This window comes from Miniopterus natalensis, chromosome 2, assembly GCF_054644295.1.
Source record: "Miniopterus natalensis isolate mMinNat1 chromosome 2, mMinNat1.hap1, whole genome shotgun sequence".
In the NCBI taxonomy this organism is placed as follows: domain Eukaryota; kingdom Metazoa; phylum Chordata; class Mammalia; order Chiroptera; family Miniopteridae; genus Miniopterus; species Miniopterus natalensis.
In genome coordinates, this window is record NC_142082.1 from 8,512,792 (window position 1) to 8,656,419 (window position 143,628).

The following is a 143,628-nucleotide window of genomic DNA, read 5'->3' on the forward strand; positions in this document are numbered from 1 at the left end:
TCCACGTATAAGTCTCCAGATTTAGCAAAAGGAAATATATTCCACTTCGTAAGAAGCTCTTACCTCTCGCATCTGCCTTTGCGTTTATATCTAATCGATCTGACTATGGTTTGAGTTCTCAGAACATTTTAGTTGTTAAATCTCTTGGGCCGCTCGGATGGGTGTGTGGATTTTACTGGCTCAAGCTGTCGGGGCCCACTCTCACTTCCAAGTTCTGGGGGAGGCGCCGCCCGGGCTCCCCGGTCGTCCCGAGTGGCACACTGTGGACGCGGCCCCGAGGGGGAGGGTGGGCACCGGTTTCCAGTCCCCTCGCCTGGGTGCACGTGCGTCTCTTTAGTTGGTTTGTTTGCTTTTACCAGCTTCCCGACCCTGGCGCCCTTACTCGCATCAGACCAGAGCAGTTTCGGATCCTTTGGGAGCTGGGCTCTGTTTGGATTCCTGGCGCCCAGCCCCGAGCGAAGCCCTAGGGGGGCGGGGAAGATGGCAGTGCCCCTTTAAGGCGCGATGGGGGGGGGGGCGGTCCAATTAGCCGCCGGCGGGCAGGGCTTTGTTTAGCTTGGCAACCGCGCGCCCGGCCGTCGGGCATCTCCGCGGGCGCAGGCCCCAGGCCGCGCCCTCAGCCCGCGCCGCCCCTGGGGCCCGGGGGCTCGGCACCCGGGGAGGGACAGCTGCGCGCAGAGGGGGCCGTCGCCCCCCGGCCTCGGTGCCCTGCGGGCCGCCCGGGCGTCCAGAAGGTCGGTCTCCGGCGCGCGGGGGCCGAGCGCCCGGAGACGTTCCTCCGCGCGGGGAGCGCACCGGGGGCCGCAGGACCCCCGCGGCTGCCCGGGGCCGCCCCCTCCGATTCCTGCGAGTCGAGGTGGATGGAGCGCCGAAGCCCGGCTCCCCGTGGTCTTGAGGTTCCAGCAGCAGCAGCAGGGACAGAATTTCCAAGGCTGGGACATGAAGGTGGCTGTGTTGGACCTGGGGTGTCTCTTTACCAAAATCTTCAAGACCTCGACGGCGCCCCCGGCGGCCGCCTCGCCGGCCGCCCCCTCCAGCAAATCGGACGGCGCAGCGGCCGCAGGGCCGGCGGGCACGGCGCTCAGCGCGCCCCCCGCCCGGGCGCCCCTCCCCGCCTTGGCGCCCGACTCCCCCTGCGCCTCGCGGGGGGCGCCCGCCGGGCTCCAGCCTCCGCCCACCGCCCCCTTCCCCAGGGTCGCGGTCCCGCCCCGCGCGGCAGGAGCAGCAGGGAGCCCCTTCTCCCTGCCCAGTAGCCCCAGGGCAACTCACGTCCTGCCCCTGCCCCCGCCCCCCTCCAGCTGTGGCTGCAGCGCCCCGGGCTCCCCCGCCCACCCGGTGGCGCTGGCGCGGCCGCCCCCCAGCCCAGGGGGTGTCTGGGCCGCGCTGCCGTCGATCGGGGGCGCCACGGGCAGCGGCAGTTCGTCCTGGAGCCCACGGAACCCCCGCCAGCTTGGCTGGGGAGACCAAGAGCCCAGCGCTTGGATGCCCCCAGGGCCTGGCCCCAGGGCCCTTTTCTTCGCCCTGCCGGACATCGGCGAGGAGTGGGCCTCGGACGGCGACTCGGAGGAGGGCGGAGACCCGTGAGTCTTCCCTTGCGACCCGACCCCTGCCAGGCGCCCTTGAGAAAATCGCGCTGTTTGCAGGGACTCCCACCAGCGCCCCTGGGCACCCTCCTTGCCCAGTTCCTGGGTGTTAATTTCGAGCCTCTCCGTTCTTTTCAAACCCGCTGTGCAGGCTTTTGCTCAGCTCGCTCCCAGCTAGTGGTCTGCTGTTCCCAGGGGAGCAGGCGGGAGATGAAGCTGGGCTTGAAGGAAAGGGGGGCAGAATTTTGTTCCTATTCTAGCAGAGCGTTGACGGATGGTTTGCTAGTCTGGTTTTCTCCAGGTCTTTGAAAGGAGCCTTCAGGTCCCTTCCTCTAATGCAGAATGTGGCAGATGTGCGGGGCAACTGAATAGCACATTCCCAGCTGACATTTTAAGAAATGGTACCTCCCTACTCTTTAAGGATCAGCCCCAATTCTTATCCCAAGTGGGATGGGTTTTCTTGGTGCCACATCTAGTTAACTTACATACGTATAACATCATCTGACACCAAGGGCATTTGTCATGCTCAGGACACTTCTGATATATGCCTTAGAGCTCTTGAACCCTTACAAAGGGCCCCAGAAACGCTGACAAACTTTTCACTGGGAATTGGAGGACATTTCCCTTAAAACACACACACACACACACACACACACACACACACACACGCACATCCTTTCACCATCATGAGCAGTAATGAAAACCTTCTTATAAAGTGTGCATTTTAGAATTAAGGTGCATTTTATTTTTTTAATGAGCAGTTAAGTGGGTACAAAAATATTCAGCCTTCTGAATCCTACAAGAGACTAGTGAAATGGTTAAAGGCAGACCAGAAGGGCCTGTTCCCAAATGAGAGATTTCTGCCTTAGGATCTAGTAAAGGAAGAATAGTCTGGCGGGCTAGCACAGAAGTTCTCCTCCCCCTCCCCTCCCCCCCACCTCCACTAAAAATAAATTAACTGGAGAACTTTTGCATCAAGACTGACTCTAACCCATTCACAATTTAAATAATTGCATTTTTTTCAAAACTGCATGACATTCATCTCAGTACTAAAATAAGCAGTTAAATATATTGTTTCTTTTTATTTAAAATATTGCAGTATGAAATACATGAATCAACTGAGTTTATTTTCTTAAGGAAAATCAGCTGCATTTGGATAAGTGGCTAGGATACCTATGAATAAGGAATTAGATCTTTGTTATTGGCTACTGGCCCTTGACACTTATGCAATTAATGTTTTATAAGCAAACGGATCTACACCCTGATCTTAAACTCTAGTCTTAGTGCTTTTTACATACAGGCCCTGAAACACACCAGTGTGGTCAGTGAAAGTACTGGTGGTGGTTTCCATTCTTGAGCATCTTTGTATTGTCTATGTTTGTATCGTCTACACATTTTTAATAGAGTCCATGTTTGTATTGTTTACACAAGTTTTGAAATAACAGGGTACTTGGCATTACTGACAGAAGTGAATATTCTGTATTAGCAAATGTATCTATTTAACTAAAAGTGCCATCGTTGAATTATAGGTAACTGCTATGAGAAATAACATGCACAGACATGTACATTCAAGGAATTTTCTGGTAATGATTTTGTACTCTCTATAAGACATCAGAAAACCCTCTGAGTACACCGGTGTGTGTGTTTTTTAATTACATGCACAAATAACCATATTCCCTTTCTTTCATACCTCACTCTTTTTTTTTAAATTATAAATTGTACAAAGGGAAAGGAAGAAAATATTAAGGTGATTTTTTTCCTTCAATGCTACAGACCTTTTGCATATTGAAGTATATTTTTTTCCTCTTGGATTTCTGAGGCGGCTATTTATAACATTGAATTCGCAAATATCATTCAATGATGGATTTAAATTATACAACTATCACCTCACCTGCCAGTGTGCAGATTGTTGCTACAAATTACTAGCCTGCTTGGTTGTTATTAAGATAGTGTATTTAGTTTTCTAAAGCCCAGAGACCTGGAGAGGGTTGGTGGTTAAAGTAGGGGTATGAGCATGACACCCCCAACTTTGTTCTTCTGTCTCAAGGTTGCTTTAGCTGTTTGCGGTGTTTGTGGTTCCACATAGGTTTTAGGGTTATGGCTGAACCTAGAGGATATTATGCTAAGTGAAATAAGACAGACAGAGAAAGACAAATACCATATGGTTTTATTTATATGTGGCATCTAAAAAAATGAAACACGTGAACAAACAAAACAAAACAAAAACAGACTCATAGAAGCGGAGAACAGAACAATAGTTACCATAGGGGAGGAGATGGGGGATTGGTGAGAAGTGGGAAGGGGAATATAGTCGATAATAGTGTGACACTTGCCCATTTCCACCCAGCCATCCTGCGATTTATATCGTCTTTTATATCCATTTGAGACTATAAACTCTTTGTCCTCTGACACTTAAGGCAACACAGGCCCAGAAAAGGCATTTAGTAAAATTTATTGCATGAATGAATGAAAATCTTTTCTTTCTCCTATAATCCACTTTTGTAGGTTCCTAATCACATAAAAATCTAGGGGCAATGTAAATATCTTTCTTTAAGAATAATTGTTGTCTTGGGCCTTTTCGTTTCGTCATTCTTGGAGTTCTCCCAAAGTCACTAATGCTTTCTGCTGGGACCTTGCATTTCCACAGGGATGAATGGTGAGCTCAGTACACAATTATCACATGACTGTTACCTTCTATTAGTCATGTGGCCATTACTTTCATTAAAAAGAGTAATAAATGTGACTCGGTTGTGCATGTCTAGCATTTGCTCAAACCCAGGAAAACAATTTTGTTTTTTCTGTCTTTTGCAATAGTTTTTTAAAGTTTAAACTCTCTTTTTCACTTTACTTTTACAGTTAAGATCACAAAAATTATGTTTGAGATAATAGTTATATGTTCTGCTGTGTACATAAAGACCACATCTTGAATTTTCTCTAACGCAATAGCTAATATGTATAATATTTGATATGTGCCAGGTTCATACTACAATCCTATGGTGTGGGACTTGAATCTTTTATGGTTCTCAAATTGAAGTAGCTGATTTGTATGAGTACAGTGTTTAGAGCATAGGTTTGATGTCAGATTAACTTTGATTCGAATCCTAGTTTATAATCTGAGACTACAAAGAATAAAATACCAAGAAAGTATTCACTTTGAGCATCTTACTTAGCCCCTTGAAGCCTCAGTTTCTCACCCATAAAATGAGAATGTATTATAATACCCATTCAAAGAGATATTATAAACATTAAAAGAGATAATATATAAAAACTTCTCTCTATAGTGGGTGCTACATGAGCCCTGAAATAAATAGCTACTTCTATTAGTTTACAATTCTCATTATTCTAAGTATGTTTTTATTTATCACCCACAATCAGCATCCTTTGTACAAAGTATAGCTTATTGCTAGAACCTACAGGAAAGGTAAATCTATTATTTCCCTAACAGTAGTTGTCAACCTGCATTTATAAAATATTTCTTCCATCTAAAACCCAGAGGGAGCTGAACTTTTTGAGTAATCTAGAGAAAGAGATGGAAATGGATCTTATCAGCAAAGAGGAGGGCAATCAGATGGTTGAGCCAGGAGAGCCTAAGACTTATGTAACAGCAAATACGTGATGCTTTCTTTTCTTTTGTTAGGAAACCACCTTTTTTATGCAAAGCGGGGACAGCAGCTGAACTTGCTCAGCATAAGTTCTATTCTTAGAATTTGTGGTCTCAACTAGTTAGCTAAAATTATAAAACACCTTAAGCTGAGCATCTTGTGTGTGTGTGTGTGTGTGTGCACGCGTATTCCAGGTACACTTCTAACCCATGTACCTGTCCCTGTTGGAAACCTGTTTTTGTTGCAGGCTGACCATGGAGCAGAATGTAACTCTATTTTCACCAGAAAGCATTAGTGAATTATTCTTGCAATAAAAGCATTAGGGGAGAAAATGTATGTTTTACTAAAGATGTCCTTGGGAGATGAATGGTGGTTTATATCATACATTGTACAATATTTCACTGCAAAACTTCCCTTAATTCTGTTTCCAGCAATGGCAAACTAGATAGTTTGAGACCTACTACCACCTGAGTGTAACCAGAAAAACTAGACAATAAACAGAAACCACCCAGGAGTTCGGATGAGGTAGAAATAGAGCAGTCTCACAGAGACTGAGCCCAGATTGAAATCTTCTTAATTCTTGATTGGATTAGGGTGGTTTGGATGGCTAGAGCCCCCAGCCCAGTCTGCTGCAGAGGCAGATTTAATCCCCTCTGAATGTAAGTGGTAAACAACAACTGTATAGTATTTATCAAAGACACAGTTCAAATGTAAGAATACAGAAGTGTTGAATATAAATGTATGAATGAAGTGCTTGTGCATGCAAATTCTATAAAAGCTGGTGTAGCTTTTATAATATCAGACCTGGTAGACTTTATCCCATAAAGTAAAACTGAGATTGATAATAGTGAGCTATCTATCAATGATTACAAAGTCTTTGTTTTCCCCTCTACTAATTGAATCAAATATTAAAAACCACTTTTTTGGGGAACATTTGACTATATTGATGTTGCAGTTTGAAAAAGTGAGCTCTTCACAGAATATATTTAGGGGGTGGTTTTCACTTTGAAAGCCTGATGAATTTTTTATAAAAAATACTTATAAAATAGTTTTTGGATTGTTTGTTCTTTCTTTCACTTTCTACTGATAAAAGTACGATAAAGTAAATACTTAAAAGTAAGAAAAAAATACTGGATATTAATGAATTTTATTGAATCCATTTATCCAATGTATAAGATTGAAATGGCATTTCTGTTTTTCTGGTTCAAAACTGTAGACGACTGGCAACTTCATATGACCTCATCTAATAATTATTGTCCTTGATAGATTTCAGCACTCATTTTGACGCTTGTAGGCAAAATAGGTGTTTTGTTTCAAATAATATGCTAATTCTATATCCTTCTATAATTTTATATAAGCTGTAGACCTCATAGATTAATCAGGACTCTCTAAGTTTTTATTCTTTCTATTAAAAGTAATAATTTTTACTTCTGCCTTGTCTTCTTATTTTTTTAATTAATTAATTTATTTTTAATCCTTACCTGAGGATATTTTTTTCATTGCTTTCCAGAGAGAGTGGAAGGGGGGTGGGAGAGAGAGAAACATCGATATGAGAGACACATTGATTGTTTGCCTCCTGCATGTGCCCTGACCAGGGCCTGGGATCGAGCCTGCAACCGAGGTATGTGCCCTTGACCAGGAATCGAATTCGAGACTCTTCAGTCCACGGGCCAGTGCTCTACTCACTGAGTGAAACCAGCTAGGGCTCTGCCATCTCTTTTTAGATACAGCATTCCTCTATCTTTTAAAACTATTTTTTATTCTTTGCTAAATAAAGTGAGCTTTATCTGCCTGGTATTTTTCGCAGGGGGCTTTGGAAGGGGATGCCCTTCATAGCAGCATGGTGTAAGTTCTGTCACCAACGGCCTAAGCTAGAATGTGGCTCTGCCACACCATCAACTAACTTCTTTGTGCCTCAGTATAGGAATCTGCAGAATGGTACTAACAGTATCCCCCCTCCAAAGAATTCCTGCGAAGCTTAAATGCACTAACATATATATCAAGTGTTTAAAACGGCCTGGGATGTGGCAAGTATTAAAGGAATGTTAGTGAGTATTGTTATAGAACATATTTGATAAATCTATAATAGATTTCCATAGAACATCTTATGAAAGATGATCTTGAACAGAAACCTGCAAATTAGATCTGAGATGAATCTTGAAAAGGCCAAGCTTTTGAAGTCAGACTGGACAGATCTGGATAAAACTGCGAACCCTTAGTAATTTACTTAATATTGGTTTTCTGTACAAAAAAGGAGCCAGCTTCCAGGTTGTGGTGAGGCTGAGGGTTCAGGTGTGGGCCCGGGACCCCGTTTGCCTGCAGGAGCGAAGGCTGTCCCCCAGGTGCGTGCGTGCGTGGGGGAGCCTCCATTGCCTTTGCACACGGGACAGTGCTTGCTGCAGAAGGGACTTCTGATCAAACAGGATGCCACATCTGCACTGGAATGAATTTTCACTAAATCCTAAATTTTGCCAAAAAACATGCATTAAAATCCTCCGACATGGTTTTCAAAGTGGCAGAAGATGGGAAAGATTGACACCTAGTGGTTTTCTAGCAGGATTGCGTAAAAATGTGTTAATCGAGAGTCGTATGTAGTTGTATTTTTTTGTTTTACATGGGCTGTTCTCAGAAAAAACTTTCATATAAATTAAGTTTCTGTTATTATTTATAAGATATAAATATTGAAATTTCTTGCAGCCATTTAAAAATTATGTCCTTATAAATTTTGCCACCTAGGAAATATATTAATTCTATATTTTTCTATAATTTCATATAAGCTGTGAACTTCATAGTTAACCTAGTACTTCCTTAGATTATTATACTATTCACATTAAAATAATAAAACATGATATTGTTTTATTGGTCTTCTTGGCAAGTACTTACTAACTTGTAGAATACATTTAAATGTGTAGAGGAGCTTAGCACATTTTAAAATAGATTTTTATTATTATTTTAGAACAGTTTTAAATTTGTAGAAAAGTTGCTTCCTATTATCAACATTTCATATTATTATGGTACATTTTTCACAGTTAATGAACCAACAATGATTCATTATTATTAACTAAACTCTATATTTTATTCTAATTTTACGAGTGTATGAGTCACGGTTCTCCAGAGAACTGGAACCAGTAGGATGCACCTATATCTACATCTACATCAACCTCTTTATCCCTACTTATAGATTTATATATAGATGTAACTGATTAGATAGATAGATAGATAGATAGATAGATAGATAGATATAGAGAAAGAGGAAGGGAGATAAAAATAGATTTACTTCAAGGAATCAGCTCACATGATTGTGGAGGCTTGGTAAGTCTAAAATGTGCAGTAATTTAAAATATCTCAATTTTTTATATTGATTACATGTTGAAATGATAATATTTTAGATACACTGGATTAAATAAAATATATTTCTGTCCCAGAAAGAAAGATCAGTGTGGCTTATGACTAATGGATTGAACTCTGATAAAATTCCAAGAAAAGCACAAAATGCATGTAAGAGAATTATGCTGGTGGTGCGGTGGAGGCACTGCCAGCCGGGACTAGAAGGACACAGACTTTTGTTCCTCCCCTTCTGACCTTCTCTGGAAGTCAGCAGGCTGACAGCATCCTCAGCTGCCAACCTGGACCATTTCATACTTATGAAGGTGACTCAGATGGTGGAAGCAAGAGCCCAGAAGGCAGAGCTAAGAGCTGGGAAAAAGCCAAAGAGCAGAAGTGGGTCCTAACCATGGAAACTTGAGCGTGTTTGGATTTCACATAGCTGTGGATAGGTGACTGCTGTGTCCCCGAGTGCCCATAGTGGTTATCTGGTTTCGGTCTCATCATTGCTCGTTAGGATTACAGGAGGCTGCTGGCTTGTCCCTTAGTTCACAGGTCCTCCTATCCAGAGGAAATGCCCCAAGGGGGAGCCTCTGCATTCTCACTTGAACGTGATTGAGATGATGAAATTTTAGGTGGATTATGGCAGAGTAAAGCTGTCTGCAAATTCTTTGACAGTCTTCCTGTTGAGAGCTGGGTTCTATTTTCCAAACTTTTGAATCTGTGACTGCTTTGATAATGGAGTACAGTGGAGGTGACACTCTGGCTTTAATAGAGCTGACAGCTTCTGCTTTGGTTTCTTGGAGCCCTGAGCTGCCATGTAGGAATTACGACTGCCCTGCTGGAGACACTACTTGGGGAGGTCTTGAGACTACATGGGAGAAGAGCCCAGCTGCATCCAGCCTTCCAGCCCTTCCTTCACCCCAAAGTGCTAGATCCCGGGTGTGTGGAGCCTCACTGGGCCCTCCAGCCCAGCCCAATGTCCAGCTGAACACCACTGAGTAATCCCAGTCATTGCCACATGGAACAGGAGAATCACCCAGCCACGTCTTACTGAATTCTGTGGATTGTAAACATAACAAAATGACAGTTGTTTTAACCCACTAGTTTGGGATGGTTTGCTGTTATGCAGTAATAGACCTGGGACACACACAGAAGCCACATCCTAGTTGAGCGACCTTGAACATGGTACTTCAGGTCTCTGCCTTTAGTATTTTTATCAGTAAAACTGGATAATAGCATCTACCAGGTATAGGTGTTAACTGAACAAAATAAACAAAATAGCAGATGTATAAAGCAGCTACCACGTGCTTGAATCTTAATGTTCTTTTCTTTCTTTGTTTCCCTGTCTTGTATCCTTCTGTATACAAATAGTATTAGCAGGTATGTGTTCGCTTCAGACACCTCCAGTTTTCCTGATTAATGCGCACCCTCTGCATGTATACACATATGTATGTATCAGGCTTTAAAATCTCATTAATTTTAGAATTTATAACCACTTACTGATTATTTGTAAACACGGTGAGGATCCTAGTATCCTAAGTGCAAGAAATGGATGATTTGTTGTTGGCTGTGGTTTCTTCTCATCGTCTTAGGGTTGTCCCTTAAGGAGATTCAAGATGAACAAACAGGAGTTTTCACTGCTAAATGGAAGAGGCCGGCTTCCGTCTGCGGTGCGGTGCTGAGCCGGCCGAAGGGGTGCAGCCGGCGGAGGTGGAAGGAGGGGGCGGCGGAGGGCAGGCCCGAAAGTGCGCCAGCGTCCACTCGATTGGCTCCAACTTGGGGAAAGGCGTGCCTTAAGTAGACACTGTGCTTTAAAACTGTACTTGACCTGGTTAACTCGCTGCTATTTCTGTTGGTTGTGAACATGGTGGCCTGGTAGTAATATTGCTGCCCGGCGGCTCCGGTCCTGGTGAAGCTGTGTGACTCCGGGACTGAAACAAGTGCATGTTATTAAACCAAAGCACGGCCGGCTCCCTGGCCTGTGGACAGGCTGTTGGCCTGCGTGAGATAAAGCGTCTGTTTGCAGGTGGAGAGACAGGGTACGAGAGAAAACAAATCTGTGCTGGGTAATCAGACCTAGAGTTCCTGGTAATCAGAAGAGCTTTTGTATGGGCCGGATCTCAGAAATGCTATTTAAAGGAATTAAGACCAGCAACCCCCTGCCTGGACAGACCCCCGCCGACACAGCGCGGGGAACGGGGGGAACGGGCAGACCCCGCTCCCTGGAGGCCGGGGGAGGGGGTGCCCGAGGCCGAGCACCTCCGGCCAGAGCTCAGGGCCCTGGATTGGGGATCTGGCGGCGGGCGGGGGAACCGCGCTCCCGGAGGTCGGGCCCTGGGCGAGCGCGGGCAGCGCGCGCGGGGGCGGGGAGCCCGCCAGGCTTGGGAAGAGGGGCGCGGGGGACCCGCCTCCCCGCCCAGCCCCGGGAGCGCGGGGGCGCCGCGGCCGGGGGCGGAGCAGAGAGGGCGCTGCGCGCAGGGGGCGGAGGCGTCGCCCGCCGCGCAGGAATCTGGCCCTCGGGGCGCCCCGCGACCCGGAGGGGGACGCGGCCCTCCGCGCCCTGCGCGCCGCCTCGCCCGTGGGCCGCGCAGCCCCGGCCCGGAGCGCCCCCGGCCGCCGCTAGAGGCCCGCGCCTCGGCCGCATGTGCGGGGTTAGCGGGGCCGGGGGCGCCGCGCTGGGCGGGCGGGGAGCCGGGGCCCCGGGGGCGCGGGGGCGCGCGGCGCGCCGCCTGCAGGGGGCCCGCGCGGGGTGTCCGCGCCCCGGGGCGCCCGGGCCTGGAGGCGCCGGGCCGGGCCCCGGGGACGCGAGCGCAGGCCTGGGGCTGATTGTGATTGGGTAAGTCCTGGTCCCCCGGGGCCGTGGGTGAGCGCTCCGTCCTGTCGCTTGTCTGTGCCATGTGCGTGATTCCCCCCGCCCCCCGCCCGCAACGCTGGAATGCGTGTGGTCTGTTTCCTTGCGCCGATTCGTGCGATCTCTCGAGCAGACACCACCCGGCCTCGCAAGTGCAGCGGCTCGCTCGTTGTGAGAAGCGGCCTTGTCCCCAGCGAGGGTGCTTCTAGGGTCCCCAGCGAGGGTGCTTCTAGGATGTTCTTGCGTTAGGTCAGGGCAGTTTTACAGGGAGGGGCAGCTTCGCTCTGGCCAGTTCATCCAGAAAATCACCCCGCATTTCAGCTCATTCACAACACAGTGCTCATTTCCGGCAGCCCTTTAAAGCAGAAATACAAAATTGAAAGCTGCGATTCCTGTTGAATGCTTGAATTTCTACAAGCGGAGGTTTGTGGGCTCTCAAGAGGCAGCTTTTCCAAAGTCAGAGTCGATGATCCAGTCCTTTTCTTGACAACTAGAATGGAGTGACTCTTGGAGACTGGGACTCAGCCTGAATTTGATCCACCAACAAATTAATACAATGTGGTTCAGTCGTCGTGCTTTGGTCTACACAAAAACTAGGTCCTGTCTCCAAATGAGCAGCCTTACGTGTACCCACTAAGCTGAATTTTTTCATTTCTAAAATATAAGGAACTAGTATACAATGGTTATGTCTATATGCTGTGTAGTAAAAGCTTATGCATTCCACCGCATTCAAGTTTTAGGATATTTGTAGGACACATCCTCTAAGTTTTGTACACTTTCTTAGACTGTATGGCTGACATAGGAGTTGATAGTTTACAGGGAATTAAAGATGTTCAATATTTTGCATGAAATAACAGTACAATAATGCATGGTCGGAAGATGGAGAAACCAAAGAATCAAAACAAGACAGAAAAAGACAAATGTTGACAAATTCTGTTTTTAGTTCTGTGGTTAATGGAAAAGCAGGCAGGTTAGATGGCCTGGGTCCTGGGGCCAGCTCCATCCCGGCTGTCCTTGTGACTTTGGACGGTCATTGAGTGGATGGGCTCGGGCTTCTCTTCAGAATTCTTCTGAGTTCTTCTAAATTCTTCTAAGGTCAAATGTTTATGTCATTACACTGACTGTGAAGTTCAGGAGGTTTCACATGAGTCCAGAGACTTTGAAGAAGTAGGAAGAGCAGAGCAGAAAAAGTTGGTTAAATGGTGTGTGGAAGTAGTTTCAAGGCTGCCTCTTGTAGTAACACCCCACCCCACCCCACCCCAGCACCCCTGCATCTTGGAGACCTCCTGTCCTCGCTACACTTAGAAGCGAGCAGGAGTGTTCATCTTGGCAAGGATATGGTGTAATGTGAAGAGAGAAACTAGTTCTTCCACTTTGTAAATACTTTTCTTCTTAGTTTGAAATCTGCCCCCCCCCCCCCACGCCCTCAGAAAAAGGGTGAATTTTCTGGAAGAAGAAACTGTTTTGTTGGAAACAAACAGACGAATATGCATTTTCAAGTTGCACAAAAGGAGAGGAGGTGCTAGGAGCAAAAGGAGTGAAATGAGTGCAGCCTGGACTCCAGTTGTAATCTCTATCTTCAGAGATTCCAGCTACTGTAAGAGCTGTGCATTTTCTTTATAAGGGATAGAAGAATCTCCAGAATTGTGTTGAATTCGGAGAACATTTTGGTTCTGGTCACAGTGTAATCTTTTGAATTAAGCATGAACTTTCAGAGTAATTATAGTGCAAAAGGATGTTCTTTAGAGGCACTAATTTAATCTCTACGTATTGATATTTTTCAACTAACAGAACATCTCTATGTGACAGGCATACGTTTAGGTGCTACAGATAAAGAAAACTAATAAAGTGTCAAGATCATCATAATAAAAAGCTAAGTATTGAAAGAGAGCTGTAAGCAACTTAAGTGCCCATCTGTAGATGAGTGGATAAAGGTATTCTGTTCCATTCCAAGTAATGGAATATTACTTGGCCATAAAAAAGAGTGAAATCTTACCATTTACAACAACATAGATGGCCTTTGAGGGTATTATGCTAAGTGAAATAAGTCAGACAAAGACAAATACCATATGATTTCCCTTATATGTGGAATCTAAAGAGCAAAATAAACTAACAAACAAAACAGAAACAGACTCACAAATGCAGAGAACAAACTGATGGTTGCCAGATGAGAGGTGGGTTGGGGGGTTGGGTGAAAAAGGTGAAGGAATTAAGAAGTGCAAGTTCACAGATATAAAGTACAGCATAGAGAATATAGTCAATAATATTGTAATAACTATGGTGCTAGCTGGGTACTAGACTTACTGGGAGGGGATCACTTCGGGGTCACTTCCTAAGGTATGTAAATGTCTGACTACTATGTTGTACACCTGAAACTAATATAATATTGAATGTCAACTGTAATAGAAATTTTTTTTTAAATTTTAAAAAATAAAATAAACAAAATGACATATAGTAAGAAATGCTGTGGGAAGTGCAAGTTAACAAGAACAGAGTTTTTATAGGGTGGCATTTGCTAATAATAATAGCAGTGAGCAAGATCAACCTGATGTATCCAGAGCAGCGATTTTCAACCCTTTTCATCTCATGGCACATAAACTCATTACTAAATTCTGCAGCACAATAAAAAAAATACACTTTTTGCTGATCTGACCAAAAAAAAAAGTATAATTTTTATTCATTCACACTGGATGGATATTGTTGTGTAGGCTGTTATTTTTTAATTTGACAGTCTAAGGGAAAAGAGGGCAGGTATTGCACATTTGAAGAATTCTTGCAGCACACCGGTTGAAAATTGCTGGTCTAGCACATAACATCTAGCAATAATTGTGTAGACACTTCACGTAGTCTGGCTAAATTACAAAAAGTTGTTGGTTTCTATCCAGTTTAAACTATGTGTAGGTTAATGACTACCTTCCTTCTAAGAAAATAACAATGGTAAGGTCCTAGGCCTCAGTTTCTTGAGGATATGTAGTGTGTGCATGCACACGTGTGGGTCTAGGGGGACATGGCAGAAAGGAGGGAGCAACGTTATGCAAAAGAAAAATTTAAAAGCCCTAATGAATAAAATTATATTATTACATTAGAGATAGTTTTAATATTTTATTTTATTTTTCAGAAGGGGACTGTCAGAAAGATCTGGAAAACACAATTTTGCTGGGAAAAGCAAAGATCCTTTACCTACGCATTTTACAAGAAATGTGCAGAAAGCCATTGATAAATATGCCTGGTAAGAATTAGCCTGTTAAACGCTTCTGATCACAAAACCAAAACATGCCTGTAACGAATGTGGGAAACAAAAGTGGTGACACCATGAATTTCTACAAGTAAAAAAGCAGTTTTATTTTCAGATAAAACTAAAATCAGTGATATGTTACATTGCATAAATATTTTAAAATTCAGTGTGCTGAGAAATGAGCAAATGCATTTAAAAAAAGAAAGAGGAAGTGGGTCAGAGAAGTAAAGACACCTTGCAGTCCAGCCTCTTCCTGAGAAATGTTATTTCTGTTGCCTGCGTTTGTTCCTGCAGTGGATCTGTGTCGTCGTTGTCATCTAGTGGGAGCCCCACACCCACAGAAGCCCGCAGCTCTTGGTCCGGGTCTGGGATGCAGAGTTCGACCACTGGCTTGTCTACTGAAAGGAGCTCCATTTACTCATGGAGAGATGATGTATGTCTCAGAATACTTTGGATAACCCTATGCTTACAATGTGTAATGGAGAATTGCTTTCTTATTGTTTTTTAAATGTTTTTATTGATGTGAGAGAGAGAGAGGAAAGGAGAAGGGGAGAGAGAGAAACATTGATGAGAGAGAACCATCCATTGGCTGGCTCCTGCTTACCCCCTAGTTAGGATGAACCCCAAAACCCAGTCATGTTCCCTGACTGGGAATTGAATCAGTGATCTCTGGGTGCATAGGACAAAGCTCAACCAACTGAGCCACACTGGCCAGGGATGCTTTCTTATTTAAAAAAAAATATTTTTACCAATTTTAAAAGCACTACCTATTACACACATACATGACCATACACATAAAATCATTTACATGTAACATGTAAAAACTTAAAGAAAATATAAGGAAAAACAAAAATTGCTCATATTCCCATAATTCAAGGGTCTTAGCTGTTGATAGTTTTGTTTTTTCTACTTCCCCCCCTCCCCCCAGTGTGTTACATTTAATTTCTTGTATGAGACCTGGGGCTGGAAATTCAGGACAGACCTGACAGTAGGAACTCCAGAGGAACATTTGGGAGAAATAAAAACTAAGAAATCACCATGATTAGAGAATTTCTAAGTCAGATATTTTACTTTCACCTTCTAACTCTTGTGGAAACTATTAACTTGAACCCTATTTTTGTTCTTTTTGGGAGTGGGATTTTTAGCCGGGCGATCTTTTAGCTTACAACTCAGGCTTCTGTTGGGTGCTCGGCCTGTTTCACAGTCTCCTGCCTCTGGAGCTCCTCAAGTGCCCCTGAGAATCCTCCAGAGCCTTTTGTGAAGCCCTCGTGGCTGGGAAGAGCCTCCAGGACAGCACCTCGGATGTACTGTCTCCTGCTTTTTGCTTACGGTCTGTTTTTTTGTTTCCTTTAAAAGCAGTTCTCCATTTGCCCTCTTCCTCCTGCGGTCTTACATCTCGCAGCCGTGATTCTCCAAGCGCGGCAGGGACGCTGAAGGAGTCAGCTCTGAATCACTGGGAACTTCTTCAAATAAGATGTGACTCTCACTTCTGATAAATACCCCCACCCCACGCCCACTGCCTGCCTCCCCCGCTCACACTCTTGGCTCAGGAGTACACCGGCTGGGAGAGGACTGAGAGTCATGGCTTCATGCTTTTCAGTTTCTGGGATTCTTTTAGTATACATTTTCATGTCATTATCCAGAGAGATTCTTGTGACTTTCATGTAGAGAATTTATATTACTCCAGGACCTGCGGTTGCTTTTAAACACTTTTATCTACTTTTTGATTGGTAATATTTGCAAAAGCAACCAAATACAAAAGAGGTAAAATTGAACGTAAGCCCTCTTCCAGGCCTCAACCACCCAGTCCCTTCCTGAGAGGCCTATATTATTATTGGTTTTCTCTTTATTTGCATTTTAAAAGAGAATTTAACTCCCCTGCTACCTGGGAATCTAGTTTATTATCAGTTGGAGGGAAGACGTCACACAGAAAATATTGAATAGTATTTTATGAAAATCAACCTGAGTTTACCATTGGGAACAGGTATGTCAGACTGAATATGCAGTTTGTGGCTCTGAGGCGTGGATCAGATTTTGGGTTCATCCACCTCTGGAAGAAAAGATAACCAGGCTTTTGCCTCGGAGGCTGCCTGTTCAGTGTTGGTTCTCTCAATTGTGGTAATGCTCACATTCTCTTCATTGGTTCTGAGGGCTGTAGGACTGTTGCCTCCCAACCACTGAGATCACACAGGGAGGCTGAAAGGTTTTCTTATCGACATTTCACTGCAGCCACAGTCCAAGAACCTCTTTAGGTCGGGCAGAAAAAATTAACACTCTGGCCTCACTTTAATAACCATGCCCCAGGATTTTTTTCATTGATTGAAAGAATGTGAATGACCCTTTCTATAAAAGCAATTTTCCTTTTCAGTGGTATCATCAGAGAAAAAATGGTTTGAATTTTGCAGATATGCTTAGGTGTGCCTCACCCAACTATATGAGGGACACATATCTGCGTAAACATACCTATATGTATGTGCATAGATATATGGGTGTGTATATGTCTAAGTATATCAAAGTCTGTGTCAATATGTGTACCTATAGCTAAATCTATGTAAAATCTCAAATATTCCTCATAATTCATGTGGTAGATGATCTCTATTTACCAGTTAAAGAAACTGAGGCTCAGAGTGGGATGCAGTTTATCCGAAGAGTAAGAATTGCAACCCTGGTGTGTCTGACCACGAAGTCCACTATTTCTGTCTTGTCATAATGGTGCTTTAAATATGTCAGCATTGTTGACCCTGAAGCCGATACTTCTACAGCTTTTAGTCTTGTAGTTAAATGCGCTTTTCTCTTTTAGGAGTTTGACAAAACCAGTGCGCAGAAAGTACAGCAGTTATTCTGGGAGGTCGAGGAGATGTTGTTCGAAGGGAAAGTGAGCCCTCAGACCCAGAACCTAATGGCAGAATGCAGCGAGTGGGCAAGACGTTCCGTTCACCTGAGGTAGGGAGGTCGTTCGCAGAATGGATTTGGGAACTTCCCACTCCCTACTAAAACAACGAATATATTTTTAACACTTGCACCGTCAAAATATGTATCCAGACACATGCCCTTTACTGAGAAATTGCATCCTTTGGAATGGCATCTGGGGAAGTACTGAGACACCCCAATGCTCAAGTGCATTTTGATCTGTGAGAAGCACATTTAGCCCATCCTCAGAAAGGTGTTCCATCCATAACAAATGCAAGAATGGTAGGAGTCGCCCTTTACCTTCAAGTTCACTACTATGTGAGCAAAGCGTGCGTGTGTCCTCAGGGCTGAGAGCAGGGCACCGGGTGGGGGCGGGGGAGGGGCAGAGCATTTCTTATTTGCTGAATGATTGGATAGATGAACCTTAGCACTGCACCAAGATTCCTTATGAAGGAAGGATCAGTTGTTTTTTAATATGAAAGATGCAGAATATAGATTGGATATAAAGGGAAACTCTTCTTTCAATTGCTCAGCCCACCTACTTAGGGGGAAGATCCACACAGGTTATCCAGAGTTGTTCTGTGTTATGTCTGGGGAGGTAAATGAGATACTCATACAGGTGTTGGTGGATCTTCTGGTGACCTTGACTGAGTATCTTTAAAAAAATCTTGACTAAGTAGGTTTTTACCTTTTCTTTTTAGTCGTCTATAAACCTTACCGAATATATGTCCACTAGATATTAGTTGTGGGCGCTTACTTTGCTAGGCCTGGTGAACCTGCCGAAATGTCAGGAGCTCAGACCTGTCACTGTTCACTCACATAGTTAAGATAAAAAAACGAAGGAAGGAGGGATGGAGAAAGGAAAGATCGCAGGGAACAGAAGCCAAGCCTACATATTTCTGTGTTTCTATTCATTATGCAGATATTAGTTAACATTTATAGAGAATGTCTGTGTGCTTGGCGCTACCCTGGGTCGGCGATTTTCAGCCTTTTTCATCTCAGGGCACACATAAACGAATGACTAAAATTCTTGAGCACACCAAGAAATGTTATTTTTTCTCCTGATCTGACAATAAAAATAAGTATAATTTTGACTCATTCCCACCGATGGCTATTGTGTTGGCCGTTGTCATATCTTCCATTTGACAACCTCAGGGAACAGAGGTCAGTGCCCCTGACTAAATAGTCAAGTCTGGCATGTTTTAAAAATTCGTGCGGCAAAAAAATATATTTTTTCGTGTGCTGCAGAATTTTAGCAGTTAGCTTCTGTGTGCTGTGAGATGGAGAAGTTTGAAAGCCGTTGCCCTGACCGTAGGACCTGGTAGACATTGCCTAGGTGACTATTACTCTGTCCTGCCTGCGCAATCAGGCAGATGAGACCCGTGGCTCAGAGAGCCTGAGAACGTTGCCTCCCGCCTCTTGGTCAGTGGCAGGAAGGGCCTGGCCCTGCCCTGAAGCCCGGGGTTTTCCTGTGAGGCCACCATGCTGCTCGTGCACCAGGATGTACCTAATCGCTTCATGTACGTTCCTTCGAAATAGTCTCTTATGTGGCTTTTAAAATTGCAAAACGATTTTTCCTTTTCCAATAAAAAACATTAGTAGTTTTCTCTTTTTCTAAACCTCGCAGGGTGTTAGGAAGACAGATCCTCCTGCCCACTGACGACGGGGTCCGGCACTTCCAGGGCAGCAAGCCCCGCGCTGCGGTTCACGAGCCCTTTGCGGATGCCTGTGAACGCGGCAGCGACGTCAGACAGTAGGTGCCCCAAGCTGCTTCAAAAAAGTATTTTAAATTGCATTTGAGTTGTACTTTTTCATGCCCGTCTCAGCCGTGAGCCTCGGCTCCACCTCTCTGAAAGCTTAGATTTCTGTGAAGGGCATTATTTTCACAAGATGCTTCTGATTCTAAATTGATAATGATGATGATGTTGATGATGACTTTGTGTATGTGTGTGTGTGTGTGTGTGTGTGTGTAATACAGCTACCAAGGGAGTTAACTTTTCAACTTTTGTTTAAAATGATCTCTGAAAGGTGAGCTAGATGCAAAATCAAAACCAGTGGTTCCTAAACCCTAGGACAGTAGCAGCAGAAATAAAGCTCCATCCATTTTCTTTTGCTCACTAACAGATTTTGATAATGCTTTTGTGCCAGCCACACATATTTAGGATGGTGCCATGACATCCTTCATTGTAGCAAAGAAGATACAAACTCAGAATAATTTAGGCTCTCAAGAAGCCCTTAAAATGTTTAATGATGCCTGTGTTAAAAATGTTGCTTCTAAAATATGACCTTTTCTAAATGTAATATTTAGTCACTTTTAAATTTGGGATTCTGTGCTTTATGGAGAATGTAAAGACCTACCATAATCATACACACATTGTATTCTTGATGTTCTACAAACTCCCATGGAGAATCTCCTTTGCCCGTAGGTTGTGCATCTCCGGCTCTCAGATACTCCCAGCAGCACTTGCGGCCCCCGCCTTGCCAGGTCCGGGCTGCACAGAGGTGGTTGACCTAACGGCATGTTCCTCCTTGCAAGAAGAGGTCTATGACTTGGATGGAAAGATTGAAGAGTATTTAGCTTTCGACAGAAAAGCAGAGTGAATAGAATTTTATTTGACATTGACTTAATCGTTTAATGATATTACCTTACTTGCTATTTATTTTGATTACGTGCTCATTTAGTGCTTTGTGTGTATTTCACATATCTAAAAGATTTTCCATTCTTTGGAGAGTCATGTGCTCTCAAAAGTTTTCAGGTTCCCAGCAGGAAGTGTATGTGCTAGAGGCGTGCTTCCCTTTTTTGACAATGTGGCTCAGACAGAAAACAAGAATTGTGTTTAGCGTCATGGTGAACTTGGACAGGCTATCAGTAGACTCGGTGCCCAGGAACTCCTGGTACCCTATACCTGGCTGCCCAGAGGGCAGAGGGGACGGTCCAGTCTCTGCACTAAATGCATACTTGGTTCTTAAACAAAAACTGCAGATACTATGCAATAAAAATTTGCCTTGTGATGGAAAATTGGTACATTAAAAAAATAACAATATGTTGTTTAAAGAAGAACGTTTATGTATATGTATATAATACATATCTACACATGCATGTTAGATAGATAGGTAACATTATTTACCTTTAACCATTGATTCTTCTAGTAATTAGAATGGGTTTTGTCCTTAGTGATGACGACTATCTTGAACAAAAATCAGCTCACCACTGTAGGACACGGCGCAAACATGGACTTCCTCCCGTTTCCCCTCATGACTGTATCAAAGACGCCGTGGCTGCAGAAGTGTTCGATCACGTCTGGACAAACGTGGTGGAAATATTGGAAGAGCTGATCAGAAAGCACTGGGAAGTTACACTCACAGGTACTGATTTTGTAGAACTTAGTCTAATGAAGAGATAAAAAGCCCCGTTTGTCAGTGTTGGGCCCCAACCCTGGCCTGGCCATACCTAGGACATGACTGGGATTGAAAGGGAAGTGGGTTTTCTGCCTTTATTCACGAGTGATCTTTAATCACTTCAAAAGGGACATTATTCTTTTTGAGTTGTAAAAATAGTATGTATGTACTCTGGATGAAAACTCATGGAAATACACAAGCAAAGAGCTAGAGATCATATTTCTCAACAATGTTTTATGGTAAAAAAACAACAAAAACCTTAGCTAATCTGTAATAATGGGATATTGGTTTTTAATTGTTTATGACATTATTTTGTAAAGTAAAATGTAAACATAGACCATTTAATATTCACTTCATTTAACCTTATAAAATGATTTTTGAACTACTTGAAATTGAGCAGAAGCAAATCATAGAAATACTAGTGGTGGCCTGGTGTTATGCAATCAATTTGTGCAGTAGTGTAAAATCATGCTAATTTAAATATTTTTCCAACCAAAGGGATTAGTTCTGATATTATAAAATACTGAGAATCTTTCTTGCTTTAGTATATAATCTCTATTTTCCTGCCTAGTACTGAAATGATAAGCTTTTCATTATGTTCACATGGAGAAGTGTCATGTCAGCCAATTGCTCTGTGGGGTTTCTGCTCTCTCTAGCAAGGTTCAGAGAACATAGAAGACTCACGGCAACTCAAGAACAAATATTTTCTTTGAACAGTGAATTTTAATATTAGATAACATGTTTCTTAATAATATTGTGTTTTCTTTTGACATAGGAAGAAGAAAACAGAAAGAAAAATTGAAAGTAGCTGAGACTAAATCTCCCCATGGACACGTTTCCTATGTTAACACTGATCTATCGAGTCTTCCCCCATCCAGAAGTTCTGAAGCTCGAAGCATCTCCCTGGCTTCTCATCTTAACCCATCCCAGGTAATGCTTCTCCCCTGGTGTCTCTCTTTCCTTCAACTTTTATATCTTTGGCTCCAGTTTGTCAAGACTGCTATTCTATTATCAAGATACTTGGGTCTGTTTCTTAGTAAGACTAACATTTAAAAATACTTATTTCGCTTGGCCCGGTGTGGCTCAGCGGTTGAGCATCGACCTAGGATCCAGGCGACCAGGGTTTGATTCCCGGTCAGGGCACATGCCCGGGTTGCGGGCTCGATCTCCGGTCGGGAGTGTGCAGGAGGCAGCCGATCAATGACTCTCTCATCATTGATGTTTCTCTCTCTCTCTCTCTCTCCCTCTCTTTTCCTCTCTCTGAAATCAATAAAGACATATTAAAAAAAATACTTATTTCATGGCGTTTAATAGAATCACCATATACTTGAAAAGAGTGAGGACACTCGGATTTGAAACTTTCCATCAGCTTTGAGCTGTAGCGCTCTTTCCATACTTTTAAAGAGAAAAATGTTTCCCCCAATATTTCTAGCCAATTTGCAGGCTAGAAATGTCTTCTCCTCCCGCCAAAGTGATAAAAGAATCAGTCCATGAGTATCCATTGGGTTCATTCAACGTTTGTTGAGTTTGCATGAAGTGAACTGTATTAGGTGTTTTGAGGAGCTGTAGGTGAAAGAAGCACAGTCCCTGACCTAGAAAAACCAAAAGTATAAAACAAGGCAGAAGCAATACATCCTGTGAACAATGTCAGAAAGCTGTCGTGGGAGAAGGAAGGCGTAGGAAGTCTGCACGGGTCACCTCTGCCCAGCAAGGGCACGGAGGAGGGAAAGACAGGGTGGGGCGTGTCTGGGGAACAGCGATGGGACTTGGGTTAGAGGGTGGGGTACCGGGACCCGCAGAGGTGTCGTGGCCAGACCAGAGCATTTGGAGTTGAGACCTATAAGGGGCATTATCTTGGATGTATTGTTTAACTTTTCTGAACTTATCTACAGAATGAGGATAATAATATGTTGTCCAAGAGATTGCGAAGAGGGTGGAAATCATGAAACTGTATGAGAGTTACTAACACAGAACCTGGCAACTAACTTACTCAGTAAATCTTTGAATTGCGCTCTTACTCAAAGACCTAGTGGAAAGCGAAGCTTGTGCGCGGGAGACCCTCAGCAGTGCTGAGGAGTTGGAACTTTATGTTTTGCGCAGCCCATCTTGCGTGGAGGGGAGCAGGGAAAGGGGTAAGAGAGGGCTCCTGGTCTCAAAGTACCTATAATTTAGAAGGAAGGAGTCTAGCTCTGCAAAACGACTCTACATACACACGCACACACACAAGATGAGGCGATCTAGTAGGTAGAGGAGTGGATGGGAGATTGAGCTTTGAGTATAGACTACAATTTTGGAGCCCGGCATCATGATTTATTAGCTTTGTGATCTTGAATCAGTCCCTTTCTCTCAAAACCTGTTTCATTATCTATGGAATCTATGAGGTAGGAAGCTTTAAGAATGAGAGGAGACAAGATATTTTGTGGCATAGAGTAGGCTCTCAATAAGTGTTAGTTTTACTGTTGTAATTAGATGCTAATTATATATCATGTCATATCATGTTATATCATTTTATCATATTATATTATATTACATTCTATTATAATAATTAGATGTCCTTTAGCTCATAAATGATGTAGGGTTCCAAGGGAAAAACAGCATACCCTTCACAAAGTAGAGTAAGACCTTAGCTACGTCTCAAGCAACAGGTAAGACTTGGTAAGCTGAAAACGAGAGTATTCAAGGCAGAGGCAAAAATGTCCACCTAGCACAGGAGCAAATCAACAGAATACCTTTGTAGGGCTGAAAGGACACAGGCCTGAATGGGGCATGCGGTTCAGTGAGCAGCGGTTTGAAACAGAAACACCTAACAGGATTGCTTTGCTTTCCAGTGTAAAGGCTTTGCGCTAAGTCTTCTTTGTGTCTGCTGTTCAAAAAAAACTCTTGAACTTGCTTCCAGCTTGTGGTTTGCGGTCTCTTGAAACTGCTCTGACGGGTTCAGCCACGTTTCCCACCTTGCACAGTGAACTGTGCAGTACACATTACATAAAAAATGACCAGTTGATAAACAGAACTCTGATCATTTCACTAGTTTATTTATTTTACCTGATATCTAAGCAGTTTTTTATAGATGTTTTGTGATTTTTATAGCTTTTTCTAGTTTAAAAAAATGTTTTCAACATCTGTTTTGAGGTTTTTGTTTTGGATAAATGCTAAAAGAAAATGAAGGGACAGTGCAGTGAGAAGTAAAAGTAAATACTAATAGAACCTGTTTTGAAGTTGTCAAGCATTCTAGCCGTGATCACAGTAGGTCTTTGTTTACTCCTCTAACAACTTCTTTTCATACTTATTCAACACGAGGAAAATGTGACTGTGGTTGCTACGTGTGTTCTTGAAGAATAGAATTCTAGCTCAGATACCCTGTTTCTCTAGACCTAAATATTGTTTTGAATCTTAGCTGCACCTATGAAGGGGTTGAGTAAAGAACTGATCATTGAGCCCTTGCCTCCTGCTTTCCCCAGCGCTGTCTAATTTAATTCCCAGAATAACCCTATGAAGTAGGTGGCATTATTCTCCATGTAAAGATTAGGAAATTAAAACTCCAAAGCAGTCTTCCCTAGGTCACCAGCCCGGATGCAGTTAGAACTGGGAGTGAAATGTAAGCCCCTGAGACCTGGAGCTTGCATTTCCCCAGCCGCTCCCGCTCCCGCTCCCGGGGCGCTACGGGGACGGCGGGTAGGAGGAGAGGTCCCGGGTCCCGGGTCCTGGGTCCCGGGTCCCGGGTCCCAGGCAGGCCGACCAGTGAGGAGCTGGGCGCCGCTGCGCTGCTTCCCCAGGGCCTCTCGGGACCTGCTGCTCCTTGTGCCCTGGAGCTGCATTAGCCGGCTTCCTGGCCCAGCAGCTGCTGGCAGCTCAGAGGTGAGAAAAGAAGGCGCCTGGCTCTGCTTCTGTCCCGGCTGCCAGGCCACAGTGTGGGTGGCATCTCTCGGGCGCGCGAGCGGGCAGGCACCCGCCCCTGCCTGGTGGAAGCCCCGGGGAATTAAGCTGCTGCTTCATCCCCCTCCCACATCTGTGTAAAATCTAGCTCCTGTATTAAGTTTCCCTCAGATTACCCAGTGTGAGCGTGCCCTTGTTTCCCGTGGACTCCCGACGGGCATTCAGGACGGCAGTGGCGTGGATGCTTTTTAACGTGTATTGTTTTCACTTTTCTCAGATGCATCGCTTCTCCAGCAATTTTTACAGTGATCTGAACGGCGTGATGACAATTCAGGCGAAACCACTTCAGCAGAGACCTACCTGTTCTGCAGACAGGACGCAGTACGTATAAGAAATGACCACCCAGCCTCCTCCCTGTGCCGGACACACCTGAGCCCCAAGACTGTGGAGGGCCTGAGACAGTGCCAACCCCACTCGGGGCAGGAGAGCCGGTGTGTCAGAACAAAACCACACTATTCAAACATCCACCCCAAGAGGCAGGTTGGGGCAGGTAAGAAAAAGGGAATGCAGCTGTGAATTCTTAATCTAATGGGCGATACTGTTTGATCAGAAACGGTAAGAAACTTGGATGCTTTTCAAGGATGATTCATTGAAATTGAAACCGAACTGGAAGTGATAATCTATTCTTTCAACAGGTGGTTAGGAGTATCTTCCTACGGGCCGGGCGCTGTTCTAGACAGTGTCTGGTCGTGGGCAAGTGCTTACAAGTGCTCGCAGAGCTTACATCTGAGTGATTCACTCGGTTTCCCTCCCCCAGGAGCGAACAGCAGGACAGATCCCTGAGTGTGGGGGCCGGTGCCCTTTCCGCCGCACGCCACCGGCTGGGGCGCATCTCAGACGCCCCCAGGCTCCAGACTCCCGCAAAGAAAACGGCGCACAGGAGGCTGCCTTCCCTTCCCTCCGACTCGCAGAGAATGAGAGCCCCCAGTGTGGACAGTGATGAGGTGCTTAGGGGAACAAAACTGTAAGTCCTGTTTCTCTCCCTGTCAACCAGAGGTCACAGAGAACAGAGACCTTTGTCATTTAGGGCTCAGGGATGATTTCGGGCAGAGCACCGTCTACCGAATTTATGTGGACACTTTTTTAGGTAGTTCACGCATTTGAATATTAACATGAATCGAATAGTGAACTTTGGCTCTTTGACACGAATTTTGTCTCAGCGGTACACTTCGCTGTGTATGTAGCTTACTGGCACCCTCGCTGCTGTCTCGTTTTGGGGACACCGCCCGGACCATCGTCCCACAGGCTCTGCGGCAGGGGAGGGAGGCACGGAAGGCCCGCCAGCAGGGCCGGGAGGTGGAAGCACCTGCCAGCGCTTCCCCAGTGATTGGACTTTTCCACGATGCAGTCGTTACTTAGCACCACTTTCAGCTTTCCCGTAGGTCAGTGTTTCTTTCGCAGTTTGGAACTGAATTCCCAGCTCTCTGGCCCTGCCATGTTAATTCTTTCCAGACCCTTCTTCCTCCCGCGTCCCCGCCGTGGCTGCTCGGGCCCCGCTCTGCAGCCTCGGCCACGTCAGGAGCGCGGCTGGTCCTTTCTTCCTCCCAGCCCGCCTGGGCTCCACTGTCAGGGCCTTTTCTGTTCCCTATGGAAAAGAATCGGGACACCTCCAGCTGTACGCTCCCTTTTTCCTCTGGCCCCTGCTTTCTGCAGACACGTGTTTTCCAATATTGTCACGCTCAGGAGCCCTTTTACACTCTCTTTCCTAACTATTTTCCAACCTGTGGAATTTTAATATTCCAAAAATATCCTGTATGGTTTATGTGCTTTTTTATATCTGTGATTTGCACATTAAAAGAGTAATATCTTTTTTTTGTCCTGCCGAGAACCAATGTTAGCCTTTTTTCTAATACTAATCTCCAATTTTTTTTTTTTGCCAATCCTCACCTGAGGATATATTTTCCATTGCTTTTCAGAGAGAGTGGAAGGGAGGGAGGGAGAGGGAGAGAGAGAGAGAGAAAGAGAGAAACATTTATGTGAGAGAGACACATCAAATGGTTGCCTCCCACACATGCCCTAACTGGGACCAGGGATGGAGCCTGCAACCGAGGTACCTGCCCTTGGCCGGAATCAAACCAGGGGCCCTTCAGCCCATAGGCCGACACTCTAACCACTGAGCCAGACCAGCTAGGGCCTAACATTACCTTATTACTGCAGAATGTAGAACTTTTTTATATACTTTTTTACTTAACATTATTCATATTTTCCATAGTATTAGATATTTTTGAAAGCATGCTTTTAATGACCTAAATATAATCATGTGGGTATGTGATCATTTATTATTTCCTTGTTATTGGCACTTTATGTGCTTTCAATAACTTGTAATGTCCTTAAGTCTCAGCACTAGATGTTCTATTACCTGTCTGTTCTGAATAGCGTAACTGGAAACTCAGTCAATACAGGTTGACGGTCACTGCTGAGCAAGGAGAAGGTGACTGGAGCTGGCTGTCAGGCCCCTCCCCACATCTGTCTTCCTGAAACTCAGCTCACTTCTTTTGGAAGGCAGGTTGTGATGAGGAGCTCCGATCAGGAGCTTGCGGTAAGGTCTGTCCTCTGTCTTGGCACCTGGTGCTCACTTACATGTTGTTGTGTTTACAGGCCAACTGGCATAGACCACGTGTCCTCCCCCCCAGTCCACACCTCACGGAGCAGGTTGCCCCCCATCGGCTCCGAGCCTGCTGAGCAGAACCTGGCAGTTCCTGGGTCTCGCCCTATTTCTGTAAGACGAATTTCATTATATTTAAGTGCACCATTTGGATAGTCTATTGGAAAACAAACAAACAAAATATAATCTTGGCACTTTGAAGTGAAATCATTAACAAAATGTCTCCATAATCTGTTTCCTGAAAGTAAATGGTTTGTGAGAATTTACAGGGGGTGGGAGGGTTCATTTAATATTTTGTGAAATAAAAACATGGCTTGAACTAAATCGGAAAGTGTAGGGGTCCAGGAACTATCTGATGGTCAGGATAGTGTGGTGAAGAAAATAGCATGAAGGTGAGGTCAGGAGACAGGCAGATCTGTGTTTGAATCCTGCCACACACACTCTGTATGATTTGGTACAAATGAACCTCGCTGAGCCTCAATTTTGTCATCTATAAAAGGGCAATAATGATTCCTACTTCAAAGACTTGTTATTAGGATTAAATGAATGTGTAGATGTTAAATAATGACTGGCATAAATTAAGAGCTCGGTCAAATCCCCTGCCATTTTACAGCTAATTTTACCATGTTCACTGCAATGTAGCGGAATAGCTTCTTCACCCAAGCTTTACTCAGCCATACAATTGGAAAAGCTCTGGGGTAGCCTATAATACGCATCACCGGATTCCATAATGACCATGCACTTTGCTCCGATACAAGTAGTAGTGCCTATTTTATAAAACACAAAAGGACCCAGTTGTAGGAACATAAAGACTTAGAGAGAAAACAAATGACTAAGGCAATGTTTTCTCTTGTATTCCCTGTGCCTCCTTGAGCACAGCTGTGGAACCCACCCCTGGGAGGCCAGAGTGGCGAGGCTTTAATGTTTAATTGTAGAATATTGAGGCCTAGAGTGAAATCAGAAAAGAAGGCAAATATCACCTTAGAAAAAGTCTGATGCTTCACAAGTGCAGAATTATATTTTTATTATAATTTAATATTAGGAATGTGATGTGGTTAAGGTTTTTATTACAGATTTACCTATTAAGACACTACCATTTTATCAGGCTAAATAATACAATTACATAATTAAAATATATTTTGATGTTTATGCTTAGTAGACCTTATACAAAATAAGTTTTCAAATAAGTGAGTGAATGAAGGACTAAATGAGTAAGTGAAGCATATATAGATCTTTTTTGTTTTTTAAGAATTGAATTTCATTTCAACAAGAACATTATCTTTCATTTAGTACAGAGGAAGGCATGCACAAAACCGTGTGTTAAGTGCAATACCTGATAGTGTAGAGCGATCACCTCTTCGAGAAAGATCTCTGACTGTGGAACAGCTTTCCAGGCCCAGCACAACCCATACGTTCCGGGTAGGTTCTCTGTTAACCATGCTGTGTTTTTATTCTTTTTTTTTTTAATTAAAATTTTTTGGTGACATTGGCTAATAAGATCATACAGGTTCCAAGTGTGCATCTCCGTGATACATGATCTGTACACTGCCTTGTGTTAACCATACTTTGGCTTTTAAAATTATCCAACCCATGCCCTGGCGGATGTGGCTCAGCTGGGTGGGTGTCATCCCATGCACTGATAGGTCACCAGTTGGGTTCCTGGTCAGGGCACATGGCCTGGTTATGGGCTTGATCTCCAGTAGGGGATGTGCAGGAGGCAGCCGATAGATGTTTCTCTGTCTTTCTCTCTCCCTCTCCTTTCCTCTCTCTGTAAAATCAGTAAAAACATATTTAAAAACAAATATCCGACCCAAGTGCCATCGATAGATAAGTGGATAAAGAATTTGTGGTACATATATACAATGAAATATTACTCAGTCATAAAAAAACAATGAAATCTTACCATTTGTGACACCATGGATGGACCAAGAGGGTATGATGCTAAGTGAAATCAGTCAGTCAGAGAAGACAAATACTATATAATTTCTCTTATATGTGGAATCTAAAACTAAACAAAACAGAAACAGACCCATAGATACAGAGAATAGACTGATGGTCACCAAGTGGGAGGTGGGTTGCGGGACTGGGTGAAAGAGGTGAAGGGACTGGGAGGTACAGATTGGTGGCTACAGAATAGTCGTGGGAATGGGAGGTGCAGCTTGGGAACCTAGTCAATAATATTGTAATAACTAAGTATGGTGCCGGGTGGGTACTGGAAACATTGGGGGGGAATACTTTGTAAAGCATGTGATTGTCTAACCACTATGCCGTACACCTGAAACCAATACACAACAAGATTGAATGTAAAAAAAATATACTTTTGATTAAGTGTCAAACAAGGAGAAAACTATCTGAAAGAATAAAACTCCTCCCTCATTTTATTTTTCTTCTGCCAGTCAGACACGCCTCTCAAAGGTTCACTGACACTGTTGGAGTTTGCTGGTCACACCTGGACAGGTCAAGGTTTGCTGACAGGTCAGTGTTCTCCATGTATAAATAAAATGACGTAATTTGTGAAGTTTCAAGTCTTGAAAGAGACATTGAAGATTGCCTGCCTTGATTGGACTGTTTTTGACCAGGTTAGAGGAAATACCAAGGGGTTAGGGTCTATATATCCAGACCTCGTAAATCTCTATAAAGAGCAAAACTGCAAAGACAGGCTGTTGGTGGTTGTAAAGAGGAAAATGCCCTAATTCCCTTAATTCACTTAGGGCCTTACCTTCATAAAAAGGAAAAGGCTGTCTTATGAGTCTTCTGAGAAATGAGTGTCTCAGCTGTAGAGGTTCATGCTTTTCTCCTAAATGAAACCCTAGTCTTAGATTTTCTTTGAAGATCTAATTATAAAAATGCTTAATAAAGTTAATACGTGTATTCTAATTATTTTAAATGTAGAGTTTTACAGATAAGTGCACCCTTGGAAGAATAAAGTTTCTCATCTGAATTCAAGCCAATGACGTTTTAATTTTCCAATTATGACCAACATTTTCCTTCAGGGAGACCACATGGCATTGTTGTGAGGTTGCCCCCGTGGAATCAAATGCTCGGTTTCAGCCTGACTCTACCACCTACTAGCTGAGCAATCTTTGGGGTGCCTCAACCTCTCTGGGCCTCAGTTTCTTCTTTTATAACAGGCTGGGTGGATTAAATAATTATTGGAAACATTTATGGATAGGACCTAACTAGATGCCAGACAGACATTGTTTGCTCAAAAATTATGGACATTTGCAATACAGATAATCTGAAATGTAAAGGGAATGTAAATGTAATCTGAAATGTTTTAAGGGAAATACTGCCTATATTATAATTTTTAAATAAATTTAGCAACATTGAAGCAGTGGAACAACACAGGTTTGTCACTGCTTGCATCCGCTCTTTCATAGCTCTGTAGCAGATGATGTCAAAGGTTCTTTAGCCCTTTGAGATTTTTCTCCGTTGCTTGATAACTCTAGGCTGCTGTACATTTTCGTTGCTTTTTCCCCTCTTATACATGCCCTGGAAGTGTTAGCTGTCACGCTCAGTGACAGCAGCCATGCTGCGTTATCAGGTATTGCTCTTAACATAATCGTGGATGGTCAAGGGGAGAGTAGACATCCAAGGTTGTTTACTAATAAATTACATCATGCTGACTGCTCACTCTGTGCCAAGTTCTATGCTAAAGGCAGATATTCAAACACCAAGGACATTTTGGCCTGTGCCGGAAGGAACACACAGTCTAGTGGGGAAGGTGGAAAGGGCTGTGGGAGTGGCGAGCAGGGCCACTAGCTGGATATGCAGGTGGGCAGAGGGGCAGAGGGCCTTCCTGGAGGGGGCGTGAGCCACCGGATCAGGAGGAACAGCCTGTGGTGTGTGAGAGAGAAAGGTGTGAAGGCTTGTAAGTATGATTCTGTGCATGGTGCTGAAAGAGGGAACTCGAGGAATTTTGATGAGCTCTGTTTTGGAGATGCGGGCTGCGGCAAGTGGAGATGCCAGCTAGTCTGTTGGGTACACCGAGTGGAAGTTAGGGGATGGAACTGGGCTCTGAATTTGCTTTAAGTCTGTACTCTTAATTTTTCACCAAATACTAAGTCAGTGTAGTCTCTTCTCAGAAACTTGTGACAGCAACTGCTGATGGTTGGAGGCCTTTGTTCATTTCTATAGAAGTGACTGAAGGTACATTAAGAGAGATGTTTCTCTATTTCTAAGGACTTATTTTCTTTCTTCTCTGATAAGCAAGCATGTGGTCTGTTTCTTACCTTTGCTTCCAAGTCAAAAAGCATCTGGAGCTATTAACTTATCAAGATATTGTTTTTGTGTCCCAAAAAAGAGAAGAGGAGCTGATGGAGTATCCCCAACAGTGGGAAAACTGATGGGGTATCCCCAACATCTGGAAAGCTGATGGGGTATCCCCAACAGCGGGAAAGCTGATGGGGTGTCCCCAACAGCGGGAAAGCTGATGGGGTGTCCCCAACAGCGGGAAGGCAGCTGACTTTGCTTCTACTCCATGAAGCCGCAGGGCTGCCAGAGTGCCCTACTCAACTTGCTGGGCCCTAGGGATCCACCTAGGGGAGAAGGTTCCCGCAGACCCACCTGCTCTGGGGGGATACCTCGCCAGCACGTAGGCTCGGTGGAGGAGCCCCTTTCCTTCTTCTCAGGACCCCAAATGGCAGTTTTTACATATGACTGTGTTCTGGTGTGAATAAAAGTGACATTAAAATACTGTTTTTTCTCTTTTAAAAATATCATCTGCACAGACTATATAAAACAATCCTTTTGAGAGCTGGAGTTTTAAACATTTCAATGAGAATGGCTTTGTGATTGGCGTTTCAGGTTCACAGTATCCACCTAAGTCTTTTCAGAGAACAACTTTGACTTTAAGGAAGAGATTCCAAGTGGCATCTTGATGTTACCTCCCCAGAAGCACAGCCTTTGTGGGACCATTCAGAGCCCCAGCGCACCACCTGTCACTTGAAACTGGAAGAACAAGTATTATGCTATGGATCTGTTGGTCTGACAGCCTGAGATACTAGACTGTCTGAGAGAAAGGCAGGCAAATAACTTAATTTTGAGCACTTTGCATTGTAAACAGAATACCAGTCAAGCTCACCAATCTTCTTTATCGGAAACATTCCGATATGGATTCTTTAGCTTTGCTCAGAAGAATCGAATATGTGTTTATAATCCATCCTTTTATCAATTATACACACACATAATTACTGTACATACTCACACACTACTCAATATATATAGTCAATGCCATTTTGTAACTTGGTGTCTTACCATATTTTTTGTGTCTCATTCCATTATTAATTCCATCAAAACCCTCGTTACTGATAGATATTATTTTCTTCTTTAGAAAACAGCAGAGCCACCTTTGGGACAAGGTGCCCGTCTAAGATTCGGATTGTTCTGGCCACTGTGCTGACTTTCTCATACCCTTTCAAAAAGGAGGTTAGTCATGAACTGCTTTGAGGAATGGCCGTGGCTGTCTCCCGAGCTGACTTTCTTTTACTAGTTTTCATGTTCCAATTCAGGTGGCCTACTGAGAAATATCCCCAACTTACTGATTTTTCAAATCAAGTGACTGATTTTAATTATGCATATAAACGTAATTAAAATATATTGCCTGTGGTTTCATCGTTACTGTTCACAGCTGAGGTGGACAGAAGGCTTTGCAGCAGCAGGTTCCTCATTTCATCGCAGCCTGAGCTTTCCCATGATGTCACCTCTGGGCCCCCCCCCCCCCCCCGCCCCATCCTCCTGTCTAAGCAGCTCCTGCTGTGCTCTCCTCTGGCCCTGCTTTATTTTTCTCCAGAGCATGTGTCCCTACCTGACAGTGATGTAGAGAGTGCAGAGGAGACATGATCAGTTGGGGTCATTTCTCTTTTCCTCCCCTCCCCAGTTGTTTTTCTTTATCGTGATTTAAATCCTTGGACTCACTTTGATCTTCTCAGTTCTCAAGTTATATAATTTCTTCTTTTCTATCAGAGAATTATATTTTATCAATTTAAATTTTTATTAATCCCAAATGAAATATATATATATATATATATGTAGAGTAAATTCTTTTCAGACATATTTCTGGTTGTAAGAAGGGAGGATGGTTGCCCGCTTACAGATGTCTGGAAATTACAGAGTGCATTGGGACTGGAATTAGTGTCGTCCTTTATCACAGAGTGACAAAACCTGATTTCAGAGCCTTGCCTCCGATTGATGCCTTCTCCTTTACATTCTCGACTCCAGTCTCTATAGTAATGGAACGTGTCAGGGAGCAGACATGAGAATGGTCACTGTACCTAGGGCTCTTTTGGATGGCCACACCTCCGTAACTCTAGGTAATATTCCCAATGCTTAGTAAGCTACACAAAGAATTTTCTAACCCTAAATATTAGCTATAGAAACTTTCAAGAGAAAATATCAGTTTTAATTTTACAGTCGTCAAACATGAGGAATCTCTAGACATGTAAGCAGTCGGGAGACCCTGTTTCTAAGGGTCTCAAGTTAGGTGCTCTCTGGTCCATAATTACTGCTAAATGTGCCATTTCTACACCCCTCCCCCCCCCCCCCAGCTCTGTTAAAAGCGTTCAGGCTATTTTATATCAGTTTTCAAGAACCATCAAAGCCCTTCCCTAATCAGCCCAGACTTCTTAGAAGAGGAAAGAATTGATACGCATCCTACACTAACATTAAGAGTATCCAAAATGAATTATTGTTTCATAGAGAACCACTGAATAGTGGCTTTATTTTATTTGGCTTTGGAGTTTTGCAACAACAACAACAAAAACCCTATTATTTACACATATTGATAAACATAATTTAAAAAAATTGAACCAAGTACAGTGATCTTGACTCATATTCTCTAAATATTTTCAATTGGAAGATAAAGCACCACTTTAGGCATAACAAAAAGACTTGGCTTTGCCCTGACTTTAAAAACATGTTTGTAGCACATGTTTTTACACCTGTATTAAAGATAGTGTTTTATTTATAGGCTGAGATTTAGAGGTCAGTAAATAATCCTTATATCAGGAGTGGTGCTTTTTGAACTGGTTAGGTAAGAATTAGGGCAGTGTTTTCAAAACAACTGTTGATAGATGAGTCATCTTAAAATTTCTCTGTTACAAATTGCCAAAGGCAAACTAAATTACTCCTGAGATCAATTTTTAAATTAAGATTAGTGACTAATCAAATGTCTGTTAATTTATCCAAAACCAAAGAAGACATGAAGGAATTGAAAAATAATATAAAAACATGTAAAATACTATAAAAAACTGCTAGATTTAAAAAAATTAACAAAAGAGGAAGTGTCCATATTGATGTTATTCTGAACTAGAATGTAATTACTATACCAATTAAGAGGTTCGTTTTCATAATATCATAAATCATTCGGGTATTATATTTTTATTGTCATTGTTTTGTTATGACTACAGATCATTGTTCAGCATTTTTAATTCTTTAATTTTTAATAAAATACAAAGTGTTGAAAGAGTTTTCAAAAATTTATTACATTCATACAAGCTTGTTTAGGTTTCCAATTTTCATATAACTTGTGTAAATATCTCTCTACTCTGCAGTTTTTAATACACAGCTCACTCACTCAATTCATTTGTGTTTGTGAGGGTTTTACCTCTTTTATGAAAACTCCAATTTATTCTTTTTCAGAAGATTACATTCCTGGGTAGTGATCATCATGGATTTATTATTTCATCAATTATTTATCAAGCATGTTCTTTGTGTTAAGATTCTGTTCTAAGCATTGGACTGAACAAGATAAAGCCTTTGCCCTAACAGAACTTAGAGTTTAGTGGAGGAGGCAATTAATTTTGTAATATCATAAATCATTTGGTACTATATTTTTACTGTAATTGTTTTCAAGAAACAAATCAATAAAAAATAATATAAGATCAAATCGCAGTAAATGCTATGAAGAAACTTAAAACAGGGCTACAACTTTAAATAGGGAAGGCTTTACTGTAGAGATAATATTTGAGCAAAGGTGCAAAGAAAATGAGGTAAGAAGCCATGTAGATATGAAAAAGAGAATTCTAGACAAAGGAGAAAACACACAGGCTGAAAACAGGAGCATACCTGGAGATTTAAAGGACAGCAAATAGGCCATTGGGAGATAGAATGGAATTGAAAGGGACTGAACAACAGCAGGTAATCAGTGACATAACGGGAGTGAGTGATTGCTGATTAAGGTCCTTTTTGGCCTTGGAAAGGGAAAGTTATCTGAAATAGGAAGCAGTTGGAGAGTTTTCAGGACATTGATGCAACCTGTCACGAGAAGATGTTCCTTTTCAGTCATATGACAGTGATGTGGCTGCTGAAACGTGATGGGACTTTGGATGTGTTTCGAAAGTCAAGTCAGTGGGATTTGCTATGGGATTAGATGTGAAGTGTAACTAAAGAAAGAATCTTTGGGTAGACGGTGTGGTCACATACTGAGCTGAAAAGGAATTCCAGAGGAGCACATTAGAAGCTGGGACATGTAATGCTTGAGATGCCTACTGGACGCCTACGTGGAGATGCTGAGGGACTTGGGTATCTGCACCTGGGGTTTAGAGACAAGGTACAGACTAGAAGTATACATTTTTCAACATATAGATGGTATCTAAGCACTGAAATGGAGGAGATAACCGAGAGAGTGAGTATAAAGCAACGGAAAGAAGAGCTCTGAGCCTGAGCCTTTCAGCATCAGAGGTGTGGGATGAGAAATGAGAGCAGCAAAGCAGACAGAAAAGATGACTGGTGAGGCGTGCTAAAAATCAAGAGCATGTGGAATCCTTGGAGTCAAATGGGAAAGTTTTTCAAGGGATAAAACTGGGCATATCACTGCTGATCTTAACAGATGCTAAAATTAAACCAGTTTACTATGATGAATTCTGTTTGATAATTTAGATGAGATGTTTAAACTTCTTAGATGAGAAGTATTACTCACACCAGACAAAGAAGAAATAGAAAACCTGGAAAGGTTGATCTCTATTTTAGACTTAAAACTATCATTAAAATCCTTCTCTCAAAGAGAACTCCAAGTCCTGCTGACTTCCATGGTTAATTCTTACAAATATTTAAGGGGAAAAAGAGCAGTAATGACACCAATATAAAAATTTTTTTCTAAGATAATACAAAGTCGTTTTGAAAGGCTGGCATAACCTTTATGCATAAACTGATAAGGGTATTACAAAAAAGGGAAATTAGAGGCCAGCCTCATCTCTGAACACAGATGATATACTCCTACGCAAGACTGTGGCAGATCAAATCAGTCAGATATGAAATGGGTAATAAATACCATCCAAGTTAGATCTGCGTCAGGCATGCAAGTTTGGTCTACCATGTGAAAAGTAATGAGTGAACAAATGATGTCAGGGAAAACGACCGTATCATATCCTCAATAAATAAGAAGTCTTTGAAAAAAATTCCTTCATAATAAAATTTCCTGGTAATTTAAGAAGAGAAGGGAACAACTGTCATTTGATTATGGGCATTTAGAGAAAAAACACCCTACAGCAAACCGCACGTAAATGTAAGCTATTCAGCTATGCCCACTGAGGTCAGAAGCAATGCAAAAAGTCTCTGCTGGCCACCAACTTGTTCATCATTATGCGAGATGTCCTAGCCAGGCTGGTAAGGCCAGAGCAAAATACAGAGGGCCTTATGAATAGGGAAGAAAGAAAAAAATTCACTCACACACACACACACACACACACACACACACACATCATTGTGTAGGCAGAAAATCCAAAATAATCTACAGATATACTTAAAAATTAATATGTGACTTTAGCAAGCTCATTGAATACAAGCTCATCATAAAAATTCATTTGCATTTCTACACACTAACAACAGTTGGATAATATAATATAAAAATACGATTTATAACAGCCTCCAAAACATAAGATAATAAGAATTTAATAAAATGGTTATATTAGGATTCTCGACTGTGGTGTAGTCAAACTAGGGAATAATACACAGCTATGAAAATACTACATGCCGCAATATAGAGTCATCTTACAGGCATAATGCTGATTTAAGAGGACAGATGCAAAAGAGCACATGCAATATGATCTCATGTTCTGTTGTATGACCTGGGGGTAATTACATAGAAGTCATGATGCTTGTTTATAAAACTGTATTTTTTTTTTAAATATATCTTTATTGATTTCAGAGAGAGGAAAGGAGAGGGGGAGAGAGAGATAGAAACATCAATGATGAGAGAGTCACTGATCAGCTGCAGCCCGCAACCCGGACATGTGCCCTGACCGGGAATCGAACCCTGATCGCCTGGATCCTAGGTCGATGCTTAACCGCTAAGCTATGCCCGGCCGGGCAGTATAAAACTGTATTTTTAAGTAAAGTGTACTTTATCTGATATTGGCGATTCAAAAATTCATGATGGTGTCCTGTTCTCTTGATAATTTGCTATGTATAAGTATGTGAATAATACCATTTTATATTCAGCCAGAATTTATTTTTGAAATCTAAATTAAATATATTTTCCATATTGGGACTCATTCCAAGTAGCAGAAAATTTGAGAAAATCAAGGTGTTAACATTTTCAAAACCTTGCTGTGGTTTATAAAACATCCTGGCCCATGACTTTAACTTTCAAAAGCATGTACTTCAAGCAGGAGAGAGTAGCAAGGATCTTCCAAGTGGGAAAGGATTTGTCCTTTAATATAGAATGAATCCTGGAGACAGATGGTAGCAGGCAGCTTCCCACTCAGCTGGTAGTCCGTGAAGCTGACTAAGTGGTTACAAATGTGGATAGGTTGTCTTTGCCTTGGCAGTGCTGTGTTGCCACGCAGAGCAGCACTGTCTCAGGGTAGACATTCTAAGGTGCAACACTGTGGACTTTGTTGCCAGGGTAGAAGGGTGCTGCCAGGGGTTTCTGGTCTGAAATTTCGGGGCCGTGGGCCCTATCTGGTAACAAATAGGACGGGAAAGACGACTCAGGGAGCAAAGGGACAAGGCTTTTGCTTTGTTTTCCCTTTTCAAAAAAATCCTCAATGCTCCCTTTCTCACCCACAGTTTGCCTTCAAAATAAAGATACAATTTCTAAGCCTGGTAGTCAAGGTCTAGTCAAACTGGCTCCATGCTACCTGTGAACATGATTTTGTTCTGGTCACTAGGAGCCACCCTGTGCTCCAAGCAGGGGCCCCTTTACACAGTGTCTTGAACCCAACGTACCCTTCTCTGCTTTGGAGGGCATCTCCCTCACGTTGGCTGCTGCCTTAAGCCCCCCCCCCCCCTTTCCACTCCTTCAGGGCAGTGGTTGTATGTCCCTTGTTTTGTCCATAGAGATTAGCAGAGTCAGATATAGTTGCATAGCTCTAATGGACCTTTAGAAAGATGAGATATACTTAAATATATTAAATAAATGCATTTTAAAAAGTCTTAAACTGATAAATATCAAAGTGAATAAAATAATGTAAGTTCTTTTGCTCCAGTGTTTTTCTTCCCAGACATTAGTCTAGCTGTAGAGAAAGGAACTCCCCTCCCCCCCCAATGGCAACATTATATACTCTGTTCTGCAACTTTAAAAATTTTCTTTTGCTGCCTGGGCCAGGCCTAGCTCACGGGTTGAGCATCGACCTAGAATCCAGGAGATCATGGTTCAGTTCCCGGTCAGGGCACATGCCGGGGCTGTGGGCTCCATTCCCAGTTGGGGGCGTGCAGGAGGCAGGTGATCAATGACTCATTGTTGTTTCAACTCTCACCCTCTCCCTTCCTCTCTCTGAATCAATAAAGATATATTTAAAAAAATTTTTTTTTCTTTCACTTACTATTTCCTGAACCTCTTTGCATGTCACTGCATATAGATAACTTTTTAAAAAGTCAGAGAAAAGCCTGAAGCATGTTTTTCTCAGCAGCCAAGAGGCCCTGCAACCTGTATAAGAGCTGCGGAGAAAACAAATCTAATTGAACCAAGTAGGGATCCAGGGAGTTTCTCAGCGTCAGCTTCCTTGGCACTTTTCCTGTAACTTAGCCAACGCCTTCTAGGAGAGGACACTCCTAGCGGGAGCCTCTGTCAGAAGGGCGGCCTGCAGAGGAGGGAACCGGGGTCAGGACTGGGCCTCTGCTCCAGGAGCGAAAATGGGTAGTCAGGGGACACGGCCTCCGGCAGAGCGGGGCGTCCTCCGGGGGCCTGGGAGGTCTGTCCTCCTTGCCTTGAGAGTACTCCAAGTGCCTCTTTATCCAGCGGGTCTTATCTCCACCACTTTCAGAGACCTTGACCCCGTCTCCTACCACTACGCCCTCCTATATGTGCTGACTTCTCAGTCCCGAGGATGATTTGGAAGCCGCCGGAATCACAAGAACATTATGTAGCTCTGACCTGATGACGAATTTTACCCGGTTAGCCCTAAGGCTGGTGTCCGTAGGTCAGGGCGGGAGCTGTGCTGCTGACACCGATGCGACGCCAGGGTGCAACCCACCTCCCGCGCGCAGCCAGTCCGGGCGGAGCGGAAGGCGGGCGGGTTGCGCAAGAAGCATCATGAGACGAGCCTGCGTGCCCAGCCGGGGAAAAATAACTCCAAAGGCCGGACTTCAAACCCGCGCCTCTGCATTTCCATTTTAAACACACAACGGCTCGCTCTAGCTGGAGTTCCCCCGCGCCCAGCAGGGGGGGCCGTGTAGACCAAGGTCACCGCGCCCCCCGCCCCGCCCGGCCGGGCCCGGCGCGCCTCTCCATCACAAGGTCGCCCCAAATGTCACCTCCAGCCCCCTCCCGCCGCACGTCAGCGCCTCCTTTACTTTCGCGCACTCCGCCTGCCCACTGCTTTCGGGGCCTTGGGTTTCTGCTCGAACCAAACACAGCGGCCCCGGTGCGTTATGTAACGTAGGCGTGCGCCCCGCACGATCACCACCCGGGCGGGGCTTTCCTGGAGCCTGGGTGGGTCCAGCCGCGTCCCGAGGGGCAGGGCCGCCCCGCAGCGGGAAGTCCCGGCCTCCGGTCGCCGGGGGAGGAGGGCGCGGCCTGGCCCGGCGCCACCTCTCCCCGGGGGGAAGCGCGTCCCCACCGCCCCCCCGCGCCCGCCTCCCGGGAGTTCGGGGCTCCTCCCAGGATCCCGGCGCTTAAACTCCGGCGTCCGGACCACGCCTCGGCCGCGAGCGCTCGGCCCCACGGTCCCCGGTCCCGGTCCCGGTCCCCGCAGGAAGCCGCCCGCCGGCGCGAGGATGGCGGCGTGGCTGGTGCACCTCGCGCAGAAGCTGCTGCTCTGGGGCGCGCTGAGCGCCGTCTCCCTGGCGGGCGCCACCGTCATCCTGAGCCTCGTGCAGATGCTGGCGAGCTACGCGCACAAATGGCTGAACTTGAGGTCGATACCCACCGTCGCGGGCGCCTACCCCTTCGTGGGACACACGCTGATCCTGAAGCGGGACGCGGAACGTAAGGGACCGCGCGCGGGGGCCCGTGGGCTCCGCGCCCCCGCGCCCGCCTGGCGGGGAGCCCGAGCCCGGGCCCGGGCCGGGGCCGCACCGCCCTCCCGCCGCCCATCGGCCTGCGACGCGGGGCGCGGAGGGCGGGCTGCTCGGCGGGCATCGTGGGCTCCCGGGTCTGTCCAGCCCTCCCTGGGACGCCCGAAACAGCCGCGGGTGCCCCCCCCCACCGCCGCCGGTTCCTTACGAACTTTTCCTTTACGTGCAGCGCCGAGCGCAGGGCTTCTAAACTCCTGCCCTGCCCTTTCTCTCCTTTCCCCAGCGCCTGGCTGCTGCTGCCTCAGAGCACGGCCTGCCTTTCCTTTAAAGTCCTGAAGGCAGACACACCTTAAAACCTAGTCTGTCTCCTATCATCCATCTATCATCTATCTCTGTATCTATCTGTGTGTCTGTGTATCTGTGTATCTGTCTATCATCTATCTATCTATCTATCTATCTATCTATCTATCTATCTATCTATCTATCATCTATCTATCTATCATCTATCTATCTATCTATCTATCTATCTATCTATCTATCATCTATCTATCTATCATCTATCTATCTATCTATCTATCTATCTATCATCATCTATCTATCATCTATCTATCTATCTATCTATCATCTATCTATCATCTATCTATCTATCTATCTATCTATCTATCTATCTATCTATCTATCTATCTATCATCTATCTATGTATCTATCTATCATCTATCTATCTATCATCTATCTATCTATCATCTATCTATCTATCATCTATCTATCTATCATCTATATCATCATCTATCAATCATCTATGTATCTGAAAAATAAGAGACTAGAAAATTCATTTGAGATCCCTCTCCCTCCAGAAACCACAAGGCTTGGTCACAACTTTCATTCCCTCTTGGCCTTCATGTTTCAGCACTTCTAAGGAGGTTACATAATGACAATAAATTGTGCTGGCAGGGCCTTCCCCAGAGTTCATACAGCAAGTTTCAAAAGTCTTCCTTATTAAAGAGCGCGTTGTGTTTTTTATCGAAGTCATCTTCTGAAGAGGCAGCTTTATGTTAATGTTTTGCTGATGCGGGGGGGTGGGGTGGGGGTGGGGGTGGGGAATCACTAAGTTAGAAAGCTCTTAAAAGTACCTGATGTTTGAATCCCCCAGGAGGGTGAATTAGATCTGAGCACATCATCTTCGTGGGTGTATAAGTTGAGATACCCAGAACTGAAAAGATTTGCCCCAGATGACATATTTTAAAATGAGCCCAGAACTAGAACCCAGTTCCCCCTCAGATGAATTGTAGAAGTTTTACAGACTGAACATCAGCTCCAAAGCTTGAAGGATTCTCTTTTCCGTGTCACTTTCTCCCAATAAAAAGAATGCTGTCATTTCACCTTACCAAAATACTGAAAATGTTTCTGGCAGAGGAAATCCAAGTACACTTTTCACCAACAAAACATATGTGTGCCTAATGTTACAAGTGATGCAACTAATTTACATATATGAAAACCACATTTGTAAAAAATCACCATGGCTAATACCAAAAGCAGAGCTAATCCTCCCTTCTACCCCAAGGCCTTATAGTATTAAAAATATAATTGTATGGAAATATAGACATCCTCTCCCCAACAAGAAACAATGTACTTAAGAAATCTCATCATAACTCGTTTGGGGGAATTTTTCTAAGAATTGAAATCTCTAGTGACTAAGCCTCATTTCCAAACACACTGTGAGTTGTTGGCTTATTTAAAGTAATTCTTATTATAGTTATTTCCCAAGTGAAGAGAATGGATACACATTGTCTTGCTCAAGGGAACTTTTTAATCCATCAACATGAGACAAACCGTAGCTCAGTTTCCAGCTTTGCAACCAAATTGTTTGAGTTTGACAAGTTGTTTAAAACTCTCTGAGTTAGAGTGTGTTACCCTTTACTTGTAAAAGTGACTATATTGCAGTTACTTTAAGGATAAAATGTAATGCATGCATTTTCTAGATCACTGTCTAGACCTTGGTTAGAGTAAGTTCTTTAACTGTCAATCATGCATTTATTTGAGGCCCTCCTTTGTGCCCAGCACTGAACTCAGCAAAATTGGGAATATCAGGACATTTTCAGATACACTCCCTGTTCTCAGTGCCCTTGTCTCTTACACAAGAGGCTGTGCCTTTCATTTTGTGGTTACCATCCACATTCTGGCGTCAGGAATCTCACCTGAAGTGCTGCAGCTGACTTCCAGCTAGGCTCTTGAACCCTAACCTCTTGCTTTTCCAGTCCTTTTTTGTCAACACCTGTCTTCCCGAGCTGCTCCCTGCTATTGGACTGACCTAATACCTTCCAACCATGGTTTTGATTTCCCTGTCTCCCCTCTCAGACCAGGCCAAGGCAGTCCATTTATGGTCATGCTACATATATTTTTACACTGTTGATCTGGCCTAGCTCTTTTCTCAGCAATTTAGCCAAATGTTTTGACTGGAAGTCATTTTGAAGCGGTGTGATGTAATGGTTAAGTGGGTGCCTCGGGTGCAAAGACAGATCCTACACTTACCAGGGCTGTGATATTGTGCAACTTCCTTCACTGTGCACGAGGTCTCCAGCTGTTCAGTACTGCTGTGAGAGTGCATCTCATCTAACTGTGGCGTGGCGGAGAAGACTCAAGGTGCCAAAACCCTTAGCACTAGTCCCATGTGTAATTACCTGCCACAGCAAACAGATATGACATAATGAATGTTAGCTATTTTAGGGGAGTCATTATTAGGTTTTGATGTACCGAGATATACAAATGCCTTAAGAAATTGTTACTGTTTGTTCAATATCATATGCAGTGGACATCCCCACGCCTTGGCCTCCTTCCTGCTGCACTTTGAGCAGCTTGTCCTGAAGCCCAGGGATGGGTGAAGCTTAGGGATGGAGAAGGAGCGCTGATCAGCTGAGTATGTGGACATTTACTGGCATTGAAAAGGAGCTGAAAAGTTTAATGGTTTACTTTTCAGGCCGTGTCCACTTGTCCCGTGTTAAAACAGCTCTGTCAAAATCTCAAGTGCCGTCCACATTAGCAGCCTCGTAGCGCGGTTGGGATTAGGCCTGCTGCTGTCAGCTGGGCATCCCCTTTGCCCGGAAGCGGCCCTGGGTACCCACATGCTCCTGGCAGCCCACTCTCCTTACCCTCCCCTACCTGGGTTTTGCTAGCAGTCCGATGAGACCTCTGCCTCGTTTCCTAACCTGCAGTCAGCTCCCCGTCCAGCACTCCAGTCCTCCCTGGACCTCACCCCGTTTGACCTGGGCTCTGCCTCACCATTGCCACGTCTTTTCTCTGAGGTCTGGACCCTGTGCCCCAATCCTTTAGTCACTGTGTTTCTTTCCAGATGGCACTCACCAGTATAGTATTCCCTGCCTGAAAGTTTTGTCATTGTTTGACCTCTCTGAATGCCAGGCTGCATTCCCCAGACTGAGGCCTCAGGGATTTCAGCACAGAAAGTGTTGACTCCCCAGAAGCAATGAGGACTCTTCAATGTTGATGGGATTAATGGTCACCGTTTCCCCACACCCAACACAAGGACCAGCCATAAAGCAAGACCAGGGCCCCTAACCCTGGCTGCATTGAATCCCAGTCTTTTTTCCACCCCCAGAAACTTCCTGTGGTCCCAGGATAACCAGGTTATTCACAGATCTCACACACCTCAGTGTTATTGTCCTAAAATACAACTCCAGTCGTGCTGGTTCTCATCAGGAACTCTGTTATTGCCTAGAACCTATAGAAGAAAAACCAGCTCCCACAGCCTTCCAGCACTCCAGGCTCATCTCCCAATGCCACCATTCCCATCCTGTGCTTTGGCTAAACCTACAGGGAGTCCTCAGACCTCCGTGTATCTGCTCTGCTATTTCTGCTGCTCAGTTTACACTCTCACCCCTCACCCTAAATTCCCGTTTTCGCATAAAAAGCCAATTCATACTTTTATGCTCCAATGGCATCTCCTTCATGGAATTTCTCCAGTCCTCTCAATGAAAACCGATAGCTCCTCAGACACCCATTTCATTTGACCTGATACTGTGAGCAGTTACAAAAGTGACCATCTCCTATGATTATAAATTCCTTGAGCATAGGGACCTGGCCCTCCGGAGGTGCACATTCCCCGCCTGCGGAATGCGGGTGGTCCAATCCAGTACGGTCACTATTTATTCTGTAGCTCTAATTGTTTCAGTTTGGGGTCTGAGGAGCTTTTTCAGGTTGGCTCCTTGATGTTTCAACATGACCCCATCATTTTTTGAGCAATTCCTTATTTTCCACAATATATTCCACTCTTCTTGTGTTTTTCTCTGCCTCGTCCCTGAAATCAATGCCTTCTCCAAGGACAGTTGGTTTATTTTATTGTAAAACAGTATTTAGAAATACTGAGACCTGGGTGCCCATACAAGGACAGGGAGCCAGCCTGGGAAGTTACAGTATCAGAAATCTTGTTCAGAGTGCCAGAGAAGATTTTTCAGCAAAATCACATTTAAGGTGACCTTTGAGGAAAAGTGTTATTGGACGAAATGCAGTAGGAATAAGAGTTTCCCACAAAGAGAAGAGATTTACTGTGAAGGCCCCTAGACGTGTGAGGAGTTGAAGGGTTAGTAAAACAGAAGAATTTATTTTTAATTATTTTTTTGAGATAACATTGGTTAATAACCTATACATTTCAGGTGTACCACAGTATAATTTGGTATCTTTAGACTCTGTTGCGTGCTTACGGCCAAAAGTCTAGTTTCCATCTGTCACCATTTGTTGTCCGTATCTATGAGTTTGTTTTTGTTTTGTTATGTTTGTTCACTTGTTACTCTCTTGTTTTATGTTTCACATATGAGTGGAATCAGACTGTTTTTGTCTTTGTCTGTCTGACTTATTTCACTTAACATCGTACACTTAAGCTCTATCCATGTTATCACAAATGACAATATTCTATCTTTTTTATGGCTGAGCAGGATTCCACTATATATATCACCTCTTCTTTATCCATTCCTTCGTTGGTGGACACCTAAGGTTGCTTCCCTATTCTCCCTATTGTAAATAACCCTGCAGTGAGCATTGGGGTGCATAAGTCTTTTTGAATCAGTATTGCCATGTTCTTCAGATAAATACCCAGAAGAGGAATTGCTGGATCATATGGTAGCTCTATTATCATTTTTTTTAGGAACTTCAATACTGTTTCGAGAGAGTGGAAGGGAAGCATCTACCTACCGGGGCTGGAGAGTCAGGGCAGGTTTCCCTTCCTATGGAAGGGTAGCTTGCAGCAAGTGTGGAGGAATTGAACAGCCTCCGTGTTCTTGGGAAAGGCCTGTGACAGGGCTCAGCACAAACATCTGCAGGGTTTGGCATTTCACAGCTAACCAGATTTTGCGTATCTGTTACATTGTTCATCACTGAATTAGCCTAATTCATTCACTAATCATTTAATGAGAACTGTGTGGTTTCCCTTCAAGATGTGAAAGACCTGGGGGGTACTGAGTGAGTTGCCCAAAGTAAAACAGTAAAAAAACCCCAAAATGATACAGTAAGGAACTTATTTAAAATGAAATATTTTCTCCTAGTTTTTTTCCAGCAAGTAATTTCTTACACGGTTGAATTCAGACACCTGCCGATGCTAAAACTCTGGCTGGGCCCTGTGCCAGTCATCGCCATGTTCAAAGCAGAAACTGTGGAGGTGAGTCTGTGGTGAAAATCACCAGGGTTCCAGTGCATATCTGATGCTGTGAGGGTCTCATCAGAACACATACAGTGACTGTGTCCTTATATTTAATAGAATTCAACACACTGAGCATTCCATTAAATATCCTAGGCTGCGTAGGTGCCATTTAATGCTTTCCAGAGATAAGCCTGAATTCTGGGAAAAGGAGCAGCCTCTACATGTCTATACGCATTTGTTACCAAGAAACATGTTTGTCTTCCTTTTTTGGAAAGTCTGCAGAAGGATATAGTTTAATAGAACCATAAATAAATTATCCCATAAGGTGAGCTCACATTATCTGCCAGGCACTGTTTTAAAGTTCCAAAAATATAAGACTAATAAAAATGTGAGTGTTTCCCTCAATATGCTCAGAGTCTCATATTATATCCATTATACTTTTATTATTCCAAGTTAATTTTCCTAAAAGAGAATACTAATCTGATATTGATAGGGCTGATATTGTTAATCCATTGAAATTACTCCTATTGAAATTACTCCTCAAAAAACTTGTTTACCTTTCACTTATTATGGTGACATTGGGGAAATTGTCTTGTGGTTTGATGATGAAGGATTTGGTTCAGGGAGTAAAAATGGGATAAATGGACCTTCCCTTTTTCTTTTTTTCAAGAGGATATTAAATCGTTTATTGATTACACATGATAATGGATGATACACAAGCTTCATACCCATCTATAATTTTATCTGGTGCCATAACTCAATTTAGATATATTGCATAGGATGTGCCAACAATCATTAATAACCAAATAAACTCCCTGACTGTGCTTAGGTGACCCTTTTAATGGTGAACTCCAGGCCACAACACAGAAACCGTCAATTCAACTACACCAAGGTTTCTGAAGACAATGAGTTCTGTGCCTAAGCAGGTTGTAAATACATTTCAAATGGAACCTGGCATCACTCTGAAGGAATTCTAACTTCACCCTGTTGGGGTAATTTACCAAGATGGCTTCAGAGCAGACTAACTTTACACAGAACATTTAAAAAAAGACACACCTATTCAGCCTCATGATCAGACTATCACATTTAGCAATCAACAGCCTGGGTGCAAAAAAAAAAAAAAATCTACATTAAAACACTTTGTTGGAATGCTTTCCACTTTCCACAGAACAGAAACTAAAACAACCTGTTATACAATTAGTCACAGATACAGTCCTCGAGTTTTTTTGCCCCTTCACGTGAGTGTTGTGTAAAACATGTCTTCTTTATAGCAGCGAGGCCCTGCCACCGCTGTGGTTGGCCGAGTTCACACATCTCTTGTAACCTGCAGCTTCCCTGTCACTTCCCTGGCTCTCCTCTCCTGCTAAGCTTGGTTTCCTGGCAGTAATTCAAACCTCCTGCCACAGCCATAGCTACTGCTGCTGCTGGAACTGCCAGGGTCACCTTGGTTTCGTGGTTTGGCAAAGTATTGACCTCCACCACCTAGGGCGGGGCCAGAGCTTCTGCCTCCAAAGTTTCCTCCTTTCATAGGTCCAAAATTTGTCATTGCCAAAGTCATTGTATCTTCCGCCACCTCCAAAATTGCTTCCACCACCGCAGCGAAAGCCGCCTCCGCCTACTCCGTTGTTATAGCTGTCACAGCCGCCCTGGCTTCCATAACCCTGTCCCCCACTCCCACAGCCTCTGCCTCCTCCAGAGTAACCAGGGCCTCCTCCCTAACCACCACTATTACGAAATCCAACAGACCGTCTCTTCATGGAACAAAATTAAAAGCAGAATTTCCTAGGGAATTGACCTGGGATATTTCTTTCTTAGTTATTGTGGGAAAACTGTTAGTGTGTCTCTGGCACCACACTGCAGAATCTACTGGTTCAGAGGAAATAGTGAGAGGGCCACACACAGGATCTCAGCCACTGCTGACTTAGTGTTAGTGGCCTTGGCCTTTGCGGATGGAGGTCTGTCCAGAGTAGGGAACTGCAGCCAGAAGCTTGGGAATCACTTTGCGCTGAGTCCTATAAGCTCATTCCTTCTGTTTCACTTTGACTCCAGGTGACCCAGTTATGCCCATGGTTCCCAATGGTATCTATACCCTGGAGACACTCACATGTGTTCCCTTAGTATAGCCTTAATCCTGAACTTCAGACCTGCTCTCAGACTGTGGCCACTTGAATGCTTCCAAAGCAACATGCCTGAGAATGAACTTGTGATTTCCATCTCCTTCGACGTGGTCATCCTTAGATTCACCTGCCTCTTCCCTCACTCCCACCCTCCATAAATGACTCCACTTGGTTCCTCATTCATGGCAGGAACCAGAGAAGCATCTTAGACATTTTGCTTCCTGTCATCTCCGTCTAGTCTCCAAGACTGCGTGACAGTTATATGCTCAAAACTCTAATTGGATTTCTGTGAGTCACAGGAATGAAAATGAATCACAGAGAAGTAATTGTTTATATGAAATGATGCTTTAGAATTTAGTTGTGTTCTAGCCAAGTATTCTTATAATTAAGATTGTTTTCATATCTCTATCTCTCAGTTATTCTTTTCTCTCTTCCTAAGCCAATTTTATCTAGTTCAAAGCAACTCGATAAATCCTATCTGTACACGTTCCTAGAACCATGGCTTGGCCTGGGACTTCTTACAAGGTATGTCAGTGGAAATCTGAAAAGCTGTCTTGTGTGTAACTTATGTCCGGCATTGACAGGAGGCAGTTTTCCTATAGCAAGAATGTGCTGTCAGGTAGTGGGGAGAAGCTAGAAGGAAAGGGTGGGTGATAGTGAGCCTTTGACAGACAGGAATCCAGGGTGTATAGTAATCTCCAGCCAAGGTTTCAACAATGATGATCGCCAGTGTTCCAAGAAAAGTTAGAAAGTCCTGATGTAAATCACAGGGAGTTTTGATCAGGGAAATCTTGAAAATTCAAGGAAAAAGGCAGTCATCCTCAGAGAGGTAAATGGAGCACAGGAACCTCAATCCTTGAGCTGCCATCCAGAAATAGGACTCCAGCAACTGAGAAAGAGAAGGCAGGACCTTGGTGGGGACTTTGGAGAATTCAAAGATGATAGAGATCCAAGTAGACTCATGGAGCTCATTGATCTTCAGAGGGTTAAAGCTTAATAGAGGGGGAAAAATTCTAATTTTTGGAAACTCAGAACTTAGGAATTTAGAAAACTTCTTAAATTTTTCAATTTTTATGAATGCTCCTTTAAATATTAGTAATATAGAAGGATATCTAAAATATGCCCATTCTGTAACTGTCTATGAATCTGCCCTTGTCATTCTGAACAGAGTATTTGAGAATCTGTAGATTAAGCTGTTTCAGAAGAATTTTGTCTTGACTACTTTATTTGCTTTGACTGCCGCTTTTTCTCCTATTTGTAACCATGTGTTGTATTTCTAGTACTGGAAACAAATGGCGCTCCAGGAGGAAAATGTTAACACCCACCTTCCATTTTACAATTCTGGAAAATTTCTTAGATATCATGAATGAGCAAGCAAATATATTGGTTCATAAGCTTGAAAAACATGTCAACGGAGAAGCATTTAACTGCTTCTTTTACATCACTCTTTGTGCCTTAGATATAATCTGTGGTAAGTCTGATTGATTTGTTTCCAGAGCTATGGTGTAAACATAAAATGGCCCAAATAGGAAGTAACATTTGGCTGGGAAGGCAAATGAAGGGATCGGAATGGATATTGGCTTCTTCGGGGGCGGGCCTACTGCCGAATTGGCATCCTGAGCAGCAGCGGCCACTGCTGAGGCCTTGAGCCGTGTGCCAGGAAGGTCAGAGGGAAGAGCAGGAACAGGGGCAGGAGAAACAAAGGTACAAGAGTGAAGAGGGGAAAGGAACAGTTCCAAAAAGTAGAAGAGTTTATGTCTTTTTTCAAGTGTTTGCCATTGGAAAATAAACACAAGGCATGTGCATGAAGTGAATGGTTGCTTCTCGCTTGTATTTTGCAGAAACAGCTATGGGCAAGAGTATTGATGCTCAGACTAATGATGATTCCGAGTATGTCCGTGCAGTTTATAGGTAAATGGAGTCCTTGTAATTATTTTTAAAATTGTTATTGATTCGGGCTTTAGAAAATGTCGCTAATAATTTTTTTGGTCTGTGTTGTATCTTTTTTCATTGTTTCAAAATGAAACATTACACTAAAAATCAACCTGATCATTTAGGCATGTATTTTAACAGTAGAGGAAACATTGTATAAATTATGGCACACCAGATTATGTAATAATTTCAAATGATTATTTTATAATATATTGAGAGATTACATTATGATGCTTAGTGATAAAAGAAAGATAAAAGCAATATTTTTAGCATGGCAACCTCTAGGTATAAAAAAATTATTCATTGAAAAAAACCCTTTTAGATACTATACCAGAATGTTAGCTATGATTATTGTTTTACTTTATGTGCTTTTCTTATTTTTTGTTGTTGTTGTTGTTATTCTTTTCCCCCATATTTTCTACACTGAGTATGTATTATTTTTTAAATGAAGTAATCATTTTTACTTTTAAAAAATTGCTTGAGGTTATCCAGCTACTAAAAGGCAGGGCCAGGGTTTGACTTGATGTATTGTATCGTTAAGCCCACTGCTCGTTTCACTTCATTTTAACAAGTATTTATTTAGCACATATACCCTGCCATTCATTGCACAAGGTACTGACTAGTTTTACAGTGGCCCAGAGAACAGAATAACAGGGGGATAAGCATCGAAACAAATAAATATAAACTCGTAAATTATAATAATTGCTTCGAAAGAAAAAGTAAAGTTGATACTCTAGAAGAAAACAGCAATAGGGCCCACAGGTTGAGTGACCAGGAAAGGCCTTCTGCGGAATTGGCCTCTAAGCCAGTCTCAGGGAAGGAGATAGGGTCCAGGCCTTTCTGCTCCATTGCTGGAAATGCTGAGGGAGGGACTCGGGACAGTGCTGCGGCAGATGGGTCTTCAATGAGCACTTTTCTGTAGAGGAGGACAGCCAGTTGTTCCTGTCGCTCCAGAGGATGGTCAAGCCCATGAGTGGACATTAAACAGGCAGATTTTGACCCGGCCTGCGGTGCAAGAGCTGCAGGCAGCCTGGGGAGGTCCGGAACTCTTCCTGGAGAAACAGCAGCAGAGATCAGATGGCCCTCTAGTAAGGATGCTTTGTGATGGAGTCTTCATTCCTAAAGATCCATTCCATTTTTACACTTCCTTGGAAGTGTAGTAGCCCATGTCTTCATTGTCGAGCCTAAACCATGGAGCTCTTAGTAGCCTCTAAGGTGAATCATCATCATTGCCACACTTGACCCTCATTGAGACCTCGAGCAATACACGTTTTTGATGTATATCAGCTGATACATGTGTGTCCTGTTTGTAAGGATGAGCGATGTGGTGCATAAAAGAATGAAGACGTTTTGGCTCTGGCCTAACCTTTTGTACGCCATGTTTAAAGAAGGAAGGGAGCACAAAAGGACCCTACAGATCTTACATAATTTTACCAACAAGGTAAGTCCTCGATTTTTATTTATTTATTGTGGTCAAACATACATAACAAAATTTATAATTATAGCTGTTTTAAGTGGCATTAAGGGCCTTAACAACATTGTGTAATCATCCCACTATCACTTTCTAAAACTTTTATAAGTGTATGATCTCTGTGTTTTGTTAACATACTCAGTGTAGGACCAAGGGGCCGGTGTCTCATAAAATAAAATTTGAATAACAATGGGGGGAAAAGCAGGTGGCATGATTACCTTTAAATTAGTTATTCACCAAATATTAATTAAGCACTTACTAAGTGTCCAATACTGTACCAAGTTTTAGAAATATAGCAGTTAATGTTCCCTACGGGGGGAGGTTGTCCATAAATAAATAATTACAAAATGTGATATGAGCTACGATTTTTTATTAAACAGGTGCTATGTTAAAAGAGTAAAGACACAATGATCCATGTTATAAAAGGCTTCTGGGAAATGTTTGGATTAGGCAGGGGTTTTCAAAGTCATAGGGCATTTATAACAGTATCTTAACTTGGAAAAGATGAAAATGAACTAGATATTAATGTTTAATTTTTAATGACAAGGAGATAGTAATGTCCTGGATAGAGGATGTCAGTCTTTGTGTTAAAAATGTTTATGAAAAGGCAACATTTAAATGAAAACATACATTAAATTATAATTTAAATGTACTGATAAAAGTGCCTAAGTAATTATATTTACTCTTTGCTGTAAATTTTGGTTTAAAATACATTGGCATTGCTTCCTGACAGTGAGGTACTGCCTACCGCCAGCAGACCAAATGGTTACCGAGTCTCTAGATGTTAGATGAGTGAGATGTTCGAGTGAGTTGCCTGAAGTGGAGTAGAGCATAATCACCTGGCAATAGGCGAATGGTGAACAGCTTGTATTTTATGGGTATAATTACACTTGTCTTCAAATTTCATGCATTAACATCAGTATCAATAATGAATGAATTACAAATTGGGTGGACAATAGTATTCATTTTATACTATTGAAAATTGCATACTGAGCCCTAGGCACTAGGGAACGGTTCCACCAAGAGTAAAAGAAGACATGGTGCTTGTCCTTAGAGAACTTGGGAGCTGTTCATTCAAACCACGTAGTAGCAGGTTTGTACAGTTGCCTGAAAGAAGAAAGGTGAAATGTGTAACCAAATTAAGCGTATGGGCTTTAATTCTTTTATTCATTCAACAAATATCTAATGAATATTCTTAAAATACCAGGCGGTGTTCTAAAGGTTGGAAATATATCAATAAATAAAGACAAATTTGCTGCTACATTGAAGTTGGAGGAGAAAGACACTAACTAGCAGATATAATGTCAGGTGGTTAGTGCAATGGAAAAAAATAAAGTAGGCTTAGAAAGATAGTGAGTGCTCGGGACTAGACTAGCAGTGACCAGAGAAGGTCTTTCTGATAGTGGGACAATGGCCAACAGAGACCTAAAAGGAGGGAGTAAGATAGTCATGCTGGTGTCTGAGGCAAGGGCATTCTAGGCAGAGGGAGCAGCAAGCGTCCAGGGAGATTCTTTTCTCCAAAGCAACACGTAGAGTGATCTATAATTAGTCTATTATATAACCATTGTGTTCTCTCCAACGCCCAAATGTTTTCTCCTGAGCTCATTCCAGTCTCCAGGGCCCTATTTAGTAGGTTACTACTGTATTCCCATGTTGGAAAGGCTGCAAAAATAGCCCTTGGAAATTATGTATTTGTCTGACATTAAATTTGTTTTTAAAAGTCTTATCAAATAGTGCCCTAAAAATGTTAACAGAAAGCTTTACTGTATTTTCACAAAAGCCTAAGTTATTGTTAAGTTAGAAAGAACAGGAAAGGTTTAGAAAAAAATTTGTTAAAGAAGGTAGTATATTTTCATAGGAAAATGTATAATTAGGTCATACAAAATTTCAAACAAAAGCATGTGATTATTTAAATCACTCAGGTCATCACCGAACGAGCCAATGAAATGAGAGATGAAGAAGGTAAAAGTGACGGCAGGGGCACGACAGTCCCCAACAGAAAACGCAAGGCTTTTCTCGACTTGCTTTTAAATGTGACTGATCATGAAGGGAACAAGCTAAGCCCCAAAGATATTCGAGAAGAAGTGGACACTTTCATGTTTGAGGTATTTATTTTGTGTTCTCATGTTAGTTTCAGCTTTCTTTAAACAAATGACAGTTCCTGTTACACAAAAAGCAGGGGCTGTTTCTGGTTTTTAAAAACCTTTGGAGTTTAAAATACTAAGGACAAATAAAGAGCAAACGCTAATACTTAGACAAGTTCAAGTATTTAACAGTAAACTTGGAAATAACACGGAATAGCAAGAATTATCTGTAGCCGCCTTTTAGAATATGTTGGGATTCTTGGTATAAGGGATTCTCTGTTCTCAATTGTTTTTTTTTTAAATTTTTAAAAATAAACAATTTATAGAAATTCTTTAAAAATGTTTTTAGCATTTTTCAAAGCCTAGTCACATTTTAAAGTGGCTTGCTGTAACTGAGGGAGAGTTATAATTATTACATATATTATAATCGGAAATTACAAAATATAAGACCCTGATTAAGTACCAGACCAACATTCTTCTTCAGAAAAAGCTTTTGACTCGTGGTGGCTGCAGTGGTAGAAACACGTTTCTCGCAAGGAAATCTAAGGCTCATCAGACTTTTCCAAGCAGAAGAGCAACCAGAAATTGCTCTCGGTTCTCTATATTGCTTCCTGTTTCCTGCTTCCTTTTAATCTCCAAACCCCACAAGTCTGTTTCTCCTTTTATTTTTCAATTACAGTTCACATTCCGTGTTATTCTGTGTGAGTTTCAGGTGTACAGCATAGTGGTTGGACAATCAGATACTTTACGGAGTGGCCGCCCCTATAGTTCAAGTACCCACCCGGCCCCGCACACAGTTGTCATGATATTAGTGACTGTAGTCCCTATGCTGTAACTTACAGCGCTGTGGCTGTTCTGTAACTACCGTTTCATACTTACTAACCCCTCCCCCTTTTCCACCCAGTCCCCTGCTGCCCTTTCGCCTGTCAACACATCAGTCCACTCTCTGTCCAGAGGTCTGTTTCTATTTTGTTTGCTCATTTATTTTGCTCTTTAAATTCCACATGTGAGTGAAGTCATATGGTATTTGTCTTTCTCTGTCCGGCTTATTTCACTTCGCACAATGTCCTCCAGGTTCATCCACGCTGTCGCAAGAGGGAAGATTTCATTTCCTTTTTTTGTATGGCCATTCACTCCCTCCTTTCGAAGTTCTAGACTTGAGCGCTTAGCGCCGCTGTGAGCTGCCCTAAGAGAGCAGGAGCCCTCCAGTAGAGAGTTCAGCCAGGCTGTGGTTCTAAAGGGATGTCTGGTCTTCCCATGAAAAGAAAAAGATGAATTGTTTGCAAAGGTAATTCTAACTATATTAAATATTATGAAGAGCAAATCTCTCAACATGTGCCTTACCAAACAAAGATAAAGGAATGGTGTTAATAGACGCCGTGTGGAATGTCCGGGAAGTGGGGGGGGGGGGGCATCAGTAGCCCTGGATGGCCATGGCACACCGCCTGCAGTGCCCTCGCTCTGCCTTCGGCCTGGGCTCAGTGCTCCCGGGGAGGGCGGCTCCCGCCCTGCAGCAGGAAGCAGGCGGGGTGCAGGGTCCGCAAACCTGATTCCCTGGGTCTGTGCTGAGTGGCCATAGGAGACAGGTCCGGTCACTGCAGGTCTCTGTCACAGCTCCCTATGTGTAAAATGGAGAGATGTCTGTATCAGTGGTATTGAACTTCCTTTTTAAGTAGAGCACTTTACTGAAAAGAAACGTTATGCAGAAAATGGACCTGTAATTAGCTAAAAAGTGCAGAGGTGTTAAGCATGGGCTCCAGGCCCGAATCCCAGCTCTAACTTGTACTAGAGGTGTGACCTCGGACACCTCCTCTCCCTTTCTGGGCTTCTGTGTCCTCACTGCTATAGCCTGGGCCTCACAGAACAGTTAGGAGGAGCAGATGAATGGCTTCTAATGTGCACCAGGAATGGTGTCTGGCAGACTCCTGTGCAACAGATACTGTCTATTATCTGATGTGGAAGTGGACCCTGCTCCCACACATGGGCACACACACTCATGCGTGCACTGACACGCACTCACACATGCACATGCATGCACTCATACACACATCCATCTGCCGCCAGTGGCCTCTCACTTTCACAAACACAACCTGACTAACAATCTGTTCCTTCCAGCTCTAAGTCTTTGAAATTTTAACCATTTTCGTCTTATGAAATAGATGGCAGAGCAGGTAAAACTACAATAACGCGTCCTCCTCCGTAAGTGGGTGCGGACCGGGCTGCCTTGCCCTCTGCTCCGGTTCTGGCCGTTAGATGTTAAGACTCTTGCCCCTGCCCAGTTCAGCCAAGGCCCTTCTGTCAACTCCGTGCTTTGTGTTTGCTGCCCGTGGGTCGCAGACACAATGAAACAGGAAGTCTGGCAGCTTCTCTTACACAGTTGGATCAGGCTTCCACTCAGATTCGTGCAAAGCTGCTAAAAATTATTTAGCAAGAGCACTTCCGTCTGTGAGTCCAGTAAACAGCAGTGACAGGGGCCAGCTTTCATCTGGAGTTGAGTCATTTCTGTAAAGAAACTGCAAGTGTGAGAAAATGCAATGACACCCACATCGGAGACTTGCAAACAATATATTTTTAAAAACTGCAGAGCCTAGCCAGGCGTGGCTCAGCAGTTGAGCCGTCAACCTGGGATCCAGGCGATCAGGGTTCGATTCCCGGTCAGGGCACATGCCCCGGTTGCGGCTCAATCCCCAGTCAGGGGCGTGCAGGAGGCAGCTGATCAATGACTCTCATCATTGATGTTTCTCTCTCTCTCTCCCTCTCCTTTACTCTCTCTGAAATCAATAAAGATATATTTAAAAATTGCAGAAAAATTCTCTCAACAATTCAACTTAGGAGCTAAAACAAGTGCTTCAGAGATTTCTGCCCAGAGGATGAAGTGTTACGCTGATCACTTGTGTTGCATACGGTAAATGGAAGAAAATGATCTGTAATATTATTTTTGACTTTCCAAATATATTTTTTTTCTGAAGAACTTGCCATTTTTGCATGTGGAATGTCCTGGTGAGGTGAGAATAGGAAATAGGAGCTGATGCTTACAGACACTGAATGGGCAGAGTAAGGCCTCCAGGGTGTCAGCATCAGTATTAGAGCTGGAGCCTCCTTGCCCCAGGTCCCCCCTGGTCCCCCGGGGAAGCCGCTGGACTCTGCTTTGTCCTCAGAGGCTCAAGGGTCCTGTTCTCACCTCCGCCTCCGCCTCCTGTGAGGCTGTGTGGCCCTGGGAAAGTCACGGAGCGTCATTTTGGGTCTCAGTTTGTCGTCTCTAAAGTGTGAATAGCAGTATCAAGTATTTCATGGAGTTTTTGTGAAGAATAATTGAGTTAGTTTCTGCAGAGTGTGTAGTGTTTTACCTAAAACTCAGCAAGGTTTAAGTAAGGCTATTTATCAACTTCTTGGTATGGAGACTATCAATCAGAACCACGCATGTGCTCCCCTGTGTCCAGCAACAACAGGCAGAACCAACCTTACAAATGGGGGAAAGTGGAGAAGTACAGGTCTGGCAACTTGGCTCAGGAAAGTCAGACTTTTATTTCCTTAAAAACAGCCCAGCGCACGGGGTTCCCTCGGAACGCCTCTTACTAGCCCAGCCTAGCCCAGGCATGCGACTCTGTAGCACTGAAATGTCCCTCGAAGCAGAGGCGTCCACTTCAAAGGGATTGTGTCATGGGTTTGTTTCTCACCAAGGTAAAATACTGTACAAAATTAACTTGTTCTGTCCCGGGGTCATATGACAGCTGTCAAATCCAGAGACAATTTGCAATAGAGTTAGCATCCCCAACCCTCTCAATAGAACTCTGCTTTTTAAACTGTTTTTCCCCCCTTACATTTGTAGGGCCATGATACAACCGCAGCAGCAATAAACTGGGCCTTATATCTACTGGGTTCCTATCCAGAAGTCCAGAAAAAATTGGACAATGAACTGGACGAAGTGTTTGGTATGTGTGGCCCCTTCACTAGTTGCCCTGTAGGTCCCAAGTCACTGAAGCGAATGTCATCCTTGCTTGCTATGAATGTGCAATAGAACCTGTTCTAAAGACACTGTAGTAACCAGAAAGGGTACCATATGGGATCCCTTCCAGGGCCAGCCTTCTTTGCAAGGCCTCATCCAGTCGTTATGGGCATTGGCTGAGTGTCTGGAGTGTGACAGCAGCCGGCTAGATGCTAGATAAATGCTCCTGTCCTCGAGGATCTCACAGCTTCACAGCTGAAGCACATGCTATATATAAAGCAGCAAGTCTTGGCTTCGTGCTCGAGTGATACGGAGAAGGTGCTGTTGCAGAGAGGGGCAGGTGAAACTAGTTAGAGGGATCAAGGACAGTTGTGTGATACGGGATGACTTTGGGCCACAGGTGAGAGAAAATGTGGGGTGAGCTGATGGGACATGCATTTCTTTTGTGCAGCCAGAGTCCTAGGCTGAAGCCAGTAGGGATGTCGTGAGAGTCCCGGTCTTGCTCTCTTCTCTCTCTGTCGTTTTCACCATCACGGTTTTTGTTTCCTTGACTGTTGTCCCGGGTCTCATGTTGATCTTTAAAGCAAGAAGGAAGGATGAAGGATACGTTAGCCTCCTTTGCTGCTGTCACAGGTTCTACCAACGGGGTGGCTTGAAACAACGGAAATGTATTCTCTCATAGTTCTGGGCACCAGAAGTCCCAAATCAGTATCTCTGAGTTAAATCAATGTGTTGGCAGGGAGCTGTGCTCTTTCTGGAAGCCCCAGGGGAGAATCCATTTCTCCTGGTGGCTGCCAGCGTTCCTTGGCTCGTGGCTGCATCCCCCAGATCTCTGTCTCCATCTTCATGTCACCTTCCCTTCTGGGGGTCCGTGTTAACTCTCCCTCTGCTCTCTCTAACGACGCTTGGGATGGCATTCGTGGCCCACCTGGATAATCCACGGTCGTCTCTCCATTTTAAGATATTTAACTTAATAAAATCTCCCAAAGCGCTTTTTCCCAAATAAGGTAATATTTACAGGTTCCAGGGATTAGGACCTGATATATTTGGTATTTAACATTCAGTGTACTGATTAATGTATTCTTTTTTGATGTTTTATCCCCAAGCCCAAATATTTCTTTTATTTCTTTCATGTATTTCCTTTAATCAGGGAAGTCTGATCATCCTGCTACCTTAGAAGACCTGAAGAAACTAAAATACCTGGAGTGTGTTATTAAGGAGACCCTTCGTCTTTTTCCTTCTGTTCCTTTGATTGCCCGTGATATTAATGAAGATTGTGAAATTCGTAAGAATTCTTTCATTAAAGTAGTGGAGAGAGTGGGTTTCTCAGTGTCCGCCTTGCTCTGTTCTCATGGTGTATCGACTGCTTCCCGACAGTGGGCCACAACATCGTGAAAGGCTGTCAGGCAGTCCTCATTCCCTACGCGCTGCACAGGGACCCAAGGTACTTTCCAGATCCGGAGGAATTCAAGCCAGAGCGGTTCTTTCCCGAGAATTCTGTAGGACGCCATCCATACACATACGTGCCCTTCTCTGCTGGACCCAGAAACTGTATAGGTTTGTATCCATCAGAATTGCTTTGACCTTTCAGGCGTACATGGTGGTGGGTTTCTCGCCATAATTTCTTTGAGACGTAGTGTCTCATAAACAAGTCTTTTAAAAAACTAGTTTTATTTTTTCTGCACTTGGACTGTCTTAAAGTATACCAGTTTTCTAGGGCTGCTGTAACAAAGTACCACAGACTGGGTGGCCTAAACAGTGGAATTTTATTTTCTCACAGTTCTGAAGGCCGGAAGTCCAAGATTAAGGTGTCAGCAGGGCTGGTTTCTTCTGAGGCCTCTCTCCTTGGCTTATAGCTGGAGGTCTTCTCCCTATGTCTCCACATAGTTTTTTCCTCTGTGTGTGTGTGTCAATGCTCACCCAAGGATATGTTTTTGTTGATTTTTAGAGAGAGAGAGGGAGAGAGAGAGAAACATCGATGTGAAACATTGCCGGTTGCCTCCTGTACACTCCCCAGCTGGGAAGTGTACCCTCAACTTTTTGGTGCCTGGGACAGCACACCAACCGAGCTACCTGGCCAGGGCTTGAGGTCTTCTTTTTATACAGACACCAGTCAGATTGGATTAGGACCCACCCATATGACCTCATTTTAATCTAATCACCTCTTCAAAGGCCTTGTCTCCAAATGCAGTCACATTCTGAGGTACTGAGGGTTAAGAATTCTGCATATGAATTTTGGGGGAACACCATTCAGCCCACAACATAAAGCATAATCAGTTTCATGGCAGAGTTTTAAAATGTCGTAGATTTTGGATTGAAGTAGAATATACTTTTTGTGGTAGAAAGCTTATGTATAACAACTAGTTCATTTAACCTGGGTTTACTGCTTTTAAGAATTGCTTTTTTCAAAACCAAAACAAAGGATACTTAGTAGGACCAGCTGAAGTACTTAAACGAAATGAATGCACACCACTGTGCATTGTAAACACTCTTGGCTTTAGTATCTCTGGCATTTCATTGTTTATGTAAATGCAGACATTGGTGACATGAGGCCTGGTAACTATAGTAAATTACATTAAAGGCCCAGCAGAAAAGCATTCTAGAGAAGTGGTTCTCACAGTTCAATGAGCCCAGGATTCGTCTGGGGTGCTGCAGAAATACAGAGTCCTGGCCTACACAGCTATTCAGATGCACTGGGTAGGAGCAGGGAAGGGCACTCAAGAATCTCCATTTTTAGGAACCATCCCGAGTAATACTGATTCCCCCAGGGCCTGTTGGAAAGAAAAAAAAATCTAACATATTAGCTTCCTCTAATAGACCCTGCTCTTTCTCACATTTGAGATATAATTAAAGTGCTATTATTTACATTCATTTGAAGGTCAAAGGTTTGCCATGATGGAAGAAAAGGCTGTTCTTTCCTGCATCCTGAGGCATTTTTGGGTAGAATCCAACCAGAAAAGAGAAGATCTTGGTCTGGCAGGAGAGCTGATTCTTCGTCCAAGTAACGGCATCTGGATCAAGTTGAAGAAGAGAAATGCAGATGAACCATAACTCTGTTGTCAGGCTGTGCCCTTATCGTGAATTAGGTCTTTCTTTAAGGGAAGTTTCACATTTACAATTTGTAGATCATTAATTCAATACTCTTAACCCCCAGACCTTATTTTTTCTTGTCTTCAGTTACCTTGGGGTCAAGTCTTCCAAAGAGAGTTTTTTATATTTTCATCACCACCATTATCTTACCCCGGGTTTTGATCCCAAAAGGAGAGTTAACTGATGTCCGTACCCAAATAAACATACAAGTTTCTCAACAGAGGGATCCATAGGCCAATTCAGGTTCAGTTGACAGACTCAAAGGATATAAATTAATTGAGGTTCTAGAATTTTTCAAGGTATTCTTGTCAACTCAGCAATACAAATATACATGTGTCCATATACATTTAATTTGAAAAGGGTAAGTACTTAGACTTGATCTGAAGTTTTAAAAATTGTATCAGTGGCATCAATGATGAGAATTGTGGTGATACTTTTCAGATTTTATCAAGGACAGTTCATCACTTATAACTAGACTTATAGGTTCTGTTCCTGTTTCCCTTTTAACCGTGTACTTATGGCCTTCGTTTCATTTCATTCTACATAACATCACAACTACCTTTACCCATCAGATGTTATGGGGAGAGATTCCTCTTGCTAATCTCCAATCCCGCACAGTGCCCCATAAGGTTGATTAATGGCTTTTGGAGCTGGAAGCACCTTAGACCTTACCTAGTTATACTCCTTTCCATTAGAAGTAATGGGATAAGATAAATGAGAGGTAAGTTTCTGTCCAAACAGAAATACTGGTGGGTGACAGGGCTGGAAATAGAAGTCTAGACTCACACTCAACTCCAGGCATAATACACTTCTACAATATGCTATTGTTTTAGGAACCTCAGGTCTATAACTGGATGTGTCATTAGAAAGCAGATCTAGAATTCTTTCATCATTACGGACAAGAGAAGCCGTGGCTGTATATTTACTAACTAAGCATTGCCTCACTTAAAGGTTAAACTTGCAGGAAATTCAGTCCTCCAGAATATGCCTGTCAAGCTGGTCACTGACACACATTCCCTGGATTTTAATCCCATTGACAATATCTCTACTCCCTCGCTCAGTGACTTTAAAAAACTTCTTTTAATAAATAACTTTAATGAGATTGTTTTTCTTTTTATTGATTTTAGAGAGAGGGAAGGAGTGAGAGAGAGGGAAGCATCGATGTGAGAGAGAGACATCGATCAGTTGCTTCACCTCTGTGCCCTGACCTGGAATTGAACCCTCCACCTTCCAGTGCAGGGGACAGTGCTCCAACCAACTGAGCCACACTGGCCAGGGCAAATTGTGTTTCTTTAGTTTTCTGAAGACAATAGCAGGTAGAAGCAACAAATTAAGAGAATAGAATATATATTCTTTAATGGAGATCAGAGGAAGAGGTGCCTAAGCCAAAGCCATTTGGCAAGCATTACAGGCTGGGGCATTCAGGGCAGAGTCGACAGCTCTGCCCACTTCCCAAAAAGCCCCAGTGCAGACACATCAGTCCCTATGTTGTTGAGAAAAAGTCAAGGAAGTACATGATACAGCTGAAATAATTCCCATGATATGGTAAGCTGTGTTATCCAGAAAGTGGATGTATGTTGAAAATTTGTTCCTGGGAATTGGTATTACTTCTCAATTTTATGCACTTACATTTAAACCTTACTTTTTTATTTTTGTTTCTTAGTGACCCTGCCCTAGACACAAAGTTAAATTTAAGATAAAACATTGCTTCATGTTACCTCTTGGCCTAAAACCTTCATTTGGCCCCAGAATAATCTATTCATATTTTAATTAGAAATTCACTTAAACTGTCAGAGTTGGAATGGAGAAAGTATGTCATGGTCTGTCAAATCAAAAGGAAGATGCTGACTTTTTTAAAAATAAGAGGATGGTCACATATTTGTTCGTGTCTGTATTATCCATCATTCTCCCGCTCGAGTGAGGTATCTTAAGAGAAATAAATTACATTTTAAACATGGGTGCTACATTTTCTAAGAATTGATGTCACTTTGAAATATAGATAACTTTAGAAGATAAATTAGTGGGTGGCTGATTCATAATAAATAACAAAAGAAACAGCACATTTGAGGTAATGTCTTCCGTGTCACTCAGGCTTCCTAACAAAATGATCCTTGTGCGGTTATCATAGACTGGTTTCCAGTTTCCCTGATTCTTAAACTAGAGTAGAAATACCAGAACATTGCTTAGCTGACAGCAGAAAGTGAAATCTCTTAGGACTACCTGGGAATCAGCAAAACCCACAAGCATCCATTGGGTACTCAGGGATTTATCATCTAGAAAACTTAGTTTCTGGACCAACTACTGTCTCACAAATAAAGAGATTCTGGTCTCAAAGAGATCAGTTTTTACCTTGGACTGTATTTCTTTCCAGCACCTAATGATATGCTAGGGGTGTGGGGGGTGGGGTGTGTGTGTGTGTGTGTGTGTGTGTGTGTGTGTGATGAGCCATTCGTCGGCTCCAACTCTTGGCGATCCTATGCATGAGTGATGTTCACAATATCATGTTCTCAGCAGCCCTCTCAGCTCCTGTGGATTCACACCTATGGCTTCTTTGAGGAGCCCATCCATCTCATAGTTGGTCTTCCTCTTTCCCTGCTGCTTTCTATTTTTCCCAGCAGTATTGTCCCTTCCAAAGAACTCTGCCTTCTCAGGATGTGCCTGAAGTAGAACAGCTTCAGTTTTGTCTTTCTTTTTTTTACCTCCAGTGATGTTTCAGGCTTAATCTGCTCTGGCTCCCACTCATTCGTCTTTCTGGCCGTCCAAGGTATCAGTAGAGCCTTCCTCCAACGCCAGACTTCAAATAAGACAACCATGTCTAAATACTATGACAGTTTTTCTTTTGAAGAAAGGAAAAGAGATTAGCATAAGTTTTCTCTATAGAAATAGGATTTTTAGTACAGCCTTTGTTCTCATGAAACATAAGTTGATGAACACCAGGAAAGATAGGAATCAGTAAATGTAAACCACAACAAACAGAAATCGCTGGTGTTTTGATTGATACCCTAAATCTGAAAGGCATCACAGCTTGCATATTTGAAACATGCTACTTCATTACAGCCAGAAGTTATCTTACTGGAAATGACCCTCCATTTTTAATAAACAGAGTTCTGCGTTGCAGTAATACGCGTTAAATATTTACTTAAGCATCAACTCCCTAAAAATGTAATAGTCTAGCCAAAATGAAGTAGTGCAATTTTGAAGAACAGTTAGAAAACAAAGGAGATTTAGTGGGCAAATGGTTATGTTTTTAATATTTTAAAAAGTAAGTTATTTTGTGTGGATGGAATATGTAAATCCAGGACTGAAGGCCAGAAGTTGCAAGGAGGAGTGTTTCAGTGTATAGGGAGACTTTTTCTTAAAAATGAAAACAAATTAGAGCTCCCTGAGCAGAAGCAGGCTCCTGGGGAAACCAGATGCTTCTTTGCTGTTAAGGTTTCCTGACAGAGAAGTCCAAACTCTGCCACGAGTGCTAGACTGGGTTTTCAACCTACTTTAAAAAAAAAACAACTCCTCACCCCAGGATATATGTTTATCAATTTTAGAAAGATAGGAGAGAGGGAGAGAAACATTGAGGTGAGAGCGAAACAATAGTCAGTCGCCTCCTGCACACGCCCTGACCAGGGATTTAACCGAAACCCAGGTATGTGTCCTGGGGAGAAATGAAGCCACAGCCTTTTGATGTGGGCGATGACTCTCCAACAAGCTGAGCCACCTGGCCAGGGCTCAACCTACTTTATCTTGAAAAGGGCCAGATAGCAAATCTTTTCAGCTCTGCAGGCCATACAGTCCCTGTCATAACTGCTTTACTCTAATTGTAGGGTGAAAGCAAGCATACATAATATATGAATGAGTGGGCATGGCTGTGTGCCAATAAAACTTTATTTGCAAAAACAAGTACTGGGCCAGATTTGTCAACTGTGCTACATCTTATTTTCTGAATTAGGTGGGAACAGGACCTAGACACAAACCAACTCCCCTCTGTACTTAAATTCCAGTGTTTTTAGATTCTTTGCTCATGGTATAGGAAGGCCTAGGTACCATTTGCCATAAGATCATTCCCGGATCAGCGACCCACCCTTTGTCCAGTTGTGTGTCTAGGCAATTACAATGGAAAAGGTCCTTTTTGGGATTTAAGCTTCAAGACCCCAAAGAATGGGAAAAAGGGAAACCTGGCACAAATTGTGTGTCCCCAACGTGAAATAGTTAATATGTTGGACACAGGAATGGCATGTTCAGAGACTATGCTGACAGGACAGAAAGTTGAAACTGTTGGCAGAAAGTTAAAGTCAATACAGAAGCCACACAAACACTGCCTGCAGGACCACGGTAGGGGAGCTTGAAGACCTGCCATCTGCAGGTTGCCGGAGACCCTCAGCCCAGAAGCCCAGAAGCAGGTAGAGAATTTCTTTTATTCCCATTGCTTCCAAATAAAGTGGGGCTTTGAAAAATTAAGCGTCGTTTTTATGTTGTGAAGAAGCCACTAATTTGTTTTAATTTCCTGCGTATTTAGAGAGTGTTGAAGGGACTGGTGTTCTTTTATGTGGAAATATTTAAATGGAGGGTATCTTTTTAAATTCATCTTTATTATTGAAAGTACTACAGATGTCCCCTGCTCCTGTCCCCTCCCCAGGGCTTCCGGGCACTGTTGTTTGTTCATGGGCTATGTGCATATGCATATAAGTTCGTTGGTTAATCGCTCCCCTTCCCCCTTCCCTCCGAGATCCGTCTGTCCCATGCTTCAATGTCTCTGGGTCTTTTTTGTTTGTCAGTTTATGTTCATTAGATTCCACATATAAGTGAGATCATGGGATACTTGTCTTTCTCTGACTGGCTTATTTCGCTTCGCATAATACTCTCCAGGTCCCTCCATGCTGTCTCAAGAGTAAGGGATCCTTCTTTTTTACAGCTGCATAGTATTAAATCCAAAGAATATTGACTGATTTAAAAATTTAAAAATGGGCTTGAATATTTTGAGAGCTTTACTTAGGGAGTCTGGCAGGATATTATTGCCATTATTTACAATAATTTTCTTTCTGGTCAAATCAAGAGAATTCACAACTGTTTAATTCCCCTTCACCAGCTCCCTTTCTGTAATTACTAACAACATAGGCTACAGATGAACGTTGAACACGATCATTCGTCTAGACTTCTCAGTTTGCATCTTGTGTCAGGTCCCTGGGCACAAACAGCACAGTAACCCTTGTTCTCTGTACTGGAAATTGTGTGCTTAGATTCACAATCCAGGCACTGAAAAGAAACTCTGTGTCACCTTAAACTTACGTTCATGTTAAATAAACCTACAACCAGCAGGGTCATGGCTGTGTTTCTTTCTCTTTTAGGATGATTTCATTCAGGCAAGCAGCTTATTTCATGTGCTTGTTTGCTACAGTTTCCTGTGGTGAGTGGATTATCTGTGGGACATCAAGTTAAGGGAGTGTGGGAGAGTAGTTGAGAAAGATATGACACCCTTATTGTAAGTATTACAGATGTTCCTCTTTGTCCCCCCATTGATCCCCTCCACCCAGCATCCCCCCAGGCCTTCTCCACACTATTTGTGTCCCAGGGGATTGCCCAGCCACCTCAGGGGAGGAGCCCAGGAGTGAGAAGGCCTCTGGGTATGTGTGAACAGAAACTTCTGCTTGGAAAGGACTCTCTACAACACAGCTCTTAAAACAACCAGCCCTCTATCAACATTTGTTAAAAATCAACTGTCTGAACATTCAAGAGTGCTAGGCATGTTAAAATGCGGGTCCAACCCGAGTACTGTAATAGGTACACAGGACACACTTTGACACTTTTACACAATCGGGGAACGATTTCAAAATGAACAGTACCTGGTTTAAATGTAATTTAATAACCCATCCATTTGAATAGCTCTAGTTTCAACACCAGTGGTTTTGACTTTATTTCTCTCTCTACCCATTCCGTTAAATTTTCAGAGAATTAGGATGATTCTGGACAGTTTTCCATTAATCCTGGTAAAGCTGTATTTTGTCTGTGTGGCGGTTAGGGGTGGATCTGGAGTCTGTGTTGACTTAGGATGACCGCACCATGGTGGTGTTTACTTACCTCTCAGGTGTATGCCTAAGACAAACACCTCCTGGGTAAAGGTTATAATTTCCCCAGGAAGAAGCTTCTATTTTCTAAACCACACTCACCTCCATCTGTCCCCTCACCCTTCATTGTTCTTCTGAGTCATAATCATTACCACGTACAAATCCATGGAACACTGGGCATTAGAAGAAAGAGATGCTGTGGACTGTGGCCACTACAATTTCCTCTTTTTGGCAATATATATATATATATATATATATATATATATACACACACACACACACACACACACACAGACACATATACATATATATATGTGTGTGTGTGTGTGTATATATAGTATATGTATATATTATATATATAATTATGCTAAGAAAATTAGAGGTGCAAGTAAGCAGAAAATAAATGAGAAGCTATATATTGTCTATAGACCCATAATTCAGAAATGGCCATTAAAACAAAGTCTTTTGTTTAATCTTTCAGATATTTTTCTATACATGTCTATTTACACATTTAACAAAGATGCTATTAATTATAGATATTTTTATTACCTATGTTTCCTATTTATAGCTATCTTTTCTTGTGAATAAATTTGTCATATTACTTGAAGCTTAATATTCTTCCTTATTCATGGTATTTTTTTTTTTAATATATCTTTATTGATTTCAGAGAGAGGAAGGGAGAGGGAGAGAGAGAGAGAAACACCAATGATGAAAGAGAGTCATTGATCAGCTGCCTCCTGCAGGCCCCCCACTGGGGATCGAGCCGGCAACCCCGGCATGTGCCCTGATCAGGAATCGAACTTCAATTTCCTGGATCCTAGGTCGATGCTCAACCTCTGAGCCATGCTGGCCAGGCTGTGGTGGTTGTTTTTTAATCATTGGCAACCAAAGTCAGTACCTCAACACAGGTAACTTAGATATAGGGGCCAGTGTGATATAACATAATTTTATGTTATGAGATAACTTGTGTAACAATGTTTTACATACAACCTAAAATACAGTACAAAAAAGCCTATCACCGCGTCATCATCATCATCATCTACTTATGAGGACAAACAAGAACTTGCTCACTAGACCTTTCTTTCTGGTCCTCTCCGAGATGAGTGTGTTTCTAGCTGCCCTTTTCCACCTGCCGAGTCACACGGCAGTTGACAAAGGCTCAGGTGCAGGATGGGAGCTCCCAGGCTAGCACTAGTCATTGTTTGTACCCTTTCTGTGCATTAGGATGGGGAAGATGGTGGCTTAGTAATTATGAATCATCCAAAACCACAAGTTGTGTAAAAATAAGCCACTTCGAAGCTAGCATTCTCACTGGGCCAACGACTCAGTGTTTTGTGCATATATGAAATCTAGTCCTGTACACTTGGCAAATTGTATACTCAGAAGCTCCACCTGAAGAGATCTCTGCCCTTTCTAAATAGAAACCTTACCCAAGGGTAAGTCATCTTAGCCACACCTCTGAGAGGCAGTGAAGCAACTTTGTTGGGCTGGGTTGTCATACTAGGGCTCAGGGACAGAATCCCCAGAGGGCTTGGACAGTGCAGAAGACATGCTGCACTTGAGTGCTAATGAAATACATGCGTCTAAGCTGCTCATTCCTTGAAAACAATACAAAAATGGATATGATGAAAACTGAAGCGTGACTGCTGCCCTAAGGGACAGACAAGGTTGTCGTGGGAATATCCTGTGGTTGACAGACAGTTGATCAGCTACAGGGAATGTGCTACCAGAGTTGGAAAAGCTTATTAAGCAGACTTTGAAGTGGGTCTTTCAAACCCAAATTCATGTGTTAAAGGTACCACTTTAATTCGTGAAAGGGTAGGAGGGTAAAGGTAACAATACTCTAATGATGTGTCAGATGAAGGGTACTTTAGGACTGTGAACAATTCCAAACAGCAAATAGCTCGAAATGTACTTTTGACCCGGCATACGCGTGCGTTTGCTTAAACTATCTAAAAACTGAGCTTGTAGGAACTGGGCCAGAGGAAGCAAGATGGCGGGTAGGGAGCGGCTGCCCCCGCCGCCTCCTGCAGCCGCATCAAAATTACAACCAAAATACAGAGCCTCCTGAGATCTGGCTGAACAGAAGCCCCACAACCTGGGAGCTGAAGCAGCACCGAGAGCGGGAGGAGGGGCGCAGACGCGGGCGGGTCGGGGCTGAATCCCAGAGACGCGGCCTCGGGCCCACACCCGGTGCCGCAGGGAAACCCGGGAGGGAATCTCAGCGGCGGAGGTTTCCCGGAGGGAGGGTTCCCAGCCCCACAGCAGGCCCCCAGCCCAGGGCTCCAGGGCCGGGAAGAGACGTCCCCACAACTCCGGGCTGTGAACCCAGTGGGGACTGTCCCTGAGGGTCACGGAGGCTGCGGGAGCCCCAGCAGCTCCTCTAAAGGGCCCGCGCACACACTCACTCGGACGCTCCCTCTGAGCCCAGCGCCGGGAGCAGCCTGAAAGGACCCGGGACACTCGGGGAGGAACTAACCTGCCTGAGATCCGGGCGAGAGGCGGAGGGCGGCTTCCTCCAGGCAGAAGGGCTGGCGGAGGCCACGGCTCCTGTGGCGAGTCCTCCCCGCACACAGCCCGCGGGCAGGCGCCATGTTTGAGTCGCCAGCACCTGACTCACACCTTGGCCCCGCCCCGTGATTCCCGGAGGCCCCGCCCCTCCCCACCTGCAGCTCATCCAGGCCCTTTCCAGGGGCTTTTCTGTGCAAGGGGCCCCTCGAGCCTCATGCTTAGGACTTTCCTAAAATCTCTCAAACAAGCAGCAGCGGGCCCCACACGGCTTGATAAGGGGCCCCAGGCCTGGCACTAGCGGCAGCTGCATTGGCTCATAGCTGGGCCTCTCCTGGGCACCTCCAAGCCCAGCACAAGTAGCAGCCAACTACGTTTTGCTGTGTAGCTCATGCTGGGTGGCCCTGGGCAAGGCACTGGCACAGGCTGACTTAGCACCTCCCTGGAGGCCCCAGGGACAGTGCACCTCGTGATCAGGTTCGACCACGTGCATTACAGCCCTACCACATCCACGAGTGACACACTCAAGGGGTACACTGGTGAGCACCAAAGCTCCACTGAAGTAAATCCTGCTCCATAGGGGTGTCTCCAGCACAGCAGCTCTCTGGCTGTAGTTGCAGCTGGTCCTCACAGATGATTGGCCTGGGGGTCAATTCCTCCCAGTGATGCCAACAGCAACCAAGGCTCAACTACAACAGGACAGTGCACACAGCCCACACAGGGGACCACCTAGAAGGCCCAGCTCAGGAGACTGGGGAGGCTGAGCCACTGGACCCTACAGGACATCTACTACACAAAGCCACTCTACAAATTCCAGGAGACAGAGCAGCTCTACCTAATACATAGAAACAAACACCTGGAAAAAGCCAAAATGTGGAGGCAAAGAAACATGTCACAAAGGAAAGAACAGAAGAAATCTCTAGAAGAGGAACTAAATGAAATAGATCCAAGCAAGCTAACAGATACAGAGTTCAGAATAATGGTTATAAGGATGCTCAACCATATTAGTGAGAGTATGACAAAAATAACTGAGAAAATTGATGACATAATAAAGTACCAATTTGAAATGAAGGCCACACGAACTGAAATGAAGAATTTACAGGGAATCAACAGTAGAGGAGAGGACGCTGAGAATCAAATCATCGATTTGGAACATGAGGAAATAAAAAACACCCAACCAGAAGAGCAAAAAGAAAAAAGAATCCAGAAATATGAAGATAGTATAAGGAGCCTCTGGGACAGCTTCAAGAGGCCCAACATTCGTATTATTGGGGTGCCAGAAAGAGAAAAAGAGACCAAGAAATTGAAAACCTATTTGAAAAAATAATTACAGAAAACTTCCCCCACCTGGGGAAAGAAATAGGCTTACAAGTCCAGGAGGCACAGAGGGTCCCAAACAAGAGGAACCCAAAGAGGCCCACAGCAAGACACATCATAATTGAAATGCCAAAGGTTAAAGACAAAGAGAGAATCTTAAAAGCAGCAAGAGAAAAGCAATTAGTTACCTACAAGGGAGCACCCATACGACTGTCAGCTGATTTCTCAACAGAAACTTTGCAGGCCAGAAGGGAGTGGCAAGAAATATTCAAAGTGATGAAAAACATGGAACTATAACCAAGATTGCTCTACCCAGCAAAGCTATCACTTAGACTTGAAGGTCAAATAAAGAGCTTCACAGATAAGAAAAAGCTAAAGGAGTTCATCACCACCAGACCAGCACTACAGGAAAAGTTGAAGGGTCTTCTTTAACAAGAAGCTAATGAACAAAAGAATCTGACGAACTAAATAGATCCAGAGATACTGATGCAGGCAACAGACGATCATATTTCAGAGGAAAGAGGGAAGGGGAGTGGAGGGTGGGAAGAGATTAACCAAAGGAGTTATATGCATATATGCATAACCCATGGACACAGTCAAGGATGGGGTGAAGGCCTGGGGAGGGGATGGGAGCGAGGTGGAGGGGGTCAATTGGGGGGAGGGAAATGGGACACCTGTAATACTCTCAACAATAAAGATAAATTTTAAAAATAAATAATAAAACAAAAACAAAAAACAAAAAAAAACCTTAGGAATGCTGCCTTCCTGCACTCAGTCCTAGGTAATAAATACCCAATAACTGTTAATTTGCTTGAATTAAACTGAGATGAGGAACAACATTTAACACTGGACAATAAAAGGAAACAGGGTAGAAGAGCGGGGTTTATGTCTCAGGACTCTCATTAGCCTCTGGGTTTCGGATAAGTCTGTATGTACTGTCCTGAAACTCAGTTACTTAACTGCTTTCTTAAAAAAAAGTCAGATGCATATGATAAAGCCTGTCTCCTGCTTCCCTTACAGAGCTATTGTGAGAATCTAGGGGGCAATGTTTTTTATGAAAGTGTTTTGAAAACGACCATACATCGTTATTTTTAAGGCATGATATTTTCATAGCATGTTAGGCAAAAGGCAGAAGCCGTGCTAGGATTGTGTTTTCTTGGGGATAATTTATGTGCAACTTATTGTATGATTTAATAAAAATCGACCCAAGTTTTTTTTTTACACAGAAGTACCTTAAAATGACTTTGACATCATACATTGTTCAAATAGTGGCCTTAATGTGTGTTTTTTTGCCTCTATAATTGAAGTCATGTTGCAAAGATCTTTGTGTATTTCATGGAGGAATTAAGAAGGATCAGAACACAGACATGTTTCTGTTAGAAGTATTATTTGCATTCGTTCCAAATTAATGGTTTTTTCAATGATTATATCACAGAATGCCTAACTCAAACGTATAAGAATATCTTCTTCAGAGGTGGGGACGTAACCGCCCTGTACGCCCCGAGCGCCCAGCACTGCCAGGCGATGTGCACATTTCACCCCCGGTGTTTGCTATTTAGCTTTCTTCCTGCAAGTTCAACTAAGAACACGGACAAAAGGTAAAAGGTGATATTTCATTACTCAGGAAGCCAGACATTTTTCAAAACGGAATCAGTTGTGTGCCAAGTAATGTAGCCTATCACAGGGTTATGGTTCCCAAATGGGGTTCCAGGAATCACCCTGAGTGGTTCTTACATGAGCAATTTCTTAGGCCGAAGCCCGGACCCACTGAACTAGTCTCTGGGGCCTGGAAATCTGCATTGCAAATAATTGCTGCTTTCACTTAAGGTAGTAGAAGCTGGTCATCGTCTATCAAAGCCTTAAAAGGAAAATGCTGGTGAATTGTTGGGTTGGGCGACCATTTCAAGAAAGGATTTAGTAATAGGTGAATGTTTCACCTGCACGAGGTCTCAGGATTGCACGTGTGGACAGCACAGTCCTAAAAAAATAGACTAGAAAGTAAGCATTTTGTTGAGAATATCAGTCCAGACCTTATGGCCTTGGGAGAGGGCAGGTCTAAAAGGTGCTTATAGAGAGAATTTGGTCAGCTGGGGTATGTATGGGAGGATGGAAATATATATCATGAGCCGGTAATTTGGAAAAGCAAGAGCACTGAAAAAATAGTTGGTAATTAAAAATCATTAGGTCTTAAAGTTGCCTAAATGCAGCCATACTTTCATTATAATTTTCTTTAGTTTGGATCAATATCCGGAATGAATGTTTCTTCATCATTCGCATTCCACATTTACAATTCTTTTTTATTGTCATTCTATTTGAATTTAACACATTGTTTGCGGGTAGTTTTTATTGCTCGCTCTACTACCAGTCAACGTAAAACGTATAAATATTGATTGACTTCCTGTACTTAAAAACATGAATGTAAAGGAAAGCAATGCTGAAGTTCGGTATTATGACGAAGATATTACAGCATTGTCTCTGCAAATGCTCCCTCCAGCAAGGGTGAGGGAAGCTGTCCTACTTCCCTTATTCCTGGCTCTATTTATTAGTGTATAAAAAGGCTAGACATTTCCTCAATGTGTGTGTATTACTCTACTTGCTAAGTGAAGCTACTTTTAAAACAGGTTTGGTTGCTTCTTGAAAGACAGCGTTACAGGAACCCTGCCAAGAGTGCCATGGACAAGCGCAATCTCTGGACATTCCTTAAAGCAGTGTGGCCTTCGAATAAGTGGTAAGGTGTGGCTTTCTCAGCTCAGTCTGAATGAGTAATGAGTCTACCTTGGAAGGGAAGGGAGCACCCAGAAAGATGACAGAGAGGAGCCGTGCTCTGGGCGCATCCTCTTGTCTTTATCTGTCACTGCAAGCTTAGGAGCCTCTATTATCTATGAGGTTAGCCCTTCAGTGTAAGTGTTCAGAAAGGAAACACACGTCCAAACAGTGGTTTGCCCTTGATTCCAGGTAAGAATCTTCAAGAGAACATAGAGTGTGTCTCTACCTAGACCAATGGTTCTTCCTGCTTCTCAAACAGGGGTGATTTTTGTCATTTTTTTCAGGCACATTTGACAATGTTTGGAGATGTTTTTAGTTCTTCCAACTTGGAGATGGTACTATTGACATCTAGTGAGTAGAGACCAGAGATACCACTAAATGTTCCACAAGGAACAAGGAAGGCCGGGCAGCAAGATTCTCTACCCCAAATGTCAATAGTGCCCAGGTTAAGAAACCCTGGTAAACGCCCCCACAGAAGGCTTGGGATTCTATAAATCTTGCTAAAAATAACACTACTCAGAAGAAATGTGGAAACTAGGAGGCCAGGAAACTTTAATTCTGATTCTTATTGCTACTAATGTCTTGGGAAATCCTCATAAATTTAAGGCAAATGAACTATAACTCTAATATAACTGATCTGAAAGTGATAAGTACTGAAAAGATTCTCTTAACTGATAAATTGGCAGAACCTTAAAATAATTATGTTGTGTCCATAAGACATTGCTAGTTTATGTTTCCTATCAACAGCTAACCTTGTAGTTTCAAATTTCAGGTGTTTGCGAATTTTCCCTTCTTTCTTCCCCAGTTACCACCACTCCCTCAACACACAGACACACATTTTGTGCTTGCAGTTTGTAAAGTAAGCAGTCCTTAGTTATAAACGTGGTGGTCTGACTCAGCCAATAGGAAGAGTACATTTCTTATTTTATAAGATCAAATTTGTATCTTAATATAATTTAGCATAAATTATGCAGCAAAGCATTATTTTTATTTATGGTATTATAGTGAAATTTAAAGAAAAATAATATTTTGCCTTTTCAATTCTCTTTATTGTTTCCCCTCCCATAATTAGTCTACTCACAGAGCTTGACTTAATGTTCCCTTGTAACTCTCCCCAAATAACTTAAAAAATTTAAAGTGAAAAATGATCCCAGGCAAATAAAGTTTTTAAACAGGACCAATTTTAGTTTAAAGCATTTAGAGGTAGGTTTATAGCTTTCAACAAACCATAAAGAGAAGTTTTGATCTGTAAGTATCCCATCCTGTTTTGTTTTCTCATATGCAGCAGAATTGGAAAGAGATTTCATTTCTTTAATCTTCAAATTCCTGTGTGCGTGAAGCCCTGTGAATAATCCACTCTCCTGCCCACCTCAATATATTGTTATTCTAATACTTTGTATATTTTCTGCCATCCCACCATTAAGTCTAGTTTTCTGACTTTTTCAACCACACCCCTTAGGAGTGGAAAATTACATACAATAGAGTATGGGTTATACTGCTGGTTTCCCTAATCAAGAATCTCACTAACAAATCAGAGTCTTTAAAAAGAGTCTAACTCATAAATTTGGTTCACTGTAAAAAGAATTACCTATCTTTTTAAAATATAAGATGAATTTTAATTGGAAGGGTGGCTAAGTGGAATGGAAGAAAACTTAAAAGCAGAACAGAAATGGTTTCATCATGTACATACCAGCACTCTCCACATTATATGATAATGGTGTGACATATAGATGTCGGTCACAGGTCTTACAGGTGCAATTCCAACCAGAGAGGAGTAGTTGAAAACCAAGAGATAGACAAAGAGGTAAGAAGCTCCTTCACTCAATGCAGGAGGTCTAGGCTGTCGGTTTATTTACTAAGGCACCAGCCTCCTAGCACACAGCATTAGGGCCCTCGTCATTACTGCCTTGTCGACCTTCGACTGCTCATTGATAATTTGAGCATGAAGTGTTACCTGCATTGCTGCACACACCTTGCAGCTTTAAAGGCAAAGTGACCCCTTTCCCATGCCAGTGCTCTAAAACATATTGGAATGTGTTTATTTCCAACAGTTTGATAAGTTCGTGATGTGATAAAAATTCTAAATCCCCTAATGAATACGGCAGTTGCCAAAACCAGAATATTATCCTTCTAAATACACTGTCACAATTGATGGTGTGTTTCTAGAAGGGAAACTGAATTTGCTCTTGCGTTTTATTTGGACAGCTTGCCACAGAGACATTTATGAAGGACTTGATCTGAGAGGAGTGAACGTTAATGTATCCAAGGTTGAAAGTGTTGAAGAATGCCAAAGGAGGTGCACCAATAACATTCACTGCAAATTTTTCACCTACGCCACGCAAGCGTTTCACAGTGCAGAGCACCGGTGAGTGACAGTCACAGTGTTTGTTCTTTACCACAGTGATTCTATGATTTAGTTGCATTCTTCTTAACCTCTTTTATTTTCCAACTGGAAAATAAACAGGGCTTTTAGACCTAAGCATTCTCCTTGTATACTTAATTTTGGTGTCATTTTTTCCTGAAGAGAGTAATTTCCATTTGGTTCGCAGACAGCTGTGCTTGTGGAATGAGGGTTTAGTAGAAAAATGTCTTCTAGGGTAAGGTCTCGCCCCCCATTCTCGCCTTAACCCTCCCTCTGCAGAAGAGGGGGGTGCCTGTTTCATTATCAGTCATTGTTTAGATTGTTTATTTTTCATGGACCATGGGTCATTTCAGCACAAAGTGGCTGGCTGCATGCACCTTGCAGGTTAGGAAGCAAAGTTAACCTCCTCTCTTCGCCTGCAGGAACAACTGCCTATTGAAGTACAGTCCGACGGGCACGCCGACCAGTATAAAGGTGCTGAAAAACATGGCATCTGGATTCTCCCTGAAGGCCTGTGCCCTCTCAGAAATTGGTAATTCCATGGCTACTATTTCACTATGTAATTGCAGTAGGCAGAGTAAGAGCTCCCCAAATATATTCATATCCTAATCCCTGCAGCCTGTGATTATGGCACCTGATACGGCAAAAGGGGCTTTGTAGATGTGACTAAGTTCACGAGTTTGACATGGGAGATTATTCTGGATGGTGCGGATGGGCCCAATGAAGTCACAGGGTTCTTACAAGAGAAAGAGGGAGGCAGAAGGAGCAGTCAGAAAGAGAGAGAGAGATTTGAAGATGTGGCACTGTGGGCTTCGAAGACGGAGGGAGGGCCCATGAGCCAAGGAATACAGGTGGCTCTAGAAGGAAAAGGCAAGGAGATGGGCTCTTCTATGGAATTTCCCAAAGGAACAAAGTCCTAACAACATCCTGGTTTTAGCTCAGTAAGACCCACTTCACACGTCTCCCCTCCGGAGAGATAATAGATGTGTGTTGTTTAAACCACTAAGGTGATGGTTACAGCAGCAGTGGAAGACTGGAGCAAGCGACACTACAGGGAGCGCTAGAGGGTCATTCACCGGTGGCTTCTATTATATAGTTAAATGGCTCTAGCGTAATGAATCAATGAAGCCCTGTAGTTTCAGACATAGAGGTGATTATTCACAAAGTTGTGGTGACATTGTTCCACCTTCTTTAGCGTATCAGAGTGTTAATGGTAAGCTGTTATCGAACCCAAATCACTGAGAGCCAGTTCTACAAGGTATCAGGTGCCAACTCTGTGCCAAGCCCTGCAGTGGGTGCTGGGCCAGGAGCCCTCCATGGAGATTGGGCAGTTAGCAACCATGCGTCTCTTACTTGTTTCTTCTCTCCCCCAGCACCCCCTCCCTGATGTGTGCCAGATTTACTGGTGCAAATTGTACTGATTACGAAATTTTAATATTTATGCTTTTTTTTCTGTTCCTTCAATTGTAGTATTTTAATATGGTATATATTTCTTCATAGCTTTTAAAATTTGATATATAACTTACACCATATAAAATTAACCCTTTTAAGATATACAATTCAGCGGTTTTTGGTATATTCACAAAATTGTGTGATGGTGACCACTGTGCAGATCCAGAGCATTCTCACCATCCCAGAGAGACACTGTGTCCAGGAGCAATCATTTTCCACTAAGAGTGTGACTGAAAAGCTGTATTCAGCTCTGCACTCCACATTTTGCGTGGAGCACTTCAAAAGAGGGTAACCAGGATGGTAAAATATCTAGAAGGAATGGAAAATCTAAAACAATTAAAGGAGTAAGCTGAAGATATCGAACCTGAAAAAGGATCAGGATGACTGTCTTAATTTTTTGTTCGACCTGCCATTGGCAAAGGGATTAGGCTAATTTGTGTGGTTCCCTACAGATCTAGGTAGATACTACCGTGGAGAAAATAAGAAAAGTTTCTAACACCAAGAGTGGTCCAGAAAGAAATGGGCCTTGTCATTAGGTTGTGAGCTCCTTGTCCATGTAAATGTCTAGGTAAGACCTGAAGGACTTGTCAGGGGTATCTTTGAAAGGATATGGTTTTAAGTTGACATAGATGACCCAAAGTTCTCTTCCAGCTTCAAGAGTCTATATTGTTTTAAAAATAGTTGAGGTCTAATTTACCAGCTGCCCCTATGAAGATATTATGTTATGGGAGGTGCTGTCTTCTGATCTAACTATGTTCATTTAAATTAAGTTTTTATTTGTCTTTCCCATAATTGCTATCTTCGTTATTTAAACTTCTATAATTTTAATAGAATTTTATGTTATTAAATTGAGCAAACTGAGTACAATAATATAAACACAATGTAATTAAAAATATGATTAAATAAGAATAATGACAGTGGATTTTCTTCTGTTCTAATTTCATTGGGCATATGGCATTTTCGTTAGCTAACTAATATTTTTCTTAATCTCTTTTTATTAAATTCTTTTTCATAATATTCAGGAAAATATAATGCAAAACCTCATGTTCCTAAGGCCTGGGATTCAGGGTCAAGGTGATATAAAGAAAATTAATCCATGCTGAGTAACCTGCATATTTTGCATTGGCTAGAATGGAGCTAGGAGCATAGGTTGAGCTATTTTATTTCTCTGACATAAGAATCTGTCTTTTATGAGAGTTGGACCAATTTTCCCTTCTTCCAAATGGCAAATAAGATTGGAGCTATATTGATATTTTTTCACTTAGGTTGTTTAGTGCTATGACCAGTCCTAATTTCCTTAGTCGTGATGACCAAGTATGTGTACATTTAGCATTGCATCGTTTACTGAGCAGCATCTTCCCTCTGTGAGTTCACAGGTTGCCACATGAACATGTTCCAACACACGGCATTTTCGGATGTGGATGTTGCCAGAGTCATCACTCCAGATGCTTTTGTATGTCGAACCATTTGCACCTATCACCCCAACTGTCTCTTCTTTACTTTCCATACAAACGCCTGGGATATAGAATCAGAGAGGTGAGCTGCAATGTGTAGCGTCTGCTGCTGTCCTATCATCACTTTAATTTTATAGTTTGAGTTTTTAAAAAGCTTGGTTCCTTTCCCTCAAAATGCTGAATACCCACCATTTAAGCAGGTACTTTTCTGCCAGCTGCAGATTTGTTAAGAGATTAGCAGATTTCTGTACCCACCTTCTTTTACTTAGACATACCATTGAGTCCAGGGAACAGCAGCCATGGAAAAAGAAGGACAGGGTCCCTTTCTTACTCACCTTCATGTTTTGTATCAGGTTGAAGTAAAAACCACTCACCGGCAGCATATCCTCTAAGCTCCTCTGTTCTAATTCCTCTGTTTCAGAAACTGGGGCCCTGTTTACCCTGACCAAGGCCCTGGTTTGAGCTGTTTACCCTCTGAAAACCCACCCTTTTCTTTATAATACAACCTGGAGCTAAGAGAAGACTATCTATTCCTGGCCAGCGTGACTCAGTTGGCTGGACATCTTCTGTGCACCTAGAGGTTGCTGGTTCACTTCCCAGTCGGGGCACACGTCTGGGTTGTGGCCTTGACCTGGGTCGGGGGCGTGCAGGAGGCAGCAGATCCATATATATCTCGTCTTCTCCCTTCCTCTTGCTCTAAAAATCAATAAAAACATTTTTTAAAAACAGGAGAGAATTCGTTCTGTGTTTTCTCTCTCTTTTTTTCAATCAGAAGGTGGAACTTACCATTCTCCCCTTTTCAGTTATCTGTGTCAATCAGTTTTTTTTTTAAAGGGAGATGTGGCTTTATTTACATTTAATCGCTGTAATTTATTGGAGTCCTGTGGCCTGAATTAGTTTGAAGAAGACTTCTCAGAAGAATAAAATGTGCAGGGGTACTTTTTTAAAAATAAATAAATAAATAAATAAATAAATAAATAAATAAATAAATAAATAAATGTGTATATATATATAAAATGGGTGCTATTTATTTGCTTTTAATGCTATTTTTTTCTCTGCTTTTTAAAAATAGAAATGTTTGTTTACTGAAGACTTCCAAAAGCGGGACACCAAGTTCTACCACCCCCCAGGAAAACACCTTGTCTGGATATAGCCTTTTAACCTGCAAACGAACTTTGCCTGGTAATGTGATCCAATCCCAATACATCAAATGTGACCAATGTGATAATCTTTTGACAAGTAATAGTGGTGAAACAATCCTCAACGTACCAGAAACTTATATAAATGTGGTTTATCGCCGTTTTCATTTTGTATCTTCCTATGTTTGTAATTGCCACAGAGCCCTGCCATTCAAAAACTTACGCGGGAGTTGACTTTGGAGGGGAAGAACTGAAGGTGACCTTGGCTAAAGGAGTGAGCGGTTGCCAGGAGACCTGCACGAAGATCATCCGCTGTCAGTTTTTCACATATTCCTTACTCCCGGAGGACTGTCAAGGAGACCAGTTAGTGAGAGTTTAGTTTTCAAAGACAGTTGGCGACACAGTTTCATGGAACTGCCCCGTCGGTGGAGGTTTAATCTTTGTCCTGATCGCTTTCTGTAGGTGTAAGTGTTCCTTACGGCTATCCTTGGATGGTTCCCCCACGAGCATTACATACAGGACGCGAGCGAGCTCTGGCTATTCTTTGAGGTTGTGCAGAAGGGGGGATATCTCTGGTGAGTAAACCTCACTTTTCCGTAGAACTAACTGTGAAGGGCTGTCCGCATTGTCTTCATAGCTTGCAAAGTCTTGATGGGATGGAATTCTGTATCTTGTCTTTCTTGGCTGAGGAGGACTCTGATTCACCCCTAATTCCAGCCCTTAACTTCAGCGCTCCCTTTTTAGTGTGCGGGAAGAAATCAAATGCACGCATTGTTGGAGGAACCAATTCTTCTTGGGGAGAGTGGCCCTGGCAGGTCACCCTTCAAGTGAAGTTGACAGGACAGAGCCACGTGTGTGGAGGCTCTATCATTGGCAACCGCTGGATCCTCACTGCTGCCCATTGCTTTGATGGGTAAGTTTTGGCTGCGTCTTATCCAGGGTCCTGTCTTGTTTTTTCATTTTGAAGAGTCTATAATTGATTTCTCAATCACCGTGTCAGTTTCTTAATGGAAGGTATTCTTATTTAATAAAAAAATATTTGAGCCCTGGCCAGGTTGCTCATTGGTTAGAGCATCATTCCCTGCAAAAAAAGTTGCAGGTTTGATTCCTGGTCAAAGCACATACCTAGGTTGTGGTTGTGATCCCCAGTTGGGGCACTTATAGGAAGCAACTGATTGATGTTTCTCTCCTCTCTCTTTAAAAATCAATAAAAACATATCCTCAGGAGAGGATTTTATATATATATATACACATATACATATATATGTATATATATAAAAGCAGAGATGGTATTCAAAATGTTGAACAACTGGTAGGACCTGAGCACTGACCAGTCTAACCAAAGTGAGGTGTGTTTGCAGAAATATACTTTAAGGAGTAACTTAAAAAATGTCCCCCTGCTTCTTTAAAGACTGATTTTTCAGGCCCATAGATTCACAAATGTACTTAGTAATATTAACAGTAAATAGGAAAACAAAAATGCAATAGTTTATTACCCTGTATATTTCAAGGACTATAATCTGATATAATATTTTCACTTTATTAGGCAAATGGTGTACTTGACAGGATTTTAAAGTTTTAAAACACTTAGACTTTGTAGTTAGAATGAAGCTTGAGTCCCAGCTCTGCCACTTATAGGAGGTATGACTGATCTTGGGCAATTTGTAACTCTCTCTTATTTTTATTTTCTACCTGTAAAATATAAATGACAACAGTATCTAATTCATAAGGTTCCTGGAAGGATTAAGGGACACTCTTAAAATACTTAGTACTTTACCTGGAACATAAAGTTCCTCAAAAATATAAGCTATAATTAAATAAATGTAAAAATGGACCAAGCATATGAATGAGAAAAAGAGATACTAATAGCCCTAAAATAAAAGAAACTTGATCTGTTTCAAAAAGTATTTTTGTTTTCATAGAATCCCCTCCCCCACCCCATCTAAAAGTTACCGTGGACCAGGGTTCAGGATACTGCTGCTGAAATATAAGAGTCAGAGGCAGAGCTGGAGAGAGACAGGCTCCTCCAGAGTGGCCACATGGCGTCACGAGTCCCCAGGCACCGCTCTGCTGCCTGTGGCGTTGCTAAGGGAGAGACCGTTGGCCTGGAAGGGAAATAGTTCCCTTTTTCACTAAATAAACCCAATTTGGGACCAAGAACTTTCATCTTCTTTTCCCAGCTTTATTGAGATATAACTGACGTGTAACATTGTATAAATTTAAGGTGTACAAATCATGATTGGATATATGCATCGGCTGTAAAATGATGACCGCAGAAAGGTTAGTTAATACATCCATCCTCTCACATAGTTATAATTTTATGCGTGTGGGGTGAGAACTTTTAAGATTTACTCTCTTAGCAACTTTCAAGTGTATAATACCATATTGTTAACCAATACGTCCCCAGAATTTATGCATCCTAGACTGAAAGTTTGTACCCTTTGGCCTACCCCCCTCCCCCCCCCGCACCCCTCAGGCAACCACCAACCAATCTGCTGTTTCTCTGAGTTTGGGTTTTTTAAATTCCACATATAAGTGAGATCATACAGTATTTGTTTTCTCTATCTGATTTATTTCACTTAGTGTGATGCCCTCAAGCTTCATCCATGTTGTTGCAAATGACAGGATTTCCTTCTTTTTATGGCTGAATAATAGTTTGTTATATAGGCCACATTTTCTTTATACGCACATCTGTTGATGGACACTGCGGTTGTTTCCATGTCTTGGAGGCTATAAATAATGCTGAAACAAACACAGGGGTGCAGATATCTCTTTGAGATGGTGATTTTGTTTCCTTCGAACAGATACCCAGAAACAGGATTGCTGGGTCATATGGTTCTATTTTTAATTTTTTTGAGGAAACTCTGTACTGTTTTTCATAGTAGCTGCACTAGTTTACATGAAGAATTTTCATTCTTGACGGCTCAGTGTTGTGTTTCTCAGAGCTAGAGTTTCACGCATGTCTTGCCCTACTCACTTGATAATAAAAATTTCCACGTCTTTACACGAAATAACACTGCTTTAAATAACAATTTTAGGTTTACTTTGTATATGTTTATATTTAAAGAGTTAATTTATTTTTTTATACTTCCCAAAATATAGATAGGTTTTATTTTTTTAATCCAATTTATTGCGGTGACATTAGTTAATGAAATGATATAGGTTTCAGGTGTACAATCCTACAATACCTCATCTGTATATTGTATTGTGTGTTACCACCCTAAGTCAGGTCTCCTTCCACCACCATTTATTCCCCCATACCCTCTTCTACCTCCCCCCAGCCCCCCTTCCCTCTGGCAATCACCACACTGTTGTCTGTGTCCAAGAGTCTTTCTTTCTTTCCTTTGCTTAATCCCCTCACCCTTCTCATCCAGCCCCCAGCCCCCTCTCCTCTGACAGCTGTCAGCCTGTTCTCTGTATCCATGAGTCTGTCTCCACTTTGTTTGTTAGTCCATTCTGTTCATTAGATTCCACATATGCGTGAAATCATGTGGTGCTTGTCTTTCTCTGACTGGCTAATTTCACTTAGCACAATACTCACCAGATCTATAGATAGATAAAATTTAAATGGCCCTGAAGTTCCCTCTCATTTGCCCTTTTAGAGGGGCTGGTGTAAAATCAGTCTGACTTCACAACAGCTCTGAATTTCAGGAGAGCAGCTGCTTTCAGGATTGCCGAGCCGAGAATGATTTTCCCATGATTCTCCCAGTTTCTCCCAAAGTGGGACAGCAACACCGTTGTACTTTTACTTACAGGAAACATGAAATCATTACACAAATGTGTACTTTCAGTGTTATTAACTAAATATTCAGAGATTCAGGACTGCTGCTGTAGGTGAAGATAAATTGCCAGGAGGAGAGATTAAGTAAAATATGTCACATATAGTATTCCCTTCCCAGGTTTTTGTTTTGTTTTGTTTTTGTTAAAGGTCAAGAGAAAGGAAAAAGGACCAGTATCCAACCCCAGCTTTTCTGGTTTCAAATAGATCTTTATTTTCTCCCCCAGGCTCTCCTTTTCAGATATGTGGCGCGTATATGGTGGCATTTTAAATTTGTCAGAGATAACAAAAGAAACACCTTTCTCACGAGTAAAAGAGATTATTATCCACCAAAATTATAATATCTCAGAAAACAGTAATGATATTGCCTTGATAAAGCTTGAGGCTCCTTTGAATTATACGGGTACGTAGCACGTCTAAGGAGAAGCTGTCCAGCTGAGTGACACAGGTCTGAGTTTTCGAGTCAGTTTGAATGAGAGGGCGGAATCTACGGAGGCTGTCTTCATTTTCGGGTTGGTGGAGCTGGGGGAAAGGTGAGGGTTGCCAGGGAAGATAAGACCTGGGGCTTGACATGAGGATCTCCTCTACATGGGAGCAAGACCTGCTCATTAGTTCCTTCAGGTAGGAATACAACCATGTATGCATTATTGAAATAATGGGCATAGAAGTGTCTTTGTCATCTGGGGAGCATGGTTTCCTTTGACAAGTGGAGCAGAATCATCATTGTTTTGGGCTGAGGCATATTAAGACCACAGGAGGGCAAGTGGGACCAGATATTAACCTCCAGGCATAATTTGAGCAGAAGAGAGACTGAAGCAGAAGGAAGACTTACTGCCTTTCAGGTACAACGCCCCACCCACAGTTGCTGGATGCCCACTGCGTCCTTTAACAGTTCTGTGACTCTGGGCAAGTTGCTTTTATTTCTTAGCAACTCAAATTTTCTCATCTATAAAATGGGCATGATAATTACCCCATTGGGCCGTTATAATAATTAAGTCAGTTCATAAGTTAAAGCACTTAAAATGGTGCTGAAACAGTGTTAGACACTCTATTACCATTAAAATATTATACACAGATTAAGAGACAGAACTTCTAAATGCTTTTGACTGTAAATTTGGGGTCTGAGTTTTTAAATTTAATCCAGAAAATTTAACATCGAAAATGTCATGTGAAAATGACTCTGATGGTGAGAAATGTTCTTGAATCACTGACCTTAGAAACTGAGCAGGAAGCAAAGGGGCTAATCTTCTTGGTGCTACTTTGCAGTAAGAGAGCATGGAAATAGGAAAGTGTGTATTTTAAAGTCAGTATCTGTAACTTTAACCAAACTCTAACTTAAAAATTACCTTTCAGAATTCCAAAAACCAATATGCCTTCCTTCCAAAGATGATACAAATATAATTTACACCAACTGCTGGATAACTGGATGGGGCTTCACAAAGGAAAGAGGTACAGTATAAAGTGGTAAATGTTGATTCTAAAACAAGTCTTATATGTTAAAGCACATGGTGTGGGTCAGTTCTGTCGGCCTCTAAATTTATATATAAACTCACAAGCTTTCTAATCTATTGATTCTCAAATATTTGTTCAGTGGTCCTTGAGAAGATGTATTTTTGCCTTGACATGGGAGAATTAATAAGGTAAACTTTTGAGCATCTTATTCTATATAATAAAAATCATTTGTTTGACTTCACATCACATATTGGTCCCACAGAGGCTAACAAACCCTCTCAAGCCTGCCCTGTCTTCAGTATTAATAATGTTCTCATCTCCCAAGGACACTGTTTTCCCTTGATATTAATGACCAGGAATACAGGCAGGCATACCATCTCTCTGAATGGCAGGCTTTTAATCTATTTTTTTATGCATCTCTCCTGCAATCTGATGAAGCCTGTGAACCACTTCTTGAACGATGTTTTTAAATGCTTAAATAAAAACACATAGAATTACAAAAGCAACCAATGCAATTGCAAGGCAGTTATCAAAAATACTTTTTAAAAGATATGACATGGTAACACATGTGCTTCTTTATTAATATATAAATAGCAAGTTGTTCTGATAACCACCATAACCTTGAAATTGTGATGAGCACAAATGCTCATTTCAGTTATCTGCCACCACTGTAACGCGATAGGAACACACCTGTGATTTATAGTGATGGAAAAGTCCTAGGCACGGCTCATACTCCCGAGATTGTCACCTACATTCATAACTGAAGGGAGTATCAGACTTGAGTTGGAGGTTGGTGAAAATAAGGGTGTATTATTTTCCTACCCAAGATTTAAAAGTAACTTTAACTGGTGGAAATTATTTGTAAATAAACTGTTCTCCATGGAAAATGCTCACTTGCATTTACTTGAAGAACAAAATACTCCTCTATTGCCAGGGATTTGTGTTTGTTTATTTTAAAAAATCATATAATTAAAAATTACCATTTTTAATATATAAAACAAAAACTATAAGGTAAGACCTTTCAGTCTTTTGAATTGTAGGCAACAAAGGGGAATTTCTAAGAAACATCTATTGAGATGAGAGAAGGGCAGAGAACATGGGAGCAAAGTCTTAGGTCAGACTGGGGTCTGGGTTTGTCCTAATACAGCATCCAAGGCCAATACAGGGAACAACCCTGCCACCCTTCTCTTTCTGTGTGTGATTGTGTGTGTGTAACTCTCCGTTCTCACTTTTACTCTTTATACCTGAAGGAACGGCCTTAATGCAAATTTCATCATTCTGATTGATTTGCCTTAAGGCTTCAGTCTTATTTTCATATTTATTGTAGTTGCTCCTTGTGAAGTTATATATTGGTTACTTCATAGGCGAAGTCCAAAATATCCTACAAAAGACAAATATTCCCTTGGTAACAAATGAAGAATGCCAGAAAAGATATAGAGATTATAAAATAACCAAACAGATGATCTGTGCTGGCTACAAAGAAGGGGGAAAAGATGCTTGTAAGGTAAGACTTTCGGCTGTAAAAAAACATGCAATAGGCTACTTGAGAATATTTATTTCAAAATATATTTTCTAATAACATATTTCATTATAATGTTTTAAAAAATATATTTTCATTGATTTCAGAGAGAGGAAGGGAGGGAGAGAGAGAGTTAGAAACATCAATGATGAGAGTCATTGATCGGCTGCTCCCTGCACGCCCCTTATTGGGGATCAAGCCTGAAACTGGGGCTTATGCCCTGACTGGGCACCGAACTGTGACCTCCTGGTTCACAGGTTATGCTCAACCACTGAGCCACACTGGCTGGGCCATGATGGTTTTTAAAAAAATCTGAGCCAAATGATATGATAATTTCATACATAACCTCTTAAAAATTTGAATATATATATATATAATTTATATAACATATGTCACAATCTGTGCAGGGACATGCTATATCTAAGGGAGGACAATTGCACATATAATAATTATACTAAAATGTAAGAACATTAGGCTTCTCTGACAGTGGAACGATGATGTCAACATGTATTTGTTGGGCACTCCCTTATTGAATTAAATAATTTTCGCCGCATTCTGCAGCTGATGAGGCATGTGATTTTGGATGTGTGTGGCGTGACTACAGAAATTTAAAGGCACATCTGTCATAACCCCCTCTCCTTTCCTTTTCCTACCCACTGTGGCGCAGGGAGATTCAGGCGGTCCTTTAGTTTGCAAACACGACGGAACGTGGCTTTTGGTGGGGATCACCAGCTGGGGCGAAGGCTGTGGCCGCAGGGAACACCCGGGCGTCTACACCAAAGTTGCTGAGTACGTGGACTGGATTTTGGACAAAGCGGGGAGGGCGGCGGGCAGCCCGCGGTGAGGCCGCGGTGAGCGAGCCCGCGGCGGTGGGAGGCCCAGGTCCCAGCGCAGCGCCTGCACCGTGGCTGTGGCTGAGCCCTGCGCCTCGGGCTCTTACCTGCAGAGGCGCGAGAGTGGCATCTGCCGAGTCCCCATCGGGGATCACCAGAGACAAAGCGCACGGAGTAGCCGAGAGCCGCGGGCCGCGGCTTCCGAGGCTGCTTTCGGTTCCTGCTGATGAAGGGAGCTGGGGACCCAACATCTCCACGGCCGCTCGCTGTGAAATAAAATGGGGAAAGGCTGTGATTAACGAGTGACTTGTTTTTATCGTGAAACACAACTGAAGAAAGCGGAGTCCAGGTTCCAGCCCAGCGCCCGAGGCCTTTCTAGTCTTCGAGCTGGTCTGGGCCTCAGTGGACCTCGGGAGGACTCTGTGCGTCACCACAAGGCCACCAAGCCCACCACTGCCCTCCTTGCTGGGGGAGGAGAGCCAGGGAGCTTGGGGCCTTTTGCCGAGGGGAGGGAAGAAGCCTGTGTGATGTTCATTTTTCTAAGAAAGAGATGAGCTGCCTGAACGTGGGAGGGTGCGGCATCTTTTCTCTTTGACCTTCTACTTTGGTTACCATGGTGTGGCCGCAAGGCTGGCTGCAGGCTGGCCATGCAGCGGTGGCCTGCGGGGCTGCAGGCGCCTGACTGCAGCTCCTGCAACAGGCTCAGGGCGTGGCCTTCGTGGCAGGCGGGGAATCTACTTGGCTGCGGGTCAGTGGGCGCTGGCATCTGTAATAGTAATTCAGGAAGCATGATTAGGTATAAGAATCCTCACAGAGTTCAGCCTGGCACATTCTTGGCAGGAACAAGTAGCCCTGGAATGAATGACAAATCTCAATGTAATGTGACACACATTCCTGCCCTGCCCGTCACAACCGGCACCTGGCGGCTGGGCTCGGCTCAGTTAAGTTGATGGTAATGTTGACACAGAAGTGGCCATTTACCAAATATGTAGAAAAAGAGAAAAGTTTCTAGAAGAGGCGGAGGTTTTCCTTCTGTCCTCAAAGACTCTCAGTGGTAGGAAGGGCTAACGGTGGAGGCCCCCCCCCCCCCCCCCGAGGCCTGGGTCCTTCACAAACCCTACAATAGGAAACTGAAGAGTGACATTTCCTCCAGTAAAGTCTCCAGATTTCATCACATCTGGCGGATTCCACGAAAGGATTAAAAATAAACACACCCTCATCTTTTACCGTGGCATGTAATAAAGATATTGGTCTTTGTTCTGCGTGGATGTTGTTTTTCGTTTAAACAGAAGAAAATGGTTTGCAGTGAAGCCCTTTATCTGCGGCCTGTCGGTATCGCTCATTGTACAGGGCGTTGGGACAGTGCCTGTGGTAACCGCTGGGCTTTTGTGGGTCAGAGCATGAGCTTGTTTGGGCAGAACTGAGAAGAGAGTTTTGAAATGTGGACCTCCCCTGGGGTATGAACGATCGTTTTAAAGTTGCCAGCCCAAGTCAGAGGTACTGGACCGGCCTTGGCACGGCTCGCAGCGCCTTCATGTACAGGGGTGACCAGAGGACCCGTAGCACAGAGGGAGCCTTTGGCACTGAGAAGTGGGTAGGAGGCCAAGGAGGGGAGAGACCGCAGTGGCTTCACCCTCAGGAGGAAGGCAGAGAGCACGCAGGAGGAACGGGCCTCGGACAGTGCCACCAGCAGCGAGTGGGTAACACACTCATGTACACATGTGATAGGTTAGCCACGCACTCCCACGTCGCTCTCCTTTCTTGCCAAGGTGTGGGAGACCTCTGATTTCAACTTAAGGCTTTTAATTATTGTTTATCTCCTCACTGAACTGGGAAGCACTTTGAAGGGGGTCCTGTTTCACACTGAATCCTAATGGGCACTGAATAAATGTCTGCTGAGTGAATACATCTTTATTCTAAAGATGAGGCAATGGAGGCTTGAGGGAATAAAAATATTAGCTCAAGGTCATGGCAAGTACAGAACCAGGATGAAAGTCGGCATTCGTATCCTAGATGACGACCCGTATGGCGTATCCTCAAACCACGAGAAGGGGAAAGGTGGCGGGGTCATTTATTATTTCCCTTATTGTCTAAGGCAGTGGTTCTCAACCAGAGAGTTTTGCCCCCAACCTCCCTCCCCGCCAGGGACATTTGGTAACGTCTACAGCCAGTTTTGGCTGGCACACCTGGGTGAGCATCTACTGTAAAGGCCAGGGTTGTTGCTAAACATCCTATGAGGCACTAACAGTGTCTCACAACAAAGAATCATCTGGCCCCAACGCCAGCAATGCCATGTTGAGACACCCTGCCCTAAGGCCAGGATTAAAACCTTGTGACCAAAAGGGGCTATTTCAGGAGCAGCAAGATAGGGGTTGTAGGACATGGGTGGCTGTGCCCTTGTTCAAAGCAAGTCTTGATGAGAGAGGAGCTGCGAGAGAAAGCTGGCTGTGCTGGGACAGAGGGGGCCTCTGGCAGCGGCAGGTCTGTGTGGTGTTCCCTGTCGCAGACAGAGGACTTGAAGTCACCAATGACCCTGAATTCTGACTTGCACTTGGGTCCCTATAGACTAAATTCTGGATTCTTTCTGAGATTTTGCCTAACAATTCCCCATTTTCATTGCAGGAGGAGGGGCGGCTTTATCTTTAGATAGAAGTAATCAATATGAGGATTCTAAGCTGCAATGGCATTAGTTGGAAAAAGTTTTTAGAATACTTACTGTCAGTTTGAAAGGAAGGATTATTTAATCTCAAAGACTTTCTATGCAATTAAGACTCTTATTCCACTTTTATTTGAATAGAGAAAAATATTTTTGGAACCCTTATATTATTTCAATGGATTTAGAGATTTCACTAAGTAGCTAAACCAAATTTAGGAAAATATGATTAGATTTCCCAGTGAAGTATTTCTCTCATTCAAGTCTTTCTGCTTCTCTCAATAGAGTTGGAGAGTTATCATTATAGTCTTTTTTATTGGGGCTTTAGGCTAGAGATGGGGTTTCATGGTTAAACAATACAGGAATATAAGGATCTTATATAATTTCACATATCAGTTTTTCACGAAACCCTGTCTTGGCATAAATATGCCATTCCGCGTTGAGCTTGGTAAAAAGCAGAACATCACAAATATGTGATTTTTCTGTGGCTGGAATGTATCTAATTTTAAATTGGAAACTCAAGGAAGCAACTAAGGAATCTTTATGCTCAGATAGGCCATAAAACCTTAGCAACAGATCAAATAAAAATATTTGAATAACTGCCTGCCAGATAGAATGTCTCAATAATTCCTTGGCATTTTACATAAAGACCTCTTCCAAGGTCAAATTTTCCTTAACTTTCTGTTCTATAAAACATAATGCCAGCTTCTCTCTTCTCAAAAGTCTCAGATGAGTTTATATGGGAGCTAATCTACAAATTTACCTTTATTAACTATTCTCTCACTATCACCTTCCATGAGTTCTCTCTTTCCCCCATATTTCCCTTTGTGTAAGAGTTCTGAAAAAGTTGTCCAGTGGTCCTTATCTTAGGTCATTTTTCTCTCATTAAACTTTGTTTTAATGGGTCTCAAAATTCTGTGACAGATGTTTGGTCAAGTTGTTTCCATTAAAAAGTACTGATTTAAAAAACTAATAACAACTGCCACACACACACACAAAAAACCCCACAGGCAAATGACCCACAAAACATTCTCCTTTCCTTCTATAGGTTAAACTTACATGGTCAATTAAGAAAAACAGTTCTGGGCCTGTTCTTCCACCACTGGTCAGGACTGGGGTGGAGATGATAATATTCATTTGACAGTCCAGCACAGGTGCATGGCCAGCCCTGACTTGGCCTGGGTGGCTCAGGATAATCACCGGAGCTTGCAGCCAGCGGTTTCCACTGGTGGGTCATTTTTGCTGTCACCAGTCACATTGCCACAATGAACATGTCTGACAGACAGGTTCTTGACTTTGAAGCCCACATGGTCCCAGGAAGAGCTTCACTCAAAGCTTCATGGTGCATCTCTCAGACTTGACTTCAGTTGGAAAGTTGACTAGAGCAAAGGTGACCACCATGCTGGGTTTGAGAACACCAGTCTCCAGTTGGCCCACAGGGACAGTACCAACACCGCCAATTCTGTGGTTCATCCTTCAGGGGTAGACGGAGGGGCTTATCAGTTGGATGAGTTGGCGGCAGGATGCAATCCTGAGCTTTAAGCAGGGTGGGTCGACTGGCATTGCCATCTTTACAGATAACTTTCCCTCCCTTAGACCAAGACATGTTAGCATTTGGCTCTAGCATATTGTCACTGTCCCAACCAGAAATTGGCACAAATGCTACTGTGCCAGGGTTGTAGTCAATTTTCTTAATGTCGGTGCTGACTTCTTTAACAATTTCTTTGTATCTTTTCTGGCTGTAAGGTGGCTCAGTGGAATTCATTTTGTTAACACCAGCAATCAGTTGTTTCACACCCCGTGTGTAAGCCAACAGGGCACGCTCACAGGTGTGACCGTTCTTGGAGACACACACTTCAAATTCAGCAACACCGGCAGCAACAATCAGAACAGCACAATCAACATGAGACTTGCCTGTAAGCATGTTTTTGATAATGTCTCTGTGTCTTGGGGCATCAATGATGGTCACATAATACTTGCTGGTCTCAAATTTCCACAGGGAGATGTCAATGATGATATCATGCTCACGTTCAGCTTTCAGTTTCCCCAAGACCCAGGCAGACTTGAAGGAGGCCTTCCTCACCCCAGCAGCCTCCTTCTCAAAATTTCCATTGGTTCTCCTGTCAGTTGCACCACATTTGTAGATCAGGTGGCCAGTAGTGGTAGACTTGCCCGAACTTATATGTCCAACGATGTTGGTATGAGCCTTTCCCTTCCTATTTTGGCTTTGATTTAGTGGTGGTTGTCACAACACCTGTGTTCTGGCAGCAAACCTGTTGTGTAAAGCTTGGGTCACCTTCCTACGTAAGCATTTGGCCAGCAGGAACTGGGTATGGCACACCTTCAGAAACCGTTCAGATAATGACAATACTATCATGGTCGAGATAAAATGAGATCTCGAACCGGGGCAAACTTGTAATTTTATTTCTCCCCTCATCTTCAGAATATTTTTTAAAACTGAGATCTTACTTTGTTTTCCTATGGAAAATTTAAGTCTTCTCCGAACAATAAAAATTTCTTTCTCTAAAATTTAACCAGGTGGTGGGAGGAAAAGAGGAAAAAAGAGGGGGGTGGCATTTGTAATACTCTCAACAGAAGTTAAAAAATAAGATAAATAATAAAAATAAATAAATAAAACTTATTTAAATCAAAAATATTTATAAATTTTTAAATTTTATTTATTTTAGGTTGCCAGGGACCACACAGAAATCCTTAGGGCTAGTTAATATCTAATGTTATAAAGGAGGAACCTGAAGCCCAGAGAGATCAAGCAAGTTGGCTAAGGACCCACAGATTTACAGTGATGGAGGCTGGTTTCCACTCAAGCGACATGATTAGGAAACTGATGAATGGATCCAGCACCAGAGGATAGCATCAGTATGCGGTCTACAGGGCTTAGCCCCTCTTCAAAGTCAATGGGAAGGCTCTTAACAGAAATGTAATCAGATGAAACCCAGAGAAGTATTTCGCAAGCTTTCCTGTCTATGAACCGCAACAAGGTGACCACTAGGAAGCACCCTCTAGGAAAAAGGGAAATGATCTGTTATTTTTATTTATTGCCTATTATGCAACAGCTAGACATGTCCTCCCCTAGATCTCCATTTGTGTTTCAGTGAGCCAAAATCCAAAGAAAGGTATGAAAGTCCCATAGTTTGTCGTTTTTTTAAAAAATTAATTTAGACTTTTAATGTTTGCAAGTGGAATAAAAAAGAGCTTAGCGCCTCAGAACTGAGGGCTTCTGCGTAGGCCTCTGAGGAGGTCACATTACATACAGGGAAGGCGAATCCAGGAGAGCAGGCTCCTCGCCTCAACCCCCAGCAGCTGAAGTTCCATCCACAGACCTCCCGTTTTCTTTTCAGATTGGGAGACTCAAGTCAGCCTTGAATTAATGATTAATAGTTGCTGTTTGAAAGTGTGGTTAAATGGAGCTTTGGCTAGCAGGCATACTAAATGTGAGCTTGCCCAGCTGCTAAGCCACACAGGGAAATTGAAGAAAAAACCACTTTCATTAAGAATTTCATCAAACAAGGTTTTTTCAGGTATGGTTTCGAAAATTATTATTTATCATTTCTCTCATGCAATTATTCCTTGAAGTGCTTTTTTCTACCACAGGGTTTTAAAATTTGTAATATAAGACGATTGATTTTTAAAATTTATCTGATTTAACATTTTAGAAATTTTTAGTTAATATTCATAACCAGTTTGAGAGGAGACACAAAATGAAAGGAAAGTAATAGTTAGTAGTCAATAATAAGTATTTTACAAATTAGAAAGATATTCAAGAGCAAATATTAAAAAATCAGAAGTCTTGATTTATCTCGCTAATAGTTGTTCATAGTTCAGGGCTTCATGCGGATAATACCTCTATAGGTGACCAAGTCAACCCAGTCATCTACTTGCAACAGAATTTTAAAAATAGAAAACATAAGGAGAAAATCATCTACTTTGATAGATACAGAGAGAGAGTTCAAAGGTGGAAAGAAGAAAAATAAATTGGAAGAGAAGATAAAAATTTTAAAAATCAGGGTGAGGAAAGGAGTCAGGTGATGACAATGAGAACTATCTGGTGAAGGGTGAGCTGGGGGAGGAGAGGAAGAGGGGGGGCCCTGTCAGCTGGGGTCCTCAGAACTGTGACAGCACCGAGCACGGCCAGCCTTGGGGTTGATAAGCTTCAGCATGATGACAGGAACGCTGGGAACACTGGGGATTAAGCTCCCCTCTCCCTCTGTCTTTCATGTAAACCCCGATGTTGGCAAACTAATTAGAAAGTCACAGTTTATGTTTTAAAACATGCACATTTTTTTTTTGTGTAGGATGACTTTATTATACCAGATGGTCCCTTTCATTTTATTTGCCTCAGTTTCTGGTGGTAAGTAGAGGTTTATCGTAACTATGGACTGGAAATAACTTGTTTCCTGACTTGAGAATTTACCAAGATTAAAAACTACAAACTTTCATTCACTGACTAAATAATAATGACCCCAAAACCACAATCCAGAATATCAGATCTCTTTCTAAAAACAGAAAAAAAATTCATTTTATGCAATTTATTTTTGTAAAAAAACCTTATATGTGGTTTTAGCTGAAGGGAATTTAATTATTTTGGAGGGTTTAAGGATCCTGTTACTGAACTGGCCTATTTTAAATAGTGAGGAGATGTATGTTATCACATCCAGGGCCATCAAACGCTAATGATTTCGCTGGAGCTTTTGTTTCAAATAAACATGGGGTTTGGACAGAGAAGCAGAGGGCAAAGGGGAAAGCAGGAGGCCATTCTAGACTTGCATAGGGTGTTAAAGAGCATCTTTTGCTAGTAAAGTCTGAAAAATGATTCAAGTACCCACAATGTACCCACGTCTCCAAGACAGTCACTCATAAGCACAATTCCATGGAGGCAAATGTGCTATTTGGTGACTTTCTTTTCTGTCTGAGGCTGCTCATCCAATGAACTAACATAAAGGTGTTTACTGCCCGATTTCCAAGTTCAGGAAAGTTTATGTTAAGCCAATCTCCTTGGCTTGCCATTGTGAAATTATCTAATTAGACAGGTGCTTTCTAAAGTCCCGTATAACACCTGCCATGCATTGCATCACAGAATGTGTGACTAAGCTGTTCAAAGACACCTGCTTCCAAGGAGGTGACCTTACAACTGTTTTTACGCCAAGCGCTGAGCACTGCCAAGTCATCTGCACCCATCACCCAAGGTGCTTGCTCTTCACGTTCATGGCTGAATCATCGGCTGTAGATCCTACCAAATGGTACGTGTTTGCATTTCTACCTAGGGAAACTGGATTTTACACGACAATTACCTACTAATAGAATTCCATCTGCCATCTAATGAAATTTAATGTTAATCAAAAAATATATTTCCCTTCAAATGAAATAGTAAATATTAGAGAAGAAATATGGTGTTCAGACAGATCAGTGAGGAATAGGCATAATTCTCAGGATGAACTGTCCATCCTCCCTGTGGTCTCGATATTAATGGTATGTTTTCTTATTTCTCTGTACCTTTATGCCTCGTAGTTATTTTCCCCTTTGACTTTCAATTGAGTATTGATATTTGATATTATGCAAACGAATACTTTTCCCTCAACAATTTTACTAGAAAAAATTAAATTTTATAAAGGTGATGAAAGAATGTAGTGATCCCCTGTCATCTCCAAGACTTTTTGACATTTGTGTTTTAGTAATCTGTATTGTGCATGTTTAACAATGTGAAATAGTTTGAAAACATTATAACATTTCACCCTTAACTATGTCAACATACATTGTCCTACACAAAAAACATAAAACATTTAAAAGGATCCCTTAATATCATCTGAACTGTCCCCCAAAAGTAATGTATAGCTATTAACCAAAATTTTATAAAGACTCACAAATTGCATTTGGTGGTTTTGTCTCTATAGTCATATATTTTTAAATATGTTTTTATTGATTTCAGAGAGAGGAAGGGAGAAGAGAGAGAGAGAGAAACATCAATGATGAGAGAAAGTCATTGATCAGCTGTCTTTGGCATGCCCCCTACTGGGGATGGAGCCCTGACCTCCTGGTTCATGGGTTGACACTCAACCGCTGAACCACGCCAGCCAGGCTATAGTTATATTTTTTACATTTTAGAACATTCCACCCACCGCATTTGTTTCCATGTTGAGCTTGAAAACTTAATAGTAAAGCTTTACTGCCAAATTAAGTTATCAATATTTTTGTGTGTTATTACTGGACTCACAAATATTTACATAGCATCCCGAAGTTACAAAATTTACTGTTCTAGACTCTACAACAGGAGCTGGCAAGGCAGAGAATAAATATTTCAGGCTTTATGGGCCTGGAGGCAAAAATCATAGAATTATATAAGTACTTACATAACCATTTAAAATGCAACCATTAAAATATAGAAAGCATTCTTAGCTCATGGGCTCTACGAAAACAGCAGCCAGCTGCGTTGGGCCTGCCCACGCCCGTTTCCTATTAGGAAGCAGTATTAGGATATGTGATCTTTTGAATGTGGGGATGTTGGGCTGAATAAACCAAACTCGCAGTCCTGCTGAGAAAATATTTGTTTTGGTGGGAGAGAGAGTAGTTTGTTGCCTTCTCTTTGACTTTCTGTGTAGTGACATTCTTTGACTTTCTGCGTGGTGACATTGCAGTGTGGTGGCTGAAGGGTGAGGGCTGGACATGGAAGAGGGTGTCGGGGGGATAAATGGTGATGGGGGAAATTAAGAGAAAAAAAGGCAAGATGCATTATTTTAAAACACAAATTTCCACCCAATAATGCTATTTTTTTAAAAAATAGGTTTACTTGCACCCTGAAAGACAGTGTCACGGAAACGCTGCCCAGGGTAAACATGACAGGAGCTGTTTCTGGACACTCTTTCAAGCAATGCTCATGCCACATAAGTGGTAAGACGCCTTATCAGGATTAATAAACACCACCAGTCACGGCCCTGGCCAGGTGGCTCGGTTAGTTAGAGCGTGGTTCCTGCACCAGAAGGTTGTGGGTTAGGTTCCCAGTCAGGGCACATGCCTAGGTTTCAGGTTTGACCCCCAGTCAGGGCAGGGATGGGAGGCAGCTGATCAATGTATCTCCTTCACATTGATATTTCTCTCTTCTCTCTTTCTCCCTCTCTCTCCCTTCCCCCCTCTCTAAAATAATGAAAAAAGACACAAAAACACACAGTTTTTTAAATAAATAGATATATATTTACATATATATATACTAGTTATTGTGATATATACATATAGTTGCATCAGGTTTGGTCTTATGGCTATAAAAGAAAACCCTGATGTATGGAAATAGTCTCCTAATGAAGTTCTTTCTTGTAGAGTAAAAATCAGCAAACAGGCATGCATGTCCCTTACCCCCATTATAGTTGACTAAGATTCATCTCATAGACCTATCTCATTACATCAGCGCTCATCATTCATTTTCCCTCCTTCGCAGCTTAAAGTTTTATATAAAGTCCTTATTAAACATGTTAATTCAAATCAAAGGAAGCAAGTGTTGAGATGTCACTTGTCTTAATAGTGACATAGATGCTTGAATAGGTTAATTAGTGAACCAGTCAATCAGTGAGCGAAGGAGACAAGAGAGGCGGGTCAGGAAACTGCAACAAGAATTGACAAGTCTAATATTGTGTCATAGAAGAAGGGCATTGGCTTTCTTTTCCTGTTTCCACGTGAGAGTGGGAATTAAGTAGATTAACATAAAAACAAAGGACTTCTGAGGAAGGTGGATGGGTTGAAAGAGTAAGTCGGGAGGGGCAGTTGCTACAAGTAAAACTCTCTGAGCGGCCCCGGAGTCTGAAAGATAACCCTACTTTCTGCCTTTATTTCCAGCTTGCAACACAGAAGTTTATGAGGGCCTAGACATGAAGGGCCTGGACTACAATAGCTCTGTCACCAGGGACGCTGAGGAGTGCCAGGCCAGATGCACCGATGACATGCACTGTCTCTTTTTCACCTACGCGACAGGGCAGTTCCCAAGCTCAGAGCACCGGTGAGTGAGCCTGTGGACAGTAGATCATCGGATGGGAAGCAAACTGGGGATTCTTTAAAATATGTTGCATCAGTTTGATGCCAAAATTTATTTTTATCCAGTAAGAGACATTTCTAGAATAAATATTCATAGTTTTCTTCATGGAAAGTACTACATTTTTAAATTGGCAATTTTGAAACAGTTAAAACTGGCCTATTCCATCCCCAGCCTAAAGGATACTAGAGTCTGACCCTATATTTAAAAAAACAAACAAACAAAAAACCTACTTGTAGTTCCCCAAACAACAGTTTCCTACCTAAGACAAAATAACTGAAGTGCATGTGAAATGTTCCAACCTGCCCCATGCTGGATTTCGAAACATTCCAGGGTTAACTCTATGGTATAAGAATATACAAGATCTGATCGCTAATGATTAATCAGTGTTCTCTTTGTTAAAAATTTAGGAAAAAATATTATAACTTTAATACTTAGAAATAATTCGGGATGCTCTAGATTTTTATATTAAACTATAGTTCTCTGAAATCCAGTGGAAACAGGGAACTAAGTTCAAATGACTACTATTTGGATTTTAACATTCTGCTCTCCCCGGTCACAAAAAGGAGACTAGGGGAGAGCAAATAAAGCACCAAATATGTATTTCAAAAACAACAATAATAAAGCAAAACAACCCCCCTCCCAAATTAATCATTAAACTCTCATGCTTAAGGTTGAAGCTTTTTTATCTTTAGCTCACCTCAAACTACATCCAAGACTCAACAGGATGTGACTAAGCTAGGAAACTGGGAGTTGCTAAGCACTACAAAAAAGTTACAGTGCTAAAGCTGAGAAGGGCCTGAGAAGTCATTGATTCTTACGTTCCTATTGTCATCTCACCGCCCCTCTCAAGTTGTCATTTTACTGATGAAAAATCAAGGTGACAAAATTCACAGGAACACAGGTGTTGGCAGAGTGGAGACTCAAGCGCAGCTAGCCAGCCTCCAGATCAGTGCTTTTCAGAGTGAGTCCTTAGCTGTATTGCTCAGGCGGTCTCCAGCTGGGAGTGTCTTATATCACCTGATGGTTTTTCTTACTAGCATTTGGAAGAATAAACCATTTTTCCATTTTTGTTTTTACTCAGTAACATTTGTCATTTGAAGTACACCCAAGAGGGGACGCCAACCAACATATCAAAGCTCAGCGAAGTGGTGTCTGGATTTTCCCTGAAACCCTGTGCACTTTCTCACCTGGGTAAACTATGGCTTCCTTAATGAGGTGACTTGACCATTAAATAACAGTTGCTGATGGTAGGAGTGATGGGCCTAAGGTAGGGTGCCCATCTACATTCATGGATGAAATGGACCTAATGACATTTTGCCTCCTTCATGTGAAGCATTTTATGATGTCCTGTATGATTCAAGTTCAGATTTGAATTTAAGTTTAAAATAATCACTTCAGTGTTCCCAATTAAAAGCTTTTTGAAAGAGTTTGAGATAAATGAACTTTAAAAAAAATGATTAAGAATTTATTTCATTGGAGTGATTTTAGGTTCACAGCAGAATTGAGGGGAGAGTGTAGAGATTTCCCATATACTCTCTACTCCCCCAGGCCCACAGTGTCCCCATGATCAACACCTCCCATCAGAGCAGTACATTTGTTACAACTGGTTAACCTGCACTGACACCTCCTAATCACGAGAAGTCCATAGTTGACATCATGATTCACTCTTGGGGTTGTGCATTCTGTGGGCTTGAACAGCTATATAAGGACACGTATCCCTCATTATAGTGTCCTACAGAGCATTTCGCTGCCTAACACTCCTCTGTGTTCCCCCCATTCATCACTTCCTCACCAACCCCCCCAAACTACTGTATATGAAATTGACAGATTCCATGATTGAGATTCCACAGGTTCTGTTGGTGAACTGATCCCCTAAACATGGTTTCTTCTGTTGTACAGCTTGTATCAGGGACATTTTCCCTGGTACAGCGTTTGCAGACAATAACATCGACAGTGTCATGGCTCCCGATGCCGTTGTCTGTCGCAACATTTGTACTCACCATCCCAATTGTTTGTTTTTTACCTTCTTTTCTCAAGAATGGCCAAAGGAATCTGAAAGGTAAGGAATTTAGAGTAAGGGTAATGCCTCACCTTTTAAAAACAGCTGATCAAAATGCACCATTAAAAATTCTGAGCCACTACAAATCTAGTCGAAATGTCTGTAAAGGTAGATAAAAGTTGCCCAGAATTCTTCACTTCTCTCTCTTTCGATTCCCTAGTTACTGACTGCAAACCCAGTGCTGCCAAGGATTCTTGCTTTTATTTAGCTTTTATTTGGGCTCTGCCTTTGGCAAAGGGAGAGTTGCCTACTTCTGAATGGAAAGAAGAATATAAGGATGGTTACTAAGGGGCAACATAGTCCAATGCATGGTTTAAGATAAAAAAGAGCTTGAAATATCAGTGAAATGTCAAATCTACAATGGAGAGAGATGGAAATGATGGCCTACATCAAGTATTTTTTTGAGGATTTTCCCCCTACTCCTGTGTATTAACACAGGAAACCATAATGAAGTGTGGGAAATTTCTTTGATCATTAAAGAGACAGTTGCTGGGGTTGTTACCCTTCATTAACAAGATTTACTAAAAAATAACCTAAAGATTAACTCTGTTTCAAAATCTGGAATGCATATATTATCTAAATTAGAATTCCCAGAGGCCTTAACATTTGTTGGACTTGGCTGCTCATTTGGGGGGAGAGTGTCTCCCAGAGCAATCCAGCTAAGGGAAGCCCTTGACTTCCCTCTCCATCAGGCAAGCCTGGTTGTCCATTGAGTGAGGCAGTAATTTCAGAAGTTCTAGGTCTATCACATGAAAATATGCCTGTTACTTTCATTTACTTAGCAATTTAATATAATTTATTTGGTGTCTACTATATACCAGGCATTGTTCTAGACACTGGGAATACCAGCAGTGAACTAAGTAGATGAAAACCTCTCTCTTTTCGGACCAGAGTGGAAATGATAGTGAAGTGGTCAGATTGGGGTATATTGTCAATGAAAAACTCAGTGATAGCATCAAGATTTTAGGTCCACAGAATAGAAAGGATGGAAATGCCAATGACTGAGACATGGAAGGTGTCACAAGGAGCCAATTTCAAAAGAGGAGAGCTAACTATTTGATATTCAAAGAGAAATGTTGAATTGACAATTAGAAAGGGAATTCTGGGATTACACTCTAGATCTATGAAAGATGCCTTTGGAATGTGTTATTTTTGTGTAATCACTGCTCTTTTTTTAAATTCCTTTTATAAAATTCCCTATCAATACCTATGAGAGAAGTAGCACATTTGACCCTCAAAACGGGGTGGCAGAGGAACATGGGTGCTACAAGCCAAGATTTGGCTTTTTACATTTAAATTAATTAAAATGAAATAAAACTAAATATTCATTTTCCTAGCTGTACTAGCCACATTTTAATGTTTTGTAGCTCCAAGTGGCTAGTGGCTATTGCATTGAGTGGCATCAATGAAGAACATTCTATTGGGCAGCACTGCTCTCTACTGTGATTTTGTGCTAATTAGGAAAAGCCACTCCCTTCCAGGAAGATGCTGCTTGGATGTGAAGCCTGCAATGGGTTTCACTCATTCCTGTCTAAGCTTGCAGCAGCTCAGGATGGCAGATTTCTAGGTAGCATGAAAATTCTTGCATCTTTGAGATAGGCTGGGAATGTTGAAAGAAAGGAAATAAAGAAGGAAGATGCTAGGAACACTGAGACTAGAACAGGCTCAGATATTTTTTTTAATGAAAGCAGGTGGTTCAGTTTTGAAAACTTGTCTCCAACCTATGGCTCCTGGGGTCTAAGTCAGTGATTTTTGAGAGTACTTTCAAAATGGGAAATTTTCGCTATTAAACGGCAACATGAACTGACTTACATGTGTGCTGTGAAAATGTTATATATGCTTTACATGATATAGTTATATTTCCCCTTTTACCGTTAGAAATCTTTGTCTCCTTAAGACATCTAACAGCGGATCACCAGGCACACACATTAAAAACAGAGGAGCGATTTCTGGCTTCAGTCTTCAACACTGCAGGCACAGCATCCCAGGTAAACAATGATAGCACTGTCTTCTGGTTCAGATCACTTTCTTTTGAGGAGATTGATGGGTGCTAAGGTTTTGTGTCTCATATCTGATATGTGATTTGTTGGCCAGTGTTCTGCCATCCTTCATTTTACCATGACACCGCTTTCTTGGGAGAAGAACTGACTGGGCGTTTTGGATGTAAAAGGTCACAAAGCCTGCCAGAGATGTGTACCGACACCATCTGGTGCCAATTTTTCACCTATTCTCCATCTCAAGAACCTCACCATGGAGAGAAGTAAGACACAAGAAGTGTTACCTAGTTGATCTGTACCGTCGCTTTGAGAGGTGCATCATGTTCATGCCATTTTGTTTCCAACCTGCAGGGGTAAATGTTACTTAAAACTTTCTTCCAATGGATCGCCAACTAAAATACTTCATGGGACGGGAAGCATCTCCGGATATACGTTAAGGTTATGTAAGATGGATAATGGTGAGTTTAACATCCCTTGACAAAATACATCTGAAGGAGCTGGTCTACACTTAATATAACATAACTAAGAGGGTCAAAAATAGCCACAGAGGGATTCAAATTAGTGAAAAACACAAATTTACAATTATCTGTTATTTTCACTTCTCTCGCCCAAGCTGACCATGTTTCAAAGGTAAATAATGGGCCTTGACTAAACTGCATTGCCTAATATTAATTGAATATGTGTTTTAATTTGATGTGTTTATACACTTTGTATTTCATGGTGAGACTTGGGTCAGGCAACACTTTTATGTCTGATTTTCTGTTATTGAGGCCAGCTATCTTTCCTATTATCTTTTATAATTGAAATATCAACCAGCATCTTGGTTAATCAAATTATTCATTTTCTTTCCATTGGCTGTTACTTGATCTTTAATTGAAGCATAAATAATCATCATATGTTTGAAAAATTATGGACCTATTCAAGAAATACTCAAGTAGCTCTCTCTCAGGGGACTTCATTCTTTCAGGTTTGCATACTTATAAATACTCACAAAAGTTACAGGAAAAAATTATTAATTTGTGAGTGTGGTAGAGTGGAAATAAAAGGATTGTCTAGATTAAACAAGACCTATAACATAAAAATTAGAATAAAAATCTGATCAGCAGTGTTTCTAGACCAGTGGCCAATTCTGAGAATAGTAGCAAGGGATGGTTTGTAGGCAAACAGAATCATCTAAGCCACCAATTTTCAGCCTTTTTCATCTCATGGCACATAAACTAATTACTAAAATTCTGCAGCACACCAAAAAATATATTTTTTGCCACCCTAACAAAAAAAAAATAGGTATGATTTTGATTCCTTCACACCAGATGGCTATTGTTGTGTTGGCTATTGTCATTTTTTTCGTTTGATGATCTGAGGGAAAAGAGGTCAGTAGAAATAGAATGGACTATCCTGCTTGAGGCGGCCAAGGCAGGAGAGAACCACAGGGGTAACTCTGAATCTAGGTCCCTGAAAGAGTTGCATCAAAGATCCCCGAACTGTCAAAAAACAACAACCACCAAAGGGCAGAAACAGCTCACAAACAGAAGAGCAGCCCAGGTTTGGATGTAGGTGGAACAGGAGTGGTGAACAAAGGTCAGCCCAAGTGGAAGTGGATGGGGGGGTCAATTGGACATAGACTTCACACTAAGTGGGAGGTGCTCAACTTTTTTTATAACGGTAGTTCTCAAACTTTAGCAGGGCTGATCCAGAGTCAGATTACTGGGCTCCACCACCAGAATTTCTGATTGATTGGGTCTGAGTTGCGGCTCAAGAAATTGCATTTCTAACAAATTCCCAGGTGGTGTTCTTGGCCTGAGGGCCACACTTGACAACCACTGATTTAAAAGAACAATCAGGGATATCATTTGAGAGAGGCAAGATTGCCTAGTAGTACCAGATGATGCATTTTGGGAGACATGTAATTAAAAGGTGACTTATTCATTTGTTATGTGCATGTTTTGCTTTGCCAACTTGATTATAATGTTTCTTCAGTGTCCCGGTAAATTGTTGAATGGAGGGAAAGTTTCTTCCCTTTGTGCCTGGAGGAACATAACTACTGATGGAAAATGAAGATTTAGGAAGCTCCTCATTGCCATCTCTCCATTGCAGAATGCACAACCAAAATCAAGGTCGGAATTGTTGGAGGAACGGAGTCTGTTCATGGTGAGTGGCCGTGGCAGGTAACCGTGCACATCTCGTCACTCCTCCAGAGACACCTGTGTGGAGGCTCCATCATCGGACACCGGTAGATATTAACAGCTGCTCATTGTCTCAAAGAGTCAGTACTGGTACTGTTTTTACTTGTTCACCATGCTCACATGTATATTAAACCCATCATTAATATTTTAGCACATTTTAGCACATTCTTTAGTGAAAAAAGGCAAAAAGGAAGAGCCACTCAGGGTCTACCAACATCAGAACAGATGTAGGAACATGGCTGTTTGACTGCACACCGCTCAACTTTCTCGTTTAAATGTACACACATCCCCAGGGGAGTTTTTGTTATTTCCCATAAGAATGCACCATCTTCTGTGCATTGTCCTGGGCAGTGGGTCCAGAAATAAACTCAAAGAGGATTCCCCATTCTTTGTCTCCATCTCACTCTCTTCCTCTCTTCCTCTCTCACTCAGTCTGTGTGTGTGTGTGTTTGTGTGTGTGTGTGTGTTTCCAGACACAGAAGGAAGAGTCTATCCTGCATCCTCACACTGGATTCCCTACTTAGGTCAATTTCAATATTGGCCAAACTTCAAAGCTCCATTGGGAGAGTACATGTATCCCAGGGAATTTTAGTTGGTCAGTATCTTCTGAGTTGTTTCCAGACATGGCTTGGGGCTTTTGTTTGTTTGCTTGCTTGTTTGCTTATTTTGTCAATATACAGCATACTCACATTATAACTCAAAGAGACACTGTGGCCAACGGTCTTCTTTACCTTTTACATATGGGGAACTGGAGTGCTAGGAAGTCTGAGTGAATTTCTCAGGGTCACAACTAACCAATGGCAGGGTTGAGACTAAAACCCAGAACTCTTCATGGAGTGTGTGAGTGAGTGAGTGTGTGTGTGTGTGTGTGTGTGTGTTGAAGGGTGGGAAGAGAATTCATTCACTTTTTCATGTTTAATATAAGGTAAATGCTAGCCTAAGACCTTCTAGATGGAAGAAATATGTTACTGAAAAATCTTACCATGAAATCACTTCTTTCCACCTAAAAGCCCATTGTTGGCAAATACATATATATAGAGAGAGAGAAAGGGAGAGTTAATAATAACCAGTTAAACAGCAAAATAACTCAACTGTTTGAGACTTATTTGGTAAAGGAAATTTTTTTCTCTATTGTTTGCTCCTTAGGGTACAGTCACTTCAAGATTTGCGTGTCTATGGTGGCATTTTAAATCAATCAGAAATAAAAGAGAATACATCTTTCTTTGGGGTTCAAGAAATAATAGTTCATGATCAGTATGAAGTGGCAGAAAGTGGGTATGATATTGCCTTGCTGAAACTGCAAACGGCAATGAATTACACAGGTATGTAGACGGCTAGCTGGAAAGCGCCCCCCAGTGATGGGCTAGGGGTCGTGTTTAACACCACCGGGCCCCGCCCCGCCCCAGCACCCCCTCCACGTGTTTTTACGGGGAAAGGTTATATCTGATAAGTAAATTATGTCTGCAAAGCCGGCGGCCCAGCGGGCGAAGACTGACACTCTTCCCCGATTACTGAATCTCATTTGGGGGTACGGGTGAAATGCTAAGTTTTCTCCAGGTTTCTTCAGATGCACGGAAGGACATAATTTTAATAACATATTGGGATATTGGAGATGATTTATAGCTTCCTTTTAGGCGCAGAAGGACTGCAGGTCAGAGCACTAAGGCAACTTGTCCAGGGTCACAGGCCTCGGGAGAGTGATGGGCAGTGGGGAGGCGGTGGCTTGTGTCTCGCTCCCTCACCCTGGACTGTGTGAACATGGGGGACGAAAGGGTATGACAATGAAATAAAACCGAATAGAATAAATAGAGAAAACGTTAAACAATGCACACAAAAAGAACAGTCCCCTGGAAAGAAGATCTCGCTTATGTCTGATAACTAAATTATGTTTTTAAAATTTAGATTTTCAACGGCCCATATGCCTGCCTTCCAAAGCAGATAGAAATGTAATGTATACTGATTGCTGGGTGACTGGATGGAGGCACAGAAAAGTTAAAGGTACAAAAAAATTATGTGTCTCTATATGATCCATTTTACAGATAGAGAACACAATTTAATCATAACCTTTGCTGCTATATCATCATACAGCTAAAATGCAAGTAAAATAATAATGTTATTTATTATAGAAAGCAGAGGGATAAATGTGGACAGTCCCCTAAGCGAGGAGGATGCCACATGTGTGTGCCCAGAAATATTAAACATGACAATCTTTTTAGAGACAAATTATTTTTAATGACGTGCAGTGTGAAACCTAGCACTTTTCAGTAAATATTCTAGCCTCTTATCCAATTCTATTCTCTGGGAAGTAATTTCAGTTAGAGCCTTAATTAAATTTTTAACTTAATTAATGAAAAATGGTACAATTGTGAGCAGAATTTCTTCTTTATACTCTGTAATTGTAAAAGGCCTGTGAGGAAGCCCAGTATTCTTTCTTTCATTAGATTTTGATGCAGGTGATATTTTGACTGTTAAAGACATTTATTTATACTTAAATATCTGTTTATATTTTTATTATGTATATGGTTATTCCGTTAACAAACCAAAAAATTTTTACAGGCAAAATACAAAATACTCTCCGTAAAGTCAAGATACCCTTGATGACACTTGAAGAATGCCAGGCGAGATACAGCTAGTATAAGATAACGAGTAAGATGATCTGCGCGGGCCATAAAGACGGAGGGAAGGACGCTTGTAAGGTGAGAGTGACCCCACCCAGCTGAGCCGTTCAAATCACAGCACTGACCGCGTCTGAAACAGCAGTGACCCGTCCAAGCACTGACCGGGCCACCCTGCTTAGCTTCTGAGGCTTCACTCAGACGTGGGATGTAAAACTGAAACTGAAACTCCTGGCCTCAAACAGCAATGTGCTGGTTGCCAGACGGAAGGGAAGGGGGTGTGACGGGGGTGCAGGGGGCCTAATACATGGTGAGGGAAGATGATTTGACTTTGGGTGGTGGGCACACAGTGCAATATACAGATCTTGTAACACAGAAACCCACACCTGGAACCTATATGATCTTATTAACCAATGTCACCCCCATACGTTTAATTAAAAAAAATTAATTAAAAAAAAAGCAGTCTCCTGCCAATGAGCAGGGAATGCACTGTGTTCGCTTTACTTGCACTGAGCTTATTAAGGGCCAGGGCAGAACTTGACGTGAAATCAGTCTGAGCAAAATATGTTTCAAATGAGAATTGTCTGAACTGACCTATGTGCCTTTTCTTTTCTGCCCTTGTCATAGGGAGACTCGGGGGGCCCCCTGTCCTGTAAACACAATGAGGTGTGGTACTTGGTGGGCATCACGAGTTGGGGCGATGGCTGTGCTAAAAGGAAACGACCAGGCGTCTACACCAGTGTGGCCCAGTATGTGGACTGGGTTTTGGAGAAAACTCAAGCATGAGTGAGCTCCCAGGCGCCATCTGGCTCCCTGAAGGGCAAAGCAGGCCGCTCCCTGGAAGACGGTGTGAGGTCACTGAAGAAGGCACTGTGCCCCATTTTCCTCCGCAGGGCACAACACTGAGGCAGTGATGAAACCTAGGGCGTGGTGTTTGTAAGAATGTACCCAACGAAAACAAACTGTCATCTTCCAAACGCCTATTCCGTGACAATCTCAGTTCGTTTCCAGACTCTTGCTTTTTGGTCACTTTTTTGCTGAACCAAAGAAATACCATAAGTTGATTAAAAAAAAATTTTTTTTTTATTCAAAATATTACAGATGTCCCTTTTTCTCCCCAATCACCCATTCCACCCCATCCCACCCCCCTCCCCAGTCCCTCTCCACACCATTGTCCGAGTCCTTGGGTTGTGCATATATGCATATAAATTCTTTGGTTACTCTCTCCCTCCACCCACCCTCCCCCTCCTTCCCTCTGAGATTCGTCAGTCTGATCCATGCTTCCCTGTCATTGAATCACTTCTGTTCATCAGTTTATTAAGTTCTTTAGATCCCACATATAAGCGAGATCATGCGATGTTTTTCTTTCTCTGCCTGGATTATTTCGCTTAGCATAATTTTCTCCAGATCCCTCCATACTGTCCCAAAGGGTACGAGATTCTTCCCTTTTACAGCTGCATAGTATTCCATGGTGTAAATGTCCCACAGCTTTTTTATCCACTCACCTACTGATGGGCACTTGGGCTGCTTCCAGATCTTAGCTATTGTAAACTGTGCTGCTATGAACATAGGGGTGCATATATTCTTTCTGATTAGTGTTTCAGGATTCTTAGGTTATATTCCTAGAAGTGGGATCACTGGGTCAAATGGCAACTCCATTTCTAATTTCTTCAGGAACCTCCATACTGTTTTCCACAGTGGCTGCACCAGTCTGCATTCCCGCCAGCAGTGCACTAGGGTCCCCTTTCTCCACACCCTCGCCAGCACATATCCTTTGTTGATTTGTTGGTGGAGCCATTCTGACAGGTGGGAAGTGATACCTCACTGTGGTTTAATTTGCATCTCTGATGATTAGCGACACTGAACATTTTCTCAAGTGTCTCTTGGCCATCCGTATGTCCTCTTTGGAGAACTGTCTATTTAGGTCTTTGCCCATTTCTTAATTAGGTTGTTTGTCTTCCTCTTGCTGAGTACTGTGAGTTCTTTGCACACTTTGGAAATTAGGCCCTTATCAGATGCATCCTTGGCAAATATGTTCTCCCAGACCATGGGGTTTCTTTGTATTTTGAGGCTGATTTCTTTGGGCGTGCAGAAGCTTTTTAGCTTGATATCATCCCATTTGTTTATTTTTTCTTTTGTTTCTCTTGCCCTAGGAGATGATAAGTTGATATTTTTGAAGATTAAAATATAGCCAGAGAGATCAGGAAAGAATTGAGTAGAGGCCCCAAAGGATGAAAGAACAGCTAAAAGAAACCACCATAAACAGATTTGCTCAACAAAAAATGGGAACTAGAGAAAATGGGGACAGGGACAGTTACCATAATTTGCAAGAATCAATACTCTATGTACGTGAACACATTTGTTTTATAAAGGAAGGATGTGACTGGATTCAGTGGCGGGTTTTCAGAAGAGTCAGGGCTTCTGTTTATTTCAATGTTTAACATTTTTATTTTGAATTGGTTTGGGGAGACACAAGCTATGAGTGGCTGTGAATGTGGACTCCAGAGTTTCTATGTGGGAAAGGATTAGAGGCAGCAAGTCACTTGGAAGTGGTACCTTAGGGGACAAATCAAAGATTTACTCTCCTAGAAAACTACCTGGGCATAGGTGATATATTTATTCGGGGCAGCTGATGGAGTTGCTGGGAACACGCAGCCTTCCTCAGACAAGCTGCCATTGTGAGTGTGGGTCTACAAGTCTACATTTATAGATAATATATCTACTGGGCAAAAATAAATATCAAGTACACCCATACTACAGGGAAAACAATCTGAGAACAAATGGATAGTTATGGCAGAGCCTTCAGCATCTTCAAAGCAGCCCCTTACATTTTAAGTACTGGGGTTTTCCCTGTGGTGCACTTACCTGGTTATTGTTTCTAATGTGGTGCAATAAGCAAGGGTTTGCACTGTCTCCGTCACAGCTTTCAACCCGTGTCAACAGCTATACAATTCATCCAATATGGAAAATGTTCATTGAGTTATGCCCCACCTTCATGAAGCTTCCTTCTAGTCTATTTGGCACAAGCCACAAAAATAAATTAATCACACAAAATATGTAATTTTAAATGGAAATGAGAGCGATGCACAGGACTCTAAGAAGAGCATTTAGGGCAGGTTCAAAGACTGGGATGAAAAGGAGTTGGTCCAGAGGAAGACAAAATAAAAACAAAAGCAAATAAACAAAAACCCCCAGGGGTGGGGCAGGAGGGGGGAGGAGGGAGGAAAGGTGGAGGGGGGGATGTTGGGGGACACCTGTAGTACTGTCGGCAATAAATAAATAAATGAATAAATATCATCCAAAAAATACAAAACCCCAAATTAAAAAGACAAAGAGATTGGAATTGAAGATTGAAGTGCCGTTAAGATTATCCAACAATAATAATTTTTCTTAATTACCTATTTACTGGTTTAGTGGTCTTCATGAGACAATTCACAGTTTAACAACTGTTAGGGTGTAATTCCTGATAAGAAGAGATCTTTCCCCTACATTTCCGATCTGTGTCTCTTTTGCTTGAAGAGAAAGAAGCATGAAGGGATAGAGGAGAGTATTGTTAGTAACCCGTTTCAAAATAAATGTGTGTTATTCCTTTAAGGAGGAGGGGGAAGGAAGGGGGGGAGGAAAATGGGGGAGGGGAGGAGTGGGAGGGGAGGGGGAAGGAAGGGGGAGGGGAGGGGGAAGGAAGGGGGAGGGGAGGGGAGAGGGGAGGGGGAGGGGAGGGGAGGGAAGGGGAAGGAAGGGGGAGGGGGAGGGGGGAGGGGAGGGGAAGGAAGGGGGAGGGGAGGGGAGGGGGAGGGGAGGGGGAAGGAAGGGGGAGGGGAGGGGAGAGGGAGGGGAGGGGGAAGGAAGGGGGAGGGGAGGGGAGGGGGAGGGGAGGGGGAAGGAAGGGGGAGGGGAGGGGAGGGGGAAAGGAGGGGAGAGGGGAGGGGGAGGGGAGGGGAGGGAAGGGGAAGGAAGGGGGAGGGGGAGGGGGGAGGGGAGGGGAAGGAAGGGGGAGGGGAGGGGAGGGGGAGGGGAGGGGGAAGGAAGGGGGAGGGGAGGGGAGAGGGAGGGGAGGGGGAAGGAAGGGGGAGGGGAGGGGAGGGGGAGGGGAGGGGGAAGGAAGGGGGAGGGGAGGGGAGGGGGAAAGGAGGGGAGAGGGGAGGGGGAGGGGAGGGGAGGGAAGGGGAAGGAAGGGGGAGGGGGAGGGGGAGGGGAGGGAAGGGGAGGGAGGGGGAGGGGAGGGGGAAGGAAGGGGGAGGGGAGGGGGAGGGGAGGGGAGGGGGGAAGGGGGAGGGAGGGGGAGGGGGCAACTACATGGCCCGCTCCCCAGGGGCTCCCACTCACAACACTTCGCTTACTGTCTCGGGGTCTCCGTGGCGCCTGATCTTCGGGTCCAGCCCCAGGGTCCCGCGGCAAACCACCAGAACCCGAGCCCCCGCTCCGCGGCTCTGGAGGCCGGAGCCCACATCGAGCCGTGAGCGCGCCACGCGGCCCCCGAGGCCTCCGGGGGGTCCTTCCTGCCCGTCCAGCCTCAGGCGCCCCAGCTGCTCCTTGGCTTGTGGCCGTGTCATTCCGACCCGTGTCGGGCTCGGTCGCCTCTCCGGTGTCTCCTTCCTCTTCTTCCAGGGATCGAGGGCCCGCCCCGCTGCTAGAGGGTGACATCAGGTCATTACGCACTGAGTGCGAGTCCGGGGACGGTGCTCCCCAAACGGCCCCGCGGCACCGCACGCGCAGGAGCTCAGCAAACCGGCGCCCCCACCCGGGAGGCAGGCGGCGGCGGCAGACACCGTGCCGGGTGGGGTCCCCGGCTGGAGGTGCGATCGTGTGGCCTGCTCTGCCCGGGCGTCAGCAGTTGCCCCGCCCCTGGCCCGCCCTCCGGAGGACGCCCGCTGGCAGCGGCGGGGTCCCGCGGGGCTGGGCTTCGTCGGAAGAGCGCGCAGCCGGCGCTCAGGAGGGCACCCTCCCGGGGCAGACGGGAGCAAAACCCTTGGCGTCGCGGGGGAAGCAGCATCGCCCACCCGGACGGGGTTCCCCAGGTCTCCGCGGCCACCGTTTAAAACAATTATTATGCCCATGATAAGAATGGAAAAGCGGGCAGAGAAATCAGGACGAGCTCCTTCCTCGGAAAATCGCCGTGATGGAGCGGATGATGCCGGCCTGCGGGCCTGAGAGGGGTTAATGACGTTTGCAGATACGTAGCCACCGTCCCCATGTCCGCGCGTTTGCAGAAGGGCAGCAAGCAAGAGAGGACTTTTTCAGGCTCCAAAGTTAATCTTCCTTTACTGAGATTCCGCTTGGTAAATGAGAAAGAGAGGAGGCTCTGCGAGGCGACGGGCAGCCCCTAGCCTAGGTGACAGTCAGTGGGGGAGTTCAATGGAAGGTGGCATTTGGCACATGAATTACTGGGAGCCCAGAACCGTTGCAGGGGAAAGAGACTTCAGTGACCACAGCCACAGACGTGAAGCCGGGACTGTGGAGGGGCCTCTCCCGCCTCACGCGGCGAGTTGGGTGGGAGCTGAGCCCGGGAAACCCAGGTCTTCTCACCACAGAGCCCAGGTCCCCAGGTGCCCGTGTGGACGGGAGCCCAGGTCCCCAGGTGCCCGTGTGGACGTGAGGGGCAGTGGCATACAGAGCTAGATGGGAAGGCAGCCCCTCGGGCAGGGCACACATTTCTTTCGCTGCATATTAGAGAAAAAGAAACAGGATTCTAGTGAGCCACACTCACTACCCAAAGGCCTTTCTCGCTCGGCTGCTATCAGCCTGCATGAGGGCACCATGGGGAGGGGAGGCGACAGCTCTCCCTCGGGACCTGGCTCCTCCCTGTCTCCTCTGCCCCCGCAGCTTCCCGTGTCTGGGAACTCTGCGTGTGGAAATAAACTCGGAGGTTCTTGAGCAACCTTTGGAACAACCCCATGGAGGGCCTCACCATAGGGCATCATTTATGTCATCATCATTGCATTCTATCCAAAAAGAGTTGGAGTGGACCTTCCAGAGTCTAGTGAACAGCTTGCTAAAAGGATGTCATCGACCTAAAGTTCAGGAGGCCCAACCATCAGTGAACGGTATTGTTAATAAGAACAATAATATCATTTTGATGAACAAAGACTGCAAGTAAGAACACAGTGACCTGTGCCTCGCAGGGCGTGCCCACTGCGGGCTGTAGGCCGTCCCACATGCTTGGCTCCCGGTTACACCTCACACCCCCGCGTTACACTTTGCAAGATAAGATATTATTGCTCCCATTAGAACATAATACAATGTTATTGTTTTTACAGGAGGAAGGAAGAAAAATCAGCTGGTATTTTCAACTCAATTCTCCGTTTTCCCACTAGGTGGCACCTCTAACCTCTTTTTGCTACGTTTTAAACCACAGCATCTAGACAGAATGCACTTAATTTATAACGTGTTTAAACACATCCTGAGTGTATATAATATCTGGAAACATGAAACCAATGCAACTGCTTCAATTCAAATTTGCTTGACTTTTCAAATACGATTGTGGTAAATACTGAGTCCCTAGGAGGGGGGACCTAGGTGCGTAGTAGCTTCTGCTTTAGACCATCTGCTCCAGAGTCCCCCAGCTTTGGGGCGTCACTTCCCTGGGGTGACAAGCTATTGAGAGCCCCCAACATGGGTGCACAGTGGGTGGTATGTACCGAGGTGACCCCCCCAAACACCTGGAGGACTGCAGGGGAGCGCTTAGGTCGCCACTTGTCATCTTGCTGAGTCGTGTGGCTCGGGACTGCTACTTGCCATGTCGCCCCCTCACCCCCAGCCAGCCCTCTACTCACTGCCCTCCCTGCCCCCACACTTACCCAGCTGGACACGGGAACAGAGTCCTCTCTCTCTCTTTTCATGTTGATTATTTGCAATGATGCTGAAGGTGATGCTGGAGGCACGGAAGGCCTTTTATATTCCCAGTGCTGTTCACGTGTAACTCAAGTTTCCCTCACTATACCCTTATCTCTTAGGCTAAACCACTTTACTTTGTGGCACCCATTTTGCACGTGAGGAAACTGAGGCTTGGAGAGATTAAGTAACACGCTCAAGGTTATCCAGCCAGCAAGATGGGATGCAAACCCAGGCAGTCTGGAGGCAGAGGCCACATTCTTAGCCTTTTACGTTTAAGGCAGCCCTTCATCAAAGTCATGCATTTGATGGGGCTGCTTCTCATTTCACCCTCCTGGAGGGACAAATGCTGCCACTTTATAGGCCATGGGCTGAGATCAGACGTCCTCCAGGCCACCCAGCTGTTCAGACAGAATCCTCTCTCCTGATCACTCAGAATATGTCTAAGATCATGTTGAAATATTTAAAACAAACAAACAAGCAGAAGCTTTTGAATACTGAAGGCTTGTGATGACAGGAAAAAAAACCGTCCCCCCCTCTACACACACACACACACCACACACACACACAACACACACACATACACACACACTGGTATGGATACAATCGCCCCAAGACGCCAGGGTCAGGTTCCTCCCTAGGGCTTTCCCTGCCAGCCGTGTGATTCCTGGGCCCTTAGCCTGCAGGGACTGGCTTATTCGCTGTCCAGCCACAGGTCCCACAGGGGCAAAACCAGGTCTGGAGGGACCAAAACTTGGACTATTTTGTGACTGTGAGGTAGAGAGCCTCTCAGGGGCCAAACTTCGGCCAGTACTTGGTTTGTCCCTTCACGTGGACAGAGCAAAGGCCTGGGGTACTAGCTTGCCCTGACTCATGGACAGCGTCTAGTAAGTTGGCCGTGAGCTAGGGACTTGGGGGGGGGGGGGGATGCAATAAAACTGGTGGAAAGAAAGTCTGGGGACGGGAGATGTAGGTGCATCTTCCAATGATGATGTAAACTCGCCGTGGCTTCCACGAAGGCCCACGGGGGGGGGGGCGGGGGGCGGGGGGCACAGCTATTGTGTGAACTGAGTACCAACTCTGGAGTCCAGAGTTTAGAGAAACTGAGAAATTAGTTGAAGCCTTAAAACGCCATTCCCCTCGAATCTTTATGCCGTCTTCCATCTTCAGCCCTCATGTTTTCACACCTGACTGCAGTCCACTCTCGGCTTGAGCAGCTCTAACAAAATTATACTCCAGCCCTGCTGAGCAGGCACACTAGGCGCCTGGGCAAGCTGACAGGTGCAGATGCCAACCCCCCACCCCCCCGCCTCACCTGGCCCCCGCGGCTCCCCCGGACACCTCTGCCGCCCGGGCACGTCAGGGGCGGCCTGCGGGCGCCTCCCAGGCCCGCCGTCCCCGAGACGCTGAAATCACTGCTACGGAATAAAAACCGCACAAAGCGAGTTCAGAGGACAGCTGGTAAGCAGGGCTGATGGACAGATTTTCTTTCCTTTTTTTTTTTTTTTAGTGCCACATACTTTGGGGGAGGGGGGAAATGAAGCCTTAGGAAGTCATATTTTATTTAAATTAAGCCCCTGAACTGTTTATCTAAGGAAAGAGTGCAGTCTCTCTCAGAATCCAGAGCAAAGTTGTACACAGAGTATTATTTGGGGATGGATTTCAGTTCAGGAGTTCCTTTCACACTTGCCCCAAGGCATGAGATGCAGGCTATCAAAACTATTCAAAACTCCCAGAGGCAAACCAGGGAAATGGACTCTCACCCACTATCCAGTTCATCCACGAATAATTATTACAATTGATTTTGGGGCCAATAACTGCCGTATTTTATTATTGAAGGCACGGATGGGAAAGAAACTTAAAATATAATTGATAATTATGTAAATGAGAATTGTTAAATGGAGGAAAACTTATTAAAATGCTGTATTTCAGGTATTTCTTAATAAACAATGGGTGAATCAAAATATAGCTGATTCATAAGTTTTAAAATAAATGTCAGATTTTAAGATTTTTTTGTTGATGTTGTAGATCCAAAAAAGTAATATTTGTGTCAATGTATTGCCATATAAAATTTCTGTTAAATATTTTATTATGTGCTTAGAGGCTGAAAAGCTTTCTCTTTTTAACTAATGGAGGCTTTTGGCTTGGTTCATGTTCAAATGACCAAATGTTGCTATTGACCAGTCTTTCAGGAATTTTTAATGGTATTTCATGGATATTGATACAAGATACGTGTCTTGAAGAAAGTTTGTGGGATACGTCAAAATAGATTAGGAGAAAAATCACCCATGATTTCAAGGCACTGCTCAGGCCCTGACTTAATTCTTTCCAGTCCCCTTTACATTTCTAGGACCTAGTAAAGGCAGCTTAAAATAGAAACTTTAGATCAATGTCATATTTGAATATAGATAGAAAAATTATGACATGGAACACAAGCACAAAGAATCCAAATCTGACTTAAGATTGAGATAAATCATATTAATAGATGTGAGTGGATCTGGGCAGATTTGACCTCTCAGTAAATGTCAGATTGTTTGGTAAATAGGCTTTCATGGTGAGAGGAGGGTTGGCCACTGCACATGCCCTGGCCTCTGGAAGCTGAACCAGCCAAGGAAAGGGGTTTCCCCTTGGAACCTCCAGAAGGATCACGGCCCTGCCAACACCTTGACCTTAGTCCAATGAGACGGGATTTACACTTCTCACTGCCAGAACTGCAAGACAATAAATCTGTGTTGTTTTAAGCCACTACGTCTGCTCTAATTTGTTAGAGCAGCAATAAGAATGAATTCAAAGGGCTTTAAGACCTTCCCTGTAGATAGTGGTCACTGCTTTATTACACAAGATGATTATAAGTACACATGCTATGTTTAAAAATGTGTTTAAAAGATCTGTCGTTGCTAAAAGTCTGTCTTGAATGCAAACTTGGATTATTCAAGATGAGCATCTGTATTAGTAAATTTTCCCTGAAGCATCCCAAGACTACTGATCTCGTCCTAACTGTTTGCAGTCCTGCTCTGTGCAGGATCATACGGCAACAGGGGAGAGGCTGAGCCCTGAGAAGCTGCCACTATGACAGAGTTCATGCAGCCAGGTGGGTGGAGAACCGGTTTCGTTTGCCTCTGGGGAAACAGGACTGGGAACACAGAGCCAACGCCCCTCCAGACAGATTTGGCCTTGATTTCTCCCAATTTACTATATTCATACGTGTACAGTTTCCTAGGAAAATTCACCTTTTTCAAGTAAAGCATCTTCCTTCCCTTTATGCAAGAAAAATATTGTGGACATTTAGTAAAACCAAACTTAACTGCAGATTTACCTCCTGGGGAGCTCAGACACCTGGGCTGTGAGATCTTACATCCCCTCCCAGCTGTGTGGCCAGCCACTTCGGATACTTTCTGTACTTTTGGCTAAATAAATTTTAATCTGACAAGGTGCCTGAACTCAGGAACCCCGAAATTCTTTTCCCATTTAACCCATCAGCAAGGCCTTCGCTTGCAACTTCAATACGTCCTGCATGTCCATTCCCATCTTCTCCGCAGCCAGCCACCGCCAACCTGCACTCGCGCTGGTCCCCTCGAAGGTCTCCTCCCCTCCTCTTCTTGCTTTCTTTCAATTTCTTTCAAGTAAACAAAACTTTTCAAGAGAGAAAGCAGGTTAGGGACTTCTAGATTAAATCCTTTTAGGTCTTTGGTTTTTACTGAAAATCAGACTCCTTATGCTAAGATTCTGCCTCCTGCGCGCCTCTTTAACTTCACCACTAAATTACTCCCCTCCTTATCCACTTTCCCACCAGCCTGCATTTCTTAGGCACTTTGTACTTTTTTGTTTGCCTGGAAGGTGCCATTCTCAGCCCTTCAGTGGAGTGGAATTTTCCCTCCCTCCCTCCCTCCCTCCCTCCCTCCCTCCCTCCCTCCCTCCTTCTCTCATCTCAGCTCAAATGCCACATCTGTAGGGAAGGCTTTCTCATACACACTAGGTTAGGCACTGCCAACAGCTGTCACTAACACAGAGCCCTTTTAATGACCTTTTCACAATAAGATATCTTATGTGTCTGTTTTCTCTCTATCATCAGAATAGGAGTTCCACTTGCTTCTACAATATCGTTGATTTCCAATAACCATTTCTTGATTGGATTAGTAACTGAATCAGTAGAAGGCCCATTGCTTCTTGATGGTTTATCATAAGCATCTATTTACAGAACCAGAGCAACGTGACATTTAAATTCACAGTGTTCTTCCGTTCTCCCTTGCTTATTACTGGAAATTCAAGTTGCTATGCAATTTTCCCCAATAGAAGATAATTCTCCTGAAAGACCTGTCCCCGGGAACAGGCATCTATAATAAACGAAAGCATTACCGTTAATGTGACAGACGAACAGCTGAACGGATTCTTCAGTTCTCCAAAAGGAACTCTACTAGACATCAGCCAAATGTCTAGTAGATTTAGTAGGCTCTTTAGAAAGTTGCTTTGTACAGCTTGAGTGGGTCTGAGAAGAGCTTTGAAACAAAGTAGAAAGGAGCAGTGCCCTGTCTCCAGCCCGGCCCATCTCATCACCCAAGACAATCTCTGTAGCTCTAGAAAGAGGTCAGACTGCAATCAGAAGTCTCATTAGATTTTCTAGATTGTTTTACTGTTTATTGTTTTCCAGTCATCTGCAGAATAAAGAAAAAAGGGGTAGGGAACATGTCTGAGATTATAAGATTCTCCATCTGGGAAATAACTAAATGACCCTGGAAAAATTAGAAAATTGCATTTGGCGGCATTGGTACTTTTTATCGGCATGGTAGACTTCCTTTTATGAGTTAACATTTGGGCCTCATTTGAGGGCTACTCAGCTCTTTCCGTCAGTAGGAAGCGTCAGTAGAAACAGTGGGTGTTCATCATGGAAGGCAGGCCGAGGTCCTTGGGTGCAGGGGGTCGTGCCGTGAGCCACACCATCAGGAGGGAGAAGAGGCCGATTTTCAGAGAGCGAGACTCTGGTATCACATAGTGAGTTCCCATCCAACAAAGGAGAGGAAAAAAACAACAAATTTAAGACTCGCTTTCACTCGACTTGGCTACAAAATAGAAGATGATATTGAACGAAATAATTTCATATTTAACCTGAGCCGTAGAGAATGTGTGGGGGAGCCACTCTCCCCTGGCGATGGGATTTCCCTGCTTGAGTCCCCTCCCACCGGCCACCCAGCCAGGGCCCTGGATCCCCCAGGGCGCGCCCGCTGGGGCAGAGGCTGGTGCTTGGAGCCAAGGCCCTCTCCCCACTCCTCGCATCTGGTTCGCCAAAAGCAGAACCCTGGAGAAGAGTCTCAGTACTGTTCATGATGGAATAAAAGCAGCTTCTCTTCTACTGGAAAAAGAAAATGGTCCAGTTCAGCTGAGGTCTGTCCTTGGGGCCCAGGAAGAACTTTCTTTGCGAGACTTATGCCTCTCCATTCGTTTTCCTGCACAGAGTTGTCTTTGGGCTCTCCCGTTTGGCCGGTGGTGCCCTGTCCTGCCCTGCCCCGCCCTGCCCTGTCCTGCCTGGAGGGGGCAGTGTCTTGCCTGCACCAGGGTCCTGGCGGCTGGCAGCTGGCACAGTCACCCAGCTCTCTCTCCAGGTAGCCTGGAGTCCTGGTGGGTGGTCAGCCATACCCTCCTCCCAATAATCGGTCCAATGCAGAAGTAAAACGAAAGTATTTCAACATTTACTTACCCTGTCGGTTAGCCTGTCCCTTCGTTTTCATTGCATTTTTGCTCACACTGGATATCCATCACGTGCGAATTACTCAGCTAAGTTCAGAAAGGAAGGCAGTAACGAAGGGACGCCTCTGGAAAACATTATTTCCTAGCGAGACAGTAGCTGAGAGAATGGCAGGAACTTCGCAATTAATTCTAATCCAGCAGAACCGCATTGCTCCCAGCCCGGCGCTGAAAGGTGACCTCGATTTTCCAGGGGTGCTGGCCTGGTTGGAGGATGGGGCTAGCATGGAGGTGCGCCGCTGCTCCGCTGCTCACTCATTCCGCAAGTATTTATTGATCCCTGCAGCTCGGCTGCTCTAGGTACCAGGACTGCATCAGTGAACATTCGCACTGACTGATGTAAACATTCTTGTATTTTTCAATACATCCGTTCCTCCTCTATTTTTTCTTTTCTTTTTTATTGAGATATAACTGAAATAACACTTTGTTTAAGGTGCACAACACGTTGATTTGATATATTTATATATTGTAAAACGATCACTGCTGCGGCATTAGCTAAAACCTCTGTCATGTACCATAATTATTTCTTTTTTGAGGTGAGAAGGTTTAAGATCTAGCTTCTTAGCAACTTCAATTACGAAGTGTATTAGATCTCCAGGACTTACACATTTTCTAACTGCAAGTTTATGCTTTTTGACTGACATCTCACCACCCCACCCCTTGCCCCTGTAACCCCCCACTTTGCATCTGAGCTCAACGTGGCAGGGATTGTGCCCTGTTCTATCTAGTCCCACTTAACACAGTGTTTGGCTCCCCATAAGCACTTCATGAAGGTTTGCTGAGTATCACATACAAACATGTCTACGAAAAATCTGCAGGCTCAGGTATTAGTGCAACCAAACCAAAAGAGTAAGTGCCTGGCTGCTTTGCAGAGTCCAGTGATAGATGTATAATAATATATATTTTTTTAATTAGCCGTATTTAAGCTTCTGTCTTTCACAGCTCTGAGAGCCAGGGGAAAGCAACATCCCTTGGATTTTATTCACTCCATTTGTTTTATATATTGAGGTAGGTAAGTACATATCCCTAGGAACAAGGGGCATATACAATCAGAGGTACCCCAGGCAGCCCCTAAGAAACTAAGTAGCAGTGAAGCAGCCTTGTGAGATGAAATCACCTTTGTGGTACATTTAGATGGCCTTTGATTTAATGGCTCTTAGAAATATAGTTGGCACTCCATAAACCAGCTGCAGGCCCTTTATATTATCTCAGACAATATTGTTTTATGCCCTCTAGAGTGGAAATGTCCAATAGAACCTTCAGCAGTGATGGAAATAGCTCCAGCACAGTGTTTAGCTGAAATGTCCAGTGTAGTAGTCATTGGCCTCAGGTGGCTCCTGAGCACTTGAAATGTGACTGATGCACCTTAGGAGCTGAATTTTAATTATGTGAAACTAAAATTTAATTTGAAGGAGCCCTGTGTGCGACATGGCTACCCTATTAAACAGCACAGCCCTAGAGACTTAGGAATATTGTGCCATCTTATCTATGTATTATCTACGCTCACTAGACTCTGTTGACTGAAGGTGTTTACCATGCAGTGAACTGGATCCTGCAAACTGTGACTATTTTTGACCTGGAGGTAACGTGATTAAGTGCATTTATTATAGCCAGAGCTATAATATGCATCGAATGCATATAATTGTATATAAAATTATATAATTAAACTATATATATACATTATAATATATATAATATTCTTAAGCTCAGATTACCATAGCAAAATACCATAGACTGGGATGGCTTAAACAACAGAAAGCAAATTAAAAAATGTGATATGAAAGATACCAAATTTACCTAATCATACTTGGAAAAAAATCCTTGACTTTTTTATGGAGAAACCATTTTTATTTTAGGAACTGTACACTGGATTCTGGTTTCCAGTCCAGCATGTGAGGAGCTTGAAGTGTTGGGAAAACTAGATATTCATATGCAAAAAAATGAAATTTGACTTATATCTTATACCACTCATAAAAGTTAACATGAAATGGATTGAAGACTTACGTTGTCAGATTTTTGAAACTATAAAGCTCCTAGAAGAAAACATAGGGAAAAACCTCCTTGATATTGTTCTTGGCAATGATTTTTTGGATATGAGACTAAAGCACAAGCAACAACAGCAAAAATAAACAAGTGGGATTACATCAAACTTTTAAAAAGCTTCCATGGAGCAAAAAAAAAAAATCAATAAAATGTAAAGGCAGTGTATGGAATGGGAGAAAATACTTGCAAACCATATACCTGGTAAGGGGTTAATATCTAAAATATACAAGGAAATCACACAACTCAATAGCAAAAAACCCCCAAGTAATTGTGTTTATAAATGTGCAAAGAACCTGAACAGATAAGTTTTTCCAAAAATGATACGAGGATGGCCATCAGGCACATGAAAAGGTGCGCAGCGTCACATCCTCAGAGAAATGCAAACCAATACCACAATGAGATATCACCTCACACCTTTTAGAACAGCTATTATCAAAAAGACCAGTGATGACTGTTGGCAAGAATGTGGAGGAAGGGAACCCTTGTGCACTGTTGGTGGGAATGGAAACTGGTACAGTTCCTATCTTGAAGATTTATCTGCACACCCATGTTTCTTGCAACATTATTTACAATAGTCAAGACATGGAAGCCATCTAAGTGTCCATCAATGAATGAATCCAGAAAATGTAATATGTATATATATATGAATATAAATATACAGAAAGAAAGACAATTACTGAATGATCTCACTTATATGTAGAATGTGAAAAGGCCAAACGGGTAGAAATAGAGTATAATGGTGGTTGCCAGGAGCTGGGGGATATGGGGGGATGTTGTCAAAGGGTATAAACTTCCAGGTATGTGGAAGTGTTCACTGGTTTGGAAGTAAGTCTTACTAGGTGGAACATGATGAGTGTAAAGCTGAGCTCTGGGCTCAGAGTGACCTGGAGCAGGTGACGTGTGAAAATTGGCAGTAATGGTACTTAGGTCTTAGGGCTGGTGTGAGGGTCAGACGAGGTAATCTGCAAGAGCATACTGCCGAGTGCCTCTGGTTGGTTGTTTACGCTATTATTAGAATTCTTTTGAGGAAATTTCTACTACTCAGAACTGGGACTGAGCTCCCTTGTGAAATAGTTTTATGTCACTTGAAATCTCAAATATAGACTGATTGTATATTTAGTATTGATTTTGGGGGGAAAACCCCACATCTTCGAAAGGGTGGCCAGATAGCATGCCATCTAGTACCCCTTTCAAGAGCAAAATTTTAAGAACCTAGGAAAGGAATGTGAAATCACTTAGGAAACCGTGAGAGACAAACATTCAAAATATTGTTTGTATATATCTTCAGTTTTTACTGCATTCTTCAGCTCATTGTCAATGAAATTTCTCTGTAGCCTTGGAATTATATAGTGTCAGAGTTGGAGAAAGCATCAGTGCTCATAAATTCAACTACATTTTACAGATGCAAGATATGAGGCTCAAGAGGTTGAGTGATTTTCCCATGATCACAAAGCTAATTAGCGATAAAGTTGAGTTTCAACTATGGGTCTAAAACGCTGTTCAGGGCTCATTTTATTATACACACTGCCATCATTATTTCCAATTATAGTAACATTTTAAAAATTCTAAATTTCCAATTATAATAACATTTTAAAAATTAAAGTAACATTTTAAAAATTCTCCACACTTATGTTAGAACAAAGGTACCTTTGTTCTTTCTTTTTGAAGTGTCTCCTTGAAGCTTCATAATCATCATTTTCCGTGGGAGAGCATTTCCAGCAGCACTCTGTGCAGAAGTCACTCCATGTGCTGTTCCTCCTATGTCCATAATACTGCAGATAAAAATTTTACCCCAACGTGGGGCAATGTCGTTCACTTACCAACATCATAATAGCAACTTCACACTAAGCAATTGTCTATCACTGCTATGTTACCTCTTTTAATTTTTAATTGAACTGGTGGATTTTGACTGGATTTGGATCAAATACAGATTAATTTGGAGAGTGAAGACTATTGAGTATGCTGCTTAGAGCTCCATGATATTGAGTTTTCTTGTCCATGAACATAGACTCTCATTTCTTTTTTCCGTATTATTGTCTTTCAATACAGTTTTTTTAGTTTTCTCCATACTATTTTTAAACATCTCTCGCTAGATGTATTTCTGAGCTTTTGACTTTTGAGGAACATTTTACTGAGCCCACTGACTTCTTAGAGTCTCCAGGGAGAGACAGAAAGGCAGTTGCAGGCATGTAAAAAGTACATTGAAAGAGGGAGATACAAACTATCCAGGACAATAACTGTGAGTCATCAATTTTGCCTCAACAGATGAAATTATATTTGAGTCAGGTGGCAGATTAATGTGCAGAAGTTTTCCAAGAGGAGCGCAAGAGGAACATGTCAGGCAGAGGGAATGGCGAGATGTGTGGCCATGAGTACAGTGGGTTGCAATGAGAGAAGCAAGAGTTCACGTTCTAACCCAACCCTTCTGGGGTTTTAGTTGACAATCACTTTCCTTTAAAAGAGTCATTTCTTCTTTGCAAACTAAGCATAGTTACCTAGCTCACAAGGCTGCTGTAGGCTTCATTGAGATACATTACAAAATACTTAGCATAGGAAATTGGTTCGTAAAAATCAGTCAAAAAGTGTCTCATCACCAGGGGCCTGGTAACACGCTGCCAAGACAGAAACAGATCAACCCAGTTTCTGTACTTACACTGAAGGGTGTCAAGGCCCTTTATCCTGGTTGCTCACTCCTTTGAAAAAAAAATTGCCCCAGTCTCCTTGGTCTTTCTGAATCAGGTGTATGTCTGGAGAAGAGGAGTATTTCAGCCAAACTTTGTTAAAGTCTTACTTGCTTTACTTAAGATATTTAATAAATGCCTTTGGTTCCTCATTTCCTATTCTTATCCTGCCTGTGTCTTTCTGTTTAACTTGTAAGTCACCTCAAATCCATTGTGGAACAGGAGGCATATTAGTTATTAAAATGAATTAAATGTAATCAATTTCCTCAGTTTGAATTATTTGCTGCTTTGTTTCGTTGGTTTTGGGGAATAGAAATTAGAATAATTAGTAGGTAAGTGACTTTTCATCTCACGCTATAGATTGATAAATAATGATTAGTTGGCACTACACCAAGATACATAATGGAAGTAATTTTGTCACTTACAGAATTTAAAAGCAAACTAATTTCCAGTGACCTGTACTACGAATCTCAAGTCAACATTTGGTAAGTTGAATGCAAATTAATTAGGAACATATGGACAAAATTTTCTTTGAAACAGGCATAGATTTAAAAATGAGATACATGTACTTGATAAAATATGAAGTAGATATAAAATGGTTTAAACGGTTCAAGCTATTTAGTAAAAGCCACAATACCACTGATCACTTCACATAAATTTCTATTTCTGAATTTAGCATTGAGAGAATGGACATTTGTAACTTTTAATTAAATATATGTTAGCTAATCGGGAATATTAAATCGAGTGGCACACAAGAGGTTGGGGGACAATGCTGACCTATGTTAGATACATGGGAAAACCTAGGTGAAAGCTTTGGGAATACTGCTTACAACCATGAAATTTCTTATTAAAATGAGAATTTTGAGTCTTTGATCCCTCCCTGGGTAAGGATATAAAGCCCCATGAATGTAAAGAGACTCACCCAAGGTCGTTGCAATAGTGCCCAATCTGTCACCGAATCTTCCATCGAAGGCAGCCTTCCTGCGCAGCGAGCACTGGGCCTGCTGAAGCCGCATCTGCAGCTCACCCGGCTGTCTTCCCATGGGCTCCTGGGCGCTTTGTGTCTCCCGCCTTTTATTTCTGGGCTTTCAGTGCCCATCGGTCTTGGAGATCCATGTGATCATAGTGAGCTCACTAACCACAGCTTTTACTTAAGCTCTTGACTCTGTTCCAGGTTAGTTTAGTGGATTCGCAAACAGAGTTTTCTGAAAGCTCCTTTTTATTGTGACTGAATGCAGAGATATTGATTATGGCGCACGGACCTGCCAAGAGTGGTGTAGGCAAAAAATTCCCAGGGTTCTAGGCCCTACTCAGAAGAGAGTCCGGGCTCCCAGTGTTAGCAGGTGGGTTAACAGATGGGTCTCCTTGAATCTGAAGGGTCAGAATTGCAATAGGGATCTTCCCACTTTTAGTCCAGTATAGCCACTACTTTGCCACCAGGTTACTTATCATAACTCTCATAAGTATTTTTTTAAAAAGCTGGTCATATGCAAAAATAATCATGATTATGTGACTCACATATATAGGTATTCTTGGTTCCGTCGTAAAAATTAATCTCCAGGTATTCCCTATAATATCTCATTAAACCCTTTTGATTTTAATAACCCCAAGCTTGAAGAAATATGTGTGTGTTTTTCCAGCAGCCCATCACCTTATGAAAATTTCATTGTCTCCCCAGCGTATCCTTCTGATCAGTGAGAAAGATTTAAGCAAGTAAGTTATCAGGCCACCCAGGCTGGAAACTCTTGAAATTCTTCCCAGGTGCCTCTTCTTTTTCAGACTTTCTCTTCTCAGGGGAGTTGAGGCCACCTGGCACTTCACACACCTGTCATTGCTCTGTGCTCTGTCTTCTACACATAATGCTATTCCCCACCCTCCGTCATTCCAAACCCAGCACAGATCTTACCACTTCAGTTACAGCTTCCCCTGGGCACCATGGTGCGTTCCCCTCTCCGTATCCCTTACATTTACACATAATGTAGCATAGGATTGATTCCCTGGCTTCACTAACCTTCTTAGATACCTAATGCCCCAGCATATGGGGTCTCATATGGAAGGGACTTCAATCATATTTGTCATGCCCAGCAACAAACACATCAAAAGTCTTTTAAAATATTAAAAGAATAAACTTTGGACATAGAGTTGTTTCTCTGCATTTCCCCAGCATCCCACCCAAAAACAAGCTCGAAAGCACTAAGTAGCACAGATTCCCCTGATTCCTTAGTAGACTGTATGAACGAGGTAGAATGAATTCAGGAACGTGTCCGCTGAAGGGTGTGGCTGTGTATTTGCAGCGCCTCCTACCCCCCAGGCCAGCGTGGTCGTCAGGCTTCCCCGCTTCCAGGGGAGAAACCTGGAGAAGTCGAAAGATGCGTGTTCGTCCTGTCTCTAACGCACAGACAACCTGGACCAAAGCGCAGAAAAAAAAAATAAGCAAAATACAAACATGAAAAGCCATATCCCTTTTTTCTTACTCCCAATGTATGTTTTTATGACTGTGAAATGGAACATTGTTCCGTTTATGAGATTTTCATATATCGTAACCAACAGTTATAAGTTTATGTCATTTTTAAGATTACAGCAGTATTTAATAATAGTATTGCATTTTACCCAACGAATCGGTAAGATGATGGGAAACTGCTATAAAACACGTACGTTATACGAGAACTGTGGGTAACAAACTGTCCTTTCTGACACCCACTTCCGAAGCTTGCGGTCTGTGGGTAAACTCTCCAGCATGACAAGAAATTCACAACTGGCCGGACTTTATAGGAACTGCTTTTCTCTGCAGGAATCGAGTTAAGGGATAATTACACTGGAAAATGTGACCTTTTTCTTAAATAAACTATCACGAAGACTGACTTACACTTACCGTGTTCTTGATTCTTGGTGACAGCCAGCAGCGGGGATTTGAATAGTCTGCGGGCTTCAGGTGGGAAGGGGCCGGCACCCCAGTGGTGACCCCGAGAGCCCTTGGTGCCCTGATCACTGCGGCCGGCCTCCGGTTTGCATCCTGCCTGACGCCCTTTGGTCGCAGGGAGCAAGTGTGGTCACAGGTGTGTGAACCCTCCCTCCCTCCCGCGAACACCGGCGGCCAGCTTGGCCCTGAGCAGAACCTCCAGCAAACATCAGCTGTGACGTCGAGGTCGCTCGGGGTTGCCACCTGCAGTCACTCATCCCGAAATGCTGTCAGCAGGACATTCCCGGTCGGTCTAGAACGGGTCAGCGAGCCTGCGCTGTGGGCTGCAGCCGGGAACCAGAAAGGACCGTGCGACGCGGGCGACGCAGAAGCCGAGAGGCCCGAGCCCAGCTGGCCCCACACAGCCCTCGGAGGAAAGCCAAGGCCCCCAGCAGAGGGGGCGCTCGGGGCTGGGCCTCGGGGCGCACACTCGTGGATCCGGAGGCCGCGCCTGCTGCCACCTTCACCAGGGACCCTTCCACTGATCACCAGCGACAGGCATGACTCGTGCTTCGTGTGAGCTGATTGACAAGCAAGGCCGTCGTGTTCACTTGATTTAAAAATCAAACCGAAATTCAACCTTAAGTTGCCTCTACACAAAGAAATGATGTGTCTGACAGAAAGAGTAACATTAGGTTAATATGCAGTCACTGTTGTTGGGACCCAGGAGTCCTGAAGCTGGTCCTCTGCTCTGCTGTTTCCTGCCTCTCTCTCTCAAATTTATTTTTATTGTTGAGGGTATGACAGATGCCCCCATTTCCCCCGTGCCCCCCCCCCCCCCGCCTCCCTCCGATGGCTCCTGCCCCACCCCAGGCCTCCACTGCACTATTGTCTGTGTTCATTGTGTTTCCTTGTTGCTGAGCACGTCAAACGTTCTCCTGGACAAGTACTTTACGTTAACTAGTAAAGATATCTGCTCAGGCTGGGACTTTTCTGACAACAGTAATGATCTCATTAGTTATTTTAATAGTTTAAATAGTGCCTTGGAGAGTAAGAGCTGCCATTAGGGGAAGAAAAAGCACAGCTGAGTTGTCTCATTAATGAATTGAGCCGCTCATTAACTAATCTTTCTCAAAATCTCTAATGATTGATGTCCTGGTTATTGGCCACTAGAAATGCAGAAGTATTTCAATAGAGGGTTCTTGATCCAAACCTTTCCTGGCTGTAATATCAATTATTTTGTACGTAATAATATATAACACATAAGGGTCACCAGCTTTCATTGAGTGCTTACTACACGCCAGGCACACACGGGAAGTGAGAACATGAAAAAGACGCACTCGATGCACTCATTTGGCTAGCCCCTGGGCGCCTAGCTCGAGTTATACATGCATTTACTAAATTGGGTCAGCTGACATAATTGGCCAACTGTTCAGAATTGTACAGATGGCGAGACAGGCGGACCTCGACGGCTCGTGATTTATAAGAAGATATATGGCATCTGGCCTCCATGAAGAAGCACCTTTTTGTTTCTCCCAAGGAGCATAGGCCTCCATCTCGGGGTAGCAGAGGAGAAGGTAATCTCGTGGCTGTTCTATCCTGAATCTCTCTAACTTGGATTTAAAAGAAATCCGAAAATGAACAATGACCATTCCCCGACTGGATGGAAGTCACTGTAGTGAGGTGGATGGGTGAAACAGAGAATGTCCCTTAAATATAAAGTTTCTGAATTCTGGAGCAGTTGAGTCAAGTCATCTAGTTCCTCATCACATTCTAAGTAGGACAGACGGCTGGCCTGAGACCTTCGCCTCTATTGTGTCTGGTAGCAGACAAGAGCACAGGAGTAGGGAGTCAGAAAGCCTGCCCTCTAACTCCACCTCTGCTTGTTACTAACTGTATGACTTTGTCCCATTATTTAATCTTCCCTTATTTCACTTTCCTAATCTCTAAAAATGGAGACACTAGGAACTACGTTATTGGGCTGCTGAAAGCATTAAATTCAAATAAGGTGACATACAATGTACCGGTACACACAAAGTATCCAATAGATGACAGCTACCCTTTTATGCTTATTATTAATAATGGAAATTCACTGGGTCAGTTCATCTCAGCGATGTGATGCCTCAGTCCCTCTGCCTAAGACTTCCAGACCCCTCCTGCCAACCTTGACTTGAACCCTGACCAAATCTCCAGTTATCTGCCTGAAGCTTTCCTCCCAGAGGCTAGGCCCTGCTTCCTTTACACCCTTCCCACCAATGCATTACCCCTGCCTCCTCCCCAACCCCCAGGCTACTGGCTGTATTTTTGCCATGAATTAAATAGTCAAGATGATGCCCGGTCCCCTCTTGTTTTTTAGTATGAGCTGACACAATGCCTTTCTTTTTTATCCCTGCCCTACTTAACAGCTGGACACCTTTACATATCAAAAATAGTCTCAACTGGGGCTAAGCTTGCCTTTTGTACAGTGAATCACTGGGATGCTATAGTTGGAGGTGGCCTTTGTATTAGGTTGTGTTTCCCAGGCTCCTTGCCTCGCTCCTGTCTCCTCCCTGTCTGTGTAGGTCCTCGCCTGCCTCAAGTGTGAGCATTTTATATTAGGACAGGCAAAGATATATGAACAGCAAAGGAGCTTACAATTTCTTTTTCAACATAATATTATCTTCCACTCCAACACTATCTGGGCAAATGACATAAAACATTATTATTTAATACCTATTCCTGTACCAGTAGAATTTTATTAATAAATACCAGTGTAGCACCCAGCCCAGTAATGCAAACCTGTGCTTCATCTCACCTGGTATTTGGCGTGCTGGTGTGATTGCAGGAGCGCAATTAAATGGGAAACGGAAGTATGTCTCAATAGCCTTATCCCCTTCTGTCAGTTCGTAAGAAAAATACAGCAACTATATTTTAATACAACTATAACATTAAATGTCATCGATGACATTTACCATTTTAGCTAAAGGAGTTCTAGATATTTAACTGAGATAAAAAGTGCTTCTGAGCAGAGATCATACTCTTTCCTCCATAACCAACTCTTCCTCCAGACGCTTCATGCTTCTCAACAGGTTCTGTTTTGATCCTAGTCACGTAAGCTTATAGCCTTGGTGTCAATTAAACAGCATTTTAGCAGAAGTTACAAATACGTAATTGGCAGTATCTTTGAGATCCTGTATTGAAACTAGCCAAACATGATTGCTCATATAAACATCTTCTTAGTGTGTTATTTCTTACAAAAACTTTTTTATATTAAGACTTTAATTTTACAGTAATTTTAGGATCACAGAAGAGTTGAGGGGAAGGTACAGAGATTTCCCATATACTCCCTGCCCCCACACATATATCAACATCTATTATTATCAGCATCTCCCACCAGAGGGGTACGTTTGTTACCACTGATGAACCTACACTGACACATCATTACCTCCCCAAATCCATAGTTTACATTAGGGCTCACTTTTGGTGCTGTACATTTGTCAGTTAGGACAAATATATAATGACCTGTTCATCGTTACGGTATCATACGGTGTAGTTTCACTGCCCTAAAAAGTCCTCCGTGCTATCTACTCATTCCGCCCCCTAATCTCTGGCAACCACTGACATTTTTACTGTCTCCATAGTTTTGCCTTTTCTAGAATGTCATATAGTTGGAATCATACAATATGTAGCCTTCTCAGATTGGCTTCTTTCTCTCAGTAATATGCCTTTGAGTTTCCTCCACGTCTTGTCGTGGCTTCATAGCTCATGTCTTTTCAGTGCTGAATAATATTCCATTGTTTGGATGTACCACAGAAGGACACCTTGGTTGCATAAAATCTTTGTACACTGAGTATTTATATTCCATAGTCAAAGCAGTACCCCCACACTGCCATACACTCTAACAAATTGTTTTCCTTTTAATGAGGTTTAGATTTGTTCTAATAACACCCATATCTTGTACTAGGAAAGGCGATCCTCTGTGACACCTCTAAAATCTCAGCACAACAGAGCTTCATCTCCCATTTATGCAAAGTGCAATGTGGATAGTCCTAGATGGTGGCACTCGTGTGCACCTCTCCTCCAAGTGGTGACTCAGGAATTCAGGCCCTTTTCATGTTGGATGACCCTCTCTGCATCACCTCCACATTTGCTGTTGAAGGGAAAAGAGAAACATGGAATCTTCCACAGAGATGCTCATGGCCAGAACTGGAATTAGAATGCACAGTTTCTGTCCTGATTCCATTAACTAGAGACTGGGCACCTGGCTCCCACACACCTGCAAGGAAGCCTGGGAAACACAGTCTTCCAGTGTGCCCAAGAGGGAAGTTAAATGGGCTTGCCGACACAACAGTGTTCTTGCCATACCCTTAACTGTTTAAATGATATCTATAATGTAAATAAATTTTATCTATATAGTTTTTAGTATCTATATACAATATCTTTGCCTGTTTTAGATTACAGAGGGTAGAACCAAGGTCTGTGTTCTCAGTGTAGCATGCTTAGCACATAACAAACAGGTAGGCCCTTCATACTGGTGCTCAAAATGAAAATAATAAATAGATTTAGGTGTATAGTATGTTCAATGAATACAGGTGACTCTATGGGGGGGAAAGACAGAGTAAACCAGTGTGTTGTCACAGCTGTTCTTTTTAAAAAATGTTTTTATTGATTTCAGAGAGAGGAAGGGAGAGGGAGAGAGATATAAACATCAGTGATGAGTCATTGATCGGCTGCCTCCTGCATGCCCCCGTACTGGGGATCGAGCTTGAAAGCCCGGCATGTGCCCTGACCGGGAATCGAACTGTGATCTCCTGGTTCACAGGTCGATGCTCAACCGCTGAGCCACGCCAGCAGGGCGTCACAGCCGTTCTTAACCATAGCCTGGAGAACCACACAGGAGCGAGTTAGGTGATGTTTTACTGTATGAATTCTATCAGAGTACTGTCTGGCTCCTTATGAGTCCCAAATGTCCTACATAAAGCCATTAATACTTGTAAAAGGCCTCCACTGAGAATGGCATCTCGCCCAGCCGAGCAGGCATAACTTTGGCTGCTGCCAGATGAAGGAACTTTCCAAAGCAACTGTTGACATGAACGTAAACAAAAGGGCTTTGTACACAGGCAACCAACAGGAAAACTCTAAACAATTTCTCTAACGGACACGGTGGCTTCCCAGGTGCAGGCACGTGGAGCACAAACTCCATCAAGTATTGGCATGTTTTGCTTTTTGTAACAAAAAGCTTCTTTACATAATATGGGCAATTAGTCCTTTAGTCAGCTGGGGGTTCAGCTCAGCTTCTGTCTCAGAAAACAGAGCCAGGGTGGGAGTAGGTCCGGGACAGGACGCCTGCCAAGCGGTAATCGCTGTTGGACGGGTGAAAACAAACCGTTATTAAAAAGCCGTGTCGGGCCTTAAACATCTCCCTGTTTTCAGGCCCTGCTGCAAAGAACACCTGCGGCCCCCGAGCTGTGCGCCAGGGGGCGCCAGGCCCCCGGGGAGACCTGCCTTTGCAGGCCCGAAGCCTTTAGGCTGGTAAATGCACCAACTCCAGAACGGTCTTTTCACAAAGAAAACCTCAGTATGCAATCGCCTCGCTTGAAATGCTTTAAATGCTCCGCAGTGGCTTCAGGATAAAGCCCGGAATCCTTCTTGGAGCCCCAGGAGGCTGACAGGCCCTGGCCTCTCCCGCCAGGTGCCCCGGCAGCCTCACCTGCCTCTCCAGCATCCCCCCTCCTCCCTGCTCTGAGCTACCTCGCTGCCCAGGCCTTCACCTTCTCTCCCTCCGGGGAATCTGACCTCCCCTCCAGCTGTGGCTCAGGTGTTGCTTCTTCCAGAAGCCTTTTCTGACCTTTCGGGCTAGTGAAGATCCTAGTGTGCGCTTTCCCGCGGTGTGTGCACTGCCCTGCGCCACTTTTCGACATCACATTTCATCTTACACGTGTTACATGTAACACACATGTATATTTGGCATAGGAGGTGGGGAGTATGCTGGTATCTGAGTTTTTTCCTGGGTATTTCAACACAGAATGGCCCCGAGGGCTGTTGGTGAGAGCGGACTTGCAGCCTCCGGTCTACAGAGGTTCTGTAAGTCCTTGGAGAGCGTCTTAGAACCACCCTCCTCCCAGTCAGAAGATGTGGCATCCTCGGAAACAATTCCTCCTCTCCTTAATGAGCTGGAATATAGCTTAGTAAATGTCCTGCACTGATGCTGTACAACCTGGACCCTGTGCTGGATTTGTCCGTAAATAAGTGTTATTTTCTCTCCTTCAATAGTGCTGTAAACAGAGGCACTATGTAGCATATTTTTTATTTTTTAATTTTTTATATGAAAACTACAAACTACCTTAATTTACATGTGTTCCCTCATTGTAAATAAGCCTGTCTTCCTATCTGGATTTATGTGTGTGTGTGTGTGTGTGTGTGTGTGTGTGTGTCTACATGTTCTACCAATGAACTACTTTTGCGGGTTTAATCCTATATTAGTTCCACTTTAAGTAAAAAGTGGGAAATTTAAAAAGCTGGAATCTTCCACCCCGCATGTGATGTTGAAAAGACACATGTAGGTTACATGTGTCTGTACAACGGTATGATTAGTATCTGTGTCCCAAAGTGTGAGCTTCAGGCAGCCGGAGCGGTGTTGGTTTTGGCCATTTCCAGGCAGCGCCTTGCAGGGCAGGGTCTGCTTCCAGCTCCTCGGCTTCCCACAGCTGCGCCCGGCTGTTGGCTGCCTGCTCTGGGTACCCCCATTTCTTGTGCCCAAGTTGTACACAGTTGTCCCACTTCTCTCTGTTCATTAGTCCGCCTGGTAACCTGCATGTCATTGATCCCTCATTCAACCAGCTCCTGGATGCCCAGCACAGGCTCAGCGGGGGGCCTGACTCTGCTCCAGGCTGCCTTCTGTGAGGACCAAGCTCGACACAATATACTTAATATTGTTCCCAGGAAGCCCCGATGAAGCCATTCACACACCCTGGTGCTGGCGGGGAAAGCGTCGATCGTCCTAGAAATGCTTCCCACGTCCCGGTTGTACTCACTGCAGGGAGCTTGATGCTTTCAGGGTTTTGCCTCTGACAGTGATTCATCTCTTCCAGGGCACTGCCCCTGGTCCAACCACTCTGTCACTGTCTCCTGGCGTGGCTGCATTAATTAAAAAATAAAATAAAAGGACTCTTATGTGTGTCACAAAAGAGAAATCCTTAACTTCAGAGGGATTTGAATTGCTCAGAGATTTAAACTGCTTCTTCAAAACATTTACATATAAACAGATTCCTGGGTAAGGTCAAGAAAGTATCATTTTAAACGCAATGTTCAGGGATGTTAACTGCTTTTTCACTCATGTGGGTGCCAGAGGACCTATCAGTGAGGCCCCACGCTGGATCTACTTACAGAAACGTATCAGCAGGGATCGTCTTGGGTTACTTTAAAGTGCATCCTGAATTTGACCTAGATTCTAAATTAATTCTGCACCCTGTGTTTAACCACCCAGGTGCCTCTGGGGGAGGAGAATGGGATACTCCTAAGGAGCTCAGCGGTTAGTAGATGTGCTCACAGCCAAGTCAACCAATGGGTGTTTCGCCATCACTGCAGACGACATCAGAAGGAAGCCAGGAGACCAGCTCACTGTCCTTCAGATTCGTCCGAAGAAGACCTGCACCCTAAGGCCTTCATTTGTTGGTTTGTCTCTGACTATTCTCTCATTTGACCCTTTCCCTCTTTCTGAATTCCCACCTGGTCTAGCTCTTCCTAACTAATTGTTCTATTTTGTTTATCACAGTTTGGGAAGGGCTAAAATACCTTTCACGCAAGAAGAAAGCCCCAGGATGGCCCAGAGGACCGTGGACACTGCCAAGAATATTTTAGTGGAGAGTCTGGGCCGATCCAGATCACAGACATAAGTGACGGAAATGGCAAGGGAGCGAGCCTCTTCTCAGGGTTTTCTCTGTAGCCTCAAATCAGCATCTCAGAAATGATCTGGTTCCCAGTCCACCCCTGTGGGAGCCAGATCACTGGTGGGCCCCGGGAATCTGTGTTTCCCATGCTCCCAGCCACTTCTCATCACAGACTACAGCCTGAGAACAGCTGCTCTGCTGATCGCAGCCAGTCAAAGGCATGTCTTCACCAGTGGTTCTCCAACTATCGATTCCACCGGCGAGCAGTGACCCTAATCTCTTTAGAAATTAAATGATAAAGGAAGAGCACCTTTTCTGTCTCCACTGCTTGAATTAAGAAAATTAAGGCATAGCCCAGCCATCGTGGCTCAGCGGTCGTGCATTGACCTAGGATCCAGGAGATGGAGGCTCGATTCCCGGTCGGGGCACATGCCAGGACTGCGGGCTCAGTCCCCAGTTGGAGCCTGTAGGAGACAGCTGATCAGTGACTCTCTCAACATTGATGTTTCTGTTTCTCTCTTCCTCTCTCTGAAATCAATAAAAATATAAAAAAAGAAAATAAATGAAAAAAGAAAATTAAGGCATAGGTGAAATGCGCAATGTGTCCCACAGGAGGTGGGTCTGCCCTGCTCATTTGAATGTTTTCTTCAAACCCTGCTAGTGAAAATGTCTCCCATCTATTTAGCATTCTTTGACTTAATAGTTCAACCCAAATTATTCCATTTTTATGAGACTAAAGTTCTGCCTGATGACTGCATGGTGTGAATTACACTCCAATCAAAGGCAGCAAGAAGCAAAACGCTTGCATTTACTAGTATTCACTTGTGCTGGAAAATAGCGTATTTACTTCTTCCAGGAGAAGCAGATATTCTAATCTTCTGCTTGAAATTCTCATGACTTTCACACATTCCTTACATAGCCCCATTTTCCCAGGAGGATTCAATCCCCCGACGATTCTCTCAATGTTTACATTTTATGCAGGCTTGGAGTGATGACTAGCATTAGACATGGCCAATAAATAAATCTCTTTTTGGTTTTTCAACGCCATGTGCAATTTTATTAGGTACCTTTTATGAACAGAGATATTGTTTAGAAAAACACTAAAAAACTCTAAAGAGGATTTTTAAAAAATGAAATAAGCGTTATAGCCCCTACCCTTAAGGAGCTACAGTTCAGCTACATTAGGTCCACACAGCCACCAATAAGTTGAGATTCCTTGAAGATGGGGATCACTCTGTGCAGAAACCCCGTCAAGAAGCATCAGCCCTCTGCAGGCCCTTCTTCTATACCCCGTCGAGTTACGTTTCATCGCTGCCTGCCTCACAGAAGCAGAATTTACTGCCATCTGGGGTGGCCAGTCCCCAGCTGCTCAGCCAAACAGCGGCCTCGGGGTTGCTGCGAAGGTGTCCTGTAGGTGTGATCGGGGGCGCGCAGGTGAAACGACACTGTCTGAGCTGGTGATTTGGGAAGTGGGGTGAAGAGAGCCTGAGGATGGTCATGTCAGTAAGTCGAACTTTACATATGTTTTAAATGGTTATTTAAATAATGAATATTAAAGCTATGATGTTACTAGGTGATAGGAATTTTTTCAGCTCCATTATGATTTTATGGGACACCTGTTACATAGCTGGTCTTCTCTCGATCGAAATGTCGTTGCGGGGTGCATGACTCAGAGGCTGTCAACCAAAAATTGTCTATATCATCAAAGCCATTTTTTCAAAGTGAGGGTGAAGTAAATAAATAAATAATGAATGTTAAAAATGTTATTTTTCATACGAAGAAGTTCAAAAGTCCACAGTAATAGCAGAATTTGGAAATTCTCAGGCTTTACTTGGCACCGAGTAATTGGCTCAGGGCAGGACACCCCAACCTGTGCGACGCTGCACAGACGAGGAGGTTCATTCTGTGCTTGTCAGAGTCTCTTCGTAACCTCGGAAAACTGAATCGTGAGGCTGAAATATGGTGGCGTTACACTTAGAACCACTGAATTTTAAAAGCTGCAAAGAAAACATTAATAACAGTGTTAAGAAATTCTATATAGTGTATGCTAATGAGGTTGTTTTTATCCGTTTTCTAAGGTAGTAAGTCAGCCAAAACGCATTCAAGTGAAGGGAGACTATAATTTTTGCCAGGTATGCACAGATTCCTACACAGTTAAGGAGAAAGACAGCAATAAAATTATATTAAAACCGTGCAGAAAAGCTTTAAAATTTATTGTATAATGTATGCAAAGGGTTATAATTCAAAAATATTTCCAGATTTTGGAGCCACTCTGAGTTAACTAATATATTCTACTTTGGTCAATGTTATGTATCACCCTAAACGATCATATATATACTTATGTACATAGAAATAACAAGTAAACATCCTTTACTCTCTTACTTTCTATGGTATCTCAGGAAAATATATAACATCGGTTAATATTGATATATGATTGAGCTAATGCTATTATTTAAAAAGAATTACGGATGAATTTTCACTTGGATTCGGCATCTATCCACTCATTTATTTATGTGCTTATGTGGCTCACAAGCTGGAAAGCCGGAACCCCAGGGAAGAGTTACGATGCAGGCTTGAGTGCGAAACCTGCGAGGCCGGCCTGCAGACCGAAGCTCAGGCAGGGCGTCTGCGGAAATCCTGCAGAATTCCTTCTCCAGAACCTCAGTGTTTGTTCTTAAGGTCTTCAACTTATCGAAGGAGGCTCCCCTACACTATTGAGGAGAATCTCTTTTCCTAAAATCCACTGATTATAAATGTTAATCATGTTTACAAAATACCTGTATGGCAACATCTAGTGTTTGACCAAACAACTGAACAACTGAGAGCTGCCACTTTGACACCTGAAACAAACCATCACAGTCATATTTCTTCAACCATAAGGTTTTTTGATTGAAGGAGACCTTTGGAATCCAAGATGATTTGTGCTATGTAATTGAAATTGGGTAAAAAAAATGTTTTCCATTTTAAGCTTAGGGACCCATGTTGACATTATGCTACAGGAATGTTTATTACGGCTCCATAATTATTTATTGAGCACCTACCTTGTGCCAGAGGCTGTGTTAAGTGCTGGGCAATGGCAGTGGTCCAGTTAGAGGTTGGTCTGAGGAGCTCGTAAACGGGGGACTTAATCTGGTTGCAGCGGCTGGGTGGCGGTGGGGTGGGAGGCCTTCGGTTGATGTGACATCTAAGCTAAGTCTTGAAGAAGGGAATAAGTTTTGCCAGGTGAAGATGGGGATGGATAAGAACATTCTGGACAAAGGCTGGAATTAAGCGAAATCATGGAGGGCTGATGCTGCTGAAAGAAGTCAGTGTGGCTTTAGCATCTTAACAAGAGGAACACAAGCAAGCCCGGGAGATAAGCTGGGGCCAGATTCTTCTCATCTACAATAAGAGTGTTTGGAATTCATCTTAAGAGCAGTAACAAATACATATATAAATACATTCTGTTATTTTTATCATGTCAGAGAATAAAAGAATGTAGTTAAATAGAGAAGGAATGAATTTAGTGTACTCACCTGCTATTTCCTCATTATTTGTAACAGAATATTTGATTAAACTAATCAATGAAGTGTCGCTTCATCTTTATAAAAATTATGGTTCTGCTAAAATACTACTTCGGCCTAAAGGAAAAAACCAATGTCTAATGTGTTCCTGGCTGTGACACTTTTATGTTATGTGACGTGATCACTGCAGTTTATAAACTTTCTCTCATGACCCCAAATTAGATGGTTGGCTATTCTAGTTTAAAAATACAAAAACCACTGGAGCAGCAGGAATTCATCCTTGGCAGACGCTGGAGTTCAGCTATGTCTCACTAGAATTATCTGACTGCTCCTGTCCTGAAGTGTATTTAAATCTAATGACAGGCTCAGAAGCTTTCTGGGGGAAAATGTCATAGTAGATACAAGATTGGGGTTCAAGCATTCAGGCAAATCTTATCTAGAAGGGCTGGGAGTGGAGAAACCAAAAGTAAATTATGAGGAAGTCCTGCACGGCTCCGGGAGGGTCTTTACCCCAGTGGGAAGACAGGTGTGACAATGACCATGTGAGAGCCCCCAGGCTTCAGGAAGGACAGCAGTGATCAGGGCTGTGTGTGGAACTCAATCGAGCAGCATGTGTGCAACTTGGAAATGAACCTGGCAGAACTCGATGGTGTTAGATCAAAGCAATGGGTGCAGGGCCCTGACTCCAGGGATGCTGCAGAACAGAAAGGTGAACCTCAGAGTCCTGACCAGTGGAATCATCAGCAGCATCATCATCATCAGCAGCTGCTGCTGAAGCGCAAATGTGACCCAGAAAATGCAGCTGCAACTGCCCCCTATGTGGCTTCAGAGCAGGGCGACCAGAGGAGGCTTCAGGAAAGTCCCCATTACAGCTGTCATATTTAACTGCAAATTAGAAACGTCAAAGTTACTACCACCACTCCACGTTTTTTGGATAAATTGTGTATGTGTGTGTGTGTGTGTGTGTGTGTATTTTAGTGGAAAAAATACTTATACATGGCTTGATAATTGTAAAAAAAATCTAAATAGAAGGCTGTCCCCTGTTCCTTAAGTTATATCATTGTCATCATGTTAATTTCCATTTCAGTCCTATTTCATTTGCACTTATTGTTGTGTGTTTTTTTGTGGGGGTTTTTGGTATTTGTTTTCATTTAAGGTCATGTTTCACTTGGGTAAATGGAAAACAAATTCTAATAATGCTAATGAATGAATTTGGTAATCTTAAGGAGATAATCAGCTCCTTTAAAGATGAAATTAATTAGGCAGGAGCCTCACACTATCGTATTCCTAGTCAGATAAGACTTAGGAAAAGAAAGAAAGCCATTCGCAAGAGACTGTGTTTTCAAAATACCTAATTCTTGTTGGTGTATTGTGCCCCGGGAAGCAAGATTTTAATTATAAAAAAATCAAACCATGTCAGCCCTTGACTTTATAAATTACGCCATTGATAAGGTGCCTTGTCCACTTTATTACTGTGGCGAGAATGGGCATGAGGAGACTGCCCCAGAAACACTGTGTCTCCTTTGTTTAGAGCCATCGCTTCCTCTAGATCAATTCTCCTGCCTTCTCGAGTGTGCTTTCAGCTCCTCGATCGCCCACAACAAGATTTACAATTATTTCTGCTTTAAAAGGCAATTATGAGCAATGTGTCACAGCTACGAGATTCAATAGATAGATGGTTTTAATCCAGAGAATATTACTTACATGACTGTAAGAGAAAATGCTGATGTAATTTTTTAAAATTGAGAATCACAACTTCATATAGCTTTGTATGATTTCAATGACTGACGTTATATCCTATAAAGAAGAAACTAGAACATATGAGTGCAGCTTAATTTTTAAACTATATTATAGCATGCGTGTAGGGGAGTACATATATCTTAGTTATACAGTAATAACAACTCCCTATTTTCCCCTGCCCCAGCCCCTGAGGACCCCCATTCTACTTTCTGTTTCTATGAATGTGACTGCTCTAGACATCTCATATGAGTGGAATCGTACAGTATTTGTTCTTTCGTGTCTGGCTCATTCTGCTTAGCATAATGTTTTCATGGTTCATCCTGACTTGTGTAGGATGCATCAGAATTTCACTCCATTAAGTAATATTCCATTCCTTTCTTACAGCATATGCTACAAAGAGAATATTATAAAAGTGGATTTTTGTGTTATTATGATATGATTTGAATGTTGAAAACAATGTATGTCACCTCTAGGAACTCATATGTGTTCTCTGAAAAATTGAAATCATTATTTATAAGCTTGTTTTAAAAGTTTTTCAAGTAAAAACCTTAAATGGATTTTCAAAAATGCAAAAATGCACCAGCTTCCTAATAGTCTCCAAGGACAGTTGATAAACATCAGGGAAAACTGGCTGAAAGTTTCTAGAAGTAGTTCAGCAAAAATCGTTTCCAATTATTGGATGAAGTTTGAGAGTGAATGTCAGGATTCTGTAAAGGGAGCCAGTTCTGATTTCTTCCCGTGAGAGCTCTTTATAAAATCTCTCTCTTAGCTCTGAAAGCCACTAAAACTGAGTAATGATTTCAGCATATAAACTGAGCTTACACCCAATTCTTTGAATTGCTGTGCACAGACTGTTAAGGCAAGATTTTAAAAAATAATGAGGCATTTTCTACCATATTGTGCTTCTCTAAATTATTAATAATGTTTTTGTGAAAGTAGAAAGTGTTAGCTATCATTTGATAACTCAAATATTTTAAATACAATTTCACCTTCATCTCACACTTTTAAAATATTTTTTACATGTTTTATATAATAAATAGTGCATTAGTACAGTAATACTGTAAAAACATTACAAGTAAATAAATATATATCAAAAGTATAGGCCCAATAGTCTTACTGATAGAAATGCACAGTCAAAATCTTTACAATATATAGGTGGTGTATTATAGAATAGTACACTTGAAACTTAAACAATTGTATTAACCAATGCCACCCCAATAAATTTAATTTTAAAAAGTGGAGAGAAAAAAATCATACGCATGTGCTTGTGAATTTTACAGAATAGCATTACTCCGAATCAAAAACAGTTGTGAAAACAAACCACTTTTTAGCCACATTTCTTACAACACTAGGGAATCAATTAAAAGAATTAAAAAATTTTAGAAAAGCTTTGGACACGGCTGTTGACAAGGTGGCCATCACAGGAGAAATTCAGGGTTGCTTTCTTTTTTACTGCTAATGAAATGAGATAAATATTTCTATCTGAATTAAATGAAACTAGTGGGAAACAAGATAGATGAGGAAAGACTTTACTAGAGTAAAAAAAAAAAGAAAACGATTAAACTCTTGTTACGCAAATCTTGAAACAGGGGCCACTGGCCTGCCCTCTGCCACTGTGGCCCCTCACGTGTCCCCCCTCGGCCAGTGCGGTGGCCAGGGTTCTGCAGAGGACCCAAGCCCGCAGATGCCTCCGCTGGGGAGCAACAGACATTTGAATGCAGGACATGCGGTGGTTTTATGCGCCCAGTCCTCGTGCAGGTGTATTGTACCTTCACTTTATTCTGCTATTCTTTTTTGCAATTCTTATCTTCTGGAGTCAAACTTGTCACCACTCTACCAAGATATCATCTATACAAAACCTTTCTCCGTATGACAATTATATAATGATTCAGCCCTGCACACGTCCAAACGCCCTACCCTGCTAAAAACACAATTTCCTTAAGAGCTGTTCTCTGTGGCTGACTTGATCTCTGTCTCTCAAGACTCGACTTTCACTTAAGTTGAGTGTTATCCCCAACAGATGGCCTTTCCCAATAACAGGAACCAAGTTACTATAAACAAAATCTAACTGCAGAGGCAATGTTTGCTCTTTTATTGCATTTTCTTTTGTATCTTTCTGTTATCTATTTTTCATAAGTTTAGTGGAAAATCATATGGTTCAAGCATCTTATTTCATGTGCCCCAGAGATTTAGGGGAAGGGAGAAAACATTGTATGATTCCCATTTGGAGATGGTACTAGAAGCATGGCTCTAGAACATAGAAACTGCCAACTGAATAAGCTCTTTTCACTCCCTTTTTTATTTAAGGGGCATAAGATATGCCTCAAGCTCAAATCTACTGTTATTCCCGGGCCTAAGCCCTTCCTGGGCTGTCTCCCGAATGGCACTCCAACTCCTGGGCACAGCCTCAGTGCCCCTCAGCGGGGCCTGGCTCTGAGCCGGCCACGCCCGCCCCCTTCTCGCCACGCAGACCCCGCAGTTCCCAACACGTTTTCGCGCCTCTCCACCCTGCGTGCTGCGGTTTCCCTCTGGCCGGCATGTGAGACACACCCTGCCCCACCCATCCACTACCCCGCCCCAACGGAGAGCCTAAAAAAATTCTTCTAAAATCACCTCAAAGATAACCTCTTTCTGGAATCCTCGCCTTTCTTTCGCTGTCAGTGTAACTTAGACAGAAAGAGGCCTATATGATAACTACTGAAAGGGGTTGGTTCTGTCTATTAGATAAATCCGTTCTTGGAAATACATGTCTAGAAGGATGCCGATCGGAACGATTTCCCTTGTCTACACACAAAGCCTAAAGCCATCGGATCCTACAAGCTCCATTGCTCTCTTTACTCCGTCAGCTAGGGTGGAGGGAGTCAATGGGGAAAAAAAAGGGCATCTGAATACTTTCAACAATAAAGATAAACTTAATTTCAAAAAAGAAGTTCATAGGAGATAACCTTTTCGAATAGTTACATAATCATTTTAATATAGGAATTTCATAAAATTATTTTTTTCTGACATGAAACAGTTTGAT

General features: G+C 43.0%; 5 protein-coding genes, 1 long non-coding RNA gene and 1 pseudogene across 9 annotated transcripts; 5 read left to right on the forward strand and 2 right to left on the reverse strand.

Annotated features, from left to right (window-relative positions):
• The first annotated feature begins 919 nt into the window (after positions 1 to 919).
• On the forward strand, positions 920 to 35,330 carry FAM149A (family with sequence similarity 149 member A). 4 transcript variants are annotated; one of them, XM_087814098.1, is made up of 14 exons: positions 920 to 1,580; positions 14,482 to 14,592; positions 14,893 to 15,031; positions 17,399 to 17,541; positions 19,136 to 19,261; positions 19,935 to 20,105; positions 20,684 to 20,874; positions 21,683 to 21,837; positions 25,058 to 25,161; positions 25,598 to 25,804; positions 27,439 to 27,559; positions 28,736 to 28,864; positions 29,842 to 29,920; positions 32,252 to 35,330. In XM_087814098.1, the coding sequence occupies exons 1-14, from the start codon at positions 940 to 942 to the stop codon at positions 32,323 to 32,325; spliced, it is 2,391 nt and encodes a 796-aa protein (XP_087670224.1). In that variant the 5' UTR covers positions 920 to 939; the 3' UTR covers positions 32,326 to 35,330. The 4 variants fall into 4 exon arrangements, with proteins under 4 accessions (XP_087670224.1, XP_087670225.1, XP_087670226.1 ...); XM_087814100.1 differs by lacking the exon at positions 920 to 1,580 and adding an exon at positions 11,282 to 11,348; XM_087814101.1 differs by lacking the exon at positions 920 to 1,580 and adding an exon at positions 12,922 to 12,960.
• A 5,237-nt stretch (positions 35,331 to 40,567) lies between these two features.
• On the forward strand, positions 40,568 to 63,472 carry CYP4V2 (cytochrome P450 family 4 subfamily V member 2). Its single transcript, XM_087814102.1, has 11 exons — positions 40,568 to 40,811; positions 46,390 to 46,502; positions 49,041 to 49,126; positions 49,882 to 50,072; positions 50,443 to 50,512; positions 51,848 to 51,974; positions 53,927 to 54,109; positions 57,918 to 58,020; positions 59,185 to 59,319; positions 59,412 to 59,591; positions 60,913 to 63,472. The coding sequence occupies exons 1-11, from the start codon at positions 40,601 to 40,603 to the stop codon at positions 61,083 to 61,085; spliced, it is 1,572 nt and encodes a 523-aa protein (XP_087670228.1). The 5' UTR covers positions 40,568 to 40,600; the 3' UTR covers positions 61,086 to 63,472.
• Positions 63,473 to 66,464: 2,992 nt separating this feature from the next.
• Positions 66,465 to 87,771, forward strand: KLKB1 (kallikrein B1). Its single transcript, XM_016208981.2, has 14 exons — positions 66,465 to 66,522; positions 72,441 to 72,603; positions 73,627 to 73,733; positions 75,977 to 76,136; positions 76,556 to 76,665; positions 78,962 to 79,121; positions 80,112 to 80,221; positions 80,379 to 80,541; positions 80,641 to 80,753; positions 80,923 to 81,091; positions 84,184 to 84,359; positions 85,310 to 85,405; positions 86,773 to 86,912; positions 87,595 to 87,771. The coding sequence occupies exons 1-14, from the start codon at positions 66,465 to 66,467 to the stop codon at positions 87,769 to 87,771; spliced, it is 1,902 nt and encodes a 633-aa protein (XP_016064467.1).
• Positions 87,772 to 88,187: 416 nt separating this feature from the next.
• Positions 88,188 to 92,790, reverse strand: LOC107534035 (putative elongation factor 1-alpha-like 3 pseudogene; annotated as a pseudogene).
• Positions 92,791 to 94,727: 1,937 nt separating this feature from the next.
• Positions 94,728 to 98,416, forward strand: LOC148093631 (coagulation factor XI-like). Its single transcript, XM_087813604.1, has 4 exons — positions 94,728 to 94,782; positions 95,509 to 95,671; positions 97,210 to 97,316; positions 98,253 to 98,416. Exons 1-4 carry the CDS (start codon positions 94,728 to 94,730, stop codon positions 98,414 to 98,416), a joined length of 489 nt encoding a protein of 162 aa, XP_087669730.1.
• Positions 98,417 to 102,696: 4,280 nt separating this feature from the next.
• Positions 102,697 to 108,088, forward strand: LOC107534053 (coagulation factor XI). The gene is given in 7 exon segments (XM_087813429.1): positions 102,697 to 102,767; positions 102,856 to 102,962; positions 104,599 to 104,771; positions 105,841 to 106,009; positions 106,590 to 106,685; positions 107,244 to 107,383; positions 107,930 to 108,088. Coding segments are annotated over 7 exon segments (915 nt in total).
• Positions 108,089 to 109,794: 1,706 nt separating this feature from the next.
• On the reverse strand, positions 109,795 to 111,730 carry LOC148093632 (uncharacterized). Its single transcript, XR_015713728.1, has 3 exons — positions 111,643 to 111,730; positions 110,701 to 110,814; positions 109,795 to 110,315 (listed from the first exon to the last, which is right to left on the reverse strand). It is a non-coding gene; the product is annotated as an uncharacterized LOC148093632 (long non-coding RNA).
• Positions 111,731 to 143,628: the final 31,898 nt, after the last annotated feature.

Coding starts and splice junctions, on each gene's coding strand:
- KLKB1 (XM_016208981.2), top strand. CDS start 66,465: ATGATTTCATTCAGGCAAGCAGCTTATTTCATGTGCTTGTTTGCTACA. Junction 80,542..80,640: donor GAGGACTGTCAAGGAGACCA/GTTAGTGAGAGT, acceptor CGCTTTCTGTAG/GTGTAAGTGTTCCTTACGGC. Junction 80,754..80,922: donor CAGAAGGGGGGATATCTCTG/GTGAGTAAACCT, acceptor CTCCCTTTTTAG/TGTGCGGGAAGAAATCAAAT.
- CYP4V2 (XM_087814102.1), top strand. CDS start 40,601: ATGGCGGCGTGGCTGGTGCACCTCGCGCAGAAGCTGCTGCTCTGGGGC. Junction 51,975..53,926: donor TACATAATTTTACCAACAAG/GTAAGTCCTCGA, acceptor TAAATCACTCAG/GTCATCACCGAACGAGCCAA. Junction 59,592..60,912: donor TGGACCCAGAAACTGTATAG/GTTTGTATCCAT, acceptor ATTCATTTGAAG/GTCAAAGGTTTGCCATGATG.
- LOC148093631 (XM_087813604.1), top strand. CDS start 94,728: ATGACTTTATTATACCAGATGGTCCCTTTCATTTTATTTGCCTCAGTT. Junction 95,672..97,209: donor GCTGTAGATCCTACCAAATG/GTACGTGTTTGC, acceptor TTTAAAAAATAG/GTTTACTTGCACCCTGAAAG. Junction 97,317..98,252: donor ATGCTCATGCCACATAAGTG/GTAAGACGCCTT, acceptor CTTTATTTCCAG/CTTGCAACACAGAAGTTTAT.
- FAM149A (XM_087814098.1), top strand. CDS start 940: ATGAAGGTGGCTGTGTTGGACCTGGGGTGTCTCTTTACCAAAATCTTC. Junction 15,032..17,398: donor TTTACTCATGGAGAGATGAT/GTATGTCTCAGA, acceptor TTTCTCTTTTAG/GAGTTTGACAAAACCAGTGC. Junction 17,542..19,135: donor AGACGTTCCGTTCACCTGAG/GTAGGGAGGTCG, acceptor TAAACCTCGCAG/GGTGTTAGGAAGACAGATCC.